Raw genomic sequence first — 144,179 nt, 5'->3', positions numbered from 1 at the left:
TAATGGGCAGAAGACATGAACAGACACTTCTGCAGAGAGGATGTACAAATGGTGAACAGACACTTGAAAAAATGTTCATCATTAGCCACCAAGGATATTAAAATTAAAAACATATTGAGATACCACCTTACACCAATTAGAATGGCCCAAATCAACAAGACAGTAAACAGCAAGTGTTGGAGAGGATGTGGAGAAAGGAGAACCCTCTTACACTGTTGGTGGGAATGCACGTTGGTGCAGCCACTTTGGAAAACAGCGTGGATGTTCCTCAAAAAATTAAAAATAGAGCTACCCTATGACCCTGCAATTGCACTACTGAGTATTTACCCCAAAGATAAAGATGAAGTGAAAAGAAGGGCTATATGCACCCCAATGTTCATGGCAGCAATGTCCACAATAACAAGAATGTAGGAAGAGCTGAGATGCCCTTCAACAGATGAACAGACAATGAAGATGTGGTCCATATACACAATGGAATATTATTTAGCCATCAGAAAGGATGAATATACAACTTTTGCATCAACTTGGATAGGATGGGAGGAGATTATGCTAAGTGAAATAAGACAAACAGGGAAAGTCAATTATTATATGGTTTCACTTATTTGTGGGGCATAAGGAACAGCATGGAGGACATTAGAAGGGAAAAATAAAGTGGGAGAAATTGGAGTGAGAGACGAACCATGAGAGACTGTGGAGTCCAGGAAACAAATGGAGAGTCTTAGAAGGGAAGGGAATGGGGGAATGGGTGAGCCTGTTGATGGGTATTAAGGAGGGCATGGATTACATGGAATGCTAGATGTTACATGCAAACAACGAATCATGGAATACTACATCAAAAACTAATGATGTACTGTATGGTGACTAACATAATACAATAAAAAAAATTCCTTAAAAAAAGGACACACAAAATTTAATGCCCAAAAATGTTTTTGTTTTTTAACAGTATTTTATGAAATTTTAAAAAATTATCTACCCTCTGTCATCTGAATTTAGCACATATGAAGGAGATGTAATATTTTGCAAGCCCTTGAGTTACCTTGGAAGCAGCAATGGATAGTTTGACCATATTTAATTCTTTAGCTAAATGTTTATTTTAGTGCAACTTCCATAAGCAAGATTTAGGTAATGATCAGGTGTAAAGAGAAAGGGTAAATAAATCGAGCCAGCAAGACTGGAACACCTGTCCACGAAAATATATGTATATTTTTTAATGACAACACAATATCATCTAGTTCTCTAGATACCTTCACTTACTTTTGCATTATTTGAATTTTTTTAATTCATTATTTTAAATTTCTTTTCAGTGTTTCAGAATTCATTGCTTATGTACCATAACCAGTGTTCCATGCAATATGTGCCCTCCATAACACCCACCACCAGGCTCACCCAACCTCTCAACCCCCAACCCTCCAAAACCATCAGATTGTTTTTCAGAGTCCATAGTCTCTCATGGTTCATTTCCCCCTTCAATTTCCCCCAACTCCCTTCTCCTCTCCATCTCCCTGTGTCCTCTGTGTTATTTCTTATGCTCCACAAATAAGTGAAATCATATGATAATTGACTCTCTCTGCTCGACTTATTTCACTCAGCATAATCTCTTCTAGTCCCGTACATGTTGATACAAAAGTTGGGTATTCATCCTTCCTGATGGAGACATAATACTCCATAGTATATGGACCACATCTTCCTTATCCATTCATCCGTTGAAGGGCATCTTGGTTCTTTCCACAGTTTGGCGACCATGGCCATTGCTGTTATAAACATCGGGGTACAGATGGCCCTTCTTTTCACTATATCTGTATCTTTGGGGTAGATACCCAGTAGTGCAATTGCAGAATCATAGGGTAGCTCTATTTTTAATTTCTTAAGGAATCTCCACACTATTTTCCAAAGTGGCTGTACCAACTTGTATTCCCACCGACAGTATAAGAGGGTTCCCCTTTCTCCACATCCTCTCCAACACACATTGTTTACTATCTTGTTAATTTTGGCCATTCTAACTGGTGTAAGGTGGTATCTCAATGTGGTTTTGATAAACATTTTTTCATGTGTCTGTTAGCCATTTGTATGTCTTCATTGGAGAAGTGTCTGTTCATGTCTTCTGCCCATTTTTTGACATGATTATCTGGTTTTAGAGTGTTGAGTTTCAGAAGTTCTTTATAGATCTTGGATATCCACCCTTTGTCTGTATTGTCATTTGTGAATATCTTCTCCCATTCTGAGGGTGGCCTCTTTGTTTTGCTGACTGTTTCCTTTGCTGTGCAGAAGCTTTTGATCATGGTGAAGCCCAAAAAATTCATTTTTGCTTTTGTTTCCTTTGCCTTTGAAGACATATCTTGAAGGAAGTTGCTGTGGCCGATGTTGAAGAGGTTACTGCCTATGTTCTCCTCTATGATTCTGATGGATTCCTGCCTCACATTGAGGTCTTTTATCCATTTTGAGTTTATGTTTGTGTATAGTGTAAGAGAATGGTTGAGTTTCATTCTTCTACACATAGCTGTCCAACTTTCCCAGCACCGTTTATTGAAGAGACTGTCCTTTTTGCACTGTATATTTTTTTCCTGCTTTTTCGAAGAATATTTGACCATAGAGTTGAGGGTCAATATCTGGACTTTTTACTCTGTTCCACTGGTCTATGTGTCTGTTTTTATGCCAGGACCATGCTGTCTTGGTGATCACAGCTTTGTAGTAAAGCTTGAAATCAGTCAATGTGATGCTTCCAGTTTTGTTTTTCTTTTTCAACATTTCCTTAGCAATTCAGGGTCTCTTCTGATTCCATACAAATTTTAGGATTGTTTGCTCCAGCTCATTGAAAAATGCCAGTGGAATTTTGATCAGAATGACATTGAAAGTATAGATTGCTCTAGTCAGTATAGGCATTTCAACAATGTTTATTCTTCTGATCCATGAGCATGGAATGGTCTTCCATCTTTTTGTGTCTTCTTCAATTTATTTCATGAGTATTCTGTAGTTCCTCAAGTACAGATCCTTTACCTCTTTGGTTAGTTTTATTCCCAGGTATTTTATGGTTCTTGGTGCTATAGTAAATGGAATCAATTCTCTAAGTTTAGAGAATTGTTAGTGTGTAAGAAAGCAACTGATTTCTGTACATTGATTTTGTATCCTTCCACATTACTGAATTTCTGTATGAGTTCTAGTAGTTTGAGGGTGAAGTCTTTGGGTTTTCCATATAAAATATCATGTCATCTCCGAAGAGAGAGAGTTTGACTTCTTCTTTACCAATTTGAGTACCTTTTATTTCTCTTTGTTGTCTGATTGCTGTTGCTAGGACTTCTAATACTATGGTGAGCAAGAGTGGTGAGAGTGGGCATCCTTGTCGTGTTCCTGATCTCAAAGGGAAGGCTGTTAGCTTTTTCCCATTGGGGATGATATTTGCTGTGGGTTTTTCATAGATAGATTTTATGAAGTTGAGGAATTTGCCCTCTATCCCTATACTTTGAAGCATTTTAATCAGGAATGGATGCTGGTTTTTGTCAAATGCTTTTTCTGCATCAATTGAGAGGACCATGTGGTTCTTCTCTCTTCTCTTATTGATTTGTTCTACCACATTGATGGATATTTGTGAATGTTGAACCACACTTACAACCTAGGGATGAATCCCACCTGGTCATGGTGGATAATCTTTTTAATGTACTGTTGAATCCTATTAGCTAGGATCTTGTTGAGAATCTTGGCAATCATATTCATCAGGGATATTGGTGTGAAATTCTCCTTTTTGATGGAGTCTTTGCCTGGTTTGGGGATCAGAGTAATGCTGGCTTCATAAAAAGAGTGTGGAACTTTTCCTTCTGTTTCTGTTTTTTGAAACAGCTTCAGAATAATAGGTATTATTTCTTCTTTGAAATTTGGTAGAATTTCCAGGGAATCCATCAGGTCCCAGGCTTTTGTTTTTTGGGAAGTTTTTGATCACTGCTTCAATTGTTATCAGATATTTGTCTATTCAGGTTGTCAATTTCTTCCTGGTTCAGTTTTGGAAGTTTATAGTTTTCCTGGAATGCATCCATTTCATCTACGTTGTTTAACATATTGGCATACAACTGTTGATGATAATTTTGATGATTTTTTCTATTTCCTTAGTGTTAGTTGTGATCTCTCCCTATTCATTCATAATTTTATTAATTTGGGCCTTCTTTCTTTTCTTTTGGATTAGTTTAGCCAATGGCTTATCAATCTTATTGATTCTTTCAAAAAAAACAGCTTCTAGTTTCATTGATGCGTCCTACTTTATCTGTAGCTTCTATCTCATTGATCTCTGCTCTAATCTTGATTATTTCCCTTCTTGTGTGTGGGGTTGAGTTAATTTGTTGTTGATTCTCCAGTTATTTAAGGTATAAAGACAGCTGGTATATTCTGGATTTTCAATTTTTTTGAGGGAGTCTTGGATGGCTATGTATTTCCTGCTTAGGACTGACTTTGCTGTATCCCATAGGTTTTGGACCAAAGTGTCTTCATTCTCCTTGATTTCCATGAATTGTTTAAGTTCTTCTCTGATTTCCTGGTTGATCCAAGCATTCTTAAGCAAGGTGGTATTTAGCTTCCAGGTGTTTGAATTCCTTCCAATCTTTTCCTTGTGGTTGAGGTCCAGTTTCAAAGCATTGTGATCTGAGAATATGCAGGGAATAATCTCAATCTTTTGGTATCGGTTGAGCCCTGATTTGTGACCCAGTATGTGGTCTATTCTGGAGAAGGTTCCATGTGTGCTAGAGAAGAAAGAGTATTCTGTTGTTTTAGGGTGGAATGTTCTGTATATATCTATGAGGTCCATCTGGTCCAATGTCATTCAATGCTATTGCTCATTTATTGATTTTCTGCTTGGATGATCTGTCTATTACTGAGAGTGGCATGTTAAGATCTCCTACTATTAATGTATTCATATCAATATGACTCTTTATCTTGATTAGGACTTTTCTTATGTAATTGGCTTCTCCCACATTGAGGGCATAAATATTTACAATTGTTAGAGCTTCTTGGTGGGTAGAAACTTTAAGAATTATGCAGTGTCCTTCTGTATCTCTGACTACAGACTTCAGTTTAAAATCTAATTTATTTGATATAAGAATCGCTACCGCAGCCTTCTTTTGAGGCCCATTGGCATGAAAGATGCTTCTCCATCCCTTCACTTTCAGTCTGGATGTATCTTTATCCAAATGGGTCTCTTGTAGACAACATATGGATAGGTCCTGTTGTTTTATCCAATCTGCAACCCTGTGCCATTTTATGGGCACATTTAGGCCATTCACGTTGAGAATGATTATTGAGAGATATGTTATTATTGACATCGTGTTACCTGTGAAGTCTTTGTTTCTATAGATTGTCACCATATATTTCTGTTCAATGATATTCTTCAGATTTTCCCTTTTATATAGAACCCCCCTTAATATTTCGGGTAGTGCCGTCTTGGTGGTCACATACTCTTTTAAACCTTGCTGGTCTTGGATGCTCTTTATCTCTCCATCCATTTTGAATGTCAACCTTGCTGGATAAAGTATTCTTGGCTGCATGTTCTTCTCATTTAATGCCCTGAATACATCTTGCCAGCCCCTTCTGGCTTGCCAGGTTTCTGTGGACAGGTCTGATGTTATTCTGATGGGCTTGCCTCTGTATGTAAGGAATCTCTTCCCCCAGCTACTTTCAAGAGCCCCTGTCTAAAATTATGTTTCATCATTTTCACAATCAGGTGTCTGGAGGTCTTTCTAGATTCTATGATCTTGGCAGGGGTGGAGGGGGGGAAACCTTTCTGCCTCTAGGACAGGAACGCTGGTTCCATTTACCAGATTGGGAAAATTTTCATGGATAATTTGTTCAACTATATCCTCTAGTCTTCTTTCTTTCTCCTCCCCCTCAGGGATTCCAATAATTCTGACATTGGAACGTTTCATGGCATCATTTATTTTCCTAATTCTGTTTTTATGTCATCTAAGCTGTTTGCTCCAGGCTTCCTCCTGATCCTTTTTCTCTATCTGTTTGTCCTCCAGATCACTAATCCTATCTTCTGCCTCAGTTACCCTAGTTGTTAGAGAATTTAGATTAGATTGGAACTCATTGAGAGCATTGTTAATATCATCCCTTGTGGCTTTCACTTCTGCCCTAATCAATTCCAATTTGTCATTAGAGGGTTTCTCCAACCAAGCTATTGCCTGACTAATTGTTAGACTGAATTCCCTTTCTGACATACTGTTTATGTCCATTTCTCAATAGCTCTGATGGAGAGGGCCCAGTCTCTGATTTTTTCCTCTGTTGGGTGTTCCTCCTCCTAGTCATTTTGGTGAGAGATGGCTGAAGGGATGTGTAGTTGAATGTATCAACCATGGTGCAGGCAAGATGTACTCTGGAAAGCTTCTGAGCAATAGAGAGTCTCCACCAAAGAGAAAGAAAAAAGAAAAAAGAGAGAGAGACAGGAAAAAAAAAAAAAAAGAAAAGAAAAGAGAAAAGAGAAGACCCAGCCCAAACAGGCCCCAAAGGTAAGATTTATAAAGTATACAAACAAAAACAGGAAAAGAAAAAGACTGACAAAAGTAAATGACAAGGGGGGGGGGAAGAGAACTCAGCCAATATGAACCCCAAGTATAAGATTTGTATACTACCAGAACAAAACCAAATACACAGAAACACTGACAGAAGAAAAAGATGGGAGAGTGGTTATAAATTCTCAGTGTGGTCGAGGAAGGTTATTTTGATTCTTCCTGGATGTATCTTGTTATCTTTGTGAAAGGACTCAACTTTCCTGAGATAAAGGGGGATTAAAACTGGTTTACATATAGGGATAGCATTGATTGGGGAAATGGGATTACCTTGAAGCTTATCTCTACATGAATATTAAAAAAATAATAATAATAAGGTAAAAAATAAAAAAAAATAGAAAAGCAAAAGAAAAGCACAGGTGTATGTATCAAAAAAGTTCAGGTTAAAAGGTTATTATGGAATTTGATATACTGAACATCTCATATTGATGGTAAATAGGTTAAAAATATATAAAAAATGAAAAGAACGAGAATAGTGGGAACGAATTAAAAATAAAAAATAAAAGTTGCATCTTTGAAGTAGTGGTGGTTGTCTTCTTGTTTGTTTGTTTGTTTGTTTGTTTGTTTTTTGGCTGGCTTTCTGGGGGGAGGGGTCTGCCGAGTGGTTTTTCAGGCAGTCTTGCTAGAGTTGAGTCCTCCTACACCCATCAAGGGGCTGGCTCTGAGGAAACCGGTTTTTCAGGCTTTTGTTCCTGGAGGTTTTGTTGTTGTTGTTGTTGTTTGTTTTTTCTCCCCTTGGTTGCTTTTGGCTGTTCTTTGGAGGTTTAGAGGAAAGCAAACTGCACCCAGACCTCCATCTCAGAGAGAAGCCTCAGTCTGTTCTCCTCTGGATGCTCCAGAGCACAAAAATTCCCCCTCTGCTGCTGGCAGAGCACGTCCCCAGTCATGGTCTCTGGGGTCACAGGAACTCCCACTTGTACCCAAAACCAAGAGAAATACTAGTCCAGAGCTGGCTTCCAGCGGCTGCCTCTGCCACGGCTGTCTGAGCAGGTCTAGACTGCCAGAGAGGTCCCAACCAGAGATAGCACACTGAGATTTTCATGGTGGCCTGGGCTGGGAGTGTTCAGAATCTCCCTGTCCTGAGAGCATTATCTAGTGCCTGCACCGACCTCTCTCAGGGGAGGGTGTGGAGCGCGATTCAGACCCCAGTCATGCAGCGCATGTGCAGAGTGCAAAAGGCTGTGATTCTAGAGAGCGCCGGCTGGCGTCCACACCAGCCTCCCTCACACACACTGCCACCCAGAGTCTCTCAGGTGCGCTGGCTGCTCAGGGACCAAGACCTGGCTTCTTCACTGCACTCTCTGGTTCAGCACCAGGGATGGCTGTCCTGGGTCCCTGGGCTTAAATCCCTGTCCCTAACTGCCCAATTCCACCAATTTCCCCTTAAGATCTTTGCTCTTTTTGAGTGCTTTCAACCAGACTCCAAGATAATGCTGGTCCCCAATCACAGTGCACTCTCGTATTGGGGTATTACTTTCCAACGGGTTGTTTCTGGTGGCTCCCTCCCCCTTTTGCTTATCTTTGGATATCAGTCTGATGTTTCCACTCTGCTTTACCTGTCCACTGGCATCTTCTATCCCCGTAGAGATCCAGAAGTGTATAATTCTAATCTCAGTCTGATTTCATGGGTGATCAGAGTTCTTTGGTAAATAATCAGCTCACTTTAGGGGACCGGTTGAAACAGCGCCTCCTGCTTCTCCATCATCTTGTCTCCCTCCCTTCATGAAAAATCTTTTGAAGATGCGAAAAACACATATATAGTCATCTCCTACTTAGGATGAATGTACCCTTAAATTAAAAATTATAGCTGGTATTTGGACATTTACAGGCTTGTCTAAATAAAGATTGCCTTAGGATTTCAGGATGGGTAGGAAGCCTTAGACTATTCTGGATATGAAATAATAGTTATCCTTTGTATACATCCTTAAGTCAAAAACTGTAACCTTCCTCCCACATGTCTAATCTCCATGTTCAGAAAGAGATGAAAAATGCTTTAGTTGACAAGGAAACTTATTGGAAACTGATCTCTACTATAACATGTGATTCCCACATGTACACTCTCACAATCAAGCTAGTATCTTTGTAAATATAAATGACCTGATGAACTCTGGGACTTCAGCCAGGTAAGTCCCAGATAGTGCAAAGAAGTTTATTCATGCCAACATTGTGCATGAATGTATTATGTACTGCTTAAAATATAAGATAGGCTAGGATCCAAAGTTATTCATGCTTTAATGCTATGAGCATGGCCTTCAGAGATAAAAAAATCTCTGGCTCTTTCACTGTGTACATTGTACATTGGACACATGTTACTCTAGAACAACTGTTCATTTCACTTTTTTGAGGACATGATAAAATAATAAAAAAAAGGACAACACTGTTTTATATAAAGCCTTAATGAGGACTCTCTTTTTTTCTCCTCCACTGGAAACTATTTTCATTTCCCAATACCAGATATTTTACTTTACTTCAACAAGTTGCAAAAATAACTCACTGAATATATTGTTACCATTTTAAAGTACATTTATTCCTTGAAATCATTTTGTGTGGAAAAAAAATTTTTAAAGATTTTATTTATTTATTTGAAAAAGAAAGATCACAAGTAGGCAGAGAAGCAGGCAGAGAGAGAGGAAGGGAACAGGATCCCCGCTGAGCAGAGAGCCCAATGTGGGGCTTGATCCCAGGACCCTGGGATCATGACCTGAGCTGAAGCCAGAGGCTTTAATCCACTGAGCCACCCAGGCACCCCTCATGTGGAAAATTTTTTAAATGTAGATTTCTTTTTTTCCTTAAGAGGAAGGTAACTTCATAATGTGACCTGAAATATCAAAAATATTTCAAGTGCTTAATTTTATTTCAATCAGTAAATTACTTTTTTATATTACAAAGATGTATAGAGTTATACAACATTTCACATCTCCAGTGGTTAAATGATTGTATTGATTTCCAATCATTTTTATTTATGTTTTGGTTACTGTTTTGCCTATGTTACTTGACTTTTAGTTAGTTATTTGCCTTCACAGATTTATCTTGTTTTGACTGTTTTTCTTAAATTTGCTATTAGTGGCCTTGAAAGAGAAAATGTAGACTCATGACATTTCAAATAATTCACTTAGTCTTGTCGGCATTTACTTGAGTGTTGACGCTGTAATAACAGGACAGATTTTATTTCCAAACAAATAGCATGCACCCCCTCCCCATTGCTCAAAGTGACTAACAAAATACTAAAAATGAATTTAATCTGATTGAATCCAAATGTATTTTTTCACTAACATAGAAAATAAATTTTGATGTTATTTGTCACAACAAAACATTTGTAGGAAAAGATATAATATAAATTTATACTTTCCTATATTCTTCCTTATTTAATGCTTCTTCTTGTGTGTTCCTTTGTGTTCTGAGGCTAACCTTGAAGCCAAGAAAATGACAACTTAAAAAATGAATATAGTATTTGTTTTGTTGATTTTTTATATGAATTTCGATTTTCAATTTCAATTTCATTTTTTAATTTTTATTATTTCTGTTCTTCTGCTTACTTTAGAATTAATATGCTCTTCTTTTTCTAGTTTCCTAAGTTGGGAATTTAGATCACTATTATTTTTAAAGATTTTAGGAGGAGGGGCAAGATGGCAGAGAAGTTGGAGACCCTGTTTCAACTGGTCTCCTAAAGTGAGCTAATTATCTACCAGAACACTCTGAACACCCATGAAATCAGCCTGAGATCTAGGATTATACACTTCTGGATCTCAATTGGGGCAGCTGAGTGAAATAACTCAAGCAGAGTGAGTCAATTTTCATATTGATTGACTTACTTGTGGAGCATAAGGAATAACATGCAAGACACTGGGAGATGGAAAGGAGAATTAAGCTGGGGGATATCGGAAGGAGAGATGAACCATGAGAGACTGTGGACTCTGAGAAACAAACTGAAGGTTTTGGAAGGGAGATGGGGTGTTGGGTGAGCCATAGTGAGTACCATGGAGGGCATGTATTGCATGGAGCACTGGGTGTGGCACATAAACAATGAATTTTGGAACACTGGAAAGCATAAAATAAAATAAAATAAAATGAAAAAAATTATTTATTTATTTGACAGAGAGAGACACAGTGAGAGAGGGAACACAAGCAGGGGGAGTAAGAGACGGAGAAGTAGACTTCTCACTGAGCAGGGACTCTGATGCGGGCTTGATCCCATGACCTGGGGTCATAACCTGAGCTGAGTGAAAACGCTTAACGAGCCATCCAGGAGCCCAGGGAATTTAGATTATTAACTTTAATCTTTCCTCTTTTCTAACATATGCATTCAGTGCTTAAATTTTCTTTTAAGCAGTACTTTTACTTCACACCACAAATTTTGATAAGTTGTATTTTCATTTTCATTTGGTTGAAAGGTTTTAAAATTTGTCCTGAGATTTCTTCATTGAACTATGCATTATTTAGCAGTATGTTGTTTCATCTTTAAATATTTGTGATTTACATTCTTCTGTTATTGGTTTCAATTTTAATTCCATGGTTTTTGAGAACAGACATTGTATTTGTGTGTGTATGTGTGTGTGTGTGTGTGATTTACATTTGTAAAGTTATATCTTATGGCCTAGAATGTGGTCTGTCACTGTGAGAACTTATTTAGGTTTCTGGAGGTAAAATATTTTCATTAAATACAGCTGTCATAAAATAGATAATTTAATGGAGGAGAAAGAGTTGTGCCCTTTGATCTTCTTATCACAGTGCACTTTGGGTTGTTGATTTTCTTATCACAGTGAACTTTATTTTGTTAATATGTATTTTATGGTTATATCCTTGTAGGAAATTAATTATTATAAAAATTTGTGTTTTTCAATACTGTATTTTATAAAAAGTATATGAATTTTATTTCATTCTATTATAGTGTACCTACAATTATATGTTATACATTTTTCTCCTAGACACATTTAATTTTCTGAATTATAAATGAAAATTTTTTTCATATCAAACCAAATAGAAAAAGGAGAAAACACATGATCTTTTTTAAAAATTATGTTATGTTAGTCACCATACAGTACATCATTAGTTTTTGATGTAGTATTCCATGATTCATTGTTTGCATATAACACCCAGTAATTTATGCAATCCATGCCCTCCTTAATACCCATCAACAGGCTCACCCATTCCCCCATTCCCTTCCCTTCTAAGACTCTCCATTTGTTTCCTGGACTCCACAGTCTCTCATAGTTTGTCTCCCACTCCGATTTCTCCCACTTCATTTTTCCCTTCTAATGTCCTCCATGCTGTTCCTTATGCCCCACAAATAAGTGAAACCATATAATAATTGACTTTCCCTGTTTGTCTTATTTCACTTAGCATAATCTCCTCCCATCCTATCCAAGTTGATGCAAAAGTTGTATATTCATCCTTTCTGATGGCTAAATAATATTCCATTGTGTATATGGACCACATCTTCATTGTCTGTTCATCTGTTGAAGGGCATCTCAGCTCTTCCTACGTTCTCGTTATTGTGGACATTGCTGCTGTGAACATTGGGGTGCATATAGCCCTTCTTTTCACTTCATCTTTATCTTTGGGGTAAATACTCAGTAGTGCAATTGCAGGGTCATAGGGTAGCTCTATTTTTAATTTTTTGAGGAACCTCCATGCTGTTTTCCAAAGTGGCTGCACCAACGTGCATTCCCACCAACAGTGTAAGAGGGTTCTCCTTTCTCCACATCCTCTCCAACACTTGTTGTTTACTGTCTTGTTGATTTGGGCCATTCTAATTGGTGTAAGGTGGTATCTCAATATGTTTTTAATTTTAATATCCTTGATGACTAATGATGAACATTTTTTCAAGTGTCTGTTCACCATTTGTACATCCTCTCTGCAGAAGTGTCTGTTCATGTCTTCTGCCCATTATTCAACTTGATTATTTGTTTTTTTGGATGTTGAGCTTGGGAAGTTCTTTGTAGATCTTGGATATCAGCCCTTTATCTGTAGTGTCATTTGCAAGTATCTTCTCTCAGTCTGTGGGTTACCTCTTTGTTTTGTTGACTGTTTCCTTTGCTGTGCAGAAGCTTTTGATCTTGATGAAGTCCCAAAAGTTCATTTTTGCTTTTGTTTCCCTTGCCTTTGGAGACGTGTCTTGAAAGAAGTTGTTTTAGTCGATGTCAAAGAAGTTATTACCTATGTTCTCCTCCAGGACTTTGATAGATTCCTGTCTCACACTTGACCATTCACTTATACCATACACAAAGATAAATTGTGAATGGATGAAAAAGGAAACACATTGTCTTTTAAAATTGTTTCATTTTAAAAATGTTTCATTCATATGAACAATGTGAGGTCAGTTATAATTAAATCAGAAATCAGTTAGTGATTTTAGACTTATTGCTAAGAAATGTTTCCATTTCTTCAATATTGAAGAACAAAAAAAAAAAAAAAGTATTTTTTTTCCTCCAACACTAATGCATGTTTCACACTTGTCATCAGTGAAAAGTTTGTCCAAATCTATTAGTCATTATTAGAAAAACATAGTTTATAACTAGCACAGTATTTTGCTTTTTAACAGGTTAGTATGACATAGAAATTTCTTTCCTCTCTATTTCTACCAATTTTAGCTAATTGGATATATTTTTTCCCCAACTTTCTGGGAAGTGTCTGTTAATATTTTTTAACAGACTTGGATCTATTGTTATCTTTGACTGATAGCACAGGGCTTATTATGTAACAAATGTTTGCTGTATGAAAGAAAATATGATATGCACTTTTATCATTAAATAGCTTCTTTTATTTCTAAAGTCATATATTTGTGATCATACTAGCACATGTAGGGGAAATATAAGATCAGATAAAGTCAATTTAAAGACAGCATGTTAATAATGATAATAAAATATTAACTGATTTTGTTAAAAGAGCACCATGTGTCAGACATTGTGAAAACAGCATAATTTCTTGGTGAAAAATTCTGTTTTTAAACTACTTAAAGTATTTTTTTCAGTGTCTTTTTATAATTATGGAATAAGTTTAAATGATCTATGACAGGTAGATGTATGCAAGGTATTTATGATGTGTTAGAACAGCAGTTCTGCAAGGGTGACCAATCAAGGACTCCATAAATTCTAAAACTTTTTATAATAATACAAATATATTATAAGCCTTTCTAGTTTCTCACAAGTGTATGAAAAAGGTAATAACAGGTTGAAAGCCAAGGCAGACATGAGAACACAATTATTTTTTGTTAAACTGAACATTAAAGAGATTTGGGGGAAAAAATGTAAAACTATATCATTTTCCTTATTTTTTGTTTTGTATATCATTTCTGGAAAATATTTTTATGTTAACATGTGATGAGTTATTACCAATATTTTTAAATGACTTAATATTTTTAATTATGATTTTTACTATCAAATGTGATTAGTATTCATAGGTAAAATCCACATAATCTCTTTAGAGCTCTTTGGAACTTCAGTATCTTTTAAGAGGGTTAAGGGGTCTTGAAAGCAAAATATTAGAGAATCAATGATCTAGCTAATACAAGTAGAGAGCATAGCAGATTAGGAAAGTGCATATGTAACAAATTATAGGTCTAAATTACTTAATCTCTCTAATATAAATTTTGATTTCTATAATTTGAAGATAATAATACAGCCCAAATCAGAGGGTGTCAAGTGATTCATATAAATCTCTAGTAAAGTATCTGATAAACAGTCGAGGCTTAACATATATTCTCAAATGAAACTCCTGAAAGTCTGGATTCATTAATTTCTATTTGAATTCTCAAATAAGTGTGTGAAAAGATGATAATCTGTGTTATGTTTCAGGTGAATTCTGTATGTGAAGGAAATGGAAGAACAGGCCTAATAATAAAGGAATTAACAAACCCTTGTTAAATGGAGAAATAGTCTACTTCTTTTGATTTGATGAGGACTTCAGTAGTTCTTCTCATTGAGTTTATTACTCCAACAAAACTTTTCAAGAATTGGAATCAGTACTTTTCTAAGACCAAGGATTATGAATTTTAAAGTAGTAAAGAAATTATTTTGACATAAACATTTGTATTAATTTTTAGTAATTTTATTTCAAATATAAGTGACCCTTGAAGATATTTGATTATAAATTGTACTTAATCTATGGATTGAGAGAAAGAGGTTAGCAGCAAAATATCCCTGAAGCAGTTAAATGCATTAACATTGGAGTCTCAAACATGTCAAATGTCAAATATTTTCATTTCAGCATAATTGAATATTAAGTTAAATTTTCTGACAATAATTAACCAGTAAATCAATTGCTTTTTACATGTTATTCCTAAGTTATTAGTGAAAAGGTAAATACTGTAACATGTAAGCATGTATCTTCTTCCCATTTTATCTGTATCACTTTACTTAAACATATGGCAAATTAAAATAAAGCTTAGAGAACACACATGGTAAATTAAAGGAAGGCATATAACACAATTTGATATTATTTAGAACTGTAATTTCACTTGTGAAATTTTGTTCTTATATATACTGATTTTAGTAATTATTACAGGCCTAGAAGAAACATTAACAGTCTAGCATTTGTCCAAGATAACAGAGTTTTATTTGTGTCAGGATGTTTAAAAACTCTAGCTTTGATTTTCTTTCTCAATTTTATTTTCTATTTGATGTCTTTTTTTTTCTGTATAAGATTTATGATTATTTCGCCCATTTATGCAAAAAAAAATTCCCTCTGGTATTGATAGTATTTCATTGAATCTGAAGATCACTTTAAATAATATGGACAATTTAAACACGTTAAGTCTTCCAATTCATGAATATAAAATGTCTTCCCAGTATTGTATTTTTAAAGTTCTAGTTATTTTTTATACCAGTCTCTGTACCAGAATTAAATGTGTTTGTATACCACTGCTACAGTATTACAGTCCTATTTGTCTTTATATTTATCTTTACCAGTAAGCTGTATACTTTCATAAGCTTTTTATGTTGTTTTCTAGTGCCCCCCCTTTTTTCTTTTTTTTCCTATTTGAAGGATTTCTTCTAACTTGCCTTGTAAGATCAATCAGGTAACAATGAACTTGTACTTTAACTTATTTGGTTTTATATTCTTCATCAAAACTTCTTCATTTTGAAGGACAGTTTATTTATTTTTTCTTTCATCATATTAAATATATCATTCTGACGGGCAAGATTTCTGCTTAGAAACCACTGCTAGTCTTATTAGGGCTCCCTGAATGTGAAATTAATTACTTTTTTCCTTGCTGCTTTCAAAACTTTCTCTTTGTCTTTCAATTTTGACAATTCCATTATAATGTATTTTTGTGTGACCCTTTTTCAGGACATTTTACTTGGAGGTCGCTGGGAATCTTGAATCTGGGTGTCTATTTCTTTCCTTAATGTTGAGAAGTTTTCAACCATTTTTTCTTCCAATTTAGTTTGTGGACCCTAGTGATTTTCTTGTTTTTCAAGGCTGAAATAGAAAAATTGTTCTAATTTTCAGAAATAAAACAAAACTATTGAATAATAGCTTAAAATTAAGTTAGATATAATAAATAGTAAATAATCGTTTCTTCTCTTATGCACCTTGGATTTCCCAATCCCATCAAAATAATATTGTATACCAATAAAGCAGAATGAAGAGATAATTTTCATAGTTCTCTGATAAAACTTACATAAAAAGTATTTTTAAAATATTTTGATTTTACATTTTATTTCTCTGTATATCTAAAGGAAGGATTCAGATGAATTTTATGTTAAGCATATTAATACTGTAGTATACCATAAGATTCAGTAATTCCACTGTATACCCAAAGAAAATAAAAATATTAATCATTTGAAAAGATATACACACACCTGTGTTTATTGCAACATTATCTACAATAGCCAAGAATGGAAGTAATCCAAGTGTTTATTCCTAGATGAATGAATAAAGAATACACACACACACACACACCATAGAATATTACTAATCCATAATAAAGAATGTGATCTAGCCATATGCAACAGCATGAATGGACCTAAAGAGTATAATGCTAAGTGAAATAAGTAAGCCAGAGAAAGAGAACTACCATATGACTTAACTTATATGTGGAATTCAAGAGACAAAACAAACGAAGGAAAATGAGACAAATCAAAAAACAAACAAACAAACAAAAACAAAAATAAAACAAAACCAACCAACCAATCAACCAAACAAAAAAAAACAAACTCTTAAATACAGAGATCACACTGACAGTTGCCAGAGGAGAGTTGAGTGGGGTGATGGGTGATATATATATAGGGGATTAAGAGTACACTTATTTTGTTGAACATTGAGTAATGTACAGAATTGTTGAAACATAATATTTCACACCTGCAACTAATATTAACCTCAATGTTAATTATACTTCACTTATAAAAAAAGAAAGGACTGAGCTAAGTTTTAACTACAAATATAAAACCAAAGATAAATATCTAAAACACATACACACACAAATACAGTTGCTCTGTTGAATCAGAGTGATTTTATCATTAATTTAAAAATGTTTATATAATGCATTCTGTTATTGAGGAGTACCACAAAGAATAAGGCAGATATGATGTCACATAGAGATTCTAATTGATCAGAAATTAGATAAGTGAACAATTAGATTCTAATTGATACAACCAAATAAACTGGTAATTATATTGAAGTGTCATTAGTATTATGATAAAGTCACTTGACATTTTAGTTATTGTATTTCTTTAATTTAAAGTTAATCTTAATAAATACATTTTTACCTTCCATCTACTTATGAATTATTTATTTATTATATTGTTTTATTTTAAGATTATTTATTTATTTATTTGGCAGAGAGAGAGAGAGAGAAGTCACAAGTAGTCAGAGAGGCAGGCAGAGATACACAGTGCTCATTACAATACATATCCTCCCCAGTATCCATCACCCCGTTAACACATCCATCCACTCCTCTCCCCTCCAGCAACCCTCAGTTTGTTTCCTGAGATTAAGAGTCTCTCATGGTTTGTCTCCCTCTCTGGCTTCATTTTGTCTCATCTTTTCCTCACTTCCCTTATGATCCTCTGCCTTGAATGTTTTTTCAGTATATTTAGTTTAAAAGATGTATGACTTCAACCCACTTCCTTTGAGTGCTTGTAATGTATAAAACACTTTAGAAACAGAAAGATAGGGATGCCTGAGTGGCTCAGCTAGTTAAGTGGCTGCCTTTGGCTCAGGTCATGATTCCAGGGTCCTGGGATCAAGTACCACATCAGGATCCTCGCTCAGTGGAGACTGCTTCTCCCTCTTCCCCTGTCCCTGCTCATGTGTACCTTCTCTCTCTGTCAAATAAATAAATAAGTAAATAAATAAATAAAATCTTTAAAAAAAATGGAAACAAAGATAATTAGTCTAAATTAATATGTAGTTCTCATTCTCAATTACGTTGTAATTGAACTTGAGAGACAAATTTGTAAACAGCTGTCTATATTCTGAGGCTAATTTTCAAAAGTTATATTTTAAAGACCTAGAGGAAAAAGATACTATATACCTTGGGTGGCATTTTTGTATAGAATGTATGAAGGGATGCAGGGGATTGAGAAGCAAACTGAAAGGACATGGCAATGGTATGAAATGAGCTGTATGTAGATCTGGTAATCCCTCTAAATTCCTGAAACTTTGATACTGAAATAAGTTTTCATTATTGGTGAGCTTCCTCCTCAACAGAGGGATATTTTAATGGACTGATGCTGCTCTCAGCTTCTAGTGCCCTAGGAGGTTAAAAGCCAAAACTATTCAAGGTCTCTTTTCCCCATTATGGCTTAATTGTTTCTAAGTGAGCTTTTAGTATCTAAAGATGCTGAGGCCAATGGAAACAGTCACTGGAAATGACCTGAGAATATGCTGTCCTGTTGATTTAAATGTTGAGTAGAGGATTGGTTTCCTATATAGATTACCAATTTAAAATATTATCAATGTAAGTTAATACATAATAAATGGTAATCACATAACATTTTCTATTAGTTTTTCTGAAGACACTTTGAGAAGTTAGAGCACATTTTGGTTATCACCATATGGATTAAATGACTTTTAATTGTCTAATATTTTGAGGAGATTCTAGTGGTTATTTTCTTAATTTTTAAAATTTTTATGAACATATAATGTATTATTTGTTTCCAGGGTACACGTCTGTGAATTGTCAGTGCTACACAATTCACAGCACTTACCATCGCACATACCCTTCCCAGTGTCCATCACCCAGCCACGCTATTCCCCCCTCGCCCCTCCCCCCATCACCCACTAACCTTCAGTTTGTTTCCTGAGACTGTCTCCTTTGGTTTGTGTCCCTCCACGGTCCCATCTTATTTCCTTTTTCCCTCCCTTCCCCCCATGAGCCCCCATCTTACCTCTCAGATTCTTCATATCAGAGAGAGTGTATGATAATTATCTTTCTCTGATTGACTTATCTCACTCAGCATAATACCCTCTAGTTCCATCCATGTTGTTACAAATGGCAAGATTTCATTTCTTTTGATGGCTGCATAGTATTCCTATATATATATATATAATTATCTCATATCTCATATCTTCTTTATCCATTCATCTGTTGATGGACATCTAGGTTCTTTCCATAGTTTGGCTATTGTGGACATTGCTGCTATAAACATTCAGGTGCAATGGCCTCTTAAGATCTCTACATTTGTATTTTAGGGTAAATACCCAGTAATGAGATTGCTGGGTCATAGGGTAGCTCTATTTTCAACTTTTGAGGAGCTCCATACTGTTTTCCAGAGTGGCTGCACCAGCTTGCATCACCACCAACAGCGTAGCAGGGTTCCCCTTTCTCTACATCCTCGTTAACACCTGTCAATTCCTGACTGGTTAATTTTAGCCATTCTGACTGGTGTGAGGGGTTATCTCATTGTGGTTTTGACTTTTATTTCCCTGATGCAGAGTGATGTAGAACACTTTTCCATGTGTCTGTTGGCCATCTGGATGTCTTCTTTTCAGAAATGTCTGTACATGTCTTCTTCCCATTTCTTGATTATATTCTTTTTTCTTTGGGTGTTGAGTTTGAATAGTTCTATGTAGATTTTGGTTACTAGCTCTTTATCTGATATGTCATTTGCAAATATCTTTTCCTATTCTGTCATTTGTCTTTTGGCTTTGTTGACTGTTTCCTTTGCTGTGCAAAAACTTTTTATCTTGATGAAGTCCCAATAGTTCATTTTTGCTCTGTTTCCTTGGCCTTTGGCAATGTTTCTAGGAAGAAGTTGCTGTGGCTGAGTTGCTGCCTGTGTTCTGCTCAAGGATGTTGATGGATTCCTGTCTCAAATTGAGGTCTTTCAACCATTTTGAGTCTATTTTTGTGTGTGGTGTAAGGAAATGGTCCAATTTCATTCTTCTGCATGTGGATGTCCAATTTTCACAATACCATTTGTTGAAGAGGCTGTCTTTTTTTCCACTGGATATTCTTTCCTGCTTTGTTGAAGATTAGTTGACCATAGAGTTCAGGGTCTATTTCTAGGTTCTCTATTCTATTCCACTGATCTATGTGTCTGTTTTTGTGCAGTACCATACTGTCTTGATGACTACAGCTTTGTAACAGAGCTTGAAGTCTGGAATTGTGATGATGCCAACTTTGGTTTTCTTTTTCAACATTCCTCTGATCTTTTCTGGTTTCATATAAATTTGAGGATTATTTTTCCCATTTCTTTGAAAAGAGTTGATGATATTTTGAAAGAGATTGCTTTAAATGTGTAGATTGCTTTAGGTAGTGTAGACATTTTCACAGTTTTTCTTCTTTCAATCCATGAGCATGGAATGTTTATCCATTTCTTGTGTCTTCTTCAATTTCTTTCATGAGTACTTTATAGTTTCCTGAGTACAGATTCTTTGCCTCTTTGGTTAGGTTTATGCCTAGTTATCTTCTGGTTTTGGGTGTGACTGTAAATGGGATTGACTCCTTAATTCTTCTTTCTTCTGTCTTGGTGTATAGAAATGAAACTGATTTCTGTGCACTGATTTAATATTCTGCCACTTTACTGAATTCTTGTATGAGTTCTAGCAGTTTGGGAGTGGAGTCTTTTGGGTTTTCAACATAAAGTATCATATCATCTGCAAAGAGTGAGAGTTTGACTTCTTTTTCAATTCATATGTCTTTTATTTCTTTTTGTTGTCTTATTGCTGAGCCTATTTTTTCTTAATTTTTTATATTCAGGATATATGGATGCCTACTAAAATTATCAGCCTAATTTTTTTATAACTCCTTAATCAAGTGCAAACTTTCACTCTTAATATCAATTGAAAGCTCAGGAAAAGGGTAGAAAACCCAAGGATGGTAAGCAGTACTAGGAAACAGCCATGAATAAAGCCTAAGAATTATGTGCTTAGGATGCTGACAACACTGCTAGACCCATAACTCTACTGTTTCCCAGTGAATCATTTCTGTTGGTTCAAGTAGCTGCTAAGAGCAGGGAAAGAGACTCTCTGCTTCCCTCTGTCCTAAGGGACAATCCTTATATTCTATGCCATGGGGTTTTTCCATTCAATATGAAGATTTTGAGATGTTAATACTATTATTTTTTAAGTCAATATATATTTATGGTAAAGACTATATTGAATGACCTTCAGTGTTTCCCAAGCTTGATGCTCTGCTAAAATGATAAGATTAAAAAATAAAATAGGCATTATACACTATTCAAAATTAATCATGACTTCCTTTTCAATACCATCTCCAATATTTTGTTTTCCATACTTTACACATGTTGACATTTAGAAATCTGTCTTTTAATTTTAGGTTTTATTGCTCTGTGCATATTATCTATGATTCAATAGGTTTTAATTGTGACTATAAATAACCCATTATATTCATATATGCACAATGATTTTATTATCCTTGCAAGCTGAGGTTGCTTTACTTGTCATCAAATAGACTAGTTTCAGTTTTTTAAGACTCATGTTCTTTAGCTTACCAGTCAACCCATAGTTAATTTAAGTATGTGCTCTATTTTCAGAGTGGAGTAGAATTTAGAGAAAAATAAAACATTCTTTGATATATTAGGAGAAAACATATGATCTATAAATTTTTTTCAAATTATAAATTGGAGTAGAATTAAACCCAAATCTTGCTTTGTGACTTTTGGCATAAATGTTATTCTCAGTCTCAATGAATCATCTGTAAAATGGGAATTATAAATTCTATTAGCATAGTTTGGTAAGGAAAGAAGATAACCTAAGTAAGTCTTTTAGCAATACTGTTTTTTAAAGATTTTATTTGAGAGTGAGGGAGAGCAAATGAGGGGGAGATGTAGAGGGAGAGGGAGAAGCAGACTCCCTAGTGAGTAGGGATCCCAACTGGGGGCTCAATCCCAGAACTCTGAGATCATGACCTAAATTGAAGGCAGGCACTTAACCAACTGAGCCACCCAGGTACACCTCAACGCATATTATTGGTAGCTATGTCCCACACACCTGAAATCAGTAGGGAGCAAAACAAGATCTATTCTACCCTTAAAGGTATTTTTTTGAAGTTTATAGAAATTCTGATAAAAGAAAAACCTTTTAGATCTGAGATTATCAAAATGCTTCATGCAGAAAACTGCATGAACTGAAGCATGAAAGATTCAGGGTAGATTTTGAGGATGGTTACAATAGAAGTTTTAGGTGCTACTAAAATATCTTGAAACATTTTAGGAGAAATTTAACAGAAAAAATTCTGAATTTAATTTGACTTTGAAAGATGAAAATTCATTCAAGTAAAGATGTACAGTAGAGTGTAAGGCATATTGCAGTTTAGGTGAGAAGATGAAACAAGAAAAAATGTACACTAGAGAGACACACTGTAGTTTAGGTGAGAAGATAAACTAGAAAAACAAATTTATCAGTTTTCAGTATAGAGATGACAGATGAAGGATGAGTTCTCTGAGGGATGGGATGTTAAGAAAGAACAGAGGTCCAAAGTAATACTGAAAGTCAATAAAAATATTCTTTTTTCTGTTCTAACTTTTAAGATCTAGCTCAATATTGCCTTGACAACCATGAAAAATATGAAGATCCCACTTTCTGAAAGTAAATATTGTGACTCCTCAAAATTCTATTTGGAAAACAAAGATGTAAACCTAATTATATTTTAATTACTATACTGGTACAGATAAATACTTCACTTATAGATCAGGTAGGTACATTTTTTTTCCCAATGTGATTTTCCCCCCAAATACTGTATCTCTTTAGTATAAGAAGCCTTTGAGGAACAGAAATGTATGTTTATTTTTTAGAAATGTCCACTTTATGAAAAAGCTCAAGGTAAACTTGAAACTACAGAGAATGTGTTGGTTTCATAATCCTAAATTATAACTGAAAATAAATTTATTGGTTTGTATACCAATTTCTGACAAAAAGCTATATTGAATGCAGATGATTCCATCTTTTTTTTTTTTTTTTTGGTAAGATTTTCTTTATTCTTTTGAGAGAGAAAGAGAGAGAATATGGGAAAGCACAAACTGGGGAGAGGGATAGAGAGAGAGGGAGAAACAGGTTCCCCACTGAGCAGGGAGTTTGACACCGGGCTTGATCCCATTAGATCAAGATCATGAGCTGAGATCATGACCTGAGCTGAAGGCAGACTGCTTAACTGACTGAGCCATCCAGACTCCCCAATGGTTCCATCTTCTTAGAGATTCTTATTTAGCAGTTATTATTAGACACCATATTTATATTCAATGCTTGTTCATAAGACAAGTCGTGTCACTGACATGTGAATATCATGAAGATTGATATATCACATGTTTCATTCATGATTAATTATTTTTAGGTTGCTGAAATAATTTTAAGATTAGGGAACTAGTATATATACATATATATTTATTTTTTATGTCTATTAATAACTTTGACTATTTCCTAGTTTAACATAAATTCTTAATATTTCTCTTTCTCATAATAAAGATACTTGACTCAATGTAATATTTTAGGCATCTTTCTTATCTAATAATAAGTTGAATATACATAGTCTAATGAATTTTTTTTCTAGCATCCTTGCCTCGTATTCTCCTAAAATGTCTGCTTTAAAAGAGAAGTAAAAATTGATTGCTATGTAAGAAAAAAAATTCAGATCTAGAATCTGAGTACTTGATTTTTTTTTTTTTTAACACACACACATGAAATTTTTGGGGCTATATGTGGTTGAATTATTGCCACTCAACTCTATCAACCTTTCACTTCTGAGATGAAAAAAACAAGAAATGCACAGGAGAGTGGAATTCAGTTACATTCCTGTCAGCTCATTTACTCTTGTAAGAAGTTATCAAAGAACCATCTTTCAGCTGACCATTCAAGTACATACAACAGAAAACAGCACCGGAGGTGCTTCTTGAGGAGTGTAACCAATGTCATTGCCAATTAATTCTCTTCAAGTGGAGAATTTAGCGAGGCATTGATACTCTGAGAATGTTACAGTTTTTTCAATTTAGTAAATACAGAGAGTATCCTATTTTAAGAGTGAAAACGTAGTCCTGATAATGTGTACTAAAGTTAATTTTCTGGCTGTAAATGGTTTCTGTTTCCAGACAGCTAAAACATTTTAAATGACCCCAAATAACATTTTGTTTTTTAGATTCAATACTATTTATTACTCGGATTTTGTACATATTCACATTTGAAAACACAATTGTTTTGCTGAAATTCTTTGAGCATCAGATTGAGGGAAATCTTTGCAACTTTGATCACACCTAAGGGTATCCTGATTATAGGAAACTTATACTTTGCTGTCACTAATAAGAGAACTTTTTTTTTCCATTTTCCACTATTTTTATTTAAAAGTGTGGGTGAATTTTAAGAAAATGCCCAAATGCAGTTGTTGCACAAACGTGGCTTTACCAACAGAAGTAACAATGCTGCTCAAACGAAATTGAAAGTTATTGTCCAGTAACATTTGGCATCTCAGTTTATGATTGCTCAGAATGTTTTTTCATCTACTGATGTCCAGAGGTGTAGATTGTAATACACAAGTGGTTTGGGGTGTCAATATTTATCAAAAGGTGTAGTTGGATCAAAAATTGAAAACAGGAAATTAAGGCATTCTAAAATATATACTTGGATTAAGCCTGATAAGCAAAAATTTAGTTTTGAAATGCCATGCAGTTTTTATATTATTTAAGGATTAAGATTAATTATATTAAACTTATTTTTCATTGTTTCATTCAGCTTATACTGAGGAGAAGTAGAAAAAACAAATCAATGAATCTCATTGCCTTAGAAAATCTAAACAATGTGATATGACTTTGATTACCTAAGTCCTACACAAAAATGCATCTGAAATAAATACATCTATGCTTTAAGTATAAGAAATTGGTGTAAACTTCCTGAACAGATGGCTTTATTTTATCTAATAAACACTGGAAAATACATAATTCTGATTTCATTTGGCATAGACTACAAGAGAGCATACAACAAATTTTATGGTCACTGATCTTAAATATTCAGGGAATTGTGACATTATCGATCCTGATTTATTCCAATTATATTTGTTGTCTTGTTGCCATTCACTAATTGTAAAAATTATATTCTATGACGTTTTATAGATTTATGTAAGATCTCCTAAGTTCTTTTGTTATTACTGAGACAGTTACACATAAAAATAAATAGAGCTACTTGCTAATGTATTCAGTGATATTTACTGAGTATTTACTATTTGATGGGCCACAAGCTAACAAGTATGAGGCCATATTCTTTTTTTTTTTTTAATTTATTTTCAGCATAACAGTATTCATTGTTTTTTCATCACACCCAGTGCTCCATGCAATCCGTGCCCTCCCTAATACCCGCCACCTGGTTCCCCCAACCTCCCACCCCCCGCCCCTTCAAAACCCTCAGGTTGTTTTTCAGAGTCTGTAGTCTCTCATGGTTCACCTCCCCTTCCAATTTCCCTCAACTCCCTTCTCCTCTCCATCTCCCCTTGTCCTCTATATTATTTGTTATGCTCCACAAATAAGTGAGACCATATGATACTTGACTCTCTCTGCTTGACTTATTTCACTCAGCATAATCTCTTCCAGTCCTGTCCATGTTGCTACAAAAGTTGGGTATTCGTCCTTTCTGATGGAGGCATAATACTCCATAGTGTATATGGACCACATCTTCCTTATCCATTCGTCCGTTGAAGGGCATCTTGGTTCTTTCCACAGTTTGGCGACCGTGGCCATTGCTGCTATAAACATTGGGGTACAGGTGGCCCTTCTTTTCATTACATCTGTATCTTTGGGGTAAATACCCAGTAGTGCAATTGCAGGGTCATAGGGAAGCTCTATTTTTAATTTCCTGAGGAATCTCCACACTGTTCTCCAAAGTGGCTGCACCAGTTTGCATTCCCACCAACAGTGTAAGAGGGTTCCCCTTTCTCCACATCCTCTCCAACACACGTTGTTTCCTGTCTTGCTGATTTTATGAGGCCATATTCTAAGTGGTTTGGAACATTGAAGAATTCTTAGTAAGACTATTGGCGACTGTATGCAAATATTTATAAAACAAATCAGAAAAAAAAGACATGAGAGAGGAACATAAGGTACCATATGGAGTTTCAGAAATAACAGAAATTGTTAACAGCTAGGGTAAGAAAAGAGGTGTGGAAAAGTTAAAAAAAAAGTTTTCATAATAGATTATCAGACTTGAGCTCTAAGAAGTAGTAGGATTTAAACATCAGAACTGTGTTATACAGCATAAAATTCTTATAAATAAGGTGAAGTCAGTTTATTTCTAAAAATGTTGACTTACATTTCTTACAGATAGCAGTCTGTCCAGGTTTAATAAGCTAAATGAGAGAAATAAATTTCTTCTTACAGGTTTTGGCAGGATAACCTTTCTAACAGCAGAGAGAATATATTATTTTCTTCTTTGGGGTTTTGTAGATTTTATTAATTAACTTCATCTAAAATTTATTGATTTCCTTCTATGTGACAGACATGGGTTCTCCAGTATGAAGGATGCAAATATAAATTAAAAAAATAACCAAATGGTAAGTTACATACTATTTAGTCTTCCTTGTCTTAAACACTTTAATTAAAATAATTGAAATAAATCAGGAGGAGGGGCAGGATGGCAGAGAAGCAGGAGACCCTCTTTCAACCAGTACTCCAAAGTGAGCTAATTATCTACCAGAACACTCTGAACACCCATGAAACCGCTTGAGATGTAGGATTATACACTTCTGGATCTCTATGGGGGCAGAAGATGCCGGTGGACAGGTAAGGTGTACTGGGAACAATCAGACTGATATCAGAGGATAAGCAAAATGAGGAGGGAGCCACCAGAAGCAACACACTGGAAAGTAATACCCCAATACGAAAGTGCCCTGTGATTGGGGACCAACATTGACTTGAAGTCTAGTTAAAAACACTCAAAAAGAGCAAAAGATCTTAAAGGGCAACTGGTGGAATCACGCAGTCACAGGCATGGGCCTAAGCCCACAGACCCAGGACAGCCAAGGCTGGGGACCACCTGTGCCAGAGAGACTGAGGCGGTGGAGCCTCCAGTTCCTTGTCCTGGAGCCCCCAGGGTTGGCAGCTTGAGGGGGACTGGTGGGCGTTCTGAAGAACCACAGCCTTTTGCACCCTGTGCTCACAGTGCGACCAGGGTCTGAATCGCTTTCCACACCAGCACCTGACAGTGCTCCATGCAGGTGCCAGCTGATGGTCTCTAGGACTGGCCAAGGGTTTGAACACTCCCAGCCCAGACTTGAAGGAACAACCCCAGACAACAGTTCTGGCAAAGGCAGCCACCAGAAGTGGGCTCCCTGGACCAGTATCACTCGTGGTTTTGGCACAGGGGTGCAGAGCACAGAGGTGCAGGTGGCTTCAGGTGACCCCTGAGATGGTGGCTGGGGATGTGCTCTGCCTATGGGAGGTCACATGGCTCAGCTGAGTTTGCAGAGGGGAAGAATGTGTGTTCTGGACCACCCAGAGGGGAGCAGAATGAGGCTTCTTTCTGAAGTGGAGGTCTGGGTGCAGTTTGCTTTCCACTAAACCTCAAAAAAGCTGCAAAAATCTGCAAAAGAAAACCTCCAGAGAACAAAAGCCTGAAAAACTGGTTTCCACAGAGCTCAGCCCCTTGATAGCGAGCAGGAGGATTCAAACCCAGTCTGACTGAAAAACAATGAGGCAGACCCCTCCCCCAGAAAGCTAGTGAAAAGAATGAGAAGACAACCACAACAGGATCCCCATAAAACTGTAAAACCCCAGTATCAGGGGAAAACAATATATTACGCTCCAGGTATTGCCCTAAAACCTATATATTTCATAGATTCAACTTATATTTTTAATTTGTTTTCACTATTCTTGCTCTGTTTAATTTTTTAAATCTACTTGCCATTACAACTAGAGGTTTAATACAACATATTCCATAATAACTTTTTAACTTGAAATTTTTTCCTACATATACTGTGTTTTTCTTTTTCTTTTCATTTTTTTAAATATACATATAGATATAAGCTTCAAGGTAATCCTTTCCCTAATCAATACTACCCCTATATATAAACCAGTTTTAATCTCCCTTTATCTCTAGGAAGTTGAGTCCTTTAACAAAGATATCAAGACACATCCAGGAAGAATCAAAATAACCTTTCTCACCCACATTAAGGATTTATAACCACGCTCCCAACTTTTTCTTCTTTCAGTGTTTCTGTGTATTTGTTTTTGTTCTGGTATTATATAAATCTTATACTTATACTTGGGGTTCATTTTGTCTGGGTTCTTTTTTTCTTGTCATTTACTTTTATCTGTCTTTTTGTTTGTCCGTTTTTGTTTGTATAGCTTATAAATCTTACCTTTGGGGCCCAATCTGGCTGGGTCTTCTCTCTTTTCTCTCTCTCTCTCTCTCTCTTTTTCTTTTTTCTTTCTTTTTGGTAGTGACTTCCAATTGCCCAGAAGCATTCCAGGTGCACCTTGCTTGGATCGTGGTTGATATATTCAGCTACACATCCCCTCAACCACCTCTCACTAAAATGACTAGGAGGAGGAACACCCAACAGAGGAAAAATTCAGAGACTGTGCCCTCTCCATCAGAGCTATTGGATATGGACATAAGCAGTATGTCAGAAAGGGAATTCAGGGTAACAATTATCCAAGCAATAACTAGGGTGGAGAAAACCATTAGTGGCCACATGGAATCAATTAGGGCAGAAGTGAAAACCACCTGAGAAGAAGTTAAAAATGCTATCAGTGAAATCCAATCTAATCTAAATGCTCTAACAGCTAGGGTAACTGAGGCAGAAGATAAAATTAATGATCTAGAGCATAAACTGATAGAGAAAAAGGATCAGGAGAAGGCCTAGAACAAACAGCTTAAAAGCCATGAAAACAGAATTAGGGAAATAAATGACGCCATGAAATGTTCCAATGTCAGAATTGTTGGGATTCCTGAGGGGGAGGAAAAAGAAAGAAGACTAGAAGATATAACTATATCTACTAGTGGAGAACAAATTCTCCATGAAGATTTTCCCAATTTGGGGATGGAACCAGTGCTCCTGTCCTAGAGGCAGAAAGATCACCTCCCAAGATCAGCAAATCTAGAAAGGCCTCGAGACACTTGATTGTAAGACTGATGAATCATAATTTTAGACAAGAGCTTTTGAGAGCAGCTAGGGAGAAGAGATACCTTACATACAGAGGAAGGTCCATCAGAATAATGTCAGACCTGTCCACAGAAAACTGACAAGCCAGAAAGGGCTGGCAAAACATTTTCAGGACACTAAATGAGAAAAACATGCAGCCAAGAATACTTTATCCAGCAAGGCTGACATTCAGAATGGAAGGAGGGACACAGAGCTTCCAAGACTGGGAAAGTTTAAAAGAGTATGTGACCACCAAGCCGGCACTACAAGAAATATTAAAGGGGGGTTCTATAAAAGGAGATACAATGCAGGAGGGTCATAGAACAGAAATTGACAGAGAGAACCTATAGAAATGAGGACTTCACAGGCAACAAGATGTCAATAAAAGTGTATCTTTCAATAATCACTCTCAATGTGAAGGGCCTAAATGCTCCCATGAAATGGCACAGGGTTGCAGATTGGATAAAATGACAGGACCCGGGGCACCTGGGTGGCTCAGCGGGTTAAAGCCTCTGCCTTTGGCTCAGGTCATGATCCCAGGGTGGTGGGATCGAGCCCCATATTGGGCTCTCTGCTCCACGGGGAGCCTGCTTCCTCCTCTCTCTCTGCCTGCCTCTCTTCCTACTTGTGATCTCTGTCAAATAAATAAATCTTAAAACAAACAAAACAAAACAAACAAACAAACAAAAAATGACAGGACCCATCCATATGTTGTCTACAAGAGACCCATTTGGAACCTAAGGTTACATCCAGACGAAAAGTGAAGGGATGGAGAAGCTTCTTTCATGCCAATGGGCCTCAAAAGAAGCTAACATAGCGATTCTCATATCAGATAAATTAGATTTTAAACTAATGACTGTAGTCAGAGATAAAGGACACTACATACTTCTTAAAGGGTCTATCCACCAAGAAGATCTAACAATTGTAAATATTTATGTCCCCAATATGGGAAGAGCCAAATACATAAGACAACTGTTAATTAAGATAAAGATCATATTGATATGAATACTTTAATAGTAGGGGATCTTAACATGCTGCTCTCAGTAATAGACAGATCATCCAAGCACAAAATAAATAAACAAGAGTATTGAATGACACATTGGACCAGATGGACCTCATAAATATATACAGAACATTCCACCCTAAAACAACAGAATACTTATTCTTCTCGAGTGCACATGGAACTTTCTCCAGAATAGACCACATAGTGATCACAAATCAGGGCTCAACCAACACCAAAAGACTGAGATTATTTCCTGCATATTCTCAGACTACAATGCTTTGAAACTGGAACTCAACCACAAGAAAAAGTTTGGAAGGAATTCAAACACTTGGAATCTAAAGACCACTTTGCTTAAGAATATTTGGATCAACCATGAAATCAAAGAAGAACTTAAAGAATTCATGGAAACCAATGAGAATGATGACATTTCAGTCCAAAACCTATGGGATACAGCAAAGTCAGTCCCAAGTGGGAAATACAGAACCACCCAAGCCTCCCTCAAAAAAGTTGAAAAATCCAGAATACACCTGCTGTTTTTATACCTTTAAGAACTGGAGATTCAACAACAAATTAAGCCAACCCCACACACAAGAAGGGAAATTATCAAGATTAGAGGAGAGATCAATGAGATAGAAACTAGGGATACAGTAGAACATATCAATGAAACTAGGAGCTGATTTTTTGAAAGAATCAATAAGATCGATAAACCAGTGACCAAACTAATCCAAAAGAAAAGAGAGAGGTCCCAAATTAATAAAATTATGAATGAAAAGGGAGAGATTGCCACCAATGCCAAGGAAATAGAAACAATCATCAAAATTATTATCAACAGTTGTATGACAATAAGTTAAGCAACCTAGATGAAATGGATGTATTCCTGGAAACCTATAAACTTCCAAAACTGAATCAGGAAGAAATTGACAACCTGAATACACCAATATCTAGTAATGAAATTGAAGCAGTGATCAAAAACCTCCCAAAAAAACAAGAGCCCAGGACCTTATGGATTCCCTGGAGAATTCTATCAAACATTCAAAGAAGAAACAATACCAATCCTCCTGAAGCTGTTTCAAAAGATAGAAATAGAAGGAAAACTTTCAGACTCTTTTTATGAAGCCAGCATACCCTGATCCCCAAACCAGGCAAAGACCCCACCAATAAGGAGAATTTCAGACCAATATCCCTGACGAATATGGTTGCCAAGATTCTCAATGAGATCCTAGCTAATAGGATCCAACAGTACATTAAAAAGGTTATCCACCATGACCAGGTGGGATTCATCCATGGGATGCAAAGGTGGTTCAACATTCGCAAATCCATCAATGTGAAAGAACAAATCAATAAGAGAAGAGAAAAGAACCACATGGTCCTCTCAATTGATGCAGAAAAAGCATTTGACAAGATACAGCATCTGTTCCTGATTAAAACGATTCAAAGTATAGGAATAGAGGGAACATTCTTCAACTTCATAAAATCCATCTATGAAAAACCCACAATGAATATCAACCTCAATGGGGAAAAGCTGACAGCCTTCCCTTTGAGATCAGGAACCCAACAATGATGTCCAGTCTTGCCACTGTAGTTCAACATAGTACTAGAAGTCCTAGCAAGAGCAATTAGATAACAAAAAGAAATAAAAGGTATTCAAATTGGCAAAGAAGAAGTCAAACTCTCTCTCTTCACAGATGACATGATACTTTATATGGAAAACTCAAAGACTCCACCCCCAAACTACTAGAACTCATACAGCCATTCAGTAATATGGCAAGATAATAAATCAATGTACAGAAATCCGTTGCTTTCTTATACACTAACAATGAAAATATAGAAAGGGAACGTAGAGAATCAATTCCATTTACTATAGCACCAAGAACCATAAGATACCTGGGAATAAACCTAACCAAAGAAGTAAAGGATCTGTACTTGAGGAACTAAAGAACACTCATGAAAGAAATTGAAGAAGACACAAAAAGATGAAAGAGCATTCCATGCTCATGGATTAGAAGAGTAAACATTGTTAAAATGCCTATACTGCCTAGAGCCATCTATACTTTCAATGCCATCACAATCAAAATTCCACTGGTATTTTTCAAAGAGCTAGAACAATATATCCCAAAATATGTATGGAACCAGAAGAGACCCCAAATTGCTAAGGAAATGTTGAAAAAGAAAAACAAAACTGGAGGCATCATCTTGTCTGATTTCAAGCTTTACTACAAAGCTGTGATCACCAGGAGAGCACGGTATTGGCACAAAAACAGACATATAGACCAGTGGAACAGATTAGAGAGCCCAGATATGGACCCTCAACTCTATGGTCAAATAATCTTTGACAAAGCAGGAAAAAAAATATACAGAGGAAAAGACAGTCTCTTCATTAAATGGTGCTGGGAAAATTGGACATGTGTAGAAGAATGAAACTCAACCATCCTCTTATAGCATACACAAAGATAAACTTGAAATGGAGAAAAGACCTCAAAGTGAGGCAGGAATCTATCAAAATCATAGAGGAGAACATAGGCAGTAACCTCTTTGACATCAACTAAAACAATTTCTTTCAAGATATGTCTCCAAAGGCAAAGGAAACAAAAGTGAAAATGAACTCTTGGGACTTCATTAAGATCAAAAGCTTCTGCACAGCAAAGGAAACCATCAACAAAACAAAGAAGCAGCCCACGGAATGGGAGAAGATATTCTCAAAATGATACTACAGACAAAGGGTTGATATCTGAGATCTATAAGGAACTTCTGAAACTCAACACCCTAAAACCAGATAATCATGTCAAAAAATGGGCAGAAGACATGAACAGACACTTCTCCAATGAAGACATACAAATGGCTAACAGACACATGAAAAAAATGTTCATCATCATTAGCCATCAGGGAAGTTAAAATTAAAACCTCATTGACATAACACCTTACACCAGTTAGAATGACCAAAATCAACAAGACAGTAAACAAGTGTTGGAGAGGATGTGGAGAAAGGGGAACCCTCTTATACTGTTGGTAGGAATGAAAGTTGATGCGGTCACTTCAGAAAACAGTGTGGAAGTTCCTCAAAAATTTAAAAATACCCTATGACCCTGCAATTGCACTACTGGGTATCTACTCCAAAGATACAGATGTAATGAAAAGAAGGGTCATCTGTACCCCAATGTTCAAAGCAGCAATGGCCACAGTTGCCAAACTGTGGAAAGAACCAAGATGCCCTTCAATGGACGAATGGATAAAGGAGATATGATTCATATATCCAATGGAGTATTATGCCTCCATCAGAAAGGATGAATACCCAACATTTGTATCAACATGGATGTGACTGGAAGAGATTATGCTGAGTGAAATAAGTCAAGCAGAGAAGGCCAATTATCATATGGTTTCACTTATTTGTGGAGCATAAGGAATAAAACAGAGGACATGGGGAGATGGAGAGGAGAAGGAAGCTGGGGGAAATTGGAGGGAGAGAGGAACCATGAGAGAGTGGACTCTGAGAAACAAACTGAGGGTTTTGAAGGGGAGAGGGATGAGAGGTTGGGTGAGCCTGGTGGTAGGTATTACGGAGGGCACATATTGCATGAAGCACTTTGTGTGGCACATAAAAAATGAATTTTGGAACACTGAAAAAAATAATAATTTAAATAAATCAAATACAAAGTAATAGACAAAACATTTAATTGGCTACAACTCCAAACACAAAACACCTCAATGTCTTTCCATTGCAGTTAAAATTACAAAATAAATAGAAAATAAGACTCAGTCACTTTCTTATTTTTTTTTTAATATAGAACATCAGACACCAGAAGTTAAGAGGAAAAAGTATTAAAAGAAGAAAATGAAAATCAAGAAACAATACCATCTGCAAAATGAAGATTCATCCTTAAAATCTATAGCATTATCACGTCCAATGATAATCAGATCCTATTGTATTTTATTTTCCAATCACCTTGCTTCTTAAATTCCATTGTCATTTGTTTTGATTTGGATTACTTTCTTAAATCACGATTGGGTTTTTTTTGAAGGTTTTTTTTTTTATTTATTTTTTTTTTTTAATTTTTACAAATAGTGTGTCAGAACTTGCTGCAATTGCCTGGATTATATAATCTTAGCCACTTAAGTGAGAAAAATAAATTTTTAATGAATTAAAATAACATGGAATGAAATTATTTCTTTATGCCTTTCTAAGAAAAGAAGACAAGATAAAGGACACAGAAAGTCACTCTGTATATTTCTTATTTTAAAACATGTTTACATTTAAAAAGTGATACTTTGATTGGTTACATTGTAGTTGTGGAACATGGTTCTTGTTCTAAATGGTAAAAGAAAAGTTAAATCAAGTTACAAGTATTCCCCATATTTTTTTTTTTTTTAGAATAAGAATAAATAAAACTTGATGTTTCACTTAAGAAGCTTCAAGCATATATGATTTTACCTTATTTTGAAGGTTTCAGTAAAGATATTCAAAGTAAATGTCATACCCATGACAATTTCATCACACTTCCCAGATGTATTAGCAACCTTGCATTAATGAGGGGAATATCATTTCTCTAAGAATGTAGCACAGTATTGCCAGAAAAAATAATCTCAATACATTTCCTCCTATGAACCTCAACCCTTGATATACTCTCTATTTTATTACTATAGTAGTATGGAGTTTGATGAAAATTAATATGTAGAAAAAAATGTAGGTTTTAGTCAGCCATGGAGGAAACTGGAAGTTGTTAATTAAGCAAAAGCTCTATGGGAACTAGTGCCAAGGTATGGGAACCTCAACTATAGCTGATGAATTGATGGGATCTCAATGTGGACAAGTCTGAGAGATAATAACTGGGGGCACAGTCATCGAGGGACCCCACACTTTTTTTAGTTTTACCTCCCGGAACTTAGCCTTTGTGTATTTTGTCCTGAAGACCCAAGGTGGAGAGCCTAAAAAACTAAGAGCATGTGTGAAGTTAACAGTCCAGAAGCACTAAAAGACTGAGACCTTCTCATGGCATTGTAGAATTCTTCCCTTCTCCCTATACATTACCAAAAAGTTAATAAATGACTGTTTACATTCGTGTCTTCTTTATTCTAAATACATGACATCCAGCTGTCAAGAAAAAATTATAAGTATTAATAAAAGCAAAAAAAATTAAAAAGCCCAGTTTGAAGAAATAGAGCATGATATTCTCAAATAGAGAATCAGATATGGCAGGAATGTTGGAACTATCTGACCTGGAATATAACAAAAATATTAGAAAGCTATGTCTCCAATGGATAAACCTGAAAGCACGCAAAATCATATAGATAATTGTAGAAAAGGAATGGGTAGCCTAAGGAAGAACCATAAATAATTTCTAGAGATGAAAAACACTGTAACAGTATGAAGGTTGGCTTTATGGGTTTGTTGGTAGGTAATAAATGGCCCAGGAAAGAATCTCTTAGCTTGAGGGTATCCTAATAGAAACTATACAAACTGAAAACCAAGAAGATTGTGAAAAAAAAAAAAAAAAAAAGTAGAACAAGATATTCAAAAAGACTGTAGGAAAAACTACAGAGAAATAACATACTCATAATGAAGGAGAAAAAAGAAAGAAAAGAACACAAGAAATATTTGAAACAATAATGGATACAGTTACCCCAAATTAATGTCAGAAACTAAACCATAGATCCAGGAAGGTCATAAAACTGAGTAGAATAAATTATCAAAAAACCCCACATCCATGAATATCATTTTCCAACTATAAGAAACTAAGAGGAAAAAAATAAATCACACACACACACACACACACACACACACACACACACACACACATGCACTGGAAGAAGCCATGGTTTAAAAACAAATTACTTATATAGAAACAAAGATAAGAATTACAACCAACTTCTCAGAAACAATGTAAGCAAAAAAGAGAGTAGAGTGAAATATTTAAGATTGTGAAAGTGAAGAAATTGACAACCTTGAATTTTGTTCCAACCAAAAATTGTTCAAGAATGAAGGAAAAATGTTTTCTCAGACAAATACAAGTTGAAGGAATATGTTGAAATAGACACAACTTGCAAGAAATGTTAAAAGAAATTCTTTAGAGAGAAAAAAAATAATAAAAATCAAAAACTCATATCTACATAAATGTTGGTAAGGAATAGGTGAAGGCAAAATAAAAACATTTTTCTTTTCTTTTTTTTTAAATTTAATTCAAGTTAGTTAACATATAGGATAGTATTGGTTTCAGGAATAGAATTCAGTGAATCATCACTTACAAATAACACTCAGTACTTACCCAAACAAATGCCCTCCTCATTGCCCATCATCCATTTAGTCTATTCCCCACCAACCTCCACTGCAGCAAATCTCAATTTGTTCTCTATAGTTAAGTCTCTTCCAGTTTGCCTCCCTCTCTTTTTTATCTTATTTTATTTTTCCTTCCCTTCCCTTATGTTATCTGTTTTGTTTCTTAAATTCCACATATGATTGAAATCATACAGTATTTGTCTTTCTCTAACTGAATTATTTTGCTTAGCATAGTACACTCTAGTTCCATCCACATTGTTGTAAATGGCAAAATTTCATTCTTTTTGATGGATAAGTAATATCCTATTATACACCTCTTTATCCATTCATCAGTATATGGACAGCCAAATTAGGCTGTTGTTGATAGTGCTGCTATAAATATTAGGGTGCATGAACCCCTTCAAATCAACATTTTTTTAATCCTTTGTATAAATACCTAGTAATGCAATTGCTGGGTCATAATGTAGTTCTATTTTTAACGTTTTGCAGAATCTCCATAGTGGCTGCACCAGTTTGCATTCCCACCAAAGGGTTCCCCTTTCTCCTCACCCTCACAGACACTTGTTCTTTCCTGAGCTATTTATTTTAGTCATTCTGACAAGTATGAGGCGTTATCTCATTGTGGTTTTGGTTTGTATTTCCCTGATGATCAGTGATGTTGAGCATTTTTTCATATGTCTGTTAGCCATTTATATGTCTTTTTTGGAAAAATTTCTGTTCATGTCTTTAGAAAATATTCATGGTATGATCTCAATCTTTTTGTAAGATTGAGCCCTGATTTGTGACCCAGTATGTGTTCTGTTCTGGAGAATGTTCCATGTACACTTAAAAAAAATGGCATTCTTCTGGTTTAGGATGAAATATTTTGAATATATCTATTAAGTCCATCTGGTCCAGTGTGTTATTGAAAGCCATTGTTTCCTTGATCTGCTCAGATGATCTGTCCATTGCTGTAAGTAGGGTGTTAAAGTCCCTTACTATTACTGTATTATTATCAATGAGTTTCTTTCAGTTTGTTATTAATTCATTTATATATTTAGCTGCTCCCATGTTGGGAGCATAAATATTTACAATTGTTAGATCTTCTCATTTGATAGACCCCTTTATTATAATATATTTCCCTTCTTCATCTCTTATTATAGTCTTTGGTTTAAAATCTGGTTTGTGCAATATAAATATGGCTACTCTAGCTTTCTTTTGATGTCCATTAACATAATAGATGGTCTCCACTCCCCTCATTGTCAATCAGGAGGTGCCTTGGGGTCTAAAATGAATATCTTGTAAGCAGCATTCAGTGGGCCTTTTTTTTTTTTTAATTCATTCTGATACCTTAAGTCTTAAAAAAAAGTTTTTTTTTTTAGATTTTATTTATTTATTTGACAGACAGATCACAAGTAGGAAGAGATGCAGGCAGAGAGAGAGGAGGAAGCAAGCTCTCTGCATAGCAGAGAGCCCAGCGTGGGGTCTGACCCAGGACACTGGGATCATGACCTGAGCCAAAGGCAGAGGCTTTAACCCAATGAGCTACCCAGGGGCCCCACCTTATGTCTTTTGATTAGAGCATTTAGTCTATTTACATTCAGAGTAATTATTGATAGATATGAATTTAGTGTCATTTTATTACCTGTAAGTATCTATTCCTCTAAATTATCTCTTCCCTTTCTAGCCTTTGTTGCTTTTGGTCTCTCTTTCCCACTCAAAAGATCCCCTTTAACATCTCTTGCAGAAGCGGTTTAGTGTTCACCAACGCCTTTAGTTTTTGCTTGTCTTGGAAACTCTTTATTTCTCCTTCTATTCTGAGTGACAGCCTTTTAGATAAAGTATTCCTGGCTACATTTTTTTTTTTTTTTCCATTTAGAATGTTGACTATATCCTATCTTCTTCTGGCCTGCCCAGTTTCTGTGGACAGATCTGCTGTTAACCTTAGATGTCTACCCTTGTAGGTTAAGGATCTTTTGTCCCTAGCTGCTTTCAGAATTCTCTCTTTATCTTTGAATTTTGCAAGTCACACTATCATATGTCTTGGTGTTGATTTTTTTGATTTTGAGGGGAGTTATTTATGCTTCTTGGACTTGAATGCCTATTTCCTTCTCCAGACTAGGTAAGTTCTCAGCTATAATCTATTCAAATAAACCTTCTGCTTCTTTTTCCCACTCTTCTGGGACTCCTATGACACAGATATTGTTGTGGTTTATGGAATTGCTGAATTTCCTAAGTCTATATTCATGATCTAAGAGTTTTCATTTCTTCTTCTTTTCAGCTTCATCATTTTTCATAATTTTATCTTCTATATCACCTATTTATTCCTCTTCTTCCACCCTCATTTTTATTTCATCCAGTCGGTTTTGCATCTTGGTTATAGCATTTTTTAATTTCGGACTAACTAGCTTTTAGGTCTTTTGTCTGTCTGGTGTCTTCTATGCAAGGGTTTCTCTGGTGTCTTCTATGCTTTTTTCAAGACAAGCTAGTATTCCTACCACTGTTGTTCTAAATTCTTCTTCAGATGTATTGTTTATATTTATTTTGAGAAAACACCTGGCTATGATTCCTTCTTGATCTTTCTTTTGGGGAGAACTCATCCATCTTGTCATTTTGTCTAGATTTCTGTCTTTTGCATGTAACAAGAGCTTGTTATCTTTCCTGCTCCTGAGAGTAATGCTGTATTGAGAAGAGGTCATATACTGTCCATGGCCTGGTGCTTCAGGAAGTGTTTTCGGCACATGCTGTGTGCATTCTACTATTGTGTTTTGATTGCTCTTTCCCACAAGTTAGTCATCTATAGAGTTCCTCCTTGCTTGCAGTGGTGAAAGCTGGACTTTTAACTAGGTGGGCTTTAATACGTTTGTTAAAATAAGCCTGATTGGAAAAAAAAAAAAAAAAAAGTTTAAAGCCTTATCCAGAAAAAGAGAAAAGGAAAAAGAAGAAAAAAGCAAACAAACAGACAAACAAAAAACTGTAAACCTGATTCCAAGGAGAAAGAAAGAAAGAAAGAAAGCCAGCCTGATCTAAAAAACGAGAAAAAGAAACAAACAAATGAACAAACAACTTTAAGCCTGATTCCAAAGAAAAAAGAAAAGAAGGAAAAAGAAAAAATCCTGGTCCTATGTCTACTAGAACTGAAGCTGGTACTTTGGAGCATTCTTTGATTAGTAGACTTGGTACAGGCAGGGGACCTGTATTTTTCCTCTGGGTGAGAGACCCAATTTACTGGCTCACATTCAGACCTGCCCTGGTAAAGATGCCTCTACAGGGGGTCTGGCATTTGGTATAAGTGGTTCCAGCCTCTACTGGGGGTGCTGTGTTGCTTGCTGAAATCCTACTGTGCTGGTGGGTGGGGGTGGAAAATGACATCACCCTGCCTTCTTGTGAGGAACTCACATTTACTGGTGTTCAGGGAACCCTAACAGAAAACCAAACAACCTCCCCTCCTTTATCTCAGGCTACCATCAGGTCTTTGCCCTCAACCCGTCTGTGCCTGGGCTGTTGGCACATTCAATACCACAGTACTCCTGTGATTTATCTCTAGCATGGGGCTGGGATACAAAACTGCAAATCTTAAGGGACTTGGCAAGGCATGGACCTAATCCCTAGGTGGAGAGTCTTGCAGTTTGCACCAGGTGTTGGGTGTTGTTCTGACCCAGAAAAGCAGTTGCATGGCCATGCAAGTGCCTGGAGTCTATGGTGAAGCACAGTGAAAAGCTACTACCTGGCTATCTACCCTCTGCACACCTCTGTCCCTGCTTTTGAGTAGCAACTCAATGGCACCCATGGGGTTCCTTGTCATTGGAGAGGCAAAATATCACCTTCCAAATGTACCACAAGAAGGGGAATTTTCTCTCTCGGGGCAATCCAAGGGATCCCCACACCACACAGTCCACTCCTATGCCTCTACTCTCCCTCTCCAGAGCAACACTCCCTGTCTGACTTGACTCTGGCAACTGGCGTGGCCTTCTAAAACCTCAGAATTTGAACTCCACTGCTTGCAAAAAAATTGCTGTGGTCAGTTTCTCTCAATTCCCCAGTCAATGATCTTGGGGGAGTGTTTTTCTTGTGTGATCCCCATGCACTGCTCTCTCTTCCCATCTTCTTTTTGCAAAAAGGGCTCCCTTCCCTCTGCAGCACCAGGACCTTTCTCTCCCTCAATTCATGTCTCTAAACCTTACAGCTGCTACATTCTCTTCATCTAAATTGTGCAGATTATTCTTTTAATCCTCAGATCAATTTTCTAGTTGTTCAAAATGATTTGCTGTTGATCTAGCTGTGTTTGAGAGACAAGGATGCCCAGAGTCTCCCTACCGCTCCACCATTTTAACTCCTCCTCCCTCTCTCATTTTATGGTTCTGAGGAAGGTTAATGATCTAGTGTGGATAAGTAGTTCTTTTCTTGTCTGTTTCAATTATTTATTTAAACTCTAGTTAGTTAAAATATAGTGTAATGTTAGTTTCAGGAATAGAATTCAGTGATTTATCACTTACATATAACATTCAGTTCTTGTCACAACAAATGCTCTCCTTAAAACCCATCACCCATTTAGCCCATCCCCTCACCCACCTCCCTTCCTTCAACCCTCTGTTCTGTATAGTTAAAAGTCTCCTAAGGCTTGCCTCCCTCTCTCTTTTTTCCCCTATGTTTATCTGTTTTGTTCTTTTATTTCACACTGAGTGGAATCATAGTGTATTTATCTTTACCTGACTGAATTATTTTGTTTAGCATGATAATACATGTTAGCTCCATCCATGTTATTGCAAGTGGTAAGATTTCATTCTTTCTTTTGGCTAAGTAATATCCCATTTCTTCTTTATCTAATCACCAGTAGATGGACATTTGGGTTGTTTCCATAATTTGGCAGTTGGTGATAATGTTGCTATAAACATCAGATTGCATGTGCTACTTTGAACCAGTATTTTTGCATCTTTTGGGTAAATACCCAGTAGCACAATTGCTGGGTTACAGGGTAGTTTTATTTTTAACTTTTTGAGGAACTTCCATACTGTTTTCCAGAATGGCTGCCCCAGCTTGCATTCCCACCAAGAGTGTAAGAGGGTTCCCCTTTCTCCACATCCTCGCCAACATCTGTCATTTCCTGACTTGTTAATTTTAGCCATTCTGACTGGTGTGGGGTGGTGTCTCATTGGTTTTGATTTGTATTTTCCTGATGATCAGTGGTGTTGATCATCTTTTCATGTGTCTGTTAACCATTTGTATGTTTTCTTTGGAAATATGTGTATTTATGTCTTCTGCCGATTTCTTAACTGGATTATTTACTTTTTAGGTATTGAGTTTGATGTTCTTTAGAGATTTGGGATTTCCACTAACCTGTGGAAATTCATAGTGCCTATCCAGAAAAGATTTAGTAAACACAAGCCCTGGATGAGACTAGTTGAAAAGCAAAGGAGTGTCCAGAAAACTGGGCAGTTCACGATTTCTGGCCTGGAAACAGATTCTCATTGTGGCTCAGGGCACTCATCCAGGGAGTAAATGCATGACTTAGAAGAAACATTTCTTTGGAGGTCTGGTACTCCCTGTTTGTACTCCCATCATGAGCACAGCTTGGTCTAGTCACAGGATACTCCCTATGCTACTGTCTTGATTATTACAGCTTCACATCCCTTCTTGTTTCTCTTATTCCCGTGTTGTATTGATAACATTCACAATAAAGGTGGAGGCAGAATCTGGCTTAGGACCTTTTGCCACTAGAATAGCTGGTCCCCAGGCCCTCTCCTTTCTCCTACTAAGGTGTCTGGAGTAATCTTTTCATTTACCATCTCAGGGTTTGCAGGCCAAGCCTGACACTAACCCTTTATCAGATATGTCATTTGAAAATATCTTCTCCTATTCTGTCGATTGCTTTTTTGTTTTGCTGATTATTTTCCTCGCTGTGCAGAAGTTCCTTATCTTGATGAAGTCCCAATTGTGAATTTTTATTTTTGTTTTCCTTGCTTCTGGAGACATATCTAGAAAGAAGTTGTTATGCCCAGTGTCAAGGAGGTTATTGTCTGTGTTCTCTTATAGAATTTTTATGGTTTCAAGTGTCATACTTAGGTTTTTAATATGTTTTGAACATATTTTTGTGTTTGGTATAAGAAAGTGGTCCAGTTTTGTTCTTTTGCATGTGTTCCCAACACCACCTGTTGAAGAGACTGACTTTTTCCCATTGGATATTCTTTCCCGCTTTATCAAAGATTAACTGACCATATAATTGTGGGCTTATTTATTTTTTTTCTTCAGTTCCATTGATCCATGTGTCTGTTTTTATGCCAGTACCATACTGTCTTGATGACTATAGCTTTGTAATATAGCTTGCTGTCCAGAATTGTCATGCCTTAATCTTTGCTTTTCTTTTTCAAGATTGCTTTGGCTATTTGGGGTCTTTGTGGTTCAGTACTAATTTTAGGATTATTTGTTCTAGCTCTGTGAAATATGCTGTTGGTATTTTGATAGGGATTGCATTAATTGTGAAGATTGCTTTGGGTAGTATAGACATTTTAACAATATTTTTCTCCCACTCCATAAGTGTGGAATTTTTTCCATTTCACTGTGTCATCTTAAATTTCTTTGATAATTGTTTTAGTTTTCAGAGTACATGTCTTTCACCTCTTTGGTTAGATTTATTTCTAGGTATCTTATTGTTTTTGGTGAAATTGTAAATTGGATTGTAAATTATATAACTTTTAACCCAAAGTGGATGTTTGATGTGTATGATTTAACTACCATATGTTCAAAATTCTGAAATTCACATTACAAAGTCTAAAGAGAGCAATTTCCATAAAGAGAATAGTTGAACACTAATTTCTTCTGTTTAGTAAGTGTCAGTCACTAAGTGTAGTTCAATGTCATTGCCGGTGTTTACAACTTTTTTGGTTTATTGCCTACCTAAATCAATTTTTGTTAATTTACTTCATGCCATTTTAAATTTTTATACAGTTTTTATATTAAGTGAAAAAAATTAAAACTCACAATTACTTTTAGGTAAAAGCAATATGTTTTAAGTTGACACATTTTTTTCATTACTATATACAAGTTTGGTATGTGTATAATTGAATACCTTTATATTGCAGTTTTACCTGAATTTACCTCTAAGCAATTCATGAGCACATTACTTCCCTGATCTTAAAGTTAATAAGTGGAACCAGAGTTAAGGTGGGAGGAGTATGGACCAAAGGGCACAAAGAAAATTGTTCAAAGCAAAGGTCAGCTCACAGCACCAGACATGGAAACCTGAAAATGAAATAGAAGGCATAAAAATTTCAAATCTTGTAAAGCTTTTTAAATCAAGAGGACAAACACTTCTACACATAAAAGAAAATCTAAAAGATTATTAATTAAAACTTGACATATTTACAGTTTTAGTTCAAGGAGGTGAGAAACTGGAGAGTTTGATCTCACTCTTAAAAGAGAAAAAAAAGGTGGACAAATTGCTAATTAGTTACTTTATTTTGAACCAATCAGAAAACTTAAATTGCAGGGGAAACAACTAACTTCAGTTTTAGGGTTGATCTCATAATTGCTCTATCAGTAGATATTTCTATTTCCTCTCTGAAAAAGAGACTTAGTCTTAAAAACATTCACAAATTTGCCCTCAGTTTCTTAGGAATATGTAGTATAGCTGGAATTTGTACCTAGGTTTCTTCTATAAAATTCTTTGATCTTAAACACTACACTGACTTAAACCAGTAATGTAATTGATACTATAATTTTTACTGTATGAAATGTTTAGTATAATTTTTGATAATTAAATTTGTGTTCTAAATAAATATAAATAAAATGTTGATTTTATTTCTGGATTGATTTTTTATATATCTCTACTTTTATATTTTATTATAGTGGATTTGCTCAGTTCTTCATCCTTAAAGTTAATAATGAGACATAGGAAATAACTTTTATTTAATCATTACTTTTTATATTATCTTCTATTTTATATCTATCTTATGTATCTTCTACTAAATATTATCTTCTAATTGTTAATTCCTGCAAATGTTTTTCAGATTCTAGCTTACCACTGTTTCTTCTTTTCAATGACAGTTTAAATGTCACATAATTAGGTAAAACAATTTTCAAACAATGTCTAAATAATGAAAGAAAATTTTGAAGAAAAAAAGACAGAATAAATAAATATTTTTATGTTCTTGGACTAGTTCATAGGTACCAGAAATCAAAGACTATCTGAGGGCAGAATTATTAATTAACTTGGATTTCTAAACAGAAATATTTATGCAACTATTTTCAGGGCTAAGTCTTTTCCCACTGCATGTTTAACAGAAGTTTATTAAATACTGACAGGCTGGTGAAGATGCAATAAAAGTTTATGGGTAGCTCAGTATATAGCTGAGCAGTTTTCATGATCACTGCTTTGGGAGCCTTACCCAACTTTGGTACAACATAGTGAACAGAACAGGCTATGAAATAAGGTAAGCTGATTGATCATATTTCTTCACTTCTTCCATGTTTCCAAGTAATTATTTATTCTTTTAATTCATGTTAGCAATATTCCTGTTTATCAGCACTTGTTTAAAATAGAAAAGATAACTTTCATTTGCTAATTTAAATATATATATCTCTTGTACTAAAACAGGAGAAAACATTTTTAAATTTTTTTAAGATATGAGAATATTTTCTTTGCCCACCTCTTCATTATAATTTTTGTCAGACTTAGTTGACTCAAATCATCTTTATTTAATTACTTCATATAGGAAAAAAGATTAAAAAATATTTTGAAATGTATGAGTACTCTGAGTTAATATATTTTATTTAAGAAAATATATATAGGCAGAATAGAATACAACTGTTATAAAACATTTAATCTTTTCTAGCAAATCTTTTAAAGGTCAGTAATCGAGTAACCATCTAATAAACTGTTACTTATTTTGAAAATAAATATATACAAAGAGGAAATCAAAATATAATTTCCCCAAAAATGTTTTGCTTGAAATTACTGTGGTCCAAAATGTGATCACTGAAATTACCACCTACAGCATATGAACAATTTTAGTACTGATTGTTTATGAGTACTCGCATGAGCAATTTAATTTTAATACATTAACTTTATTCTAATTCTTCAAGATAAAAGAAGGTTTCCTTCATAACAATATGCATTTACACTTTTAGACTTTTCTTAAAAACAGAAAGGCATAATCCTTATTGACTTCTTGATACCAAAGTAAGATAATACTTTGAGTGAGACAAACTTGTTTAAAGTTAAACATTAAATGCAATTGTGTTCTTTCTCACATAACATTGAGCAATTCGGTTTCATTTTTTTAACGGCTTCATATATCCCCTGTCATTTTGATTAGATCTAGTTTACATTTAGGTTCTTTAAAGATTAGAGATGTAATAAACAACTTAATATGTGTAATAGGAAATCACATACTAAGATTGAATGCTAATCTTTAAACTTTCATTCATAAAGTATATTTTTTAAAAAAGTGAGCTTGTGCTTACTTGTTGTCAGGCTCTGAACTACTTCTGAACTATATTCCATTAAGAGTATAAAAATCCTGGGGTGCCTAGGTGGCACAGTTGTTTAAGTGTCAGACTCTTGGTTTTAGTTCAAATTGTGATCTCAGGGTTGTGAAATTGAGCCCCTTGTGAGGCTCTGAGCTCAGAATAGGGTGCTTAAGTCTCCCTCTCCCTCTGCCCCTTCCTCCCACTCTCCCTCTCAATAAAGAAATAAATCTTAAAAAAAAATAACAATCTAGTTAAGGAAATTAACATATATATTAATAAGGACAATAGATATGTGGTGTGGTAAAATGGAAAAAAAAGATTGATTAACTCTGCCTCTAAGAGTGGTAGGAAAGGACTCACCAAGAACAAGGCATTTGAACTGAGCATAAATTAGGGCTAACTTAGAAGAGCAAATGTGGAAGGATTGAAGAAAGATTAAATAGCATGTGCTTAAGAAGACATGTTACCCAAGAAAGATGTTACAGTGGTGGAGATAGGATGAAGGTGTAATTCTGAAAGTATTTTGGAGATAGAACCAACTGGCCTTTTGAGTGATTGAATGTTGTAGAAAGATACAAAAGAGGGAAAGTAAGTGTTTAGATTGGGGCGACTGTATATATGAACTATCCTAGATAATTACAGGAGAAGGGGTTAATGTGAGAGACCAAAAAAAAACCAAAAATTAAGATCAGCAACTTATAATCATTATATTGTACACCTGAAACTAATATTATATTATATGTTAACTAGAATTTAAATAAAAACTCAAAAAAAATGAAATGAGCAATTTATTAAAGCATTTACCATTGAAATTTTAAATTCCTATCTGGGTATATGCCACTGAATTAAGATTTGTATAAAAATCATAGAATACACAAAAGTGAGGGAAACTTGAAGAGTACAAAAGATGAAAGATGTATGGTCAAAACTGAATTAAACAAATAAAGTTTAAGATAACTACTGGAAGAAATCTTTTTCTAATCTACATTTAGGTATCCTCTGTATGCTAACTCACATAATGTTATGAGAAAATAAATATATATGTTTGATATGAGAGTTTAGTATATATACATATGTTTAGTATAAATATATATGTTTGATATGAGGGTTTAGTATATCATACTTATATTGTGAGGGAGGAACTTGAAGATGATTTAATTCAAATCTTTTTTTGAAGTGACAACTCCCAAATATATACTATATACCTATATATAAATATATACTATATACCTATATCATTTTTTGTAATATTTTATATTTGTATTCACATATATTTATATTCTTTTCCATAGTATTGTTATACGAAAGCAGTGTTAGTGTTCCAGGAACAGAATTTAAGGTAGGAAGAACTAGAACTTTTGATTTTGAGATAATAGCTTATTTCCACTAAGGTTGAAGTTTCTAATGAGCAAAATGTGGATAACATTATTTCTTCAAAAAAATAGTAAGAGTTAGGGGACACAGGGTAGGTGTCAGATTTCTTTCACTTGAGAAAGGCTCTAACATGAGAGAGCAAGGCACATCTACTTGGAGATCTTTTCTTCTCTTTATGTTTCATCTTAGTTACCACAATAATGTGTATCATCCATTCACTCTATTTATTAAAAATTCCATGTGTTGTTTACATTTTGCCAATGTTTATTGTTTTAGATTATAAACAACTATCTTTAGTTCTGCCTCTGTTTACTTATTTAAAAAATGAGGAATGTAAATACTCTTACCATAATGACGGTGGTTTACTATAGTTATATATTTTACATTTTAAATATATATTTCTTTCCTTTCTTTAGATGGCAAAGAAAAAATTTACTGGATTAGAAATCTCTCTGATTGTCCTTTTTGCTATAGTTACTATAATAGCTATTGCCCTAATTGCTGTTTTAGCAACTAAGACACCTGCTGTTGAAGGTAAGTAATGTTAAAAATACTTTCACGTTGGGGCGCCTGGGTGGCTCAGTGGGTTAAAGCCTCTGCTTTCAGCTCAGGTCGTGATCCCAGGGTCCTGGGATTGAGCCCTGCATCAGGCTCTCTGCTCCGCAGGGAGCCTGCTTCCTCCTCTCTCTGCCTGCCTCTCTGCCTACTTGTGATCTCTGTCTGTCAAATAAATAAATAAAATCTTAAAAAAAAAAAATACTTTCACGTTATAGTTGAAGTTAAATAAAATTCACTCCATAATAGTTATGGATTTTCAAAAGTAATCTACATGAGATGAAAAATGTGAAGAAAGATTTCAAGTAAGTTACATAATTATCCCAAATCTTTCTATCCATTATATTACAGTTATTTCAATGAAAAGCTGTTGTAATTAAGCAATCTATGTACTTTGACATTAATGACCTTCCCCACATTGTGTTGCTTAAAGAATTGTGAAGAGCCAAAGGATCAAGGTGTTAATGGAAGGTGAAATAATCATCTGTTTTTAGTGAGGTTCTTCTAATTAATGGGAAAAACTGGATTTTTGCTCTGGCCTTGAAATACTTGCAAATGTATGGGGGGCAGAGTGAAAAATCTGGGGGAATACCCTCTTTATTTTAGTCTCTCTCTCTCTCTTTTTTTTTTTTTTTAAGTAAGAGAGAGAATGTATAACAAAAACAGGTAGAGGGAAGGTGAAACAAAGCTTGAAGCATTTATCTTTCTTTCCCTGAATATTTCTGTCCTAATTTAGAGTAAATGCATACTACTCTGATCCACCTAACCTCTTTTTCCATCATTCTTTCTTATTAGAAACGTTGTTACAAATTACCTTCTACTCTAACAATAGTTTTCTACTGTTATTAGTCATTTGTTTTACCTGTTCCTAGTAAACTGAAAGCTCACTACATTGTGACACTATCATTTTATTTTACCCATATCTGATTGCTGGAAAGTTATTATACAGAATTGGAATTTGATTTTCTTTGCAGTTCTTGCTTTCTCTTCTGTTCACTTCAAAGTATTATTTTCCTCCTACTTTTCCCTTGTCTGCTCTAATTCTTGTCTCCTTCTCTATATTCCTTTCCCATCCATATATTTCCATCTTTTCCTTCATCTATAAAACACATTTTTTCATAAATGTGGTAGAATGAACATTTTGCTTCCTTTTGAATCTACCTCAAGACCGTCTGTGAAAATATTTTGTTTTTCTGCAGAAACAGTCAATAGGGTTCTGCACAGTTTTTAAATATTATTTGGATATTTTCCTTTGGTGACTAGTACTTGAATTTGTGGGTCATTTATTAGTGTAAAATTTATTTTTATTTTTATTATATGTATAAATTCATTTGTTCTTTCAATGCAATGTATTTGTTATCCCCCAAATCTGAAAAAAAAATAATTTAACACCATGTTATATTTTACTAACCTCTTTCTTTCCTAGGAATTAGTAATTCTACTTCAACTCCACCTACCACTCGTACAACCACTGTGTATCCTGGTCCAAGTGATGCTAAATGTCCAAGTGAGCTAAATGATCGTATCAACGAGAGAATAAACTGCATTCCAGAGCAATTTCCCACACAGGTCTGCCACAAAAGACTTTAATATTTTTATGAATATATATATATATATATATACACACACATATATATGTATATATATAGTAATTAAGATAATTGCTCAATATTGGAACAATTCCATATTTTTAAATATCTAGTAATCATTTAGATTGCACTTATCTTTTTTATAGCTCCATATAAAGAGATGAGAGATAATTGAAATTGATGAGCTTGCTTTTCTGTATTTCTATTCAATAAATTGACAAGTTAATTTTTTTTTGTTAAGCATTTTTCTATGCTTAACAAGCTATTGTTAATTTTAAAATCTTTATGAAATTCTGTCCTCGCAAATCTACTTCTTAAAAAAACATAACCTTGGGGCCCCTGGGTGGCTCAGTGGGTTAAGCCTCTGCCTTCAGCTCGGGTCATGATCTCAGGGTCTTGGGATCAAGTCCCACATCTGGCTCTCTGCTCAGCAGGGAGCCTGCTTCCCCCTCTCTCTCTGCCTGTCTCTCTGCCTACTTGTGATCTCTGCCTGTCAAATAAATAAATAAAATCTTAAAAAAAAAAAACAAAGAAAAAAACATAACCTTTGACGGTATAGAACATTTGAGAGAAAATATGAATGCTCCATAAAAGTATTTATAATGTAGACATTAAGATATGTCTGGAAAATAAAGTGATACTCATACTTTGGAAAATTATTATTATTATTATTTTAATTATTTAGTAGTTTAGGAGAGGAAGCTCAAATGGAGAAAATTAAGAGTGACTTAATAGCTTCATGTAACCCAAAGTTGACTCTTCTTCGGTCTTCATAACCTATGTGGAAATAAAGGTCAAGGAGAGTATGTGGAAATAAAGGTCAAGGAGAGTATGTGGAAATAAAGGTCAAGGAGAGTATGTGTGTGTGAATGTGTGTCTTCACATTTTATAATATCTACATATTGTATGCAATCTATAACATACTATGATATTTATGTAATATAAATATATATATTATATATATAATATATTTATTTTATATATATTATATATTTATTTTATATAAAATATAAATATATATTAATCAGTGCATTTTAAATATTATACATTATATATGTATTATAATGTAATATGCATATTCAGTATGTGTTATTATATGCATGTAATATACATATCTAACACATATTAAATCTAAAATAGACATATCTGAATTTTACTCCCTCCATTACAAGAAAAATGAACTATAAAATTTCTATTAGCCTTATCCTACCATTGTTACCTCATAGTTAACATATAATTTTCTGGTTAATTTGCTATGAAAAGTTGAAAAACAATGAGATTTTTCTTAGGACAACTTTAGGAATAGTAAGTCCTTATAGCCTACCTACTGATAAAACGGCTAGATAAATAGTGTTTACTGTGACATGTTAAGATAATTGGCCAGATATTCTCTTTAGGAAATAATGGCAGCTTAACATAAAATTCTATTAGGAACAATATGGGCTGCTAAAAGCTTAAAGGGAAACAACATTTCAAAGCCAATTGGTTAAGGTTTTGATGCTTACTATTTTTAATGTCAGCCTGTCAGGTTGCTAAATAGTGTTTTCAATGTGAAACAAATTAAGCTTATGAATTTAACAAATTTCAGCTAACATGTATTTGTCATTTAAGAAAAGAAGGTGAACTTAATTTACGAGTAGCTATAATTATAACCAGAGTTTATTAGTTAGCCTGGACTTCAAGCTGTGTGACTTAAACAATAAGACATTTATGCTCTCAGTTCTGTGGAGGCTAGAAGTCAAGATGCCATCAGGGTTGGTTTCTAGTGAGACTTCTCTTCCTGGCTTATAGACAGCTGCATTCTCGTGTCTTCACATGATTTTTCCTCTGTGCATGCCCAGATAGAGAGATGGATTGTGTATGTGACCGTGTTCAAAGTCTCTTCTTTTTGTGAGGACACCAGTCCTATCAAATTTGCGCCCCAGCCTATGACTTCATTTAACCTTAATGACCTCCTTAAATACCCTGTCTCCAAATACAGTCACATTGGGGATTAGGGGGTTAAGGCTTCCTACATATGAATTGGGGGGGGCACAATTCAGTCAATAATACAGTCAATCCCCTATATATTAATATACCTATTATTACATATATTTCTATATGCATATTAACATACATATAATAAAATAAAAAATGTAACTAATGTGTTTTTATCTGTCAAAGTTTATATCTACTGATGGATATTTAATATGTTTTACTTTTTGTTTTTTTCAAATTAAGAAGAAAGAAAATTGAAATTCAGTCAGATGTGGAATTTAAGAAACAAAACAAATGAGCAAAGGGGGAAAAAAAAAAAAAGAGACAAACCAAGAAACAGATTCTTAGCTATAGAGAACAGACTGATGGTTACCAGAAGGGAGGTGGGTGGAGTGATGGTTTAAATAGGTGATGGGGTTTAAGGAGGGTAATTGTGATGAACACCAGGTGCTGGAAATGTTGAATCACTATATTGTACCCTTGAAACTAATATTACACTCACTGTATCTTAACTAACTGGAATTTAAACAAAAATTTAAAAAATAGATTAAGAATTAAAATAATAAGGGAAAATACCTGATATCGTGAAAAATAGGCAGAATGACTAAACATAAATAACAAGTATCAAAATCTATACAAAATAAACCAAAATTATTAATATTTTATTTTATTGTATTTATTTTTTAAAAGATTTTATTTGTTTATTTGACAGAGAGAAAGAACACAAGTAGGCAGAAAGGCAGGCAGAGAGAGAGGGGGAAGCAGGCTCCCTGCTGATATATATGATGTCTTCCAAAAAATTCATGTCTACTTAGAGCCTTAGAATATGACTTTATTTGGAAATAGGATCTTTGCAGATATAATTAAATGTTAAGTGAGGTTATTAGGGTGGGCCTTAAATACAATGGCTGGTGTCATAAGAGAAGGGGATGACATACAGAGAACTACAGGGAAGAAAGCTGGTGTGAAGATGGAAGTAGAAATTGGAGTAAGGTATCTTCAAATCAAGAAATCCTGGATTACCAGGAACTATCAGAAGCTAGGAACAGATAAGGAAGCTGTCTTCTCTAGAGCCTTAGAGGGAGTATGGTTCTGCTACACTTTGAAGGAGGATTTCTTGACTCCAGAATGGTGAGAGAATAAATTTCTGTTGATTCATACAACCCTGTTTATGACTGTTATGCAGACCTAGGAATCCAATACAATATGTTTGGAAGAACTCCATGTAACTCCGTTTTACTGTGCATTTGTTACTTAAGCAAAATATGATTGTAATTTACTTACTTCTTTTTTCTTAACACCTTTATACCTTACAAAATCAGTATGTCTACATCTAATTCTACCTTTTTGTTTTATACTAACATTTTCAAAATTCTTTTAGAAAGACTATTCTAGGGTGCCTCGGTGGCTCAGTCGGTTAGGTGTTTGCCTTTGGCCCAGGTCATGATCCCAGGGTCCTGGGATCAAGTCTCACATCAGGGTCCCTACTTCTCCCTCTGCCTGCCACTCCCCCTGTTTGTGCTCTCTCTCTGTCTGTTAAATACATAAATAAAATCTTTAAAAAATAAAAAAGATAAATAAAAAGACTAACAATTTTTACATAACCATCTCTTTGTAACTCTGGGAGTATTTCTATAAGTTCTATAACTAGAGGGTTAATTTCCTGATAGAAGTCACACATACTTTATATTCTGATAGATAATGACCCTCCAAAATGTCAGATCCAATTGTAGTTCTATTTGCAATGTACATGTAAGTATGTGTATACATGTGGGTGCCTGTGTAAGTATATCTAAAGCCACTTTAATTTGATGTTAAAGTAGGAGAGAAGTTAAGATGTCAGCTACTAAAAATGTAGGCTTTAAACTTCTTTTCAAGGCAAATAACCAAGAAAAAAAATCCCACAGATGTTTGAATTATGAAATTGTATCATACTACTAAATGCAAATATTAAGTAGATCTTTAATTATACAATGCTAAAAGACAGTATTATTATGTGGCTCCAGTTTTTATATAAGCATATATAATTTTTTCCACTTCACACAATCTTTTCATACAGATCATAAAACTACTCAAGAGTTCAGTGTTTTGCGTTATTCACTAGATGTAATGTCTACAACTAGTTATGACACTGGACACATAAATTAGTTTAACTAGTTTACTTAAATATTGAACTAATAAGTGGCTGGAAATAACTGCCTTAAGCATTTTATGTAGGCTTGAATTCAGGGCATGTCTTCATCTCTATAGCCTCACTTGCAGCTTGATACATAATTGGTACACAAAAAATATTTCAATTCCTTTGGGTTGACTACATGACACCAGATTATAATTACTCATAGGGCAGAAATTTTTATTTATTTATTTTTTTAAAGATTTTATTTATTTATCTATTTGGTGGAGGGAAAGAGGAGAGGAGAGGAGGGGAGAGGAGAAGAGTGGAGGGGAGAGGAGAGGAGAGGAGAGGAGGGGAGAGGAGAAGAGTGGAGGGGAGAGGAGAGGAGAGGAGAGGAGGGGAGAGGAGAAGAGTGGAGGGAAGAGGAGAGGAGAGGAGAGGAGAGGAGAGGGAGGAGCAGACTCTGCATGCTGAAGGCGGAGCCTGATCCACAACCCAGAGATCACGACCTGAACTGAAATCAAGAGTCCTGTGTAAAATCAGCTGAACAATCCAGGCAAACAGGGCAAAAACTTAAAAAAAAAAAAAACAAAAACAAAATGGGCTTCGTAGTATATCTTGAACTCTGGGATTGTGATACATTCAGCTTTGTTTTTGTTTCTCAAGATTACTTTGGCTTCTCTGGGTCCTTTGTGGTTCCATACAAATTGTATTATTAATTGTTCTGGGTCTGTGAAAAATATTAGTACTTTGACATGGTTGATATTGAACCTATAGATTGCTTTAAGTAATATACCCCCAAAAATTAAAAGTTGGGACACCTGGGTAGGTCAGTCTGTTAAGCTTGGAACCATGTCATGATCCCAGGGTCCTGGGATGGAGTTCCACTCCGGATCCCTGCTCAGCGGGAGCGTGCCTCTCCCTCTCCCTCTCCCTCTGCCTGCTGCTCCCCCTGCTTGTGCTCTCTCTCTGTGTGTGTCAAAAACAAAATAAATAAATAAATAAAATCTTAAAAAAAAGTAAATGCAAACAAAGAAAAACCATAGGTTTATAGTAGTGTGTATTAGCATGTTAATTTGATAAATCACAACTCAGAGCATCAATCTCTGGTAAAGTGTAATTAATTCAATTGCTATTTCTGCCAAGTGAAAGGGACAAGAAAATAGGTGATATTTCAACATATATTCTTAAAGAAAGAAACTTGTTTTTCAAACATTTAATTCAAACATTTACTGGAATGAATGAATGTTTAAAAAATAACGACTGACACATGATCATAGTACTAATCCTATGATTCCTTCTATAAATGTTTCACCAGGCCGTTTGTGCCATGCGAGGTTGCTGCTGGAAGCCATGGAATGACTCTATTATTCCTTGGTGCTTCTTCGCAGATAACCATGGCTATAATGCTGACAAAGTGACAACAACAAGTACTGGTGAGAAATCTTCTACCATGGTGACCCAATATAATATATTTTAAGTGGAAAACAAAAAATACATTTTAAAATTTTCTTTGGAAAAATATCTTAATAGAATCAAATGGGAAGTTTGTACACAAGAATGTTTAAATTGCTTATATCAAGGATTCATTTTTTGCATAATCATATCTTCCATATAATAAAAGAAGCCATTATTTGTGATAAGGGTCATATGATTATGAAATTAATTAATAATTATTAATCTTTATAAATGAAATCATCACTCATGCCAACTTTTTTCTTCCTTTAAGGACTTGAAGCCACATTAAACAGGATATCTTCACCTACGCTATTTGGAAATGATGTTTCTAGTGCTCTCTTCACAGCTCAAAATCAGACACGCAATCGTTTCCGGTTTAAGGTTTGTTTTTTTATTTATAAAGAGGAGTTAATCATGAAAGGCAGCAATGAACACTCCTTTCATCTTACTCAGACATTTTCCCTCTTAAGAAATATTTATTCCAAAGCAAAGGACTAATTGGACTAGTTATTCCATTTCCCTGAGACTGTTTACTGAAATGTAAAATAGGAAGAGTTCATCCACCAGTTATTTTTGAAGAATTTCATAATATAGTCAATGTAAAATATTAGATATAGTGTATTTAGAAGAATAAACACTCAATAAACTTAAGTAATTTTTATTATTTCAACAACAGACTATGATGAATTAGTTCAAAATTTGAGAAACACATTAACTGTGCTGTATAAGTGGGACTTTTACTTACTAGTTCTTTTTACTTGTATCACTTTTATTCATGATTTTAAAGAAACCAATTCCTGCTGTTTTTTAAGCAAGTAGTTTACTTGTATGATCTTTTGGATTAGAAAGTGAAAACACCACCATATCCTTTGTATAATACTTCTTTAAAGCAATTTCACAGGGGTTAATAGGTTTTTTTTAGCAAAATATAAAATTGTCATGGAATTTCTAAGGGGATGAACACTGAAAAAGCAATAAGAGTAATTAAATTCACAAAATTATAGTATTAAAGAATAAATATTTAGTAATAGTATTGTTAATTTCCCTATATTTCTTTATCTATCAATAAAATCTTTATATATTATATATATTACTTTTATAACCAATTCTACACTCTTTGACAATTGATACAATTCTGCATATAACCATTCAACAATGTTAAAATTATGACTAAATTAGTAGCTCCTCTACTAAATTATTAAATTTAGTATTTTTTATTCAGAACTTGCATTTGATCCTTATTTCAGAAATGGAAAGTGAAATAATGATTTTGAATCAAATAATGCTAATTTCTTTAAATCCTTGCAGATTACTGATCCAAGTAATAGAAGATATGAAGTTCCTCATCAGTTTGTAGGTGAATTTACTGGAACTGCGGCCTCTGATACATTATATGAGGTGCAGGTTACAGAAAATCCATTTAGCATCAAAGTTATTAGAAAAAGCAATAGGAGAATTTTGTAAGTATCTTATTTTACATTTCTACAAGGTTAAATAACTGGTCAATTTTATTCTATTATCATAGAATTAGGAAAGTCTTTTTTATTTTTTTTAAGATTTTTTTTTTTTTAATTTATTTATTTGACAGACAGATCACAAGTAGGCAGAGAGGCAGGCAGAGAGAGAAGGGAGGAAGCAGGCTCCCTGTTGAGCAGAGAGCCCGATGCGGGGCTCGATCCCAGGATGCTAGGATCATGACCGGAGCCGAAGGCAGCGGCTTTAATCCACTGAGCCACCCAGGTGCCCCAGGAAAGTCTTATTTTTAAGGCATTTTCAGGAAAAATAATTTTCCTCCCCAAAGAGAGTCAGTATATATACTTTCAGAAATTATAATGGAAAAGGGGTTTATTTCCTGTGGATGAAATGTACGAGAAGGTGAATGAAAATGTACAAATTAGGACCAACCAAAGGTGAAGGTAAAGAGCATCACTGATAGAATTTTCGCCTTGCCTATATTTTTACATAGCTAGAACTCCTATTGTGTCCTTTCCCCATTGCTTATTATATTCTGTTGCCAGTTTGTAGGATCAAATGGTTACTATTCAGAAAGGGGCTAATTCCCATAGTAATATTAAAGGACTTTGTATATATATATACACACACGTGTATATATATATGTGTGTATATATATGTGTGTATATATATATGTGTGTATATATATATACACACACGTGTGTGTGTATATGTATATGTATGTATATGTATATATGTATATATGTATATATGTATACATATGTATACATATATATGTGTATATATGTATATATGTATATATGTGTATATATGTGTGTGTGTATATATATATACACACGTGTGTATATATATATACACAAGGTCCTTTAATATTACTATGGGAATTAGCCATATATATATATATATATATACACACACATTATGAATGTGTTTGGGGGATATTTGTGGCAAGGGATTTAATAATTCTTAAGATAAATGCTCTATGTCTCTAAGATGGTTAATTAAGCAGTTTTGTCAAAATCAAATTTTAACAATTACTTTTCTTAAAGATAGTTTAAGAATTTGCAATTAACATTATGTTAAATGATGAAAGTATTAAATACCACTTAACATTTCTTGTAGTATATGTCCGATAGTCATCAAATATACAGTCTTTTTCATTTTGGAAGAATCATTTTGAATTTAATCTTAATATATATGTTAGAGGTGTGAAAGCCAGTATGGTACTGTATTTTGAAACTGTGTCTCTGGAGCAAGGCAGAATTGGGTTTGAAATCTGGCTCCACACTTACCAGTTTGTCACCTTAGAAAACATGAATGAATTTTCCCTAATTGCGTTATTTGTAAAATGGAATTGATAATGGTAGTTATGCTTTAAGTTTGTGATGAAGATTCAAAGAAGGAATGTGTACAAAGAATCGTATTGGTGATGATGCAGCAAATTGTGTCAATGGAATTAACAAATTCTGTTTATGATGTAATTCGTATATTCCCAAGAAATGATTACAGCTCAAGATTGACATATTCAAAATGAAATATTCTGGATGATTACATAGATACTTCTTTCATAGGACATTTGTGTTTCTAGCTAATCAATTAATTTATTTTATTGTACAGGTTTGATACCAGCATTGGTCCCCTGGTATACTCTGATCAGTATTTACAGATCTCAACCAAACTTCCCAGTGAATATATCTATGGTATTGGGGAACATATTCATAAGAGATTTCGTCATGATTTAAACTGGAGAACATGGCCAATTTTTACCCGTGATCAACTTCCTGGTGATGTAAGGAACAATCTTTTTTTAAATAAATATTTTTAATAAATAAACTATATTGGATCAGATGATAATTTTCATCTACTTGAAACCATAATTTATTTGATGTCAATGATACTTAATCCAGCAGCTTGTTTACTTAAGGGCTGAGGATTTACAATAAAGTCCCAAATTAACTCAAAAAGTAACCAACAGATTTTATGAATGCTTCAATAGGTATATCTAATTTATGAATATTTTCTTTTGATTCTGATTTTTATATTTCATCATTCCCTTTTCAGTCATTCTTACGCTTAAGCTTATCCATGGCAGGGCGCCTGGATGATTCAGTTGGTTGAGCAGTTGAGCATCTGACTCCTGATCTCAGCTCAGGTTTTGATCTCACAGTTGTGAGTTCAAGCGCCATGTTGGGCTTTATGCTGGACATGGAGCTTACTTAAGAAACAAAAACAAAAACAAACAAACAAAAACTATCCACAGCTAGTCATTGCACTAGAATCATTCTAAATACTAACTGTTCTATATCACTTTGTATGATATGGTGTCTTCCTATCCATTGGACATCATATTGTACATCTATGCCTGTTTCTTCCTCTTCCATAACATATGATCTTCTTCCATAGGCTTAAATACTTGCACAGGGGAATAGTTCCCTTTGTAAGTACTGAAACATGAGGTTCTTTATCATTTGTACAATAAGTCACTAAGAGCTAATTTGAAGTTTAATTTCCCAAGAACTTCTCCCAAACTCTCACACGCAGAATTAGTCTTTACTTTCTAACCCTTTATTTATATTTTAGTATGACAATCACCTCAGGTTAGTATTTGTGTATATATTTGTTTATACTTCTAAAATATGAGATTCTTCTGGACAAAGACCCTATTATTAAGACATTTATATTTATTGATTTATGATTGCTTTGAGTCAATTCTTAGTCATTTTTTAAAATGTCAGTGCTAACCATTTCATTCCCAAAAATGAATAAATGGATTGTTGCTTTAAAGAGCTTCATTTGATAGAGAACTACCACTAATAAATTACTAATAATGATTCTACCAATCTTTTTTTATAGCATCACTATCTGTAATGAATACTTAATAAACACTAGGCTGAGAACTTCATAACTATTTTCCACATACTCTTTCCTTTGAACTTCCATATCCAGCCAGGAACTGTTTTCTTTTACCTTTCAAGTGTATTTGCAATTGGTCTCAATTATTTCATGTACTCATTAGCTCTTCACAAACATACTGCAGAAGTTCTATGAGGATGGACACTGCCTTGGAATTCCCTGAAGTGCCTTGGGCATACATGGCGCATAATGAATAAATGTGCCATTTTCTTATCATTAATACCTTATTAAAACTCGCTCAATCATAATAAAACATAACGTTAAGCAATCTATTCATAGTCTGATGAATATATTATGTCATATATTTTATGTATTAACATATTAATCAAAATAAGTTAATTTTTTGGTATAGGGTTTCATATGTTAAGTATAGTGGAGAAAATTAGTATAGAGATATGAGAAGTAAATTATAGAAACAAATTGTAATAGATAAAGGCCATTTTAAGTATATAGTTTTTAAATTTTAAATATAACTTAAAAGTTAATTTTTAAATTTTTGCCTTACAGAATAATAATAATTTATATGGCCATCAAACATTCTTTATGTGCATTGAGGATAATTCTGGAAAGTCATTTGGTGTTTTCTTAATGAACAGCAATGCAATGGGTAAGAGTAATTTATCTGAGAATATATTTAAACGAAGTTTAACTTGAAATGTTGGAACTACTCTCTTATTTCAATCACAGATATTGTATGTCAGAGTAAACTCTATTGTTCATTATTTGCTATGTGAAATTATTACAAGCAGGTTTCGTAGTTAGTATGACAATGGAATTTTGCATATCAGTACTTCTATTTTGGGGAGAGTGTACTGTGTTGTGACATTCAGTTACTTTCTTTTTCCTTCAGAGCAAAACTGAAACACAAACATGAAAAGGCTTATTCCTATTTCCACAGCCTCACTTGTTAAGTAAGATAAGTTAATATACCACTACAATACAAAAGAGAAACGTCCCTATAGGGAGAGAAAGAAGGAAGATTAATTTTTTAGTTTATCATAATTCAAGTAATGTAGAATATATTTTTTAAAGATTTTATTTATTCATTTGACAGACGGAGATCACAAATAGGCAGAGAGGCAGGCAGAGAGAGAAGAGGAAGCAGTCTCCCTGCTGAGCAGAGAGCCCAATGTGGGGCTGGATCCCAGGATGCTGGGATCTTGACCTGAGCCGAAGGCAGAGGCTTAACCCTCTGAGCCACCCAGGTGCCCAATGTAGAATATTTTTTAAACGTTGTGCATGTAATACTAATGTTTAACAGATAAATCAGTGATAATAAAAAGCTACAAAATTAAACCATGTCCCAGAAAGAACAATATATTATATGCTTATCAAGGCAATTATTGTCTACATTGGGAAAAAAATAAACACTTTTATAGTTTTTTCTTAGATATTAACATGTGATAATATGATCTTTCAGAGAATCTTCAATTACAACAACTAATTGCAATGCAATTTTAGAAAAAAATATTTTTGTTGTAAAAGGACTGATCTCTTGCTATTCAGGGGATCCAGGGAAAGATTATGACAACATCTGTAAGAAGAAACATCTGGAATATCCTACCATAAACCTCGTATTTGGTGGCACTCTTTTTCTCCTATATTCTTCCTATTTTCAGTATCTTATTTTACCTTAATTATTTAGAAATCTGTAAAAATATATGGTTAATATGAAGCACTGCAATTATTTTATCACTGTGTATATTTTTACTACTTATATATGGTCTTATAATTTTATTTATAGAAATTTTCATCCAGCCTACTCCAATAATAACTTACAGAGTTATTGGTGGAATTCTGGACTTTTACATATTTCTAGGAGATACACCAGAACAAGTAGTTCAACAGTATCAAGAGGTATGTTCTACATCGATTTTATAAAATTATTTTCTACTATACTTTTCTTTCATCTCACGTCTAATTTTATGTAAGATATCTGGGCCCTCTTAGCTAAATGTATTCTTAAATCTTACCATTTTTCAGGCGTGGGTAGGTGGATTTTGTTTTTTCCAATACCATGAAGCCTATGCGTATATTAAGTGTCTATATTCCTGATATCAAATTGTTTCTTGCTTCTAGGCAGCTGAGTTCAGGAGTTGGATTTCTTTGAAATGTTGCATAGTAAATCTTTACTTATTCATGACCTACTTTTATGGGATAAAGCAAAGGGAAGTATCTTATCTTCAAGGCTAAGGATAGGCAATGGATGTATAGGTCATACACCCCTTTGATAAAAATCCTAAAGGCAAGTGAGTTATAAGTAAGGCTAGTGAAATTTGCTGTTAATGTGCAGTAGGTAAACTCCAGGAAAATTGGATCTGATGCTTAGGCATAGAAGGGCAGATTCTGATATATATTCTGAAGTCTTATATCTTCTGTCTAAGCAAATTTTGCTTTCCTATTAAGTAATGTGTTCATGAACCTAAGTCCAAGATAGGTCTTAGAGAGATAAGGAATCCAGTGCTTACCTTGAGACTGCTTCTAAAATATAATTCTGTATTTTTTCTATATAATTCTTTTATACAATTGTTCTCTTGTGACTATTGGTTTATATAATTCCTGGTGTTAGTATGGAAAATTAAACATAAGATTTAAGGATTATTCCATTTTTTAAAATTTGTTTTATTGATATAGCTTTGACATACAATTCCCATTTGCTAAAATGATGTTACAGGAGAAGTAATTACTATAAAAAAACTTTCTTTAATTAGGGTCCAAAAATGTGAAATGAGAGTAGGTAGGGTTTTACACAAGTAAGTAATTTATAGTGTCTAATAATTCCCAAATTACTATTAATAAATATGAGTTTCAGAAAATCAGACAAAATTTATAGTCTGTAATACTAAATCATAATTACAATGTTAGGCTGAGCTTGATGCAGACTTTGGGTATGGTTACTACAACATCTAAACAGTGGATAGCACATTTTTGAAAAAATTTGACATTGGCTTCGTGAGTTATTAGCTGGGATTGTTCTCTATTACATGCTAAGTGAAGTCTGTGGTCAGCAGTAGTTGAGTTTGAGTTATGCATGATGTATGAATGCAGCATACATATAGTATAGTGGCATGCTTGCTTACATCATTTTATGAGTAGCCTTGCAGAGGCTTGAATTTGAGGAATAACATACAATCATGGTGTAGAATACAGCACAATTAATTACTGTGGCATTTAAGTGAGGTTTAAGTTATGTAGAGAGTAAGAAACTTTAATTCTTGTTTGAAGAAAAACAAATTTTTTTCTGTATAAGCTAACCCAGAAGCTGTCTTAATATTCTAAAATTTAAAATTTACTTCATTTGACTGACCAAATAGTTTTAAAAACAATGCTTATATATAAAGTGTAAGATAGATAATATATGAATTAATATGATATGTAATAATATTTTGTATGCTTTTATTAAAAACAAATTATGTCATATACATGTATAATACACAAAGACATTTTAATTACATGTCCAAATCTTTAGTGAAATTCCGTGAAACATAAAGTGTTTATGAAATGAGTTTAAAAATGTTATTTTTTTAGTTTTGATACTAATTTATTTTTAAAATAAATTTAATGCTTAATGAGTAGATTATAACCCAATATAAGTAATGATAGAGATATCATGAAATATACATATATGCACCTAATTAAAAAATCATGCCCATAAAGCTTATATTACAAGCTTTATATAACCTAATACTCAGTGAAAATAATTACTATTAGTTACACCCATATCTCCATATGTAAAATTGTATCCTTTGTTAGGATGACACACTGGTATGCTGTTGCTGGTGTGCACTGAGCACCAGCTTCTTTGGGTCACAGAGAGTGAGAGGAGACTCTATTTGGCCCATGGGGGAGAAGCCCTGCATGTGAATGACATAAGTATAGTTGATAAAATAAGTGGCTTGGAGACTTATAGAACATATTTTATTAATATTTTAAAAATATTAATATTTTGAAAAGGAGAAAAATAAGCATGAAAATATAAAGGGATAGAAATTATCTAGTTTTAAACATTTTTTTCTTACATGAGGACCTTTCATTCACTCATTCATTCATTCTGTTACTACAGGAAGTGAGAGTGTGCTGGGACAATTTTCTTTTTCTCTTTGATGTTATTTTTATATTCTCTTTTTTAACTTTCCATGCTGGGAAAAATATACCTTTGCAAATGCTGCTTTCTTAAGAGCTAACTTTCTAATTTTTTAACACAAAATAAACAAAGGTGAGTGACAAAACATAAAGTTCTAACAGAATATGGAGGACACAGAATTCAGGTAACACTAAATCTTTGTTCAAAATATGTAATTTAACTTACGTAAATACTAGAGATAACAGAATAAGAGGCATATTAATAATAATATTAATTCTCTTTATTAAAATTAATCAAATACCCATTTACTTCAAGCTCATTGGACGACCAGCAATGCCAGCATATTGGAGTCTTGGATTCCAACTGAGTCGCTGGAATTATAAGTCACTTGATGTACTGAAAGAAGTGGTACAAAGAAACCGGGATGCTGGCATACCATTTGTAAGTGGGGTGAAGGGTTTGTGGGAATATACACCAAGTTAAATATTATCACACAATAAATGTATGGATTATTAAGCTGCATTTTAATAATAAAGCATTTTTCAAATCCATACATAAGACCAGGTCTTACTGAAATTCTGAGAGCTGATTATGAGTTATACTAGAACAGAATACATAGTTAACTGTGAACATCACCTTCAGTTTTTTAATATAGACTGTTTTTACAGACGATATACTTTTTAAGGTAAAAAATATTTAGGGGCATCTTGGTGGCTCAGTTGGTTAAGTGTCAGACTCCTGTTTTCAGATCAGGTCCTGATCTCACAGCTGTGGGATTGAGCCCCATGTCGGCCTCTGTGCTCAGTATGGGGTTGGCTTCGGAGTCTCTCTCTCCCTCAAATAAACAAAAATCTTTAAAAAAAATTTAAAGTATTTTACGTAATATTTATGTTTTATTTTCCTTTTTTTTAAAGATTTTATTTATTTGAGACAGAGTGAGAAAGAGAGAGAGAGAGAGAGAATGAAAGGGAGGAGGGTCAAAGGGAGAGGCAGACTCTCTGCTTATTAGGGAGTCTGACAACTTGGGGCTCCATCCTGAGACTCCAGGACCATGACCTGAGTAGAAGGCAGAATGCTTAATTGACTGAGCCACCTAGGTGCCCCTTTGTTTTGTTTTCTATACAATGATTCCCATATGTAAAACATAGTACTTATCCAGTGACCATCACTGAAACAAGTGTGAATAATTATTTGATGCTTTTGTATTTTAGAACTAGAAAAATTATTTTTATAAATAATTACAAGTGTTTTTAATGAAATAGAAGAGATCTAAGTACATTTACTTTTTAATCATTAAATTTATAATACAAATTCATTGGACTTAAAGGTTGAGGTGATTAGAATTCTTTCAATACTACTTACTAAAATATACTCTACTTAATTTCAGGATACACAGGTCACTGATATTGACTATATGGAAGCCAAGAAAGACTTTACTTATGATAAAGTTGCATTTCAGGGACTCCCTGAGTTTGTTCAAGATTTACATAACAATGGACAGAAATATGTCATCATCTTGGTAATAACATTATATATTTAATATGTTTTTAGTATTCACACTTCTGTAACTGAATAGATTTTCTATAGTTTCTTCTTTCTATTATTAGGACCCTGCAATTTCAATAGATAAGCTTACCAATGGAGCAGCATATGAGACCTATGATAGGGGAAATGCAAAAAATGTGTGGGTAAATGAATCAGATGGGACTACAGCAGTTATTGGAGAGGTAAATTATGATATTCATTAAAGTTGTATTGTTAAGATTTTCTGTTGTGTAAAGTTTTTATAATAGTGTGTGTGTGTGTGTGTGTGTGTGCACGTAGTTGGTTTCAAATCTGGACTTGGTATTTTAATTGTGTAAAGACATTTTAGACAGAGGAAATATTTCAATGATCTCTAAAAACAGTTCTTGTAAGAAGACAGGTAATTTTCAGTGCTATATATAATTAAAACAAAACTAACAAAATATAATTTAGATTATAAAAATTCTAATAATTTGAGGTAAATTAGTTGCTTATATAAATTGAGTACTTTTATGTTGGGTATTACATTTTATGATTTATGTTTAATCCTCACAATAAAATAATTAGGTAGCTATGATTAGAATTATTACTTTATAGGTGAAAAAAGTGAATTTGAGAAAGGCCTAGTAACTTTCCTGATGTCACGAAGCTAATAAAAGCAGAGTTAGGAAACAGATTATATCCCAAATGTGTAATTTTAACCAGAATAAACATTCTTTTGGAGACAACCTTATAAAATATATCAAAAACTATAAGGTCTAGATATGTTGACTGGGTAATTCCAGTTCTGTAATTTAATCAAAGGAAATAAAATAAGAGATAATGTCAATTTATAAAAAACATGTTTATTATAGCATTATTTACAATAATGAAGAATATCCTAATCACGTTCTATTACATTCATCAAAGTAAAAATTTCTGATGAAAGTCTTATTCAAATAATTATGAGCTCCATCAGGAGATAAAAGCTGAATTTCTTCCTCATAATGCCTACTAATATCGTACAGAATATAATTTATTAAAACCTGCTCCATTTTATATGGATGGATCAGTTAGTTAATATGCATAATTTGTATACAAAACAGTATGATTTATTTCAGTTCATCTGAAATTGAATTTCTCTTCCCTATCATTATTTTAAGTAATAAGTAGGTAATTTGAAGAAGCATAAATCATAAAGAGACAACATAGTATGTATAGTGTTTAATAGCATGGACTCAGATATGTGATTGCTGTGTTTGAATTCCTTCTGTGTCATGTATTAGTGGTGTGATCTTAAAAAATGTACTTAATTTCTCTGTTTATCACTCCTTTCATCTGTAAGGTGGTGATTAAAACATAATGCCTCTCTCCTACAGTTTTAGCAAAGATTAAATGACATAATAATTTTAAAAATGCTTGGAACAAATGCCATATCCTCATTTATTAAAAAAATAAATATACAAAGACTTTTTTTTTTACTTGAATTTCTTGGAAGCAAATGTCTTTGGAAATTAAGTATGCTTTCTTTTATCAAACAATTAATATATTATATAATTTTTATTTGTTTTTAACCTAAACTATTAGGATGCTGAGAAAAAAACTTAGTTGCCGTCAAAAGAGCAGCCTCTTTCCATGTTGTTATATTTTTGCCTTTTTAAATGCTTTATGGTCTCTCTCTACTTTACTGTCACTTAAATGCATTTTAAATAGGCCTAAGATTACTATAAATATAGATGGTACATGGATCACAGGTACCTAAAGAAGTTCAGTATTGTAACTTTAATATTTTTTACTATTTTGCACTCATTAACTTTGTATTATTACTTACTTATTTTTCCTTTTTTTATATGTGTATGTGTGAATGATCTATTCTTTTAGGTATGGCCGGGATTAACAGTATTCCCTGATTTTACTAATCCAAACTGCATAGATTGGTGGGCAGATGAGTGCAACATTTTCCATCAAGAAGTGAAATATGATGGACTTTGGATTGTAAGTATCTATTTTAAGCAATTTTGGAAAATTAATAGAAATATTTTTCTATAAAATAATTGTTAATTTGACAAGGTATAGCTTGTTATGTATTGAACGTGAAATAAAAACAAAATATTTTTCTAGAATGTATAAATTCATATCTGTTATGTTTCTGAGTTAGAAAAGAATTAAAACTAAAAACTGTAAATTGAGAGTTTTCTTCAGTAACACACTGAAGAATCAATTTCATTTTTGTCACTAAGGTGCTATATTTTTATGACTCATAATTTATGTTTGAAAATAGTTAAGATTTGGAGATAAGTAGTACAATTCTAAAAATATTTATTTTGGTCTACAGTATTCAAGAGATTACAGCAATATGGACTATAATAATAAATAAGCACTCAGCCTTTAGACACCTTTTTTTTTTTTTTTTTTTGGAATTCATGGGATAGAATGAAGCAAAATTGTAATAGGCTAAGTGTATTATCACAAGATAAACAACAACAGCAACAACCAAAATCCTAGGTTTTTGGTAAAGTTATTAAAGGAAAATGCTAATGTTTAAAAGTTTCTTTGAATGAAGTTTTATCTCTATAACTATTGATTGCTTGCTTCTGGGTTTATTTTATAGAATGATACTGAATGATAGTCAATGATTTAGTGGCGTGATCCCAGGATTCTGTGTTTCAGAAAAAAAAAAAAAATCTAATAAACCTAAACACAGATATCATCAGGGGTTTTGTTCAAAGGTATTATAACTGCACAGAATTTTGGAAGGAGGTAATGGATGTCCTAGGGATAGCTATACTTTTCTTTGGTTATTTGGTTACACAATATCTCTACTTTCATGAATAACTCATTTTTCATTCAATGATTATTTTTTAAATCAGTTACTTAGTTTAATTGTGGTTACTTTGCACAATCAATACATCAGGTATGTTGTGGAGAATACAAAGAGGAAAATGATGTTTTCAGCTAACAACATGGAACTGAGTTAGAGGTTAGCATAATCCTCAGAATTATTTTTGATGAATAGAATGAAGATGGAGAGGCTTTAGTTATTTGACACAAAATTAGTGAGATCACAATAATACCTAGCTGCTGATAGAAATAACAAAACTTTGCATTCCATTCTTGAGGGTTTTTTCTTTTTTTAGTTTTATTTTTAATTCTAGTCCTAATTTCAATGTATTATATAAATTAAAAGTTTCTGGGGGTTTTTTGTTTGTTTTATTTTGTTATTGTTACTGTTTTTGCTTAGGAAACAGTTTGAGTCCATTAGAGAAGAGCTACAGTATAAATGACACTTTAAGAATAGTAAAAGAGAATCTGACTGTGCTGTACATAGAGAATAATTCATTTCCTATATCCACTGAAGACACACACTCGATTCATCATCAAAGAGAGGGAGGGGATGGGACGGGGAAGAGCATCTGAGAATGGCAGAATTGTTCTTATACTAATACATAAACATTTGACTAAGCTTAAAAAACAAAACACATGGTAAACAGTATGATTTCAAAGCTCACTAATCACTGAATTAATTTATATGATGTATAAGCAGTGGTTATACCACTTCCAGCTCTTACTTGAATAACTGCCAAATCCTACTGCTAAATTGTGTCCTTAATTCTTTCACTTTCTTCAGATTATTTGTTCTGATAGAATGAACATACAGTAAAAAAGAATTGTTATTTAACTGCTGAAATTTTATTTTTAGGTCAAATTTTAAAATAGTGTTAAAGTTTTCTTGATTTCTAATTTAAACTCCAAGCTAATGTTTTGAATTTAAAGATTGAATATTAAAATCACTTCAGAAAATGGTATGAGCTCAACAGTCATTGAAAAATAGATTTTTGCATATAAGTGTATACTTGAGTTATCTTTTTGCATACAAACATATACTTGAATTATCTTTTTTTGCATCATTCTTGAAAAAATCTTCTAATACTTGAGAAATAAGAGCCTAATGCATTTGGTATAATTAAGACTGAAGCTGTGATTTCAAAATAAAAGCATTAATCAATATTTTTAAAATTCAAAGATCTTTTTTTCTGAATAAATATACACATTGTAGTGATCATGTTATGATTTCATTCTTAAAAATCTAATAAACAGAATTCTTCCATAAAGAAGCTCAGTAATTTTATATATAGTACTAGGAAACTTGGAATTCGATAAGAAGATGTATTCCAACAATTCATATATCCAAATAACTGCGGCTTATTTGATTATATTCTCTCTACATTTTATAGGAATATTGTAATAACTGAGTTATTTTAAAAATTATTTGAAAAATTTGGTTATTTTTATTTAGATTGAGTTCACATGTGGAGCTATGAAATGCCAACCGATTTTTAAAAAATATTTTATTTATTTATTTGACAGAGATCACAAGTAGGCAGAGAGGCAGGCAGAGAGAGAGGGGGAAGCAGGCTCCCTGCTAAGCAGAGAGTCCGATGCGGGGCTCGATCCCAGGACGCTGGGATCATGACCTGAGCCGAAGGCAGAGACTTTAATCCACTGAGCCACCCAGGTGCCCCAAGATTTTTTAAAAGTTTTTATTAGCCACCAAACATTTATATTCAATTTTCAATTGACTTTAAAGAAAACCTTCATAAATATCCCTAAAAATGCTGTTGACAATTCCTAGGAATGATCATTACTTGATTTGGGATAATTTGAATGACACTTGAATATCTGTAGGTGTACTTATTACTGTCAATTCATTGAGGCCTTTTCCTCATGCCTTCCACTGCTTTGAACGTGCAGGTTGTAATGTTAAAAATACTAATTGAGTTTATTTTTACATGATATTAAATTCATGTAGCATCACTCAAATAATGTGTGTAAGTTAGAGAAAAATGTTTCCAGAATTTTCAAAAGTACATATATACAAAATACATTAAAGAGATACAAATAAATTCTATTACATTATGTGTAGTATGTTTAATATATTCATAATACAATCTTGCCAAGTTGACAGAATATTTTTTTTTAAATTTTTATTTATTTATTTATTTGACAGACAGAGATAACAAGCAGGCAGAGAGGCAGGCAGAGAGAGAGGAGGAAGCAGGCTCCCTGCTGAGCAGAGATCCCGATGCGGGACTTGACCCCAGAACCCTGGGATCATGACCTGAGCCGAAAGCAGAGGCTTTAATCCACTGAGCCACCCAGGTTCCCCAAGTTGACAGGATATTTTAAAAATAAATAATCAAATGGCAAATATTGTATTTGTTGTAAAATATGGTTAAAATCATAAAAGTTTTTATTCTTTTTCTTTAGTAGGTTAATATATTTGGTTTTTTGAGTACACAAGACTCCCTTTATATTGTGAACTGGTGAAATAATATATTTTATTTAATCTTATTTACATGGTTGTATGTTAAAACAAATATTTTATTTATTTTTATTTTTTAAAGTTTTTATTTAAATTCTACTTAGTGAACACACAGTGTAATATTGATGATTAAACAAATATTTTGATCAATTTTCATTTGAAATAAATTAATTTTTCATTAAAAATTGTTTATTAAATTTTGTAAATATTGTCTATTTGGAGTGAATGCTGGAAGATCTTGTGAATTTTATTACAAATTTGCAAATACATAATTCCAATAGAATAACATAAATTTCATAGTTAAACATTTTGCCTCTTATTTTCTCAAGAATAATTATATACAAAAGGAGTTAAACAGTTTAGAAAGAGTCTTAAAGTTTAAAATAATGCAACTCAATTCCCAATTATGAATTTCAGCAGTTGAAGTTGTTTTTAAATTTAATGAAATTCGTGGATTTGTGAAGAAAATACACTTAAGTTCACCTAAAATTATTGGCTGTATAACCATAGTTTCTCTTTGTATTAGTTTTACTGGACATAGGAAAACAAATTGAATATTATATCCCAGGTAATTTCAATAAAATAACCCCAATATTTTAGAATAACTACATAATTTTTCTTCTTTATTATTATTAGGAAAATATTTGGGGAATGGAAACATTTACCTTTTAATATCTGTTACCACAATGAGAAATTTATTTTGTTCCTCCCTTGAACAACCTTAATTTTTCACATTAATTCCATCTGAGCATGATGTGAATGGCAGAAGGGAAGAGTAATAAAGAAAATATATTTCTTCTGAGGAAAATAAAATTAATAAGGGACTTGACTGAGTGTGAAGCTGTGTGAGAGCAGAGACTGCATATCACACAGATATGGAAAATACACTTCAAAAATGTGTAGGGGCATCTGGGTGGCTCAGTGGGTTAAGCCTCTGCCTTCAGCTCAGGTCATGATTTCAGGGACCTGGGATTGAGCCTGGCATCTGGCTCTCTGCTCAGCGGGGAGTCTGCTCCCCCCACCACTTCTCTGCCTGCCTCTCTGCCTCCTTGTGATCTCTGTCAAGTAAATAAATAAAATCTTTAAAAAAAAATATGTAGAAGTTCTTCAATGCAATTAACAGAGGAGAAGAAATTCATAATTTCTTGAGACTGTGGAGTGTGATATATGATTTTATATACATTATCTGTTTCATTCAAAGGCTTTATTTAAAGTTACAGTCAGAGAACTACTATGTGACAAGACAATATTGGAGCCTCAGTTTGCATAGCAAAAATAGTCTCTGAACACAAATTGGCCTCCAAGAGATGTTTAGGTTACTGGTTCTTATAATGTGGTCCAGCTGCCTTAGGGTTCATTGAGATTCATTATGGTCATAACTATTTTTATTAGAATACTAAAATGCTATTTACCTTGTTTTACTTTCATTCTCTTCTGAGGGTGTAGGAATTGAGGAGTATGCAAAATGTGCTGTGCCTAGTAGTCAGCAAAGCACATCATAGAAATTAGATAAATGTCCACTGAGATGAACAAACCATGTTGAATAAATGAATGTGCTAGAAATATGGACAATGGTGGACTCAGTGAGAAGACTGATATAACTATTTAGAGAAGACAGTTCCTTAATACTTATAATTATTGTTTTATATGTCTAATTCAAACTAGGTAAATTAAAAACATTTAGGTTGTATACAACCCCTGAATCCCATCTAAGATACTTCTGTTATTACTTAAAGTCTGCTGTTAATATTATATCCATTCAGGACATGAATGAAGTTTCCAGCTTTATTCAAGGTTCAAAGAATGGATGTGAAAGCAACAAACTAAATTATCCACCTTTTACTCCTGGTAAATTTTATTTCTTTATTTATTTACCATTAACTGAGAATAATTTTCCTTGTTTACTGGTAAATCCTAGCATATATTTCTAAATCACAATCTTTGATACAATCTTGAGACTCTGAAATCAATGTTTTTTTGTTGGTTTGTTTGTTTTTGTTATACTTTTGGACCTAAATTTTTATACTTAAGAAAAGGAGTATGATTTTAAATTTTGGTATTGCATATTAACTTTCTTTGTCACTGATAAACTGCCCATGATTAAATAATTAATGAAAGGAAAAAAATTGTTTGAAATTACAATATAAGTGATCAGATTCTTTCTGTTAGCACTATGCTGTAAGTCTATGGAGTTTTTAGAAAGAACCTAATGTGAATAGTTACATCTCACATATTCTAAAAAATGGGTTTTTCACCATTAAAAATAAGTAAAAAAAATTAACCAAAGGAAGGGATTTGCTTAGGGCAATAGCAGTAAGTACATCTGAAGAAGGATGACAATAATTATGGAAGTATCACATATGCCTGCAAATGAAAGCACAATAAAAACTTTTCTGAAAAGCAGAGATTTACGTGGTTTGTAATTGTGAAAGAGATTTATGTGTATAAGTTAAATTTTATTTAAATGAACTAAGCTATAAAGCTTTAAAATGGGTGTATATTTATATAATGTATAATACAAATGGGTATGCATATATCTATATATTTGAATGTATTTTTTCTATGGGTTTATTTAGTGCTATAATTTGGAAGCCGAATATTTGTTAGTGTAAGTGCAAACCTTAGAGTTAATCAACAGGAATAGAGGGTGGAGACCTAATTAGAACTTGTCTTCAATTGTCTTTCATTTTTTTTCAAACTAAATATCATCTTACATAGCACATAATTTAAGGATTATGAAGTTCACAATGGCAAAATGTGTCTTAAAATAATTTCTTATATATTTTTTCTAAGATATTCTTGACAAACTCCTGTATTCCAAAACAATTTGCATGGACTCTGTGCAATACTGGGGGAAGCATTATGATGTTCACAGCCTCTATGGGTACAGCATGGCTATCGCCACAGAGAAGTAGGTGCAATTTTATTCAGAAACCTCTTTCATATTTAATGTGTAGAAATATATGTTATAATTTCCTAATATAGTTGGAAAATAATGGCAATAAGAAAACAAAGAAGGATAGTATTTTCAAGGTAAAAAATTAGGGCATTAAAAACACTAGTACTCTTACTAATCTTCATGAATGTGGAACTTAGTTAATCAAGAACTACGTGATGTATTGTTTAACTGTGATTCTTTTTTAATTCATAGATTTAAATTATGCTTCAAAGTTTTGACTCAGTTCGTTATCTCTGAATATAATGGTATTCTAAGCATGAACTTCACAATTGGCATGGGAGAGAGGTGTTTCTAAATAAGTCTTTGTTTTTCAAAATCAAAGGTTTCAATTAAAATGTAGTTTTCTATGTAGTATCTCCCAAAGTAATATTTCTGCAGTGTGTCACTTGTATATAAAAAAGAAGAAACAAGTTTAAAAAAAAAAGAAAGGAGACAATCATAACTTGATTGCCTACGATTTTCCAAGCATTATATAAAGACCTGTAATGCAATTGCCAATAAAACCCAGATCCTGATCTCAATACATTTTTAATTTTCTCATAATTAAGTAAATATGATCAAGTTTAATTCAAACCTACATTTGTCTAGTCCAAAACATACCATGATATTATACACTTTTATACAATGTCTTCATAGTGTTTACTTTACTTTTAAACTCAGTAGAGCATTACATATTGAAGTGTATAAATATATAAATTCTAGAAACAAAAAGCAATACTATAGTTCAATATCATAAAGATAATAATATAGAATAGCCACTTTAAGATGACATTATATTTTTGCTAAGGTAGTCTGGATAATCTTATCTACTAAATCAAACACTTGTATCTTTTCTTGAATACTTTCCATTAATGGAAAAAATTATCATTAATACTCCAATACCAGTAGAGGTGAGATGAATAATACTAGTGGTTGTGGATGGTAAGCTTCAGGTAACAAACTAAAATGCCTCTCAAATATGTAACTGTTATCCCAACATCACACACTATTATTTGAATATACAGATATTAATATATCATCAACATTACTGTGCCACAAAAAGTCATACAGAGTTCAAATTCAGTTTATGAAATCTTATGTTATAGAGGGATTTCAATGAGTATAGACCATATATGTTAAAAACAAATGTTGAATGGATACAAAAACATGTTCATTTAATTTGATAAAGAAAACCAGTCTGAACCACTTCTAATAGATTTCCTTTCTCTGTTTGATTGCAATATTTACATAAATAAATATTGACAGATAAATAAAAATTGGTATGAAAGACTGATAAAATATTTATATTTATATAAAAATAAATCTTATTAATTTACTTTTATTTATAGAGCCATAGAAAAAGTTTTTCCCAATAAGAGAAGCTTTATTCTCACCCGGTCAACTTTTGCTGGATCTGGACGTTATGCTGCACATTGGTTAGGAGATAATACTGCTTCATGGGATCAAATGGAATGGTCTATTGCAGGAATGCTGGAGTTCAACTTGTTTGGAATACCATTGGTAAGCAATTTCATACAGTGTTTATAAAATATGTGAATTACTCTTACTTTTGTAATATTATCATCTTAATGATTTTCATTATAATGACTAAGGTATATTGCAGAAAAAGTTCAATCCTTATTCTTAGGGAATTTATAAGAAAAATTAGAATTAGAAATTAGAAAAATTAGAATTTATAAGAAAAATAAGAAAAAATTAGAATTTATAAAGAACAGTTAGGATTATAAGAAAAAGTCTATAATATTCAAGCCATTAAAATGAGAAAACAGATTAAATAAAATTCAAGTAAATCAAAAAAATATATAAGAAATATCAATATAAACAGAGCATAGAAAAAGCTTACAAATGTATATAATGTACCAGATAAGAAGGTAGGGAAAAATCCAAATACATTAATAAAAAAAGTAAATGTCAAATGTCTAAATATATTTAAAATACTAGATTATCAGTTTGGGTTAAAAGATAGTAAAATAAAATAAAAGATAAAAAATAAAGACAGAGGAAGTCTCAAGATTTTAAGAACAGAAAAAATGTATGCTAGGCAACTCTAAATATAAACTCTAAATATAAAAAATTTGATATTTCTAAATCAAGCAAAAAAAGTATGCCATGTTGATATTCAACACCAAAGAAGGCCACTACATAAAAAGAAATAATGTAAAATGTGTTAGGAAATTACAGTGATCACTTATTCTTTTTTTCATATACACAAAACAAAATGAAAACCAAAAACCAACCAAACAAACATCACAACAAAAACTTCACGCACACACACACACACAGAGACTCTCGACTTTGGAAATTAAAAAAACACATTATCAAATGATTTGTGAGTCAAAAAATAAACTGAATGGAAATGGAGGGGGGGAAAATCCTTAGAACTGAATGCTCACAATTATGCTTCATATCAAAACTGTGGGATATCTGCTTAGATTAAAAACAAAGATATGCTGAATATTAATGATTAAAGTGAATTAATTAAGAAAATGGAAAAAAGAAAAACAGAATAAACCTAAAGAAAGAAATAGGCAACTAAAATAAGAGAAGAGCTTAAGACAATGAAAACAAAGTTTCTAGAGAAAAATTAACAAAATGAAATTACAAAGGTGATTTTGAAAATTTGAATAAAATAGAGCATTTTCAGTAGTTTTGTCTGAAAAAGAAGAAAAAAATAAGCAATCTTATAATGTATTTTAAGATAAGGTGTTATTTATTATAGCAAGTAATTAATATAAAATATCCAGGAGTAAATATTAAAACTAAATGTAAGATTTGTTAAAGAAAATCTTAACTAAATAAATATATGTCATGTTCATAGATAATAAGGCTTGGCATATTATAAATACACATTCTCCCCAAACTATATCCAGGTTCAGTGATATTCCAATTTAAACTATAAAGTGAATTTGGGGAGCATCAAAGATTACTTAAACTTCATGTGGAAGACAATGCAAGTAGAAAAGAGCATAAGGATTTACCCTGTCCAATAAAGTAGTAATAAACACAATGATATTAGTCTCTGTATATTCAAATAGAATAATATGGCAAAATAAGATACAGGCCCATGCATTAATGAAATACAATTACTGATAGCACTATCACTATAGATCATTGAGGAAGTATCAAATATTCATATGAAAAATTGGTTATCCATTTAAAAAGAAATGGATCCATGCCTCACACCTTACACAAAAATCAGTCTCAGATGGATTAAAGACCTATGTGTGAAAAGTAAACCTTAAATATATTAGAATAAAATATGAGTAATTCTGTGATGTTACGTTAGGGGAATAATTTCTTAAACAGATCACAGAAGGCACAAATAATAAAGAAACATAAATTTGACTACAACAAAGTGAAAAAAAAATTCTTCATTAAAAGACTATTTTAGGGGTACCTGGGTGGCTGAGTGGTTTAGAGCTTCTGCCTTCAGCTCAGGTCATGATCCCAGGGTCCTGGGATCGAGCCACACATCAGGCATTAGGCTCTCTGCTCAACAGGGAGCCTGCCTCCCCCAGCCCGGCTCTCTGCCTACTTGTGATCTCTGTCTGTCAAATAAATAAATAAAATCTTTTATAAAGTTATTTTAAATAGACAGTAAATGAATAATACTCAGTTTAAAATACCTACTAGAAATCTGTAGAAGGTAAAAACAATAGAAAATTAGGAAAGGATATAAATAGGTAATTCTGTAGGAAGAGAAACCCATATGGACTCAGTAAAAATATAAAAAAGTTCTCAACTTCCATAGTAATCAGAGAAATGCAAGTAAAAATTTGGTGAAAAAAATATTTTTTAAAGTCTGAAAATAACAGTAATTGGGAAGAAATGGAATAATGGAAATTTTCATGTACGGTCACTGTGTTTACAAATGGTTACAACCAGTTTTGATTAAACATTGTGTATTTCCAATAAGCCAAGAAAATAATCTTGAAAATATTTATATATATAATACCATAGAAGAATAGTTAAGTTTTTTTTTTTAATATTCACAAAGAAACTTATATATAAAACTTAACAGGAGCATTTTTCATAGTTATGAGAGCCTATATTATAGAGAACTAGAACTAAATGTTTACATTTAACACAAGTGAATCTCACAATAATAATGTTTTGAGAAAAAAATGAAAAGCTGTGTCATTCATACAATATGCCATTTACATAAAGTTAATAAATATATCATATAATACTATATATAGTTTATGGGTACTTACATACTATTTGGAAAAAAAAGAAATGTTTGTAAAAATTTAAATGAATATAAACATACCAAATTAAGAATAGTAGCTTTTTTTGGAGGGTTCTTGAAGGAAGAGGAAAGAAATTTTATATGACTACATGTTAGGCAACATTTTTTACTATTATAGTAATATATTATAAAAGAAAAAATAAAATCATGGGGGTGGGTTTTGGATTAAGAAATAACACATTTTAATAATATAATTTCACATTGTATATTGAGTTAACAATGATTAGATCAAAGGAGAAAGTAAATACATAAGACTAACAATGTATAAAGAGGCAATGAAAAAGGTATAAAATAATGTAAAAAAAGTGTAAAATAATTCCATAGCAAAAATGGAAAATATGAAACTATGTTAAGGAAGAATACACGAAGATAGTCAAACAAAAAGATTGCTAAATAATGTAAATTAATCTGTTGTGGCATAAAATGTGATGCTCTGGGCAAATTTGAGTCTCTTTACACTATGAATAATAGATATATTTGTTACTTAGGTTGGAGCGGACATCTGTGGGTTTGTGGCTAATACCACAGAAGAGCTTTGCAGAAGGTGGATGCAACTTGGGGCATTTTATCCATTTTCCAGGAACCATAATGGTGATATATATGAGGTAAATGCCTCTTGTTCTTCATGATTTTAAATAAGACCTAATTCTAGTTTTAGCAATGTACTTAAATTTATATCCATAGAAGATAGAGTCTGAAAGTTTGCAGCATAATTCACAAAGAAGAGTTAGAAGTCCTCTTCTCAAGGCATATATTTTATGTATTAAAAAATGGTGAAATAAGGAAATCATGAAAGGTAATGATGTCACACCATAAATACTTTATTTAAGCCTAAAGCATATACAAGTGTGTTACATCACTTTAAAATAATTTAATATTAAAATTAAGCCAAAACTTTTTGAGTCTGGATTCTAACAATGTAAGTTCCAAGTAACTTTCATAAAAAAATATAATGTAATATTAAGGATCTCCAGCTTTTGTTCTATTAAAGAAACACAAGAAATTCAAGAGACTTGAAAAGTAGTTTGAGTCCAGAATCTTTGTGTAATAAATAAAACTGAACTGATAGGTTGGGAAAAATTAAACTAACATGCATCTGAACTAGTGGGAGCAGAAGTACAAGGACATTCTGAGCTGTTCTACTACCCCTATGAATTCAGCATGTTCTGGGCTCTCAGAGACATATTTCTCAGAGGAAATGAGGAAATTAGGTGGAACCACTTAATCAATTAAGTGCATGTTGGTTGAGAAATTATTCACTGTTCACACACTGGTTACATATAGAGCCATTAATTCTGTTTGAGAAGAGTTTTGATTAAACAATGGACAGAGCTCTTCCTGGAAGGAGGCATAACAGAACAGTAGTAAAAGGTATAAATTGAGGATTAGTCATTTCCTAATCCACCTGAATGGTGCTTTCAAGAAATTTGTGCTCATGGAAGATGCTGATATGAATTACATTACACTGTGTGTTTATTTCTATCTTCCTAAAGCAGATGCTGAGACAAATATGTTAGAGATTTATTGGTGAAATACTTGTGAAAGGATAAAGGGGAGGGAGCAGGAAAAAATGAAGAAAGCCTTCATATCACAATCTGAATCTGGTGAAGATGACGGCAGGGAAGGAGGGTTTTTAGGGAGAGTAACATACTGCAGTCCAATTCTAAGGGATTTCACTCAGCAGTGGTGAGTCCTCAAGGCAAAGTTGAGCATTGGAAATGTCCTGTATATTTCAGGAATGGGCCTGAATAGTACCCCCACCATGCTCATTGATTAGCTACGGGTAACCAAAGGGAAGTATCTTCAGGATAAAATGATGATGAATCCAGGGAGGCAGTAGATGGTACCTTCAGTTAATTTTGCTATGCATTGCGGGAGATCCACTGATCCAGCTTGGGCTCAGCAGGAAGGCTGTCCTTCAAGTTACAAGCCTCTGTGCTGGCCAAGCAGCCTGTCCCCTGTATCTCTGGGCCAGTAGACTACGTACCTGGGCTTTTTCTTCTAATGGCAACAACAAGGCACAAGGCAGCAAGTCCTCAGGCAATCACATTTTAAGCCTTTACATGAATGTGTCGCATGTACTAAGATTCCACTGCCCGGAGTATATCACTCAGTTGAGCACAAAGTTAAGAGGTGGGGAAGTACACTCCACCTTTAGTGGTAGCAACTGCAGAATTACACAGTGAAGGTTGTGTGTACAAGGGAACATGAACATTGGAGGCAATAATTCAATCTACCACAAATAATATAGGTAAAAAATTCTTTGTTAAAATATATTTTCATCTCTAACTATAGGTAACTATATGTAAATGAAAAATGTAAAATGTAAATGAAAAATATCTAGTATAAAATAGTTTAATTAAAACATATATCCAAATGAAAACATAAAAAATAAAAATACTTATATACTTTGGTAAAGAAAGTGGGACAATTTCAAATTTTTATAAACAAGCTAAAATATATATGATTTGCTTTTCAAATAGATTAAGTGCATCTCTTTCAATTTTCAATCATTATTTTAGCTTTTTTATTTCAATGTCTCTTTTTATTCCATAGCATCAGGATCCAGCATTTTTTGGGCAGAATTCTCTTTTGGTTAATTCATCAAGGCATTATTTGAATATTCGCTATACATTATTACCTTTCCTCTATACTCTGTTTTACAAAGCCCATATGTTTGGAGAAACTGTAGCAAGGCCAGTTCTTCATGAGTGAGTACCATGCTGAAGAATTTTAATTTTTCAAACTATTTTCAGATACATATTGAAAAACTAATGGAGAGTAATTGTCATTTTAGGTTTTATGAGGATATGAATACCTGGAGTGAGGGCACTCAGTTCTTATGGGGCCCCGCATTACTTATTACTCCCGTCCTTAAAGAGGTAGGTTTTATAATTTTAATTAATTTGTTGCTTTTAAAGGATACTTTGTAACCAAATTCACACAAAATTATACAAAAGACTTAGTAATAAATGTTACTCTACCTGACTGTTTCAAACTGATAAATGTTGAATTCTAAAATGTATAAGAAATTCTGAAAAATTATAAAAGTGTTAAGTAGATATGTTTTTCAAATATATAATATGTAACTGCAGAGAAGAAAATTATGTAAAATTAATATTCTTCTAAAAAAGAAAACTTTATTTATGGCACCAAAATCAATCTTGTAGTAATAAAAATGAATTCTCATTTTATTAGGCATAGACATATGTCAATAGACATTGAAGTTTTGTTAAATTGTAAATAAAGGGGAACTGGAAAGCCAGCTGATCATATGAAAATATTAAATATTGAATATTAAAAATATAGTAGAATGAGTATTAAAAATATAGTAGAGTGAGATTTTTGGGTTTTACCTATTATTTAGAAGTCTGGAAAGCCAACTGGAAAGCCAGCTGATCATATGAAAATATTAAATATTGAGTATTAAAAATATAGTAGAATGAGTATTAAAAATATGGTAGAGTGAGATTTTTGGGTTTTACCTATTATTTAGAAGTCTCTAAAGCCCATGGAAATATACAGAAATGAATGTGTACACATTTGCAATCACCATGTAGATTATAACAATACAAATGCTTTTTTTATTTGCTACTTAAATTAATTTCAACTTCACTTTTGATGTGATTTATATTATTATATAAAACTAGTAAAATAGCTTTTTGATTATTATTTATAGGAAATATTGTAGTGCAAGAGTACAAAGGAAGCTTTTTTTCTATTAAAAACTATTAAAACTATTAAAACCCAACTTACTATTTGATATGAGACTTTTCTGATAAGAATTAAAGAAATAAAAAGTGTATAAATTATCTTGCTTTATTTTAGGGAGCAGATACAGTGAGTGCATACATCCCTAATGCTACTTGGTATGATTATGAAACTGTAAGTAACCTTAATATAGTAATAGACTGACAAGTATTATACTGTCAAACATCTCTATGTGGAAACTTAATTCCCAACACATAGCATATCTGTTTTCAGCATTTTTGTTATTGTTATAAAAAAAAGAATAATTCCAATTTGAATAACCTGCAAAATTTGTGCAGGTATACATGTTTTGTTGCATATGAGCAAGTATATGTTTCTTGCACATGATTAATATAAAGTTACATTCTTTAGTATAAAGAGTTATATTACTCATTCTTAAATTGTGGAAATAAAACTCAGGAGTGATTTTAGGAACGAGTGGTGACTTATTTTGATGTTTTTCCTACTTTATATATTTATCTTATTGACAGAAGAATTGAGTATTGAGCTAGTGGTAACCAATTTTTTTTTTTTATGGCACATTTAAATGTTTGGGAAAGATTTTCATTTCAACCTTGAAAAGGCAACATTGTAACATTCATATGCAACATATTTTTTAATTGATTAAGACCTTTGAGAAGTATTTATTTTAAAAGGTATTATTTTGCCTAACTTATATTTTTATAGAAACAATGGTTTTTATTTTATTTTATTTTACTTTTTAAAAAATATTTTATTTGAGCACCTGGGTGGATCGGTAATTAAGCATCTGCCTTCAGCGCAGGTCATGATCCCAGAGTCCTGGGATCAAGCCCACATCCGACTCCAAGCTCCATGGAGAGCCTGCTTCTCCTTCTCCCACTCCCCCTGCTTGTATTCCCTCTCTTGCTGTGTTTCTCCTTGTCAAATAAAAATATTTTTAAAAATATTTTATTTATTTATTTGAGAGAGAAAATGAGGGGGAGAGAGAGAGCAGGAGTAGGGAGAGAGGCAGAGGGAGAGGGAGAAGTAGACTCCCAGCTGAGCAGGGATGCCAACTCCGGGCTTGATTCCGGGACCCTGAGATCATGACCTGAGCCAGTGGCAGATCCTTAGCCCTCTGAGCCACCCAGATGCCCTGAAACAATGATTTTTAAAAGCTTTTTAAAGATACACTTAATTTTAAACCAAAACAAAGAATAAAAACAGGACTAATTAAGAATGTTAATTATTGTAAAGGGGAAATTGATGTGTCTAAATTGATTTTTAATTTTTTTGAAAAAGTGAATCTATTTTTCTCCTGCTTTGTTCGGTAAACTGAAAAATAAGGATTTTTTTCAAAGTTAGAAAAGAGCATATTAATATTCATTTAGATGACATGAATTTCTCACAGTAAAAATTATTTCTATATGTAAAATTGAATTCTTGTGAAATGGGATTAATGTCTTTGCTAATATTAAAAAATCTTTTTAACTTCCAAATATTAGGGTGCAAAGAGGCCGTGGAAAAAACAACAAGTTAATATGTACCTTCCAGGAGACAAAATAGGATTACATCTTAGAGGAGGTTATATTATCCCCATTCAACAACCTGCTGTAACTACAACTGCAAGGTAAAATGAAAAATCATTAACTGAAATCTGAAATATAATTCAAGTTTTAATTCATATTTTATTGAGAATCAAATATTACTGTTTAATTTTTTTCACCAGAAGATATTAGATGTATGAAAGGGATTCTTAAATATAATCATGTATAAAAAGATTCAAATTATGTAGCATTATTACAAATTTTTTTATTTAAAAAATGGAAGTAATTAGATCATAATTTTTTTGTATGCCAAAAATGTGCTGACATTCTCTATAGGATATGTATAATTAAAGTTAGTTGCTCATTCTTAATAAAAATATGAAAAAGTAAGTAAGTTACATAATTGTTGATAGTGTCAGTTATATACTTGGATTATCAATACATAAATGTCACAATGTTTTTCTTTTTGCTCAAATGTTTTATTTTAAATGATAAATGAAGTGGATAATTCTGTTTAGGGAAAGAATGAGACAGAAACTAAATTGTTCAGTAGGAATAACTTGCAGAAATATTTAGGAGAAAAGAAGAAACTTGAAAGTTCTTGTGCTCCATCTTGCAGCATTCATTCTGGGTACAAGAGCACAGAAGGGGTTATATTGAATGCACAAATTCCCCCATATTCTGTTAACACCCCATGGGGTAGTTACATTCTATTTCTTATCCTGTTGTGTTTTCTTCATAACATTAAGAATATCTGGAATTATATTATGTACTTTATCGTGTATGTAATGTGTCCACTCCCTTTATAAACCCCATTAAAGGAGGGACTTGGGTTTTCCCTGCTGTACTCCCCAGGCCAATAGTAAATGTCCGGCCCATGATATGCTATTTTCGCTAAATATTTATTGAAGGAACAAATACATGAGTGAATGAATGTGTGCTAGTAACTTCATTATTTTGGCATTATATAATTGATTATTTTCAGACTGTAACTGTTCCGTGACTGTGTTGTCCAAAAAATTAGTTATATTCTAGAGCTGTATTGAACCAGAGAAGCATATACTTTGGTGAGCACGCAGGATGGAATATATTCTATATACAGCAGTTGCCTGGACTCAACTGCTCTATATAGAATATATTCTATATAGAGAGAATATATTCTATATATCTGCCTCAGGCTCTTTCTAGATTTAAAAACCTACAGGAATAGAGAAAAAAATTGTATTCACCATGTCTCATTTCTCATGATAGAATTAGCTTCATGTGTAAGGTTAATAGATATTCTACTAAGCAGTAAAATGTGTTTATATTGTACCTTTCTTTATTATGTATATAAGATGTAGCCTTGAAAAATTGCAAGGTACATTTAATTGAGATGTGCAAATATATGTTAAATGTATTCTGCATTCATAAAGTATATTTAATTTTTCTTGCTTGAAGTATCATTATACTGTTTCAATTTTGTTGGTATCTTGCCTCCAAGAAGTTCCACATTATATTTATTAAATTTATTTCTTTCATTTATTTTATAAGTATATAAATTATTTCTCTCATGGAAAAATAAGGAATACAGACATGAATTTCATTGATATCAATATTCTCACATGAATGCAGAACATCTACAGATCTGCTGTGTTGAAATTGACTTATTTGTAAGATATTTTACTATTATAAATTTATTTTGAATTACATATACACCCAAACTTATTTAACAGCCGAAAGAACCCTCTAGGACTTATAGTTGCGTTAGATGAAGATAACACAGCAAAAGGAGACTTTTTCTGGGATGATGGAGAAACTAAAAGTAAGTTTCAATGTGATAGACTTTTAAAATGTTCATTTTGATGATGGGACAATTTGCCTTTTTATCGATATAACATTGCATCTATTTAAAAAATGTCACAAGTTTTATTTTTTAATTCCTGTTTTTATCTATCTTAAGGTATTAGGTTACTTTGTGAAATTAAAATCATTATTTAAATTATAAATATTGAATGACAATATTTTTGTTGGTTCATTGTAAAAGTTTTTGACATGTATAGATATCTTTATTAGATTATTTTAATTAGAGTAGTTAATAAATTCACAAATACGTAAATTTTATCATATTTTCAACTCTCAAGTGATTGTAGTAGTTAAAAACTAAAATTTTATTACTGTAAAAAAAACCCTAGCATTTAAAATTTTGTTTAATTAATGTTAAATTAATTAAATTATTATTTACTTTAATTAATAGTGTACTTAATTTTATTTCATAAGCCCAAAATTTGAGGATTCAGTACCCAGGAGAATAAAAAATGAGCCATTTTTTCTAATATGTAATTATGCCATACTAAATTTATCTGTTTAGATTTAGTTAATTTTAATTACCCTCATAAATTTGTTAGGTTTTTTTAATCCTGTTTTTTTTAAATAGAAGATTCTTAGGTATTTGTTTTGTATTTGTATGTACAAAAAATTATAGGTTAGCTTATATTTTAGCTCACTACTTCTCAGATGTACTAAAGAATATCCCGTATGTCTTTGTATGTGTATGGAACATCTAAATATCTCTAACCTCACTTCAAGAAATAGTCTATGCATTGGTGTGCCCTCGAATAATTTGAAAATATGGAATCTATTAAAAAATTCATGTTTTTTAAGGCTTACTTATGAATATATAGATCATGATATATCTGCTTCACCTACAGTCTTCCCTTGTCAATTGATTTCATCTCTCCAAAATGCCAAAAACTTTAGTTGGCCATTTTTTCTTACAACCTAGGAATTTCTCTTAGTTCTACCTTCACCTGGGTTCTCTTGTCAGTTCCATCACTGTCATTACTATCTTTCATTTTAATACTTATAATAGCTCCTTGACTGGTCCATCTGCAATTCTTGTTGAACCTCTTTTACATTCTGTTTACAATCCAGTAGGTGGAGTAACCCTTTTATTTATTTATTTATTTATTAAAAAATTATTTATTTTTATTAATATATAATGTATTCTTTGTTTCAGGGGTACAGGTCTGTGATTCATCAGTCTTACACAGTTCCCAGCACTTAGCATAGTACATACCATCCCCAGTGTCCATCACACAGCCATCCCATCCACTTCAGCAACCCTCAGTTTGTTTCCTGACATTAAGTTATCTTATTGTTTGTCTCCCTCTCTGGTTTTGTCTTATTTCATGGAGTAATCCTTTTAAAATATGATTCAAATCACCACACTTCTGCTCAAAACCTTCTAATTCTTTTCCATTTTATTCAGTTAGAAGTCATAGTCTTTACCAGGACCTAGACCACTCACCATGATCTGTATTATTGCATGTATGTGTGCACACACACACTTATCCACTACTGCTCTCCTTTTCTCATTTTACTCTAACACCAGCCTTCTTGCTCTGTTTCAAATACCTTAGAACCTGAGCCTACTGGGGTGAGCTTTTCCATGAGAATATATTCCAAACATTTACCACACAGAGGTTCCTTAAGATTGGATTCCTGCTGAATTAAATTATTTGTGATCATCAATTAAAGAATGCTGTTGAGATCATACCTGCATTGATAGCATGTGGGGCTTGATTTTAAGGTTATTCTTATTCCTCAAATTATATAAATATACCCAAATATATTTCTTTCTATATAAAAATATATATTGATAATACACTTTCATCTAGGAAGATGTTTAAAAATATGGAGATATGATTAATCAGTTATCAAATATGGTATTTCTATAGTTATGTGCTTTGAAAAGTTAAAATCAAAATTTTCTAAACAATCAATCTGTAAGTAAATAAATGAACAGTAAAATGACCTTCAATTCATGGTATGATTTTTATTTCATGAATTAGGATTAAAATTTTAGGCAAATTAATACTGTTGAAAATATATATAAATTCTCAGATTCCTTTTACTTTTTTCACTGTCTTTCAAATTATTTTAGCCATAATCTTCAGTTTCTCTGTTAAAGAAACATGTTAATAAAAAGTTCTCTTACACAGATAGTATAGAAAATCATTGTTTTCTTCCACTTTCCTCATTAAAGCTTATTTCGGTCTTTAACATATCTCCAGGTTCACCTTATTTCCTCAAACAATGAAAAAAATTAAAGGTGCAAAATAAAATTGTGATGTGCCATATCTTCCAAAGATAAACTTGATGTTACATGGTTTACTAGAAAGAGATAAAATATCTTTCAATAATGAATTTACAATTATGTACATTTTATTGTAAGGTTTTTTTCTCTTAATTTCCAGAAATATTTAATCCATCTTTGAAAAATTAAATTAGACACATATGTATTCATTACCTTTACTTACTGGGATGATAAACTATTAAGATTCTTTTGCATATAAGTGTTAAAGACTTTAATTTGAAAAGATAAACTTTTTAATTTGCTTCATTAATAAACAGTATTTTTTAAAATAATTTTTAAGGGGTGACTGGGTGGTTCAGTGGGTTAAGCCTCTGCCTTTGGCTCAGGTCATGATCTCAGGGTCCTGGAATCGAGCCTCGCATCAGACTATCTGCTCAGCAGGGGGTCTGCTTCCCCCCCTCTCTCTGCTTGCCTCTCTGCCTACTTGTGATCTCTATCAAATAAATAAATAAATAAAATTTAAAATAATTTTTTAAAAAGATTTATTTATTTATTTGAAAGAGAGAGACCACATGCGAGTATGTGCAAGCAGGGGGAAGGAGAGGGAGGAAGGAGAGGGAGGAGAGAAGTGGACTCCCCACTGAGCACAGAGCCTGACCTAGGGCTCAATCTTAGGACCCTGAGATCATGACCTTAGCAGAAGCCAAGAGTGGGACGCTTAACCAACTGAGCCACTCAGGCGCCCATGAACAGTACCTTTTATTTTAAATTTCTTAAGAGTTGTATAACCATAAAAATAGAGAAATTAGCAATAAAGAATTGTATTTTGATCTGATACTCTGTTTTTTCCCCCATTTTAGATACTATACAAAATGGCAACTACATTTTATATACTTTTTCAGTTTCTAATGTAAGTATTCTCTTTGGACACACAGCTGAACATAAATCTTGCTAATGTCTGCATTATGCCTTTATCATGGATTTCTTTTGGAAGGATGCTAACATTTACCTTCAGATTTCAACAGAAAGAAATTAAATAAATTGTTAAATTTTAAAATTTAAGTTGTTAAATTATAAATACATTGTTATCTTAAATTTTTGTATTTAAATGTAATGGATAAGTTTGTGATGATGAAATTGATGCACAAAAATCTTCAAACATCTTAAATGGGTATGTCTTGTTTAAGCAGCAGGACCTAGGAAAATAATGTCAACATATTTGAAAATGCTTTACTATATCAGTCACAACAATAATTGTTACAGATTTTGAGTGAGGATGGAAAATCTACACATAAGGCAAATTTTAATAATTAATAGCAATAGTTTTTGTAGATGTTGGATTTCTTCATATATTCTTTGTTGCCAAAGCTGTTATTCCTCATCAACATGAGGAATCTTCTCTTTCTAATGCTAGAATGAGAAGAGATATATATGAGTTGCATCATGGGTAATTCAGGTTATCTCTGAAAATAAGTTTTATGACATGTACACAAAAAATGAAGAGTCATTAATGAGTATATTTATATATGTTACTTGGATTTGGAGAACTGGTGGGAATGGAGGGATAGTGATTGGTTCTTTGTTTCATACCTGTATTGTTTCAGGTTTGTAGCCATTGACCTTCTACTTAATATATACTATTATATACTTCTTTTCAGAACAAATTAGATATTTTATGCACACATTCATCATACCAGGAAGGAACCACTTTAGCTTTTGAGACTATAAAAATCCTTGGGTTGACAGACACTGTTACACAAGTTACAGTGGTGGAAGATAATCAGCCAATAAAAGATCACTACAATTTTACTTATACTGCTTCCGACCAGGTAAATTAAAAATTTTAAAATATTTTAGCTGCCATATATTCTCACATTTAACATTATGTAACCGTTCAGTCTCTGGTTTTGTGACTTTTTTTCGTCATATTACTTCTTTTTTTTCCCCTTTTGCTATTAATATTCCATTTTAGGTCATTCCCATTTCAGATATCAACATTAAAAGGACTCTTTGTTACTTCTCTTTATTTCATTTTATCTTGGATATCACTTATATACATCTTCTTAATATTTTTTATGGCATTTCCTACCCTGAACTTGAACTTACTCACCTGTTGCATATAATAAATGTTCTAAATTCTTTAGCTTCTCGTTTAATACTCTTTAAGATATTGATTGAATCCCTTTCTTCACTCATTCCCTCTGCTTCTCCTTTCAAGAACTATCACTATCCTTGATATATCTTGTATTTTTTTCTTTGAAATTTTGTTTACACTCTTTGCTTCTAAGGCAATTGTAATTTTTGTCTCTTATAAGATGTGTTCCAGAGAAGCACCTGGCTGCCTCAGTAAGGAGAGCATGTAGAATCCTTGGTCTCAGGGTTGTGAGTTTGAGCCCCATGTTGGGTATAGAGATTACATAAAAATAAAATCTCAAGATGTGTACTACGGAGGGAAAAGGAGTCTTAGAATAGGGCTTGAATTTCAGCCTTGCAATGTGTACATTTAAACATATCAAATTAATTTATTATCTCAGTTTCCTTATCTATAAAATGTAATACTTGAATTGTTGCTTTGGGTAATAAATTACTGTACTTAAAATATAGATCATAATAATTTAAAGCATTGAAATCATTTTTATTGACTTTTTTCCCACCTTTCATATATACCTTAAATTATTGGTAACATCAGCATAAATTCTAAATCACTTGAGATATAGAATATTCCCTTAGAGTATTTTTTTTTTCTAATTCCTAAGCCTCTGGCCCAAAGTTCTTTACTTCACAATTTTTATAAAAATATGTATTGGCTAATTATTTTTATTTAGTAAATATACTATAATTTTGTATATTCCTGGGACTATAATAATTAATTAATATAAATTAAATAATACAGGCTTATTGAGAACTTTACAACTCTAACAGAGTTTACCAAAAGAGTATCAAACAAAACTTATTTTATTTGTTTATTGCAATTTTGACTTATTTCTGTGTTTGTATTTATGCTCATGTAAGATTTACACAGACTCTAATAGACACACCTTCTTAATTCTGCTGTGCTTAGACTGACCTTTATATGAATTTTCAGTCCTGCATGTAGAGGTATGAAAGTAACTTGATATCAAAAAGTAAGCTAATAAAAATGGAAGTCTGGGATAAATTTTGCCTATAGTATTCTCAAGGTATATAGACAACAAACTTAACTTTGCAATATCCTAATAATAAAAATCATTATGTGTTAGAATACACACACACACACACACACACACACACACACCATGCCATGTTTTGCATCATGCCATGTTCTCTCCTAACTAGTCCCTCAAAGATTGTAAGCGATGTCTCAAATTAGAGACAGAATTGAAGAAATAGGTATTTCCCACTTCTGACTCTGGGGTCCTCTATATAAACCTAAGTCACTAATTTCCCTCCCTTAAGAGAACTAATATTTATTTCACACCTAATCTGCCCTAGGCATTGTGTTAAGTGTTTTAAATTTCATTTGTCACTCTTCCTGTATAGCAACCCCCTGTAGTAGAAACAATCATCCCCATTTCACAGGGGGAGGAAATGGAAGATAATAAAGAATAGGCAATTGTCCCAAAGAAGCAGAAGCATTAAATGGCAGAACTGAGATCAGAACTCATGTCTGGATTTAGCAATAATGCTTTTCATTGGTATGCTATGATTTCTCATACTTTTCTTGTCTTGAAGTTGTAGCCATTTCCGTGGCATGACATATTTTCTCCTTTCTTATCTGTTAAGTATCCTATTAAAATACCAATGATTTGATTTGAAGAATTGCTGTGGTTGCTGCATTTTATAAATGTTAATTACGTTTAAGTCATCCAGTTTTCACAAATATTTTTTAATGTTTCTTTGTCTTCAGAATCTCCTAATTTACGGTCTCAACTTTAACCTTGGAAAGAACTTTACCGTTCAATGGCATCAAAATTACTCAGTAAATGAAAGGTTTACTTGTTATCCAGATGCAGACCCTGCAACTAAAGAAAAGTGTGAAGCACGTGGCTGTTTGTGGGAAACGGTACTAAGAATTTTATTATATTTCATAGTATGGCTTTTACATAAATATCTCAATGTAAGCATTATGTATTACAATTTTAATTCTATAGCGTAAGAACTAAATTCATCTAGAGAAACATTTGGAATTTGAAATTAGGCCTTTGATAGACAATTTATTTATTTTTTATTTTATTTATTTCTTTTAAAGATTTTATTTATTTATTTGACAGAGAGCGAGAGATCACAAGTAGGCAGAGTGGCAGTCAGAGAGGGGGAAGCAGGGTCCCCACTGAGCAGAGAGCCGGATGCAGGGCTTGATATCAGGACTCTGAGATCATGACCTGAGCTGAAGGCAGAGTCTTAACCCACAGAGCCACCCAGGTGCCCTGACAATTAATTAATTAATTAATTAGTTTATTTTTTAAAGATTTTATTTACTTATTTGACAGATAGAGATCACAAGTAGGCAGAGAGAGAGGAGGAAGGAAGCAGGCTCCCTGCTGAGCAGAGAGACCGATGTGGGGCTCCATCCCAGGACCCTGGGAATATGACTTGAGCTGAAGGCAGAGGCTTTAACCCACTGAGCCACGCAGGCGCCCCCAGACAATTTATTTTTATCTTAATTAATTCTCCGAAGACATAGTTTAGTAAATGCCAGACTAAATGGTTGTGTAAGTTGCTTTCTAAGCACTTTAGATAGTGTGCCTTACTTAACTTAATAAAGTATGCCCATTTCACTATTTGTTGAACTCGTATTAGATGTTGACTATGGCCAACTAGCTTAATTTACTAAGGTATTATGCCAATAGGCCAGTCTTTCAAAAGCATTGTCTCAAGATATTAAAACTTCTGAAATTAATGGGCTGTGTATTAGTTCCAATAAGGGGTAATTTCTATCCAGTTGTTTTGATCATCCATTCAACAGAATGATGATTTGGTTAAACAAGACACAGTTTATTTTTCTCCTACAAAAAAGAAGCTCATGTCTGATATACTGGCCTCTCAATGTCATCAAAGTTTTATGTTTACCATTTCTTTTTTATCCTCAAGTTTGTATTATGTCTTCTGTCATTATGTATTTATTCCAGGCCCAAAGGTGGGAGGAGGAAAGACATCCTATTTTGATGAGCTTATACTCTTTTCTTTTAAGGAGGTTTTGGAGGTCATATATAACTTCCTCAAAAGAGACTGGGAAAAGTTAGATGAGCACATTTCTTCTCCCAGCAATATAATAATTTAATAAATAAGAAAGATGGGAGAATTGACTATAGCAAGACAACTAGCCCTCAATGCCACCATTTATCATTCTTTTTCTTAGATATTAGCTTCCGCTCATATATAAACCAATCAGTTTTGATCTCTGGCCATAGTCACTATTTAAATATTGGTCAGGATGTAATTGACCAGTATTAGGATCAGTCATGAGATAAGGAATGATATAATTTCATTATAAGTAAAAGAAAAGAACTTTATTTATTTATTTATTTATTTTAAGATTTTATTTATTTATTTGACAGAGAGAGATCACAAGTAGGCAGAGAGACAGGCAAAGAGAGAGGGGAAGCAGGCTCTCTGCTCAGCCGGACTCGATCCCAGGATTCCTCCCAGGACTCTGAGATCACAACCTGAGCGAAGGCAGAGATTTAACCTGCTCAGCCACCCAGGTTCCCCAAGAAAAGAACTTTAAGTACAGGCCCTTCTGAGGGTTGTTGTAGAGCCATTTTACATACAAAAGGCAATAGTCAGTATGAAGAATAAGAATAAGCATGGAATCAAGTTTTATGAGTAATATACTTATTTTTTTTAATATTTTATTTATTTATTTGACAGACAGAGATCACAACTAGGCAGAGAGGCAGGCAGAGAGAGAGGAAGGGAAGCAGGCTCCCTGCTGAGCAGAAAGTGTGATGTGGGCCTCTATCCCAGGAACCTGAGATCATGACCTAAGCAGAAGGCAAAGGCTTTAACCCACTGGGCCACCCAGGTGCCCCGTAATATACTTAATTTTTGCAAAGACCATAGAATCATTCTATATTCTGTTGAAAAGCTATGGCATTTGATTCTTTTCCTCTACTGGTCTGTCTTTAGAGTCAAAATATAAATATTATATATATAAGATTTTAGTGTACAATATTTTAGGTTGCATAATAGGTATTTGTGTTATGATTATAATTTTATTTTATAATTAAATAATAAAATTGATAAGCTATGCAACATGTGATTAAATATGTCTACCTTTTTTAAAGAGTTCAATATTACAGTGTTTACAATTTCTGGCAATGAACATGTATTCTGTTTTTAGGTTCCTCTTAGCTCCCAAGCACCTGATTGTTACTTTCCTAGACAATACAACCCTTATTTGGTCAGTTCAACTCAGTATTCATCAATGGGTATAACAACTGACCTACAGCTGAATCCTACAAGAGCTCAAATAAAGCTACCTTCTGAACCCATCTCAACTCTTCGTGTGGAGGTGAAATATCACAAAAATGATATGCTGCAGTTCAAGGTATGTTTGATATAAACTATCCCAATGAATGACTCATCTCTCAAGACAAAAGATTCTGAATAGTTTAGATACTTCAGTTTTAATGTGATATTAAGGATTAGTAACTGAATTGTAGACATTTTGGTTTTATAAAAATAAAGGTTTTTTTCCCCTACACAGCTCATACCTACGTACACCATAAATAAAGCTTCTTACTTTTGCAATTTTGTGTATAATTAAACCTGTAGTGGTGATTTAAAAAAAAAAATCAAATTCTTGCTAAATACATAAGTTACTTAGAATCAGACTGTGTTTATTGTTACATTAAGATAAACAAAGCCTGGATGCCTGCTGGCTCAGTTGGTTAAGCATCAGCCTTAGGCTCAAGTCATGATCCCAGGGTGCTGAGATTGAGCCCCAGGTCAGGCTCCTTGCTCATCAGGGAGTCTGCTTTTCCCCACTTCCTCTTTCTCTGTCCTCTGCTTGTACTCTCTCTCTCATATAAATAAATAAATAATCTTAAAAAAATAAAACAGGATACTATTTCCATTATTTTTAAATAGCAGGCTGAATTTTCTGACCAGTGCAGTAGACATAAAAAGAAAAAAAAAAAAATTCTTTCAACAGTACACTTAGCAGTTAGTTTTTAATTGAAGTATAGCTGACACACAATGTTACATTGGTTTGAGGTGTACAAGATAGTGATCTGACAAGTCTATACTTTATGCTATGCTCACTACAAGTGAAGCTACCACCTGTTACCGTATAACCTTATTAGAAAATTATTGACTACATTCCCTAAGCTGTACTTCTCATCCCCCTAATGTATTCATTCTATAACTGGAAGCCTATATCTCCCACTCCTCTTCACTCACTTTGCCCATGCCTCCACCCCTCCCCTCTGGCAACAGTTTATTCTCATTACCTTTTTTTTTTTTTTTAATTTTTTATTTCTTTTCAGCGTAACAGTACCCATTGTTTTTTCACCACACCCAGTGGTCCATGCAATCTGTGCCCTCCCTAATACCCACCACCTGGTTCCCCCAACCTCCCACTCCCCGCCTCTTCAAAACCCTCAGGTTGTTTTTCAGAGTCCATAGTCTCTCATGGTTCACCTCCCCTTCCAATTTCCCTCAACTCCCTTCTCTCCATCTACCCTTGTCCTCCATATTATTTGTTATGCTCCACAAATAAGTGAAACCATATGATACTTGACTCTCTCTGCTTGACTTATTTCACTCAGCATAATCTCTTCCAGTCCCATCCATGTTGCTACAAAAGTTGGGTATTCATCCTTTCTGATGGAGGCATAATACTCCATAGTGCATATGGACCACATCTTCCTTATCCATTCATCCGTTGAAGGGCATCTTGGTTCTTTCCACAGTTTGGCGACCATGGCCATTGCTGCTATAAACATTGGGGTACAAATGGCCCTTCTTTTCACTACATCAGTATCTCTGGGGTAAATACCCAGTAGTGCAATTGCAGGGTCATAGGGAAGCTCTGTTTTTAACTTCTTGAGGAATCTCCACACTGTTCTCCAAAGTGGCTGCACCAACTTGCATTCCCACCAACAGTGTAAGAGGGTTCCCCTTTCTCCACATCCTCTCCAACACATGTTGTTTCCTGTCTTGCTAATTTTGGCCATTCTAACTGGTGTAAGGTGGTATCTCAATGTGGTTTTAATTTGAATCTCCCTGATGGCTAGTGATGATGAACATTTTTTCATGTGTCTGATAGTCATTTGTATGTCTTCATTGGAGAAGTGTCTGTCCATATCTTCTGCCCATTTTTTAATATGATTGTCTGTTTTGTGTATGTTGAGTTTGAGGAGTTCTTTATAGATCCTGGATATCAACCTTTTGTCTGTACTGTCATTTGCAAATATCTTCTCCCATTCCATGGGTTGCTTCTCATTACCTTTTACTTAAGAGCTCCAAGGAAATCCATTATGAAAACTATTAAAAATGATAAGAAGACCAGTAAAATGACTGGATGTAAAATAATATCCAAAAAATATTTGTTATCATTCACCATTTAAAAATAGAAATGGAGGCAAATCCCATTATCAAAATCTAGAGAGAAAAACATCAAAGAAACAACAAAAATATCAAAAATCATAGGAACAAATTGACTGTTTATAAGAAAAGGCTTTAAAAAAGTTGATAGTTTTTGGTTTTGTTTTGTTTCTTTAAGATTTATTTATTTATCTGAGAGAGAGCCTATTGAGTGAGGTCAGGGAGGAGGCAGAGGGAGAGAAAGTCTTGAACAGATGTCCTGCTGAGTGGGAAGCCAGATGCAGAGCTGATCTTAGGACCCTGAGGTCTCTGCTGACCTGAGCCAAAACCAAGAGTCAGACACCCAGGCAATTGTGCTACCCAGAAGCCCCCCAGAAAAGTGTTGGTAGATTTTAAATAAGTATATTAAAAAATAAGCAAATTTTAAAAATCTTAAATAAGCCTAACTCTTTTAAAGTTAATTCATTTTCTTTAAGTTCATCTGGAGAAGTAAACATTTGGCTATGACAATAATTAAAATTCATGAAAAGAAGAGAGGATAAAACTTATGGAATTGAAACAGTATGAAACTGCATCCAGAAATACCTGACAGTTTATTGAAAAAAGATGACAAAAAATATGTGTGTGTGTGTAAAAGATGTACTTGTATATATACAATATCAATCAAACATAAGCCCAGAAAAAAAATTAGATACATTTTTGTCTTATATCTGCCTAATAAAAACCTTTCAAACCATAGATACGACAGTATAAATCCCACAGATGAAAATCTATATATTTTCTTACATGAAAATTTAACATATTTCAACATCAACAAGCACTATAAACAATTAGAAGAAAAGCAAAAAATGGTTAAGTATTTGCCACATACATGACAAAAAGCAAGAAATTTCAATTTCCACAATCAAGAAAAACAGTAAGTCTCCATAAGCAGACATTTAACAGAAGACATAAAAATTAGAGATAAAAATATTAAAATACTTATATTAGTTGAAAATAAAAGGAACAAAAAGAAAATTTAAAAAATGGGAAACCAAAATGTTGAATATCATGTAGAAAAAGTTTCATCCTTATCAGCAAGGAAATACATGACAGTTAGAAAAATAAATGCTTTTAGTTTAACATAAAATAGATTTGGATATACATTTTGGTAAGAACATTAATTAGTAAACTATTTCTGGAAAATAGATATCAAGGATCCTACACATCTTAGTACACTGTGACCGAACACTATCACTTCTAAGAAATGTATTGAAAAAATAAAGAAATGAATAAACATAAATAACCATTAACATTCATTGTAGGATCATAAATGTGATAAAAAATACTGAAACAAGTTCTGAGTCTAACCATCAAGTGGTAAATAATTTTGTGTATCTATATAAGAGAACATTTAGCTCCAAAATTTTTTTGAAGATTTCTTTTTTATGGAAAAATGGATGACAAAAAATGATAAAATGTAATTCATAACTTGATCTCATTACATGTGTATATGGATTTCTATATAGATATATGAACCATGGATACAGAATTGAGAATTATATAAAAAAAGAATTCTAATATTCTTGTCTGAGCAATTACTTAAATTATTTAATGATTATTTACATGATTTTTCAGCAATAAAAGAGAATAAGAGAGAAATGTTTTTATTTTCATTATTTCTCTGCAATAGATTTATGATCCCCAAAATAAGAGATATGAAGTTCCAGTACCTTTAAACATTCCAACCACACCAACAAGTACTTATGAAAACAGACTTTATGATGTTGAAATCAAAGAAAATCCTTTTGGCATCCAGATTCGAAGGAGAAGTACAGGAAAAGTTATGTAAGTGATTGAATTATTTGATATGAGGAATATTTTGATTTTAAGTTAGAGGGAAAGTAAGATTATTTTCACCGTGTTAGAGTGTTAGTCATCACACTAAAAATGTTTTAATTTTATTAAATAACTTGGCCTGTTTTAACATTTTGAAACTGAACAATTATCATACTCATGGGACTATCACTAAGGATTAGTAAAATTTCGTCTTCATCTTGGATGTGATTGATTTAGTCATTATCACACTCTTTCTTCTAATCAAGTTGAGAACTAAAACCAAGACTCCTCTTGAAAAGTGTATTAGCAAAAAAAAGTAGTTGGAAATATGTTATGTAAATATTTAATTAGAAATTAATTGAAATTGAAATTTATTAGTTCTGAAATCTGATAAATTAATACTATCTCTTCCAGGTAATGATGAAAGATAATTGATACTCATACATATCTCTGTATTATTATGTTACAATGAATAAACATATAAAAATTATTTTTGTTTTAGTAAGCAGTAGAGTTTTGTAGACAAACTGTAGTATATTAAAAGATATTTTCATGTAATTTAAGCTTACCATGCGACTTTTTAGAAGATGTTGTCAGGATATTTTCAGGTATTGTCAGGATGGATACAAATAATGAAGAAAATTATGTCTGTATTGCTTTAAAAATTGTGTTGTTATGGTAATATTTTTGTTTTGGAGAATAAGAAGTGAAGTCATTTTGTAAAAAAATTCTGGTGCAGTGGCATTATTTATTTTTATTTGGAAAGCATTATTTTTAGTAACTACTTCTCCAAAATCCTTAAGATAAAAATTTGAATACATCCTAAATTCTTTGTAATTCGTATGTTTCTTTTTTTTTCCAAGTTCAATTACTTTTCTTCCTCTTTTATATTCTTGCAAATGACTAGAAAAACAATACATTCTCGGTAATACATTACTTCATGATTTATTTTAAAACACCCATTTTTATAAATACAAAATAAAAGAAGAAAAGATTGGGAGTAGTAATTAGGGAGAGCTTGCAATTAAAATATTCATCTTGGGACACCTGGGTGGCTCAGTCTGTTAAGCATCTGCCTTTGGCTGAGGTCATGATCCCAGGGTCCTGGGATGGCATCAGGCATTAGGCTTCTTGCTCTGTGGGGAGTCTGCTTCTCCCTCTGCCTGCCATTCCCCATGTTTGTGCTCTTTCTCACTCTTTCTCTGTGTCAAATAAATAAAATCTTAAAAAAAAAAATCCACCATGCCTTATAGTTTATTTTGATACTGATTTCATCTTAATCCATATGTAGAAAAAGTTTACAGTGATTATCTCAAGGGAACAGGAAAACAGAGGACTTTCAGTTTCTGGGACATATATTACTTCTAGGCCAATATTATTTTTAACTTCATATTAATTTTATTTTAAAAAGCAATATATATCTAAAGATAAACCATAATCATATTCATCTATAATTTATTTTACTAATAATGCCAAATAAATGAAACATATTTTAGATACTCTTTAACTTCGTCAAAAGAAAAATGTATTGGGATATTATTTTCATTTGGTATTTGAGTACAATAGGTACATAGAGAAAAATATTACTGGTTTTCAGATCACCTAAGAGAGAATTACCATTAGTATTTGTGGTCATACTTTGTATTTATTAGAATTGTTTTCTTTTCTTTTCAGTTGGGATTCTCACCTGCCTGGATTTACTTTTAATAACCAGTTTATTCAAATATCTACTCGCCTGCCATCAGAATATATATATGGTTTTGGGGAAGCGGAACATACAGCGTTTAAGAGAGACCTGAACTGGCATACTTGGGGAATGTTTACAAGAGACCAACCCCCTGGTGTAGGTATCAATATTTGACTACTCCGTGAGTCAACTAAGACCGTGATTAGGATCTCGGCCACTTCTCTGTGGGCCTAAATTTGAGTACTGAAGTAATAATGACAAAGGTCCCCAGACCTGTGATAGTGATTTTCTAAAAAGCAAACAAAAAGCTACCTTAAATTACAGGTGAAAGCAGAGGATTGGATGGATAACATCCTTGATTACAGTGATAGAACAAATATTCAGATTCAGAATCCCTTGCCAAATCTACTTTTATTCACAGCTTTTAGAAATAATTGACCAGGGTTCTCCTTGAAAATTTTTTTTTTTGCTTCTTTAATATTGATTTGATGCTAATTTTTCCCTTTATGATACCCAGCTACATTTTTATGTAGGTGTGCATTTTTATGAGGCCATACTGCTAAATACATCTTTAGAAACGTTTTTATATGCTTATGTCATTTTTCCCAATGTTTTATCTTATTAATGGAGTACATTTCATGAATAATTCATTGCACAACTAATATTAATTATAATTATTCTAAGTATATCATGCAAAAACACATTTTAATAAAAATACTAATTCATTTTGATTTTTTACACATGACATATCTAAAGGATATATTCAGTATAAGATTATAAATGTATATACTATTGCAATGACTTTTTATTGTTAGGCACTCAAACAACTTTTATTTGTATCATAATTGTTCAAACTTGGATTATGAAGTCTGCTTTTCATTTGTATCAACTTGAAAGTATGTTTTACAAAATGTATTTCTTTAAAACAATGCAACAATAGTATTGACATTATTAGGTTAATATAATTCTTGACTCAAAATCTAAATCTTCTTCCACATGCTGATCAAATACTGACATACAGTGTGAGTCAAAGAGGTCAGTTTTGTGTGTATCTGTGTGTGTGTGTGTGTGTGTGTGTGTGTGTGTGTGTTTATGTTGTTTTTTTTTTTTTAGAGAGAACACAAGCAAGAGTGGGGAGGAGGTGGGGCAGAGGGAGAGGTAGAGAAAGAACCCCAAGCAGGCTCCACGCTCAGGACAGAGCCTGATACGGGGCTCCATCTCAAGGCCCTGAGATTGATCTGAGCCAAAATCAAGAGTGAGAGGTTTAACAGACTGAGCCACACAGGTGTCCCTAAAATTGTCAGTTTGATTAGGGGTCATCAACTTAAAAGTTTTGTGACTTTTGAGAAGTCGTTTCATGAGCCTGAGTATAGGTTTTTTATTCCAAAAAATGAAAAGATCTAGTTGAAAATGAAATTAAATGTTTATAAACTATTGTGTAAACAAGATATCATTTAAAATATTATCATATAATATTATATAAACTTAGGTATTACCATATAAGTTCTCAAGAGGTTTGAATATTTTCAACATTTCTAGGACTTTTTTTATTGAAAAAGAAGTGCCAATTTATAAATGAATTAAGATACACTTGTAGAAAGAAACCCAACTACACCAATACCAATGGTTTTTTACATCAGTTAATTTGACAGTATTTGTAGGTGTTACAAATTTGTACATTCATTTGTATGCTCTAAAGCAGTGATGGTTCAAATAATAAAGTAATTTTTTTCTAAAGGAGAAATAGTTTAATTTAAGCATAGTTTTGTGTACAAAGAAGGAACCTTTAAATTCATATAGCCTCAATCTTACAATGCATTTGAATATTAACTTCACAAAATTCATATGTTATTATTGTTTAAATATTATGCTATTATTACTTAAATATGAATTATATTTAATTTTTTTATTTTAGTATAAACTTAATTCCTATGGATTTCATCCCTATTACATGGCTCTGGAAGATGAAGGCTATGCTCATGGAGTTCTCTTACTTAACAGCAATGCAATGGGTAAAACAGTCATTTGTTGAATTTCTTGTATTTTATATTACTCTTTAGTAAACTAATATACATAGATAAAAATGTAATCATATTTTGGATTTCCAGACGTTACATTTCAGCCAACTCCTGCTCTAACTTACCGTATAATTGGAGGAATCTTGGACTTTTATATGTTTTTGGGCCCAACTCCAGAAATTGCAACACAACAATACCATGAAGTATGACTGTACTTTTTTTTTAAAGTTTTCTTTGTGATATAAAGGAACTCTCTTAGTTCACAAATAACTTTTTTTTTTTTTTTCTCCCAAAGGTAATTGGTCGACCTGTCATGCCACCTTACTGGGCTTTGGGATTCCAATTATGTCGTTATGGGTATAGAAATACTTCAGAAGTTGAGCAAGTATATAATGATATGGTGGCTGCTCAGATCCCCTATGTATGTATATCCATTTTTAAAACAGTGTTAAATGTATTATCTATAAAAGCAAAATGAAATAAGTATGCATACTTTAAAATTAGTAATTTGGCGATAATTCTTTGTTTTTATTAGTAGCACCTAATGACATCGTTATGAGATTTTTATAAAGTGTCTTTATTAGATGAAGGAAAAGGGATAATACCATTCCTTTTTCTCCTTTCTCTCTGGTTCCATGGCCCCGAGTTGTACTAAACAAGTCACTGTGCACTTGTTTTTCTCTCCTAAACTCTGGTTTGCTTAAGTAATCAGATGTATTTCCCATATTTTTAAATATGAAAATTAGAGTCCACAGAAACCTACTTCATCAACTGAAGTGACAAATTACAGAGAAGAAATTAGAAATGAAACTAAGTGATTTTTGCCCTGAAATAGGTGATAGTAGTAATGTTAGAACACAGAATTGGAGCACTTGAAAAATATCCTCTTCCTGCAATATTCAGGAAACTAAATATTACTGAGTATCCAGAAATAATCATCCCTGTGATTTTATTTTTTAACAAGATTCAGGAATCCCAGGGGTCATTCTGGGAGAACTTAAAACAGTGAATTCCAGAATACTTGGTATATAAGAACTCATTCTAAGAAGAAAGAGGAGAGCCTCATTATAAGATATTGGTACGTGTAGTAGAATCAAGTATGTGATTTTTGAATACATTATTATGAGGAAATTAATCCTATAAATAGATGATACAGAAATATATGTGATTTTTTTTATAAAAAGGGAGGTTGTTTTTTATAAAAAGGGAGGTTATTAGGTCCGTTATATCAGCCGTCCTTTTTATAACACCTAGAAGAAGAAATTGAGTTAATGTCTATTAAAGAAAATAATTTAAAAATGTGTTATTTAGATCTAAACGATGTCATGAAAAGTCAAACATTTATTAGTTTAAACATATTTGTAAATGTCATACATTTATTAAACGTATTTGTAAATACTTGTAAGCAGTAGTTTGGTTATTTAAGCTTGGTTTCTAATTCTAAAAAGACTTTGGTAGATAATAAAAGAATCTTTTTTAATTAATCTTTTTATTTTTAAGATTTTATTTATTTATTTGTCAGAGAGAGAGAGACAGAGAGAGAGCACAGGCAGGCAGAGTGGCAGCAGAGGCAGAGGGAGAGGCAGGCTCCCTGCTGAGCAAGAAGCCTGATGTGGGACTCAATCCCAGGACTGTGGGATCATGACCTGAGCCGCTTAAACAACTGAGCCACCCAGGCGTCCCAATAAAAGAATCTTTTAATTGCTGGATTTACCAATAATTCTTTCTTCCCTTTTGGCAATATTAGAATTATTTGAAATTACTCCCATTGGCTTTACGTTTCCTGAAATAGAAAAACAGCTATTTCTGTATATATTGTACAACATTCCAAATTGCATTTAACATAATTTCATAGCCTCACAAATCCTTTACTCCTGTGTCTTCCTATTTCCTTTGGGAATTACATAACAAAAGATATTGATCTGAAAGTATTTTTGGAAATCAAAATTGTTACGTGAACTCTTAGCGAACAGAACATATATTAACTTGCTTATAGACTCTTTTGGATCTTTATATACTAGTTTTATTTGTTGAACATTGTGTTACCTGATTAATTCTCTTTAAGATTAAGTGAAGAGGCATTTAAACTTTCATATTGCTATTACTTTTATATGATGACAGAATGAGATGCACTGACCCCTGTGATTCTTACCCCACTGCCACAATCTTCATATCTTTCAGGATGTTCAATATACAGACATCGATTACATGGAAAGGCAACTAGACTTTACAATTGATGAAAACTTCCGTGACCTTCCTCAGTTTGTTGACAAAATAAGACAGGAAGGAATGAGATATATTATTATCCTGGTCAGTATTTATATTTTATATTTTATCTGAGTCTTATTATCTTGATTTCATTAAAATTTCTCTCCTAGAATGAAGTGGGAGGGAGGTGTTTCAAAATAGGAAGACTATTACTTTCAATTCTTCCTAAATCTAAAACTTTCTTCCTTTAAGACCTTTATTTACATAGGCTGCTACCAAGCTACTTTTACAATTTGATATATCCTTAGAGATCTAAGACTGAATCTGGAAGTCGAAGACAAGCTGTCTTCTAATAATCACCGAAGCTACAAACTAACCTCAATTTAGAGAAGCTATCACAAAGTTATGATGGATTTTCCATTTCTATACAATTCTCAAATCATTCTATGGGATTGCTTCTTATGCTTGTCATGTTTAAAAATTTGACTTCAGGTTAGTGATTCAGTGGGAAGAATATTTTATCAATACAGTAAAGGGAGCAAGCTAGGCAGCCAGTAATCCCACTGGGAGAAATAAAAACAAAACAAAAAAATGTTAGTAATCTTTCTTGAAATCATAGCCAGTACATTTTGGGAAGTTCTTAAAATTTCCTTCCAAGGAATTTAGAGGATACTCTAGCTAGAACACTGACATTTATACTGTCAGTCTATTTGCCAGTCTGTGTGAGAGCACAGTAAAATGATAATGTAGTCATGGAAAATTTTGTTTCATAAGTATGACCTAAGTGGTCATATTCTTATTCCAGAGTTACCCAGTGTGTATTTCATTTTAATTTTAGGATCCAGCAATTTCAGGAAATGAAACAAAGCCTTATCCTGCATTTGAAAGAGGAATGGAGAAAGATGTTTTTGTCAAATGGCCTAATACCAATGATATTTGTTGGGCAAAGGTACTGAATTGATATCAAAATAAAATAAGTATAGAATGTTACTTCACTATAAGTTTCTATTGAGTAAAAATAAGACTTAAAGGCATATTCAGAAAGAGAGATGTAGAATACAGAAATGTAATGATTGAATACCTAATAAAATAATATATAATTTGATATCAACTTAAATTATTAGAAACAGAATTTATGTATTTGTATGTTTGTTTACTATTTGTTTCATTTTAAATTTTTTAAATTGCATTTATTAGAATGTCTTTTGTGTATTATACAGCAGGAAAATCTGATATATATATTTTTTCAATATGTATTTTTTTGCATTTTTTAAAATTTTAATTTACTTTTTAAATTTCTTTTCAGTGTTCTTTTGTGTATTATAAAATTAAAATTAATAAGATGGTTGTTCATTATTCTACACTGCAAGTCATTTAAATGTTTGTACTTCTTTCATTAATAAAAAAGACAATTTTTAAGAGCCATACTTACATTCCTGACTTGAACAAGGATTATAATTTATTGTATTTCATTTAAACAATAATATTCGGACCTGGGTATATTGACATATTATAGAAAAATCCTGATTTGGCTTACTTATAAAAGAACAAACAAAAAATCCAATAGTCTTAACTAGAATGAAAAACAAAAACAGAACTCCGTTGTGGGAGACATGATGAAATATAATATAGAATCCTTTTTTTCATCTTGGACCAAAAATAGCATATTAGTGATAACAGTGGTAAAATTCACACATGGCCTCTAGATTACTTAAATATTGTATCAATGCCTATTTCTTGGTTTTGATGATTGTAGAGAGGTTATAAATTTGTTAATTCTGTTAAAACAGAAACAGAGGAAAGGATATAAAAAAAACAAATCTCTAGGTATAATGTTTGTAGCTTTTCTGTGAGTCAAAATATTTCAAAACTAAAAATTAACACAAAATAGAAAAAATCCTATGATAAACTTAATGAGAAATCATAACATTTTAAGAAACATGAAAGTATAGAGTATGGCATATTGACCATAGAAAGTTTTTTTCTTTTTTTCCTTTGTATTATCTTCTCATTCTAAATGTCTATACATTTTCTCAGATTTCTATCTTCTTTTCCATTCCTTTAGTGAACTACTTCCCACCCACAACTAATCTCTTGTAGGTAATTAGTCCTTGGGAATTAAGTACATTTTTTTTTATATGGAACTATGTAGGTTTTACAACATAGATTCAAATTCTCAGAGCTTTCAACACGATTGAATTTGGGCTCAAGTTGTGTGTTTGTGGTTGAGTAGAGGAAAACATTAGTAGGTGGGAAAGCAGGGATAGGGATGAGGATATGGAGAGACCGAGAGGAGTATTTAGTACTAATTTAGAAAACAAAGAAAATGTTTGCCTTAGCATGGCATCATCCAACTCAGATCGTCAATTCCTTTTAAATAAAAATGTTTATTGTTTTTAGATTTTAATGCTGGAATAATTATAGAAACAGTTTTAATATACCACATTAAATTAAATTTAGTATGTGCCTTCATATTCTTTTTTTTTTTTTTAAGATTTTATTTATTTATTTGAGGGAGAGAGAGAGCATGAGAGGGAAGAAGGTCAGAGGGAGAAGCAGACTCCCCACAGAGCTGGGAGTCTGATGCGAGACTCGATCCCAGAACTCTAGGATCATGACCTGAGCCAAAAGCAGTTGCTTAACCAACTGAGCCACCTAGGTGCCCCCTTCATATTATTTCTGAGTAGAACTTTTGGTTACAAACATTGGTTTTAATATCACTACCTACTACAAAGGTTGGCATTATTTTTCCTATTTGGCATATTAAAGAGGAAATTAATGTGAAATATGAGAATGGTTTGCAAATGTTACATTTACAAAACACAAACTGAAAAAAAAAAACAATTGAAAAAATTACTGGTCTGGGGATTTCAAGATATAATAATAATATGCCTCCAGAACCCTAAGAACCCTATTATACTTTATTTACAACATAGTCATACCATACTGAAATTATTTTCAACGATTTTCCTATTTTTTCTTTCTCTGTAGGTTTGGCCAGATTTGCCCAATATAACAATAGATGAAAGTCTAACGGAAGATGAAGCTGTTAATGTAAGTTTACTTGACTGATTACATAACAAAGAAATTCAGCACTTGGATTTAATGATCACTTTGACCAATAATCCAATTTGAGTATTTTCTTCAAAAAACTGATGGCTTATTTTAAAATTTTCTATACCAGAACATATTTAAATCATATGGTATGTCTATTTTTAACTTTTTGAGGAATATCTATGCAGCTTCCTAAGTGGCTGCACCCCTTCACATTCTCACCAACAGTGCAAAAGGATTCCAATTTCTCCATATCCTTTCCACAATTTCTTGTCTTTGTTTTTGGATAATAGCCATCCTAACAGGTGTGAAGTGATATCTCATTGTGTTTTTTTGCATTTCCCTGAAGATAAGTGAATATAGGCATCTTTTCATCTACTTTGTTGGCTATCTGTATGCATTCTTCAGAGAAATGTCTATCAAGACTCTGCCTATATTTTAAGCAGTTTATTAGGGTTCTTTTCTTTCTTTCTTTTTTTTTTTTTCTATTGAGTTGTAAGACTTTTTAATATACTTTGGAGATTCACATGTAATCTGATATATGGTGTTTAAATATTTTCTTATTCTGTGGATTACCTTTCTCTTTGTTGCTTGTTTCCTTTGCTGTGAAGAAACTTTTTTGTTTGATGTAGTCACCTCCTTACTTTTGCTTTTGTTGGCTGTGTTTTTGGTGTCATATCTATAAAGTCTTTGCCAAGACCAATGTCATGAAGCTTTTTCCCTTTGGTTTCTCCAAGAAGCTTTTACAATTTCGTGTGTTATGTTTAAGACTTTACTCCATTTTGAGTTGATTTTTGTGTTATGATGTAAGATAAGGGTCCAATTTCATTCTTCTGCATATGTATATTGTTTTTCCAGTACCATTTGTTGAAGACACTATCCTTTATCCATTGTATATTTTTGGCACCTTTGTCAATGATCAGTTGACTATATATGTATGGATTGATTTATATGATCTCTATTTGGCACCATTAGTCTATGTGTGTTTTTGGGCTGGTATCACACTGTTTTCGTTACTGTGGCTTTGGAGTATATTTTGAAATCAGGATGTGTGATTCCTCGAACTTTGCTCTACTTTTTCAAGATTATTTTGGCTATTCAAGGTCTTTGTAATTCCAAATGAATTGTAGATTTTTTTTTTTTTATATTTCTGTAAAAGATAGCATTGGGTTTTTAATAGAGGTTGCATTAAATCTACAGATTGCTTTGGGTAGTTAAGACATTTTCACAATATTAATTCTTCCAATCCATGAACATGGAATGTCTTTCTATTTGTCTGTATCTTCTTCAATATCTTTCAGCAAAGTTTTGTAGTTTCGTGTACAAGTCTTCCACTTCCTTACTTTTATTCCAAAGTACTTTATTATCTGGGTTGCTGCTGTGAATTGGATTATTTTCCTAATTTACTTTTCTGATAGCTCCTTGTTAGTGTATAAAAATGCAACTGATATTTGCATATTGATTTTACATTCCATAAGTTTATTTAATTTATTAATTCTAACAGTGTGTGTGTATGTACATGTGTGTGGAAGAGAGAGGGAGAAACTTTTTCTTTCTGAATGAGCATGATATTAGCTGGGGGTGTTTAATATATCATCTTTATTATGTTGAGGTATTTCTTTCTATTCTTAATTTGTTGAGAGTTTTTAAATTTTCAAGTTCTATCCATGTCATTGGAAATGGTAAGATTTCATTCTTTCTGATAGCTGAGGAATATTCATTCCATTGTATATGTACATGATCTCTTCTTTATCAATTCATTGTCAATGGACATTTGGGCTCTTTCCATATTCTGGTTATTGTGGAGATTGCTGCTATAAATGTTGGGGTACATGTGTCCCCTTGAATCACTGTGTTTGTACCCTTTGGATAAATACCATGTAGTGCAATTGGTGGGTCATATGGTTGTTCTAGTTTCAGTTTTTTAAGGAACCTCCATACTGTTTTCGGAGTGGCTGCACCAGTTTGCATTCCCAACAACAGTGTAAGAGGGCTCCCTTTTCTCTACATCCTTGACAACATCTGTTGTTTCCTAACTTGTTAATTTTAGCCATTCTGACTAGGGTGAGGTGATATCTCATTGTGGTTTTGATTTGTAATTCCCTGATACCAAGTGATGTTGAAAATCTTTTCATGTATCTGTTGGCTACTTGTATGGCTTCTTTGGAGAAATGTCTGTTCATGTCTTCTGGCCATTTTTTGACTGGATTTTGGTTTTTGGGGTGTTGAGTTTGGTAAATTCTTTATATATTTTGGACATTAGCTCTTTATCTGGTGAGACATTTGCAAATATCTTCTTCCATTCCATAGGTTGCCTTTTATTTTGTTGACTGTTTCCTTTGCTGTGCAAAAGCTTTTTATCTTGATGAAGTCTCAATAGTTCAATTTTGCTTTTGTTTCTCTTGCCTTTGGAGACATGCCTAGCAAGAAGGTGCTGTGCTTGTGTTCTCCTCCAGGATTTTTGATGGATTCTAGTCTCACATTTAGGTCTTTCATCTATTTTAAATTTATTTTTGTGTATGGTGTGAGAAAGTAGTCCAGTTTCATTCTTCTGCAAATGGCTGTACAATTTTCCCTACACCATTAGTTGAAAAGACTGCCCCCCCCCACCCCATTGGATATTATTTCCTGCTTTGCCAAAGATTTGTTGACCATAAAATTGAAGGTCCATTTCCAGGTTCTCTATTCCATTCCATTGATCTATGGGTCTTTTTGTGCCAGTACTGTATGTGTTTTGTAAATCCCTATGTTCCCTACCCTTTTCATTTTCTCTATACACTGGTAAGACTATTCTGGCAGTTATTACATGGACTTAAAGTGTGACAGGAAAGCATGCAAGTGATGCCATGTTTTTCAGACAATTCATTTATTTACAGAAGGTCAGTCATTTGTTAGCACACAGGATTTGATCTCATAATATATATAGGTAGGCTGACAAGTAGAGAATTTTTTGGTAGGGAAAGAAGTAAATCATTTCTTTTCTGCTGAGGTGGTAATGGTTAGATGTGAGAGAGAAAGGCAAATGGTTGGGGTGGTAAAGCAATATATTGATCCTAGAAGGGCAGAAAGCTGGGTAAACAATTTTTTTTTTAATCCAATTGAACAGACTAAACCAAAGCCTTTTCCTTTCCTATCATGCTCCACAAAAGTAAATCTGCATTATAGGACTTTAAGGATACAAAGAAAAAATTCTCTAATAGTCTAAGAAGCACTGAAAGTATATATCTGTGTTTTGTGAACTTTTTTTCTTTTTTGACAATCTATAAGGACCCTAAGGCTTCTCCCTTCTGTCTCCATGTATATTTCTCTCTCTCTCTCTCTTTTTATTTTTTACTCTTTGTTGTTTTGGTTAGAGAAACATAATACAGATGCATGCAATTAAATTTGGGATCAGGTTGCCTTCATTATCACCTGTGTACAGCTTGTGAATCTGACAGGTAAATGTCTTAGACATGCATGGTCTCTCTTCTGACTTTCTACATGTTTTTACAGGCCTCCAGAGCTCATGTAGCTTTTCCAGACTTTTTCAGGAATGCCACAGCAGAGTGGTGGGCAAGAGAAATTTTAGATTTCTACAATAACCAGATGAGGTTTGATGGTTTGTGGATTGTAAGTAAACATAAAACAATATATATTTTAAGTTATTATTGATTTATTTATTATGTAGTTATTATGCAGAATTCTTGCTAGATTCTAATAATTCCAACAAAGTATTTTTTTGAAAATATCCCACTCATTTTTCCATAGAAAGGCCTTTCCATATTCATAGAACTGTAAAATACAGTGTTAGCAATTTATTTTATATATACAGCTGCTATTTTCTGAAGTTTCAGCTTCACCAGGGAACCAAAAAAAACCTCTTTATAACTATTTATAAATGCTTATAAACATTTATTTTATTTTTATTCAATGTAGGAATAAATCTCACGTAACTTTCAGTCATTAGAACAAGAAATCGTAATCTCTTACAAACGTAGCAAATTACTGTTCAAACAATCTCCTAATTTTAGATGTAACTTTAAAATGTTGGTAGTAAGAGGGGGAGGAGCTAAATGGTGGAATATTGGGAGGACTTTAGGCTTGCCTCATCCTTCAAACACAACTCGATAGATATCAAATCATTCTGAATACCCAAGAAATTGATCTGAGGACTGACAGAACAAACTGTATAACTAGAGGTAGAGAAGAGGCCACATTGTGGAAGGCAGGAGGTTCAGAGATGTGGTTTGGGGGAGAAACAATCACAGGTGCTGTTGAGGGGAGGGAGCTTTGGTTTCTGAGAGAGACAAAACAGAGAGGAGCATACAGGATCACACAAGGAGAACACTTCCCCAAAGCCATTGGCTGGAAAAATGAGTTTCCATGAGTTTTTGCAACCAGCAGGGCTCGAAGACTGGAGTTTTAGAGGTCCACAGTGTGTCTGGGATGGAATCCTAAGAGTGCTGTCCTATCCCTGGAGAAAAGTCAGGCAGATAACCCTGAGGCAGATGGTGAGATCTCAGGATTGCCTAAGATGCACTGGGAGAGGCTGTTACTTCTTCTTGGAGCACATTTGAGAAGGGTGATATTGTCTCTCTGAGGACATAAGAGCTGGCAGGCACCATTTACCCCTCCTGCCCCTCAATGTAGCACAGGGATACCTGCTAAGTGTAAACACAGATAGTATGGAAACAAAAATTTAAAAAGTGCTTAGAACACATGAGGAGAAATTATTCACTCTTCCAAGAGGGTCTCCCTGACAGCAGAGGGGAGCAGAACTCCCCTCTCTAGGGACAAAGGAGTTGGCTGGTGCTAATTCTCTGACCTGCCCCTCAGCATAAACTAACCTCAGTAAATAGCACAGTGCCAACTATGACTGCTTACAGTGCTTACACCAAGTCCTATCCTCCCTGCACTCCAATGGTACTGCTTTTCTTGGGCAAGTATGCCTAAGAACCAATGCAGTGGGCCCCTCCCCCAGAAGACCAGCACGAACCCCTGCCTGCATCATGTCTATTGACCATAGAGTTCTGTAAAGCTTCAGTTCTAATGGAAATAACATCAAGTCTTTTTTAACAAGCAGATCAAAGCTCACCTAGTTAAAACTCACCACACTCTGGCCAAGGTCTAAACATTCCCCACTGAAGACAAGGAAAAACTCCACAGAGAACTGACTTGAGGGATAGAGCAGCCATAACACAGCAGCAAAGTGTATGCAGCATACACCAGAGACACTTCCTGAACACAAGACCTTGGACATTATATGATTTCTTCTTCATAAATCTGTTATTCTCAGGAACAGGAAACATAACAGACTATCATAAAACACAGAATAAGACAGAAAGCTAGACAAAATGACAAGATGGAGAAATTCATCCCAAAAAGAAAGAACAACAAAGGCTTAGGTCCAGGGGTCTAATCAAAACATACAAATAATATGTCTAATCCAGAATTTAAAGCAACAATAAAAGGATACTAGCTGGGCTTGAGAAAAGAATAAAAGACATCAGGGACAACTATACCTCAGAGATAAAAGAGCTAAAAACCAATCAGGCTGAAATTAAAAATGCAATAACTGAGATTCAAAACTGACTGGATGTAATGACCACAAGATGGAAGAAACAGAGGAATGAATAAGTGATATGGAATATACTATTATGGAAAATAATGAAGCTGAAAAGAAGAGGGAAAGAAAAGTATTGGATCATGAAAGTAGACTTAGGGAACTCAGTGACTATGGTATATAATAACATTTGTATCATAGGAGTCACAGAAGGAGAAAAAAAGTGGGGGCAGTTTTATTTGAGGAAATTATAGCTGAAAACTTCTCTAATCTATGAAGGAAAAAAGATTTCTAAATTCCAGGAGGCATAGAGAATTCCCATCAAAATCAACAAAAACCAGCTAGCACCAAGACATAGCATAGTAAAATTTGCAAAATACACAGATAAGGAAAGACTCTTGAAAGCGGCAAGAGAAAAAAAAGTCCTTAACCTACAAGGGAAGACAAATAAGGTTTGCAGAAAATCTACCCACAGAAACTAAGCAGGCCAGAAAAGAGTGGTATGATATATTCAGTGTGCTGAATGGGAAAAATCTGCCCGTGAAAATACTCTACCCAGCAAGACTATCATTCAGAATAAAAAAAGAGATAAAGAGTTTCCCAAACAAAAATTAGAGGAGTTTGTGACCACTAAATCAGCCCTGTAAGAAATATCAAAAAGGGGGTTTCAATGGGAAAGATGGAAAGCAACAAATACTAGAGAGGTCCTGAGAAAATCTCCAGAAACAATGATGAAACAAGTACTAAAATTACACTAAATTCACATCTATCAGTAATTACTCTGTAAATGGAATAAGTGCTCCAATCAAAAGACATATGGTGTCAAAAAGAAAAAAAAAAACAGACCCGGGAGAACCTGGGTGGCTCAGTGGGTTAAGCCTCTACCTTCAGCTCAGGTCATGATCCCAGGGTCCTGGGATCGAGCCCCGCCTCGGGCTCTCTGCTTGGCTCTCTGTCTGTCAAATAAATAAATAACATATTAAAAAAAAACAAAAAAACAAAAAAATAAGACCCATCTCTATGCTAGCTGGATTTTAGAATTAAAGACACCTGCAGATTGAAAGTGAGGGGATGATGAAATATTTATTATGAAAATGAGCATAAGAAGAAAACCAGAGTAGCCATACTTATACCAGACAAACTAGACTATAAATCAAAGACTGTAAGAAGAGATGAGGAGGGGCATTACATCATAATAAAGCAGTTCGTCCAACAAGATGATCTAACAACTGTAAATACTTGTATCCTCAACTTGGAAACATCCAGATATATAAAACAATAACAAACATAAAGGAACTCATTGATAATACAATAATAGTAAGGGACTTTAACACCCCACTTACAGCAATGGACAGATCATCTAAGCAGAAAACCAACAAGGAAATGGTTTTGAATGACACGCTGGACCAGATGGACATAACAGATATATTCAGAACATTTTATCTTAAAGCAGCAGAACACACATTCTTTTTAAGTGCACATGGGATATTCTCCAGAATAGATCACATATTAGGTCACAAAGCAAGTCTCAACAAGTACAAAAAGATTAAGATCATACCATGGATATTTTCAGACCACAACACTATGAAACTTGAAGTCAACCACAAGGGAAAAAAAAAAAAAAAATGGGAAGACCTCAAATACAGGGATGATAAAGAACATCTTGCTAAATAATGATGGGTCAACCAGGAAATTAAAGAAGAAATAAAAAAAAATACATGGAAACAAATGAAAATGAAAAGAAGATTGTCTAAAAGCTTTGGGATGCAGCAAAAGTGATCATAAAAGGGAAAGTATATAGCAATACAAGCCTACCTCAAGGAGCAAAAAAAGTCTCAAATATAAACCTAACCTTACACCTACAGGAGCTAGAAAAAGAAAAGCAAATAAAGCCTAAAGCCAACAGAAGAAGGGAAATAATAAATATTAGAGCAGAAATAAATAATATAAAAACAAACAAACAAATAAAAAAAAAAAAACCTCACAGAAGAACAGATCAATGAAACCAGGAGCTGGTTCTTTGAAAAAAATAATAAAATTGGTAAACCAGACTTATTAAAAAGAAAAGACAAAGGGCTCAAATAAGTAATATCACAAATGAAAGAGGAAAAACAACAACCAACAGAACAATACCACAGAAGTATAATTATAAGAGACAATAATTACATGAGAAATTATATGTCAACAAATTGGGCAATTTGGAAGAAATGGATAAATTCCTAGAAAGAAATAAAGTACCAAAACTGAAACAGGAAAAAATAGAAATCTTGAAAAGACTTATAACCAGCAAAGAAATTGAATCAGTAATCAAAAATCTCCCTACAAACAAGAGTCCAGGGCCAGATGGCTTCCCAGGAAAATTTTACCAAGCATTTAAAGAAGAATACCTATTCTTCTGAAGCTATTCCAAAAAAAAAAAAAAAAAAAAAAAAAAAAAAAAAAAAAAAAAAAAAAAAAGAAATGTAAGAAAAACTTCCAAACTCATTCTATGAGGTGAAGATTACCTTGATTTCAAAACCAGACAAAGGCCCCACTAAAAATGAAAATTACAGACCGTATCCCTGATGAACATGGATGCAAAATTCACAACAAAATATTAGTAAGTTGAATCCAATAGTACATTAAAAGAATCATCCACCATGATCATGTGGGAAATATTCCTGGGTTGCAAGGGTGGTTCGATATTCACAAATCAATCAATGTGATACACCACATTGATAAAGAAAGGATAAGAACCATATGATTCTCCCAAGAGATGCAGGAAAAAAACATTAACAAAGTATAACATCCATTCTTTTTTTTTTTTTTTAAGATTTTATTTATTTATTTGACAAAGAGATCACAAGTAGGCAGAGAGGCAGGCAGAGAGAGAGGGAGGAAGCAGGCTCCCTGCTGAGCAGAGAGCCTGATGCGGGGCTCGATCCCAGGACCCTGAGACCATGACCTGAGCTGAAGGCAGAGGCTTTAACCCACTGAGCCACCCAGGCACCCCTAACATCCATTCTTGATAAAGACCCTCAAGAAAGTAGGGATAGAGGTAAAATACCTCAACATCATAAAGGCCATATAAGAAAAATCCATAGCCAATAACATCCCCAATGAACAAAAACTGAGAGTTATTCCTTTAAGGTCAGGAATAAAGCAGTGATATCCACTTTCAACACTTTTATTTAATATAGTACTGGAAGCCCCAGCCTCAGGAGTAAGATAAAAAAGAAGTAAAAGGCATCTAAACTGGCAAAGAGGAAGTCAAACTTTTACCCTCTGCAGATGACTTCATACTCTATGTAGAAAACCTGAGAGACTTCATCAAAAAATTGCCAGAACTTATTCATGAATTCAGTAAAGTCACAGGATACAAAAACAAGGTATAGGAATCTGTTGCATTTCTGTGCACAAATAATGAAGCAGCAGAAAGAGAAATCAAGGAATCAAATCCATTTATAATTGCACCAAAAACCATAAGATACCTAGAATGAACCTAACCAAAGAGATAAAAGATCTGTACTCTGAAAACTATAGAAAACTTTTGAAAGAAACTGAAGAGGACACAAAAAAATGGAAAAGACATTTCATGCTCATGGATTGGAGGAACAAATGTTAAAATGTCTATACTTCCAAAAGCAATCTGCACTTTTAAAGCAATCCCTATCAAAATAACACCAACATATTTAACAGAACTAGAACAAACAATCCTAAATTTATATGGAACAAGAAAAGACCTCAAACAGCCATAAGAATGTTGAAAAATAGAGCCAAAGATGGTGGCATCAAAATTCTGGACTTCAAGTTATTATAAAGCTGTAGTAATCAAAACAGTATGGTACTGGCACAAAAACAGACTCTTAGATCAATAAAACAGAAGAAAACCCAGTAATGGACACACAAATACATGATCAACTAATCTTTGACAAAATAAGAAAGAGTATCTAATGGAAAAAGCCACTGTCTTCAACAAATGAAATTGTGAAAAATGGACAGCAAAATGCAGAATGAAACTTGACCACTTTCTTATGCCATGTACAAAAATAAATTAAAATGGATGAAAGACATAAATGTAAAACAGGAAACCATCAAAATTCTAGAGGAGAATGCAGGCAGCAACCTGTTTGACATAGCAACTTCTTTCTTGAAGCAAGGGAAACAATAGCAAAAATGAACTATTGGGACTTCATCAAGATAAAAAGCATCTGAACAGCAAAGTAAACAATCAACAAAACTGAAAGGCAGCCTGTGGAATGGGAGAAGATATTTGCAAATGTCTCATCAGATAAAGGGCTAGTATCCAAAATATATAACAAAGTTACCGAACTCTACACGCCAAAAACAAATAACCCAGTTGAGAAATGGGCAAAAGACACAGAAGTTTTTCCAAAGAGACAAACAAATGGCTAACAGAAACATGAAAAGATGCTCAACATCACTTTGTATCAGGAAACTATAAATCAAAACCACAATGAGATACTACTTCACACCTGTCAGAGTGTCTAAAATTAGCAACATAGGAAAGAACAGGTATTGGTGAGGATGTAGAAAAAAGGGAACCCTATTACACTGTTGGTGGGAATTCAAACTGGTGCACCCGCACTGGAAAACAGTATGAGAGTCCTCAAAAAGTTAAAAAATATACCTATCTTCTGATCCAGCAATTGCACTACTAAGTATTTACCCAAAGGATACAAAAATACTGATTTGAAGGGATACATGCACCCAAATATTTATAACACCATTATCAACAATAGCCAAATAATGGAAAGAGCCCAGTTGTGCATTGGCTGATGAATGGATAACGTGGTATGTGTGTGTCTATATATATATATATATATATATATATATATATAGACACACACAATGGAATATTACTCAGCCACAAAGAAAAAAATGAAATCTTGCCATTGACAAAAACATGGATGTAACTAGAGACTATTATGCTAAGTGAAATAAGGCAGTCAGAGAAAGACAAATACCATATGATTTCACTCATATGTGAAATTTAAGAAATGTAAAAGATGAATATGTGGGAAAAAAGAGAGGCTAACCATAAGACTTTTCACTGCAAAGAGCAAACTTAGGGTCGCTGGAGGGCAGGTGGGCAGAGGGATGGTTTAAATGGGTGATGACTATTAAGGAGGGCATTTGTGATGAGCACTTGTGTTGTAGTTGAGTTATGGATCACTAAATTCTACACTTAAAAAATAAAAGTAAAAAAATGAAATAAATATTCTGTGTGTAAACTGTATTTTCTGATTTTAGAAAATCACATAAAATTGCTTTTTTGAAAAAAGCAGTTGATTTAAGGCTCTGGGGCAGGAGTGGAGAGAAGGACATGGGAGAATATACACATTATAATTTAATTTTATGTCTAGAAAACAGAAAATTTACTTTTTATTTATATTCTACCTATAGAGAAATATAGGGCATTTTGTGTTTTACAAAAGGGGTCATGAAATATAAAAAAGAAAAACAGATAAATTAAATCTTTTAGTATTGAGATGCCTTATATTTTTGCTCCTTAGAATAGTGAATGTGCTCAAATATGCTTCTTTAATTTGTTGGCTCTCTGAATTATTTCCTTTGAGAATATATGTTCTAAATTTTTTAATTCACTCTTCTCTCTTTAAGGACATGAATGAACCATCAAGTTTTGTACATGGAACAGTTAGCAATCAATGCAGAAATACAGAGTTAAATTATCCACCTTATTTCCCAGGTACAATATTGTTGCTATACCTTTGATGTTATTGGTATTTTTTAATCTGGTTTATATACCTTATAATGTAGGGAATAGGTTTCACATTTGTAATTCCCACTACCCGTCTATACATTGAATCATAACTCAACCCATGACCAATACTATTTAACATTATTTTTAGAAGAAAAATCAAGAAATATCTTTTATTTATATGAACATACTCCTAGCTTAGCATGCTTAAAATTGTTGCTTTGACTTTCTTGAGAATCTTCTCAGATTTAAAAATTCTCAATAATTCTTAAAATTAAAAAAAGAAACTTTTATGGAGTTTTCTTTTTAAATTTTTCTTCATTAGGAAAAAAATGAGAGGATACTGATAGCATTTCTTTGGTTGTCCCTGACCCAGAAAAAAGGGATCCAGTCACTCAATATTCACCCTCATACTCTCATGTTGACACCTAAAGTTATGGCAAAGCTCTGAAAAAATGCATCTTTATCTGAGAAAAAGTGGATCAAAAAATAGTGCTGTTATAGTGCTTGTCCAGTTCTTACCCCCAGGGCTTTGTGTTTCCAAATGGATTTTTAATAAAAGTCTATTTAATCAGTATGTCTCATCAGAGTGCACAAAATATAGTAGACTTTTAGGAATACCTTTTTTTCAGGTTTTTATTAATTCATGTTAATTGGTAATATTTTTGTTGCTGAGTACACTAAAATTTTTCATGTTTTTCTGTCACAATTGTAACTATAGTCACTTACAGTTGCAGATTTTTTTCATTTTTAATTCACAGAGAGGAAGTGTGCAAATGATTAAAAATCAATATTATTTTAAAACAATGATTAATGCTTTTGCCACAAGAATTTATAGATATGATTTACATATTTGCATACCAGGTACTTTATAATATGTTAATATTTTTCCATTGATTCTCCCCAGAACTCACAAAAAGAACTAATGGATTACATTTCAGAACTATGTGTATGGAAACTGAGCAGATTCTTAGTGATGGATCATCCGTTTTGCATTACGATGTTCATAATCTATATGGATGGTCACAAATGAAACCTAGTTATGAGTAAGCAAAGTTCATAATTATCCTTTTTGACTCTTTATTATCTTCTAGATATTAGATTTAATGTTTTACCTACTTCAAGAGTTTTTCCCTGCTGACCTTATCTGGTAGCACTTTCCTTCCCAATGTTGTCTGTAACTTACTTTGTCTTTTATGGCACTTAGAATTATTGTGTTTCTCTCTCTATCTCTTGCTTTTCCTTTCTCTTCATTTATATCATTTTATCATGGTTTTAAATTTTCATCCCATTCCAAAAGCAATTCTGAACAATGTTATTTTATTCCTCACTAGCTCATAGTAGCACAGTGATTAAGAAATAATAGGTGCTCAATAAATGGTTGTGAATGAATAAATGAGTAAATAATATATAATTGATGTCATTAATTAAGACATTAAAGTTTGGTTAAGTCTGTTGTTTAAATCCATTATAACCAATTTAGAATATGTGTAAGTGAACTTGATTTAATGTCCACAATAAACAAACTTTTATGTGAGGCCAGTGATGATGGAACACAAACCATTCTTTGAATATCAAGTCTTGATTAGCACTGTCCAGTAAGACTTTTTTGTAATGATAGAAATGTTTTATAATTCTGGGTTGTCCAATATGGTATCTACTATCCATATAAGGCTGTTGAACAATATGGCTATTGTGACTCAGAAATGGAATTTTATTGTATTTTATTTTTATTTTATTTTTTAAGATTTTATTTATTTATATAATTGAGAAATAGTGCAAGTGGAAGGAGGGGCATAAGGAGAGGGTGAGAGAGAGAATCTCAAGCTGACTCCTTACTGAGTATGGCCCCTGATGTGGGGCTTACTTAACTCATGACCCTGAGATTATGACCTGAGCCGAAGTCAAAGAGTTGGATGCTTAACCAACTGAGTCACCCAGTCATCCCCAGAAATGGAATTTTAAATTTTTTAAATTGTAACAAATTTAAATTTAAGTTAAATAGTCCCATGTGGCTAGTGTACACCATATCACACAGTGCAACTCTAGGTCAATGGCTCTTAACTACACAGTATAATCACCTGGAGATTTTTTAAAAAATGTATTGATTTAATTGGTTTGTGGTATACCTAAGATCTGAATTTTTAAAAAATTCCCAGGTGATTGTAATGAGCATGTAGGTCTAGTATATGACTGGAGTTGGTAAAAGAATGAAAAGCATTTTGGAGTAAAGTGTATGGGTAATATTTCCTCAGTTAGTGAAACATGCTTATCTTAGCACCATACTTCTCAACCTAAAAGAGGTGAATTATTTAAGATATTATTCCATGAATGTATGACCACAGATTTGTTCAACAAATTCTAATGTAGGGACACTAAAATCATGTAGAAAGACTATGAAATGTAATTTTTAAGAGTAAACACATTGATCTTCGATAGTGTTTTTTTTTTATTGGGACAAATCTTTCTTTAAATTTATCCTATTGGTACATAGTTTTGGAGCACAGTTATTCTCACTTTTTGTCCTCAGCTAACCACATTTTATCATAAAAATACAGATATTAAAAAGAACAAAATTACTGAAAATTGATAATTTTGGTGGCAAAATTTACACATTTTGAAATGAAACTATGTAATTTAAGGGAAATTGGAAAATCATTTCTTCACTGAGGTAGTAAATTGAACTTCTGGAACATATTTCATGGTTCTAACACACTGTGGATAAATGTAGGTAAATTTCTAAATAGTTGATAAATAGTTGATATACTAAATTTCTAAATAGTTGATATACAAAGATATTTAGGAAAATTTAGGGTATGTAAAATATATTTTACTCTTAAATAACAAACATTATGAGGAAGAGATCACTACAATCTTCCAAAGAACATTTTTTTAAATTTAAAGTCATAATACATTTCTTTAATAGTATTAATTTTGCTCCTATTCATAAAATTTTCAGTAAAAGTTTCAACCACATTTGTTATTTAAATTATACAGAGTAATAAATTTTAAATGTTGAGTTATATAATAGCTCAATTTACACATAGCCCTAGACTTTCATGTTTTAGATATTTTCTTGATATTTAATTTTTTCAGTTACATTGGAAAAAATGTTGAACTTTCAGAAATTTCAGAGATTAAATATAGTCTATATCTTTAAAAACCTTGACAAATGTAAAAGAACAGTATAAATAAATTACATTTACATTGAAGTGAAGGATGGATAGTAAAGACTTTTTATTAATCATTGGGGAAAAGTGAAAGGATTAAAAACAAAATTTTTTTCTTCAAGTTATCCAAGCTATAGCATTTTATTGTTCCTTTTTTTTTTTTTTTTGATGCAGCTTGTGTCTTTCAAAACTGGTGCAGATTTAACATGCAACTAGTTCTTGCTACTGTCCTCTTCACTAAACATGTCACTAACAAGAAAAAACAAGGAAATAATACAATTAATGGACTCAGAAACAGGAGATAAATAATCAGCTTGAGAAACTGCAGTTTTAGAGGAAGGACCTTGGATATCAGTGGCAAATGAAGTTTCCATAGAAAAACTTTCAGCCTTCAATAGCTCTCTTTCTCTTATTTAAAATTCAATGTTGAACTGAAACAAAGTTTGTGCTTCTAATGTAGGAATAAGTACACTATAAAAACTACCTCAAATTGTGTGTTCAAATTCCAAACAATTATCCAAGGATTTTATATTTATATATTCTGTATTTTCAACTTCAACAATACCTTGAGTGACTTTACAGATTATTATATATTTTTCATGAGAGGGGATGTAGAAAAATCAAAATCTTTATCTCCATCTGGAAAAAAGAGAGCTTTGGTGTTAAATATGTGATTTTTAAGTAAATCCCCCAGATTTTTGTAATCATAATTTTGAATGGAATAAAAAAATCAATAGATACAATTTATTTTCTCAGATATTCCTATAGACATTTTTTCCCAAAAATTTAAGGTATTTTTAGAAGTTTTTAAATTTTTTTAAAAAATGCTAATGGAAGCAACTATAAACACAGAATAAAAATACTTCCAAACACAACATTAAAATTCTTTCTATGTTAGATTTTGCAAAATCAACTGGTAACAGAGGACAAGCTGTCCTACAGGTGAAAAGTGTTTCTTAAACTTAAGCTATATTCATTATGACTAAACTATTTGTAAAGTTGGAACATGTCAAAAATATTTGGAAAATGTTTATAGTGGTGGGACTTTTAAATTATATCTCTAGTAGTTGCAAGTAATTTCTCAAAAGTTTTGTTCCCTAATATTCTCTGAATGGTTACAGAGGAGATTTTTCTAATGTAACAGGTCCTTAAGAGAAAATTATTATGAAAATAATTAACAAAATTATTCTCAACCAGAAACCTAGCAAAGCATATGTTCAGTTATTGATTTAAAGCCTCAGTAAAAAAAAAAAAAAAAAAAATGTTGCATACAGCAGGAAAAAAAGAAATTCTTTAAGAATGTATATTTCATGGGGCCATCTAGGTGTCTCAGTAAGTTAAGGGTCTGCCTTCTTCTCAGGTCATGGTCCCAGGACCCTGGGATTGAGCCCCATATAGGGCTCTCCACTCAGCAGAAGCTTGCTTCTCTCTCTCCCTGGCTTTCCCCCTGCTTGTATTCTCTTTCTCTCTCACTGTCAAATAAATAAATAAAATCCTTTTTTTTTTAAGATTTTATTTATTTATTTGACAGACAGAGATTACAAGTAGGCAGAGAGGCAGGAAGAGAGAGAGGGGGAAGTAGGCTCCCCGCTGAGCAGAGAGCCTGATGTGGGGCTTGATCCCAGGACCCTAAGATCATGACCTGAGCTGAAGGCAGAGGCTTAACCCACTGAGCTGCCCAGATGCCCAATAAATAAAATCTTAAAAAAAAGTATATATTTCTTGAATGTGAATATATTAGGAATTTGGGAACTTTATCTTTATAAATAGTTTTTGTATTAGTTAATTAAAATTAATTTTGTTTGCAAATGAACCTTAGAATATACATTTTCACATATATTTTAGATTGATCATCAGTTTTTTATTCTCTATATAAATAATCATTCATTTCTTGTTAAATGTCAGCAAATATATATGATGTATGTTAAATATATTAATGTTCCTAAATAGACTATATCCTCATATTTATGGTAGAAAATGAAGCAATGAAAATAGTTTTCTTATATGAGCTTTTTAAAGATAAACATACATGCAAGTAGGAAATTTTAAATTAGCAAGTACAATGTGGTCTTTATTATTAATAGATGGTTAAATTTATCATCCTACATCCATTGAAAACACTTTTAGTTTCCTCTAATTTTGACTTGATATATTCATTAATACAAAAATGTCTTGAGCTACTAGTTTATCCCGAGCACTGTATTAGGTGCAAAAAATACAAAGAAGATTAAGACATTATCTCTAACTTCAAGAATCTCAAGATCTCATTGAAGAAACTTTATGTGTAAAGAAATCAGGATAAACACTGTAGTCCAAAATGATTGTGAAGTGTGCCTAATTAGCTATTTGAAGTATTTTTTTCCTGAGTAGTTCTGTAGTCCTTATTCATATGCAATTTATTTTAAATAATATAAAAATAAATACTTTACTTCCCATTAATATTGGGATATTTTCTACTTAAGATGCTTTTATAGTATCACACAGAAAGAGATGCAGATAATATAAAATAATACATTATTATATATTTTTTATCACTAGACTATGTTTTAAAATGAATAATAAGTCATTGAAGTCTCTTCAAAGACTGAGGAGGGGTAAAAAGAAAAAAAAAATGTGAGGTAATTTGTAAAATTCATTCTCTTGAAATCTGGCTTTGGTTTGATTCTGTACTTGCAATAGAACAACTAGTTTTATTTTAAACACCCAAAAAACGTTGCTCACTCTCTAAAACAGAGAGTATTATGGCAAAGAGTCTCTGTAGAGTGATATGGAGAGTAAGTGTTGACAAGTTATAATTGAGAAGTATTGGAACAATCAATAGTTAGAGCCTAGACCTTTATTCAAGAGAACACAGTTAAATAGAATCAAATGAGGTCATTAAAAAAAAAGAAAACAAAAAACTTAAGCTATAATTATTTAGTTGATTTAATAACTTCAGTAGTTGACTTAACTTGTATTCATTGAACAAAGAAACAGGCTACTTAGGCATATCAGTTTAGTAAATGTTGAAAGGGAAAGAGCAAGTTTTAGTAACAGACAACAAAAACACCGAAAATACACACACACACACACACACACACACACTTTTTTTTTTTTTAATGAGGTGTTCATAAATAGAAATATCTGGAAATACCTCATGTGAAAACTCTCCATCTATCTTAGTGCATTGCAGAAGACAACTGGCAAAAGAGGAATTGTTATTTCTCGTTCCACATATCCTACTGGTGGACAATGGGGAGGACATTGGCTTGGAGACAACTATGCACAATGGGACAATTTGGACAAATCAATCATTGGTATGTGAGTCACCATCTATATAAGTTTTCTATTTCTATTCATCTATTGAGTTTTCTTTTATGTATTCACTTTTGCAGGTACTAGGTATTCACTTTTTCAGGTACTAGTTCAATATACCTCAATATACCTCAATATACCTCAATATACTCAGAAACATGCTTTTTGCATCATATTTTATGACAAATAGCATGATGAAAAGAGAGTGGGCTAGAAAGTAGGATCTGGGATGCATTATAGAAACTAATGATATCTACCTAGTTTATTTTGAGAAAATAATTTCATTCTTTTTGGTCTCAGTTCGCTGGAAAAGGGCAGGAACTGGGAAGGATAACATCTAGAGCTAAGAATAGAAATGGGTAGAAATTCTAGATTCTAGGGAATAAGAATACTCATACATGCTAAAGAATGGAACACTTCAAGCCAAATTTTTAAGAAGTCTTTTGACAATCGTTGGGTAAATAGTAAATAAGACATTATTATTTTAAGGGGAAATGGATAATTTTGTTTGAGATCTAGTTTTATTTATTTTTTTAATCTTTTTATTTATTTATTTGATGGAGAGAGAGAGAGAGAGATATCACAAGTAGGCAGGCAGAGAGAGTTTGGGGGAGGGAAGCAGGCTCCCTGCCAAGCAGAGAGCCTGATGTTGGGCTCGATCCCAGGACCCTGAGATCATGACCTGAGCTGAAAGCAGAAGTTTAACTCACTGAGGCACCCAGGTGCCCCGAGATCTAGTCTTAAAAATTCTTTTACTGTTTATATTAGGATTCAAGGAAAACAATCAGTGTTTTACAAATACTACTTTGAAAGGAGAGCTGGTATATCGCATGAATTCTGTATTACTGAAGAGGTCTCAGATGATTTTATTTAATAAGGATGATTTTTTTTTCCCAAATGATGAGAGCGGTGGTTAAATAATTACATAGATAGCCTTTTATTTAAAAAAAAATAACCAAGGAAAATACTATCACTTTTTTCTCATACGATAATGTACTTACAACGATTTTGTGCTCTAAATGTACCACCTTGAAATTGACAAGCAAGCATAGTGTCTTATTTTTATAAATGTCACTAACACTATAACATAAAAAACTTGAATAGTGTAAGAAGAAATGATAAAAAGGTATATTAACAATCTGAAAACTGTATCATTGGATTAGGTTATTAGAAATAAGACATCTTTATAAATAGAAAAAAATCAAATGTCAAATATATGAAAAAGTAGCTTTCTAAGATTTTTTTCTGTTTTTTTTTTTCAGGTATGATGGAATTTAGTCTCTTTGGAATCTCATATGTAAGTATTTCTATTCCTTTTATCTTTATAACTTATAAAGATTAAGAAACAAACCATTAAAATTAAACATCACAATATATTTTAGACTGGAGCAGATATTTGTGGTTTCTTCAACAATTCAGAATATGAGCTCTGTGCCCGCTGGATGCATCTTGGAGCATTTTATCCATACTCAAGAAATCACAACATTGCTTTTACTAGGGTATGTAGTTACTACATTTACTCTCATTCCTTTCCCCCTACTAACTTTGGAAGTTTTTAAATAGAATTCACCCTCTGCACTACAGGGGAAGGGAGGGAAAACTAAATGGGAAGAAATCAGAGAAGGAGACAAACCATGAGAGACTCTGGACTAGGGAAAACAAACTGAGTGTTACAGATGGGAGTGGGAGGATGGGGTAACAAGGTGATGGGTATTAGGGAGGGCACATGTTGTGATGTGTACTGGGTCTTATGCACAATTAATGAATTGTTGAACACTACATCAAAAACTAATGATGTACCATATATTAGCTAATTAATTATAATAATAATAAACAAAAATCATCACAAATAAAAGAAGAATTCACACTATCAGGCTGATTTTCAATCCATACTTTGTATGAACCTCTTTACATTTACTTAGGGCATCTGAGCTCATTGCCTTCAGAATTTTCTGAATTGGGTTACTTTATACTTTGGAGTTTAGAACTTGGTTAGCTGACATACTTACTGCTGTATAATTTTGGAATAGTCAGGGGAGAAATAAACCTGCTTCTTGAACTTCTTTCAACTGAGAGAAAACAATTAAAAAAAACAGCTTCAAACTAAATAATTAGGGAAAAGTCATTTGAAATACTAGTATCAGTGTATGAAAATGAACATATTTAAAAGGCAAATGTTAAGACAATGAGTTGAGAAATTGGGAAAAAAAAGAAAAAGGAATTATGAGAGCTAATTCTTGTGTTGTAGCACAACTCTCCATGTTACTAAATTGTCTGAAAGAAATTTTTGGAAAAGAGAGGTGACAATATTAAAAGTTATGGAAATGTATGAATAATTAGAGGCAATATCTAATTAAGTGCTAAATTTTGTGATATTGACTTTTAGTGAAGTGCAGAGAAAAGACGAATTATCAAAATGCACCTCATGCAAGAGTTGCAGACAGAGCTGGTCTTTGAAGGAGGGGTTCTAGCAGTAGTAACTGAGTGGTGGAGCTTATCACGTGCTGTGAAATCTTTGTGTCCATCCTGGGAAATGTTAGAGGGAAGGATATATTTTAGAAAATGAAAATAAAAATGAAAATCTGTATAAGGATAGAAGGCAGTATGGGACTACATTTTGGAAGAATTTGAAAGTTTGGCAATAACATAAATTGTTGGAATAAGAATACTTTAACAGGAAAACTTGCTGTCAGTAATGCAATTTAGGAAGCTGTAATATTGGAAGAGTGAAATGAATCAGTAAAAGCCTGCACAGGGATTTATTCAACAAGTATTTATTAAGAGTCTACCATTTAATATTTACAAAGTCCCTGCCCCATGATTCATATAATGTGGGCAGGATAGAGATAATAGGCAAATATGTATATGTAGGTGTGTAAGTGTTGTACGTATAGCCAGGTATAAATAAATGCATGTGAGGGAAAATAGTGAAAGCTAAAGTGATAGGGATTTATGAGGGCTCAGTTTTAGAAGGAGTACTTAGGAAGGTCCTCTTGCTTGAAATGACTTAAGCATTAGAGTGGAGACTTGAGTGAGGCACAGCAACCAAAACCAACATAAGGATATGGGAGAGAATTCAGGTGGAGGGTGTTAAGGGGAAACCTCCAAGATGGGAGGTGGTTGGAGTTTCGGAGAAGATGAAATGGAGGAAGGAAAAACTGAGGAAGTATTTTTAAATAAAAATCTATGGAACAGAAGCCTCAACTTAAGTTCAATTATGAGGTAGTATAATTGAATTTAGGGATGCATAGTTTAGAATTAAGTTCTTCTGTATTGTTAAAATTGAAATGGTGTCAGCGAGGTCAGTAAGTAACAGACATGATTTTTATCTCTTCTTTGGAAGTAGTAACAACAGGATCAGTTACTGTTTACTAATTTTTGAACCACTTTACTTTCAAAGTTTTGCCTATTTTAACATTATTTTCCATGTAACAATGATAACAGTCATCATTCAAGCTTTCTTACTACCAAAATCTAAAAAAAGTTGGCATCTGTATGGATATGGCACTGTTCTTAATATCATCATTCCTATTGATGCCAGCAAAAAACATTGAAAGTATTGCCCCCTGGAGTTTTGTGGCAGCCTGTTTTTTCCCTAGTACAAATTAAAATGTAAAATATGAATCACTTTCCCTACTATTTCTTAACCAGTAAGTGCAATGTTTTTTTTTTTGTTTGTTTGTTTTTGTTTTTGTTTTTGAGAGAGAGAGCTGTGCAAGTGGGGGGAGGGGCAAAGGTAGAGAGACAGAATATTAAGCAGGCAACATGCTCAGCACAGAGTCTAATGGGGGGCTCCATTCCTTGACTCTGAGGTCGTGACCTGAGCCCATTCAGGAGTTGGAGGCTTGGAGCCCCTGTGTGACTCAGTTGATTAGGTATCTGCCTTTGGCTCAGGTCGCGATCCCAGGGTCCTGGGATTAAGACACATAGGGCTCCATGCTTAGCAAAGAACCTATTTCTCCCTTTCCATCTGACCCTCCTTCTATCATGCTCTCTCTCTGTCAAATAAATATATAAAATCTTTATTAAAAAAAAAGTTGGATGCTTAACTAAGTCACCTAGGTGCCACACAACATTTTTAACAGGTTTTAATCTTTGCAGTGTCAATTTTCGTTTTTACCTTGAGTGCATATTCCAGAGGCGACTAGGGCATGCCCTTCTTTCTTATTCAGAATTAATTAGGTCCTCTCTTTCTCCTATTCTATTAATTCTTTCATATCATAATTTATCCATTTCTCATGAGAACACACAATGTGGGAGGGTCACCAAAATGAGCTCTGCATGTCTATTTCAATCTGCTTTTGTATAGCATTTCATTTCTTTTCTAGTCTTTTCATCCCTACACTGATTATCACCATGATTGACAATGTATTTCCTACCTATTCAAATATGAACTGCTCTTTACATATGTTCATCTAAACTGAATCAAGCTATTTGCATTTTTTAATTAAAATATTATGTTCCTTCTTCATCATATGAGATAGAAATATTACTGCATAAGATTTTTGTGATATTTGTGAAGAAATTATATACCACATGCAATGAATGGATATTATTTTCTACTTTTTATTCTCCACCATGTATTTGAAAATTATGATTTAAACAAGGACAAGCACTTATGACTATTTCATTCTGCTTTGTTTCAGAGACAAGATCCTGCTTCCTGGAATGCAACTTTTTCTGAAATGTCAAGGAATATTCTAAATATTAGATACACTTTATTGCCTTATTTCTATACACAGATGCATGAAATTCATGCTCATGGGGGCACTGTTATTCGACCCCTTTTGCATGAGTAAGTGCAAATTCTTTTTTTTTTTTGCCCAAAGGGGACAGATTTCATTTAATTTACTCAGTAATCTCATAAAGTGTAGAATATTTGAAATTGGAAATGTTTTCATTGCTATTTTAATATAAATTTTGGGTTAATAAGCATTTACATAAATAAGTATTAATAAACAGGGTGATATTAAAAATGAAACATTAATCAGTTATTGAAAAGTAATAATTTTTAGATATAATTACTATATACCTAGTGTTTAGATTTACATACCCTATTATATTGAATATTTTAAAAATGGAGGCAAGTAATATTATCTCTACACAATGATTTGATTAATTGAAATTCATAACAGTTAAGTAAATCTACCATATATATGTATGCCTGACTGAAGAAAACCATCTCACCTTTTCTTGGAGATGTGTTATAGAGTATCCGAGAACAGTTCTAGTATTTTGCTTAGAAAATTGTCTTGGATTCACTCCTTAAAGCTTAAAGTGATATATGATCAAATCTTAAAATTTTATTCTACTAGCATAGTTGTAAAAATTGTAGCCTGTCCTATTTTTAAGGCAAATACACGCTAACTCTTATTATGTCACACACACACACACACACACACACACACACACATGCTATATTACCAGAGTAATTGAGTGAGGTGATTTGTTAGATGGCATAATTGATAAATCAGTAAAAATACACAGCCTGTATTTACTAAATTAAATAATAGTATGCAAAGCAAAATGACGAAAGTAATACGTTGATCAATATGCCGTCTGTCCCGATGATAGGATCTTAATGACGGGTTTTCCTAAATTTATATTATCCACCAGTTACTTTGTTAAATTATCTACCACAATCCATTATTTATTTCTGGTAAATTCCTATTAATATCTGCCTCTATTATTTCCACAGTTTCCCCTCTTTGTCTTCTCCCTATTAACTTCCCAGAAGAGTCAGAGTATAATCTCTGAACTGAATCCCCAACCAGAAACATTATTATTAACTCTGCAAACTCTTGTCCTACTGAGAACATCTCGGCCCTTTTTCCCATGGAAAGTCCAGGAAGCAGTAAATTCAGCAGTCCACCTTGGCATGAATCTGTTTGTAGAAGAGTGAAATAACAGCAAAAGAACAAACAAATTGAAATGTGCAGTTCCAGTTCAGTTAGAGAAAAAAATGTGGACATTTAATAGTGATTATTTTGGAACTATGAAGAACAGATTTTGGTGTTTCCAAACATTTGTACCTGAAATTCAGAAATACATTAAATGCACTATTCAGTGAGCTCTAATTTAAGTAAGAGAAGCAAAATCTTTTTTATTCTTTTGCTCATTTCTATTTCTTTCTTTCTTTTATTTTTTTATGAACTCTGGGAAGCAATTTTTTTTTTTTTTAAATTACTGAATCAAGATTTAAAATTTTTTTTTTTTTTTTTTTTTAGTCATTTGACAGAGAGAGGTAGCGAGAGAGAGAGGGAGAGAGCACAAGCAGGAGGAGTGGCAGAGAGAGGGAGAAGCAGGCTTCCTGCCAAACAGGGAGGCTGATGAGGGCTCCATCCCAGGACCCTGGGATCATGACCTGAGCTGAAGGCAGACACTTAACCGAATGAGCCACCCAGGCACCCCCCAAATCAAGATTTTGTATAGCACACTTTCCTCACAATTCTCTTCCAGAGTATTTATAACTTTTGTTTCCTAGTTTATTGAACTTCTACAAGGCAAAGTTAATATTTGTACCTCTGTGAATTCACTTCAAAGATTTCGCATTCAGTTGACCTTACAGAAATTCTCTGTATTTTGTCAGGAAGTTTGGTTATAGTCTACATTAACTTATAAAATATTGTACTACTTATTGAACATTAAATCCCAAATGATAGAATTGTTTTTGATTTGTTTATAGTTTGGTTTTTCACTTCAGTCCACAAAAGTCTATACAGCAAATGGGATTTGAATAATTATTTTATGGTATTCAGGAGAAATGAAGTTCTTTGACTTAATTATTTGTAAATATTCTGTCAAGGTTCTTTAATGACAAGATAACATGGGATATATTCAAGCAGTTCTTGTGGGGCCCAGCATTTCTTGTTACTGCTGTGTTGGAACCTGTAAGTCCTATCATATATTTTTGTTCACAAAATATTATTTTCCTTGACCTATATGTTTCTAATGACTGTCTTTAAATTCCAGGGTGTTGACACTGTAGTAGGCTACATTCCTGATGCCCGGTGGTTTGATTATCATACGGTAAGTGGTTAGGGAATTCTGGGGAATTGACTAAAAACATATGTGTAACAGTTTTATACTAGCCTTTTCATTGGTGACATATTTGGTTTACTTTACACTTAAAAAGGTAAGATATTTCTTGCTAATTATAGCTGTATCAAATTAACACACAGTGAAAGAGAGTTAATTTATTCTGCCATTGTTTATTATGGAGTCATTGATTTATTTTACTGAATAAACATAACATTGTACACAAGAAGGTCATTGTCCTGTATCAATATGCAAAATTACCGTTAAAGGTTATATAGTCCTTCCAAGAATAATGTATATGACAAGCCAGGAATAACTTTTGTGACCTTTGAAAACCCACACATTTTCTGCATGAGAGTATCACAAAAACAAATGGTGGTGAATTACTTTCAAAGCTATTAATAACTAAGAACTAAGTATATACTTTAAGTAACATGATTTCCCAAATACGTGTTTGAGTTTTCATTAATTTTTGTATTTTGTATTTTTATTAATTTTTGTATTTTGTATTTTGTGTATCAATTGATATACTTACGTGAGTATTTTTGTTTGATACATCAAACACCAGTATTGCTGATGATTCCATTTCTTGCCACTTATGTTCTTCCTTCCAACCTCCTCATTTACAGGGCCAAGACATTGGTGTCAAAGGGCAGTTTCATGCATTTTATACTCCTTTAAATACAATAAACCTACATGTCCGTGGTGGTCACATCCTACCATGTCAGGAACCTGATAAAAACACATTTTACAGGTAAGTGAAGTATTTATAAGAGCTCAGATTAAATTTTGAGATATGTCCTGCTAGAATTGTCAAGAACTGGGAAGGGTCTGAGATTTTACCCTATTTCCAACTGAACAAGTTAGTCTGCCACAGTGTCATGGATGTTGGGTAAGAGACAAAGGTCTTTCTTATTCATGGCATAGCAAGAGACTTGAATTTCATGTTTGCTTCAGTTTTCCTTGTCCCTGAAGTCCCATGGGGATGACCTGGAGTGGACTAGGCCTAGACAGAAACTGCACATGTAGGAGGTTGTGTCATAGCTACAGAACCCCAGGCTTAGGCACTCAGTCCTTTATAATGGGCTGTAAACAAACCTCTTCATTGTTTGCTTTCAAGGGGATTTATTACACTGGCCAGTAAAATTTTTTAAAAATTAATTTAAAAACAAACAATGCCCTATCTTCCAATACTGTTTGCTTTAAAAACATCCACTAAAATATAATTCAGGGGCACCAGTTTGGCTCAGTCAGTTGGGTATCCAACTCTTGGTTTCTCCTGGGGTCATGATCTCAGGGTCGTGGGATCAAGCCCCACACAGGGCTCTGTGCTCATCAGAGAGTCTGCTTGAGATTCTCTTTCTCCCTCTCCCTTTGCACATCCCTATCCATATGCAAGATATGTAGATATTTGAGACTCATGAAAAATTGTCTTCCAACATGATATTCCTTCTAATCGTAAGAAAGTTTCCCAGATCAAAATACCAACTAAAACTTCATGTCTTCTGTATAAATATGCAAAGATATTGACAAATGAATCTCTTGTATTTTGAGTGGCTGCCTTATCTAAGTACTCATTTTTGATGCCTCTGACATGTGGAAAGAAATATTATTTACTTGATTGAAACATGATTTCTTAAATGAACTTTCTATAAACTTTAAGCAAATATTGTTCAGAGGACTTCCCTTTCCTTCCACTTTTTCTGTTTCCCTTTTTTACCTCCCTCTGTCAGTCCTGTGAAATATTTCTAAATTCACTCTAGTCTATGAAAATGTAGATATCCATTGACAATATCACTGCTTCTTCAAACTACAAGTACACTGCTGCCCACAGAAGAACCAGACCTGTTTTTTTAGCAGCCTCATCCCATATAAAGATGAAAGATAATTCATATTAATTCATATTTTCTAGACATTAACATTCATAACTGGTGATCTGGCTAAGACCTTCTCTTCTTTGACCTAGGACCCCTACCTGGTATTCTCTCCCTCTCACTCAGCATTATATCCAATCTACCAAGGATCATGGCCCTACTCTGTTTTATGTGATTGATGTAAGGGTGAATCCTTTTACCAGAGTGTCTAGTTCCATTGCCTAAATTCCTGCTTACACATTCAGATTTGGGGACTCAGTCTTGATTCTTCTCTTCTCGTGCTGTATGCACTCATTTGGTGATCTACATGCTGACAGCCCTATTTGGCATGCATGGACTTTTTCTATCTCCTAGAACAATCCAGATCCATTTCTTTCAATATTCTACCCTGATATTAATTTAAGAGGAGAAAAACAATTATATCTGAGAAATGAGGGTTTCACGGAGGAGAACATTTATAAATTGGACCTCAAAGAATGCTTTTGTTATAAGAGACAAGTAGAGAGGCCAGTATGTGTGTGTGCGTGCGTGCGTGTGTGTGTGTGTGTGTGTGTGTTCAGAGGCATACAGTAAATAAGTTATTAGGGCTAGGTATATAGATAGGGTAGAATGTAAACTGTGAGACACTTTTTAATCTTAACTTCTAAATATGTTGGAAAATTGTGGGTTAAACCAGATTTTTAATGTTGCTAATATATATTTATCTCTTACCCCAGTAACTATGAGCTTGAAATATATACATTACATGTAAATATATGTATGTATTCATGCTGAGACATAATAATGTCTTTACATGGAAAATACCAAGTTGCTGTAGAGATTTGAATTCTAATGTTCTGGATATTTTAGGGCAGTAAATGGCAGTACACCTTTCAACATTTGTGATTGGAAAAGACAATTATATCTAAGCATAACTTGTCTGATAAATCCTTCCTTAAAAATATGAGGCTGTCAAACCAAATCACTTGTACAGCCAGCAAGGAAGCACATCTTAGTTCACAGATGGGTCTATGTAGGCACCAGCTTGGGAGGTATTGCCCATTTCAAGGATAGAAATTAAAACTTTCATGCTACTCTTCACATTCTTATTAATAATTTCCAATGATAACTCAGTGATTTATGTATGCAAATGTGAGAGAGGCTTAAATTATAACAGATTAAAAACACTATTAGTATATGCTATAATAGCACATATAATAGTGTATATTAATATAATAAATGCCAATTAATATATAGTATAATTATATTACATTATTATTAAATATTAATACATAAATATTCATGTTTAATGGTCAGTGGTCAGATTAGCAGAGAGAATACTAAATAAATATATCAATAAACTTAATATGGTTTAAACCATTATAAATGATCTGTTAAGTAGGTTATCTTTTGAGATCAAAAGACAAGCATATTTTCTGTTAAATATGAAGGATTTTATGGTTTATGTTATTCCCAGTAACTTATTATTAAGGGAAGGCCTTTAATTTTCTCTGTTGAAAACAGTTTGTATTCTCCTTATTAATATCCTTATTTGTTTTCCTTTGGTTGTTCATATGGCTGCTATATCATAACTAAAGATCTGGTATTCTATAAACATAGGTAAAATTATATATATATATATATTTTTTTTTTTAGTCGACAAAATTACATGAAGCTCATTGTTGCTGCAGATAATAATCAGACGGCACAGGGATCTCTGTTTTGGGATGATGGAGAGAGTATTGGTGAGTGTTCCATTTAATAGATAATGTAATTGATGGCATACATATTATCTCACATTGCTTTTATGTTATCTATTTTTGTACCTTGGAAGCTGAATGAAAGGCTAATATTATCCAAAGCTAAAGTAGCTTAATAATTAGCTAAATCAACTGTAAAATGTAGTATTCTAAACATCAAAGACTTTCCTCTTACCCTAAATGTAGTTAATCCCTACAGGAAATGTCTGAATAATTAGGAAACATGTACAGACAGAGAATGTATATTGATCATTTGTTACTCCCAGAAAGTAGCCCATGCCATTCACATGAGAAACATTCATTACGTGTGAGGTCAGTCGAGCTGAAACGCCACGTTCCATGTGCACACGGCAATGCATAAAGGGTGCCTCTAAAACATGAGGTAGCCTAGAAACAAAACTCAACTTTGATCTCTGTACTTCATGCCTATTTGTTTGTTTAATTCAATATTCTTTGCATGAAAAGTTTAAGGATTTAAACTTAGATCTATGTTTACTCTATAGTCATAGAGTAATATGAGTCATAAAGTCATTTTTTTTTTTCATAAAGTCATTTCTTAAGACCAGACAGAACTGCTAGGCTCCCAGCCATGTGTGCTTTGCTGACCATTGTCACAGAATCACTTAGGGTAGTTTATTGAAGATGCTGATCCTGAGGACCAGTTAATTTCCATTAATTTGGGGAGAAGCCCAGGTATCACCTTCAGGTGATTAGTACGCTGTTAAGTAAACACTAGCTGTGGATTAGGGTTGTTGACTGTCATTAACAGTGTTACTCTACTAGATGGGAGTTCTGAAGATTCTCTTCAAACAAACATCAGTCATAAAAACTAACATCCGTGTGGAGCTGATGTTCTCACAGGGCAGTTCAGTGCAGTGAAAATAAGCTATCTGCAGAAGAGAGATCTTTCATTACTAGCCAAGACATGTATTTTTCAACTTTTTAGGTAAATCATAGTTAATATTTTACAACCCTAAGAAATGGGAATCAATTTATTAGTAAATAAAGTATATTGGAAGGTTGATACAAGAATCACATGAATCAATCAAAACAAGACTCTTGAAAACAAAACAAAAAATTTTTCCGTATCTTGTGATTTAAGGTGAAGAATCAACTGCTATCATTTTAAACCCTATGTTTTTAGAGTCCTGACCTTTGTTAACATGTCAACTGGGGTTCTACAAAGTTTGCAGTCTTTCTCACCTGCGCCCAGCAGGCTGCACTTTAAATTTGCCTACAGTTTTGCCACTTTAAATTTGCCTAAAGTTTACACTTTAAATGTGCCTAAAGTTGAGTTATACATTTTCATTCTTGTCTTAGAACCTTTGAATTTATTTACCTATCCAATAAATTAGTTCATTTGAACAGCAAGGGAGACAATGCTTCTCTTAGAAATTTTACTCCTGGTCTTCCTATCAAACTAAGATACAGATGAAAGAACTTGGTATGACCTTTACCCTATTAAAGTTTCATGGCAGATTTTATTTTTTAATCACTGGAAAGAAACAACATACTTCAAATATTTATTTATGATCTCTCTATGTAAGCATATGAAATTATTCTGGCCAATTGGGGTTTTTTAAATTGTATCTGACAAATTCAGTATATTTGTTGTAATTCAGTATGAAGATTTCAGATAATTCCTTGAAATTTCTTGAGTAAACAGCAACAACAATATACAACAAATGTTTCAGCAGGTCAGACTCTGCAAAGAAGTGTTCTCTCTCAGCAAGCCTATCAATCTAGTTAATAGGAACGGAACTACTTCCTCCTCTAAGTATATTCACATTTTATAAAATACTATTTGCTGACATATTTTTTTCTCTCAAAAAAATCAAAGATAAAATATAGCAGTTCCCCCTTATCCATGGTTTTGGTTTTTTCATTTTCAGTTACCCATGGAAAACCCCAGTCTAGAAACAGATGATCCTCCCTCTTATAGTGTGAGATCAGTAGTAGTCTTAAAGCTGCATCTTTTTCTCTCTCTCTTTTTTTTTTTAAGATTTTATTTATTTATTTGACAGACATAGATCACAAGTAGGCAGAGAGGCAGCCAGAGAGAGAGGAAGGGAAGCAGGCTGAGCAGAGAGCCTGATGCCGGGCTCGATCCCAGGACCCTAGGATCATGACCTGAGCCGAAGGCAGAGGCCTTAACTCACTGAGCCACCCAGGCGCCCCTTAACACTGCATCTCAATGTCCAAGTCATTCATCTCACTTCATCTCCTCACCTAGGTATTTTATTATCTCCCATCATCACAACAAGAATAAGCACAGCACAGTAAGCTATTTTGAGAGTGAGAGACGACATTCACATAACTTTTATTACAGTCTATTGTTAGAGTTGTAAGTATTACAGGAAAAATCTTAGTATATACAGGGCTTGGGGATCTTAGAGTGTATCCCCCCACATAAAGGGAGACTATTGTAAAATTATCTCAAAATTTGTGTATATTAAGTAAAATTTGACCATTCTAGCTAATAAAGTTGTAGATTAGGCAAAATTAGTTGCAGATTAAGCAGTTTTTAAAATAATTATTTAACAAAATGATGGCATGTGTAAGTTTGAAAAGGAAAGTAAAATTTGTTACTTTTTCAATGTTATTTTAACACTTGTTTCAGTCATGCATTTAATTTACTTTTGCCTTTCTGCCTTACCTATGCTTATTTTGTTTTACATATAAACACAGTCTTAGAATTCAGGGAAATTTGGACTTTATTCCAGATTTTGTTAATAATTAGTTGACTCACTTTCAGCCATTTATTTAACTTCTCTGGCGCTCACATTCCTCTTCAACCATGAGAACAATAAAAAGACATACCACTTAGAGCAGTGTGATAAAGTACTTAAAAGTTGACAAATAGTAAGCACTTAAATTTTAGCTGTCAAATTATTTTAAAAATTGATTTTAAATATGGTAAAGTTATAATTAGGTAAAGAAATGAATATAAACCCCATGTTTTATCAGTTTGATTTCAATAGATCTCTGATAATCTCCAGCAATTGAATATTTTTTGCCAAATGACACTAGAGTAAGTTTCCATCATGTTCATTTTGCTTTATAAATATTATTACACTGTCAGTCATTGAAATGGCCGGTAAGTGTCCACCAATATCACCATCCTATTCTGTTTATTCTTATACTTTTTTCACCCTGCCAGAGCCATTTTAAGGTGATTTTAGACCTGTCACTCTTTAGCGTTACTCTCCAACAAATAAATACACACACACCAACCTACCCTGTTCTTCTAGGGCCCTCTCTGAGGACTCATCTTTCATATTAAAGTGCTTCTTGGACAGTTTTTGAACAAGTTAAATAAACTTAGAGAAAAATTAGATATGCATTGATGGTATTTGATACACTTTATACTAGGAAAGAGAACCAAAATATTCTAGTTTTTATTATTTTACTTCTTTGGAAATATAAATATATTACCTTTTGTCTCTCTACAGACACCTATGAAAAAGGCTTGTATTTCTTGGCACAATTTAATTTAAATAAGGTAAGTCAGTTAAATAATATTTGAAGTTTTGTTTCATATTTTATATTTTTGTATAACATACCTCATTTCAAAAATATGAATAAAAATTTGCTATACTATGAAATACATTTTGGTTAACAGATCTTTGCTTTAAAAGATTTAATTGCTTTTGAAAGTGAGGGTTTAAATTACTTCTTTGTCTTTGTCTTTATAGAATACCTTGACAAGCACTATACTGAAAAATGGTTACATAAACAAAAATGAAATGAGGCTTGGATTCATCAACATATGGGGGAAAGGAAAGACTGCTGTTAATGAGGTTATTCTTATATATAATGGAAATAGAGAAGTAGTTAAATTTAGTGAAGAGCCAGACAAGGAGGTAAGTGACATAAGAAAAAAAAAAATTAATGGAGTTTTTAAAACATCTATATGGATGTCTTCTATTTCCTAACCCTAATGAAACATAATTATGGGTCACCTGTCACCTCTGTTGTTTATTTATTTTCCTTAAACTTCCAAATTGATCTCCATATTATCATCCTTAGTAACCTGTCATATGAATCAACCTAGTGACACCTATGTTACAATTTTCCTGACGTAATCAAAGCAAGATTCAATTTACATTAAGCCTCTAAGTCATTGTTATCCCTATAAGGTAAAATGCCTCAAAATTTATTTTTTTAATATAAAATGTCTACATTTAAATATTTAATATACCTTGAATAAAATATGTTTGGAAATCCTTGCAAAATTAATAGAATTGTCTATTGGCACTTGAATAATTTGACACACAGGTATACAAGGATATAATTCATACATTAAACAAAGTGTTGGAATTTTTATGTTAAATTTCCATTGCTACCAGTAATTAGTTCTTTTATTTTGAACAAATAATTTTAAGCCTTCTTTTTCTTTCACATTCAATAAGAATATGCAAGTGAACAGTCTCTTCAGCTCCTTCCAATTCTAAGTTCTAGAATCCATGTTCCAAAAAGGTGGATTTCAAAGAACATATATTCTAGTCAACAGCTAACTGTTAGAAATGATCCAGGTACAAGGCTATGGCTCTACTACTAAAATTGTGTGTGCATATTACCGGTTAGTGTTAGAGCTGAATAAAAATAACTAGCCGTTGATCAACAAGTCACTTCCAATACCTAACTTAAAAACAGTCGGTTGTTTGACTGACTTCAACTTAAAAAAATAATGGTTGTGTCTTGGGCCACAGTCTTATGTCCTCACAGAATTTTACAAAGGTGAGAGGTAGACAGCACCTGAAAGATCATTCTATCCACTGGAAACTTAATACTGCCCTATTGTTACTGGTGTTTTGTAGGCAAGTGTTATTTCCCCTCTAATGTAGAACTATGTTCTAATTACTATTTTGGCGTCAACATTCTTTTATTTCTTTAAGTTATATCAAGGTTGTAAAATTAGAGTTTTGTATATTTAATGTCCTTCCTTGGTAAAATAAAAGTTGGTAACTCAGTGCCTCACCCCCATTTTTCTTCTTTTTAAAATTTCACTGGTTTCTAAAATTACAAAGTAAGGGAATCACTGATTTAAGCCAGTGGTCTCATGTGGCAGACCAAGAAACTGAGTCCTTCAAAGGGAAAGTTAATTCTCCAGGAATAGATAGTCAATGGTTATCAATCACAATTAGCAATCAGGGTTTTTGAACTGCCCAATGTTCAATCAGAGTAATAAGGATAATTTGACATATATATTTTCTTGCTCCTTATTTAGTACTACATTGGTAAAAATAAAGTTTGTAATTTTTACTATAAAAATAAACTAAAACACTAAGGTGAACAATGTCAAATAATATATTTTAAACATATCAAGTATTATTTTAAGTTCATTTTAACCAGATGCTTGGTATAAAAACACATAATTTATGAAGAAAGTTCATTCCACATAATTTATAAAGAAAGTTCATTTCACTGCTTCCAAACACATTCACAAAGAATTTTAAGTATTAAGAAGGAATTTTTACAATATTTTTTTACCTCATTGATTCCAAAAGTAGATATTATTTTTAACTACTAACAATTGAGCAGTTCCTTCTAAATTCATTTAATAAAACAAGTACTTATGAGCACCTAGGGATTCAAAGCTTTATAGATACATGCTAAAAGTAGAGAGTGGTCAGTTTCTTTTTTTATTCTGTTGGCCTTCTCCATCAGTGTGGGAATTGTATGCAAATCGTGATTTAATTACTTTATTAATGCAATTTTATTTTATTTTTTTAAGATTTTATTTATTTATTTGACAGAGAGCGATCATAAGTAGGCAGAGAGGCAGGCAGAGAGAGAGGGGGAAGCAGGTTCCTCACTGAGCAGAGAGCCCGATGTGGGGCTCGATCCCAGGACCCTGGGATCATGACCTGAGCTGAAGGTAGAGGCTTTAACCCACTGAGCCACCCAGGCACCCCATTTTATTTTATTTTTTGAAAAGATTGTATTTACTTATTTGCTAGAGGGAGAACATGAGCAGGGGGAGGGGGAGAGGACAAGAAGACTCCCCACTGAGCAGGGAGCCTGATGGTGTCCTCAATCCCAGGACCCCAAGATCATGACCTGAGTGGAAACCAGACACTTAACTGACTGAGCCACCCAGACACCTCTCTATCAATACAATTTTAAAAACATTTTCCTAGCAACAATTATGTTTTGTTGCCTCTTGTACAGGTATTAAAAGCTATCTGATGTACTTTTTCCTTTTCACTTTTGATATAAAAAAAACTAGGTTAGGTTTTGGTGTAAGATGGATCAGTTTCAAATCTGGCAAATATACATTTTTAAAAATTATTTAATTTTACCTTTTAAACTCTTCTATTATACAGTGTGGGAAATAAATCCTAGAATGTTGTGTTTTAGTGAAGAATATATTTTATAAAGCCCCTATGAGAGTACCTGTTTTTCAGTAAGCTGTAAAGGAATGTGGATTGTCTTCCTCTTCTCTTGCATATTTGATGATTGAATCTAAATTTTCTGAGCTAAGACACAGAAAATCATGTGATATGTTGGAGAAAAAGCAGTGGTAAGGTCTAATGAAATCCTCATATCATAAAAATATTACAGACGATTGGCTAGAGCTGCTCAGTAACCTCCATAATTAGTCCCTACATGGTCTGATTGAAATTCTGTCTAGTGAAAGTAACACAACAGAACTGAAATTATTGTGCATCCTAAAGCATTTCGGGATTGACACAAAAGAAAGCACATTTCCAGTCTAATTTTTGTGTATTAATATGTCCTAATATTTGAGGGCAGGAAACATAGAGATTTATGTAATAGAATTATAAATAATTCTATGTTTAAGAATATGGAGAAAGAATAAAATAATAGAAATCAAGATAATTGGTAAATAGTATTAGTTTTTCACAGTCTTTTAACAACCATTCCACCTCTCTGGGATTTATTTTTATCTGTATTATGAGTGGGTTGGGTGAGATTATTACTGAAATAGTTGTGAACATTCTAGAATAAAATTTCATCAAAAAAAAGAGAAACAAAGACTTCTATCAGAGAAAATTTATACATAGAAATAGTCTTTGTTAAAAAAACAAAAAAAAATCTTGCTCTGATTCAACAATAATTACCATTTTGCTTTCTTTTCAGATATTAAATATTGATCTGACAGTGAATAATGTTACTCTAGATGAACCAATACAAATCAGCTGGTCATGAAGATCATCATCAATTCCAGTTGTCTAAGGGAAATTAACACCTGGATTTAATTTTCACTGTACTTAGAGTTTTCCCTTTTTGTTGGTTTCTTATATTGTATAAAATATGAATTTCATAACATCTATCTAAACTTACTCCACAGTGTGCAATAATACTAATATTAATTTTATTATGTTAATGTGTTCTGGATCTAATTGTTAATGTATTTATTAGGATTTAAAGAGTTCTAGTTATTTTGCTAAGTATCAGCCAAAACTGTAAACTAGTTACTAAATATATACATGTGTAACTAAGACATAATTAAAACAGGTGTTTTTTAAATGAATTTTTTGTGTAATTGTATATAATATTTTCTTCAAAGTTTAGTAAATTTAAGTCATGTAACAATACTTGTGATCAGATTTAACTACTTCTTAGTATGTACATTTAATTAAAAAAACAGAAAATAAAATGCATATAAGTATAGAAAATGTACATTTCTCTTTATTTTCCAAAAATAAATTGTCCTAGTTTAGATTGCTGTAACAAATTGTCATAGACTGAGTAGCTTAAGCAATAAACATTTATTTCTCATCGTTCTGGAGGCTTGGAAGCCCTGAACAAGGTGCCAGCAGATTTGGTGTCTCGTAAGGATCCTGTTCCTGGTTTTGCAGATGGCCATTTTCTCTTTGTATCTTCACATGGTGAAGGGCAGAAAGAAAAGACACAAGCTCCATGTTGTCTCTTCTTATAGGCACTAATCCTGTTCATGGGGGTTTCACTCTCATGACCTAATTACCTCCTAAATGTGTCATCTCCAAGAACTATCATACAAGAGATAAGAGGTCCAGCCAAAGAATTTTGGAGGGACTCAAGCATTCAGTCCATAACAGAAATCCAAATTTCTTTTTTAGCTTTTTTTTATGTACCGGAGAAAAAAATATTAGCTTTTATTCTATTTACTTGGTTAAATAAACCATTTTAGCACATTCATGTAGGTTGGAAGGCTCTAAATCATGGTCAAAAATAGTATTCATTTTTTTTTTTAACTTTTAGGTTTCTTTGAATTTGCTTAAGTAATATCTGTAACTTGATATAATTCTTTTCTAATTAAAAATTTTAAAAGTATTATAATGGAATCCTTAGGACAACTCATAATTCAGAATACAAGGACTGGTGAAACAATAATAAAGATAATGATGGTTATTATTTAAAAAAAGACAAGAAATAATAAGTGTTGATGAAGTTGTGGAGAAAAGAGAACACCTGTGCTCTATTGCTGGGAATGTAAATTGGTATAGTCACTATGGAAAACAATATAGAGATTCCTCAAAAAACTTAAAATAGAATTATCATGAGATACAGCAATTCTATTTATGCTTATTAATATTTTTGAAAGAATTTATTAATTTGAGAGAGAGAGAGAGAATGAGAGAGAGCGTGAGAGAGGTCAGCCGGAGAAGCAGACTCCCTGCCGAGCAGGGAGGCTGATGTGGGACTTGATCCTGGGACTCCAGGACTCCAGGATCATGACCTGAGCCGAAGGCAGTCTCTTAGCCAACTGAGCCACCCAGGTGCCCCTCTGCTTATTTATCTTAAGAAAACAAAAATATTAACTCAAAAATATATATACACTCCATTTTCATTGCAGCACTATTTACAATAGCCAGGATATGGAAACAATTTAAGTGTCAATTGATGGATGAATGGATAAAGAAATTGTGATAAATACACACAACAGAATATTAGTCAATAATGAAAAAACAAATCTTATTTGCCATTTTTTGGCAACATGGTCGGACCTCAAGGACATTATACTAAATAAAATAAATCATACAGAGAAAGACAAATATCATATAATTTCTTGCATGTGGACCTTAAAAAAAGCCAAACACACAAAAAAATTCATAGATTTAGTGATCAGATTGATGGTTGCCAGAGGTGGGGGACAACTGGGGGGATAAGAGAAATGGGAAAGGAGGGTCAAAAGGTTAAAGAAAAGAAAAATGTTAGAATACTGTTATTATGGAATATTTAAGACAATTCATAACTCAGGTTACAAGGACCAGGGAAAACAACAATAATAATAATGGCAATAATAGTAATAACAACAAAAAAGTAAATTAAGTTTACTGCGAAGAAATAGAAATTGAGGAGAATTTACAAACAGAATATAAATTATAAAATCAGGTGCTACCAAGGAATCCAGTCACCAAGGATGAGATTATAAATGAGCATAGCCATTTCTGAATGGCAATCATGTAGTATTCAGTAAAATTAAATTTCTGTATCCTTTTCAACTCAGAGTTCCAACCCTGAGATACTTTTACAGAGATGCACAAAGTGGTAAATACAAGCATATTTGCTGCTTGTTGTTGAAACAAAAAAAAAAAAAAAAAAAAAAATCATTGACTGCTGTCAGCTTGGAGCTGGTTTGGAGCTCTAAAAAATAAGCCATGATGTTTTTCTACTGAAAATAAACATTTTCACAGATACCCAACCACAGAGGAGCAAGATAAAAACAAGACTACTCCATAATCATTTTTGAGGATAGGGAACAATAAAAACACTCTCTAAGTCACAAAAATACCCAACACCTGCTTCTCCGGACAAATATGAGTGATCTGCCTTTTTTTT

General features: G+C 33.1%; 1 protein-coding gene across 2 annotated transcripts; it reads left to right on the top strand.

Moving 5' to 3' along the window:
* Nucleotides 1–47,575: 47,575 nt before the first annotated feature.
* Nucleotides 47,576–141,563, top strand: SI (sucrase-isomaltase; the record flags this gene model as incomplete). 2 transcript variants are annotated; one of them, XM_080810249.1, is made up of 47 exons in its annotated part: nt 47,576–47,693; nt 49,141–49,283; nt 54,715–54,832; nt 55,126–55,235; nt 56,163–56,314; nt 57,945–58,116; nt 59,748–59,847; nt 60,985–61,097; nt 63,640–63,765; nt 64,712–64,843; nt 64,932–65,051; nt 66,709–66,822; nt 71,914–71,998; nt 72,944–73,061; nt 74,438–74,609; nt 77,847–77,963; nt 79,915–80,069; nt 80,156–80,240; nt 81,187–81,243; nt 82,575–82,699; nt 84,332–84,420; nt 87,555–87,604; nt 88,353–88,523; nt 90,581–90,736; nt 93,020–93,223; nt 96,896–97,050; nt 98,716–98,884; nt 100,644–100,740; nt 100,837–100,949; nt 101,042–101,167; nt 102,928–103,056; nt 103,793–103,903; nt 105,946–106,008; nt 109,501–109,617; nt 117,173–117,260; nt 118,180–118,318; nt 123,605–123,738; nt 124,999–125,033; nt 125,119–125,235; nt 128,383–128,531; nt 130,542–130,626; nt 130,709–130,765; nt 131,404–131,528; nt 134,284–134,372; nt 137,840–137,889; nt 138,083–138,250; nt 141,495–141,563. In XM_080810249.1, the coding sequence occupies 47 exons, from the start codon at nt 47,576–47,578 to the stop codon at nt 141,561–141,563; spliced, it is 5,487 nt and encodes a 1,828-aa protein (XP_080666375.1). The 2 variants fall into 2 exon arrangements, with proteins under 2 accessions (XP_080666375.1, XP_080666374.1); XM_080810248.1 differs by having other exon boundaries at nt 93,017–93,223.
* Between the last annotated feature and the right edge of the window lie 2,616 nt (nt 141,564–144,179).

Source organism: Martes martes (genome assembly GCF_963455335.1).
Source record: "Martes martes genome assembly, chromosome: 1".
NCBI classification, from domain to species: domain Eukaryota; kingdom Metazoa; phylum Chordata; class Mammalia; order Carnivora; family Mustelidae; genus Martes; species Martes martes.
The sequence above is the reverse complement of the archived record's forward strand: the minus strand, read 5'-3'. Positions and strand labels throughout refer to the sequence as shown.